The 144,179-nt window shown below is 43.7% G+C and overlaps 1 protein-coding gene across 1 annotated transcript; it reads left to right on the plus strand.

Annotated features, from left to right (window-relative positions):
• The first annotated feature begins 16,612 nt into the window (after positions 1-16,612).
• Positions 16,613-88,585, plus strand: LOC126426533 (uncharacterized). The gene is made up of 10 exons (XM_050088436.1): positions 16,613-16,872; positions 25,177-25,243; positions 25,429-25,617; positions 26,879-27,075; positions 27,808-28,038; positions 45,660-45,826; positions 54,276-54,403; positions 66,047-66,216; positions 73,711-73,919; positions 86,051-88,585. The coding sequence occupies exons 1-10, from the start codon at positions 16,613-16,615 to the stop codon at positions 87,526-87,528; spliced, it is 3,096 nt and encodes a 1,031-aa protein (XP_049944393.1). The 3' UTR covers positions 87,529-88,585.
• Positions 88,586-144,179: the final 55,594 nt, after the last annotated feature.

The following is a 144,179-nucleotide window of genomic DNA, read 5'->3' on the forward strand; positions in this document are numbered from 1 at the left end:
TTCCAACGTGATCAAATTGTAAATTTTCACAATCAACATGTGTGGGCTGACGAGAATCCGCACGCAATTGTGCAATCACGTCATCAACACAGATTTTCTGTGAACGTTTGGGCAGGCATTGTTGGTGATGTCTTGATTGGGCCCCATGTTCTTCCACCTATGCTCAATGAAGCACGTTATCATGATTTCATACGGGATACTCTACCTGTGCTGCTAGAACATGTGCCTTTACAAGTACGACACAACGTGTGGTTCATGCACGATGGAGCTCCTGCACATTTCAGTCGAAGTGCTCGTACGCTTCTCAACAACAGATTCGGTGACCGACGGATTGGTAGAGGCGGACCAATTCCGTGGCCTCCACGCTCTCCTGACCTCAACCCTCTTGACTTTCTTTTATGGGAGCATTTGAAAGCTCTTGTCTACGCAACGCCGGTACCAAATGTAGAGACTCCTCGTGCTCGTATTGTGGACGGCTGTGATACAATACGCCATTCTCCAGGGCTGCATCAGCGCATCAGGGATTCCATGCGACGGAGGGTGGATGCATGTATCCTCGCTAACGGAGGACATTTTGAACATTTCCTGTAACAAAGTTTTTGAAGTCACGCTCGTACGTTCTGTTCCTGTGTGTTTCCATTCCATGATTAATGTGATTTGAAGAGAAGTAATAAAATGAGCTCTAACATGGAAAGTAAGCGTTTCCGGACACATGTCCACATAACATATTTTCTTTCTTTGTGTGTGAGGAATGTTTCCTGAAAGTTTGGCCGTACCTTTTTGTAACACCCTGTATATATATATACATATATATATACATATATATATATATATACATATATATACATATATATACATATATATACATATATATATATATATATATATATATATGATGACTTTTCGCCATCATTAAGGTATATACATTGTTTGTTCTCTATCAAAATCTTTCATTTGCTAACTATGCCAGTAGTTAGTGCCTTCAGTAGTTAGAATCTTTTATTCAGCTTGCAGTATTGGCGCACGCTGTATTGCAGTAGTTTGAGTAACGAAGATTTTTGTGAGTTAAGTGATTCATGAAAAGTATAGGTTACTGTTAGTCAGGGCTATTCTTTTGTAGGGATACAAAAAATGTCGTGTGACGAGTGCCTCCCATCGGGTACACCGCTCGACTGGTGCAAGTCTTTCGATTTGACTGCACTTCGGCGACTTGCGCGTCGATAGGGATGAAATGACGATGATTAGGACAACACAAGACCCAGTCCGTGAGCGGAGAAAATCTCCGACCCAGCTGGGAATCGAGCCTGGGACCTTAGGATTGACAGTCTGTCGCGCTGACCACTCAGCTACTGGGAGCGGACTTTTGTAGAGCTTATTGAAAGTCAGATTGCGTTACGCTTAAAAAAATTGTGTGTCAGTATAGTGTTGATAAGAATAAGTAAAGAGATAAATATCTGAGTACGTTCAGGTTTGCTCAGCTGTTTGAAAATCAAATAACGTAAGAGGTTTATCACCACAGTAATACATAATTTTCTATGGGGATGTTTCACAGCCGTGTGGGATTAGCCGAGCGGTCTAAGGCTGGACTGTATGGCTGGTACCGGCGGAGGTTCGAGTCCTCCCTCGGGCATTGGTGTGTGTGTTTGTCGTTAGGATAATTTAGGTTAAGTAGTGTGTAAGCTTAGGGACTGATGACCTTAGCAGTTAAGTCCCATAAGATTTCACACACATTTGAACATTTGGATGTTTCACAGTCAGTAACAACATGTTTCATAACACTTATCAGAAATTAAAAGCCATAGCTGCAAAAAATTTAATTGTGGCTCCTGTTTTTATCAAAGCCTTGGAGCAACATTTCTGATAAATTAGCGCTTCTGAAACAATCATACGCTACACTTACTCACGTGCGCACAAATCACTACCTGTGAAAGCGGGTAGGTAGCGAGGTCAAGGAGTGTCCTTCCACCTTGTAGTTTCTAATGTGAAACCAGCAAATAGCCACGTCAGATGATCTTTTTAAGTAAGTCCAGGGAGTGTATCAACAACCGAAATTAGCCACGTAGAATTTAAATTACGTTTATTGCGAATGGTAAACAGAATCATAGCATACTTCGACATATCAAGGGTGACTATTCCCTCATGTGTATTAATTAGCAAGTAAAGTTCCAAACTCTGGCATCGCGACACGTCGAGTTTGGAAGCCTGCCAGAACGCACATACCTGGGCGAGAGCGGCTAGGCGGCGCCGCTGCCGCCACTTGGCGTTGTGTGCTGGCCACACCCGACACGGCAGCCTATCAGCGCCCGCTGCTGTGCTATAAGCCTGGAGCTCAGGTGCCCGGACGGGTTCGAGGGTCATTCCCTCACATCCTGATCGAGGACTCACACTGCCTGGGCTACACTCAGGGTGTATTTTCGACGTGGAAGAGCACCAACCGTGCCTGTCGTGTTGTTGCCCGTCAGCACGCTGTCACTGCTACCCACCGTCCGGTCGCCACCGCCGCCGCCGCCTGGTCGCCGTCTCTCGGTGCTAGCTGCTACTGCTGCTGCCGCCGCCGCCGCCGCTGCCGCCGTCTCCCTGTGCTCGCCGCCGCCCAGTGCTCGTCGCCACCCCCCCATTTTAGTTCCTTTTGTACTTCGGCGTCTCCTGTTGCCCTTGGGGACTGCCTGCAATCATGGACACCCCAACTACCACCATCATCTCCCCTTCACCTGCTCCCACCGTAACATCACGGAGTGCTTCCTCTAGGATTAACCTGTCTCATCCACCTCCTCTACTCACAGTCTCCTCCCCATCTATCTCTGCATCACTGCATCCCTACCTGTATGTCACTCCTGCTGCTACCCCTGCTCCTGCACCTGCTCCTGCACCTGCTCCTGCTCCTGCCTCTGCCCTTGCCCCTGCCCCTGCTCCCGCCCCCCTTCCGCTCCTGTCGCCCACCCAGACGACTTTCCCCCTCTCTTCCCTGCAACTACCACTGCTTCCCCGGCCCGAGTCACCACCTGCTACGCCTCAGTCGCCACCACAGTGCCCTACCCTCTCACCTGGTGCTGGCTACTGCCTAACAGGAGGGCCCTGCCTTCCACCACCTCCCCATCCATCCAGTCCCTCATCCCTCCTCCCAGGCAACACCTGCATAAAAATCTTCCGAAAATCCACTGCCCATCCCACCTCCCTCTGACCCCACCATGGATACCACCCCACCTCACTCCTCTCCAGCCCCCTCCCTGTATACTTTCATCCTAGCCAACCCTGATCCGAAATTCCTGGATGCTCGCACCCTCACCCTTGAAATCCAAAATTACATCCCCACTGCACCCATCACCCAACTTATCCCTCCCAGAGACTCTGTTCACATCAAGTCTCCCTCTCCTTCTTTCCATACTGATCTCCTCCGGCGTCTTCCCTGCATCACCTTTGGGCCCCATGCATCCCTCACCTCCTTCCTTACATCCTCCTCTGCTCATCAGCCCCAACCGCCTCATTATCCACCGACCCTCACTGCTGTCATCACAAAACTCAGCGCTGTGGTCATGGAGGCTGAGGTGTTGGCAGAACTGAACGCCCACCCTGCCCTGGAAGTCCGCTTGGCCCGCCATATTTACAACTCCTCCGGCCCTACTTTCATCATGCATATATTTACCGAGTCCACCTCCTCCATCGACCACCTCCTCACGCAGGGAGCCCTGGTCTTCAACCGCTGCCACCCTGTTGACCTGTCCCATTCCCCTCCTCAGTCCTACCGCTGCCAGTTCTGTCTCCTGTACAACGACCATCTCACCCAAAACTGCAAGAACCCACCCACCGGCCCCCATTGTGAAGCCTCCCACTTCCTTAAACAGTGTCCCAACCTCGCCTCTCCCCTTCCTGCAACACCTGAAATGAACCTCACCCCACCTACTCCTCCAAATGCAAAGCCTTCCCACCAACCCTGAACTCACTGTCCCCGTTTGCCCCGTCTACTCAACCATCCACCCTCACAGTTCCCATCCTCCCCCTACAGCAGATGACATCATCCAGCTCCTCACCATTGTCCTGCAGAACATCCATTGCTTCCAGCGCCCCCACACACTCCAGCAGATTTCCCTTGCCGCCTGCTCTTTTTCCACTTAAACACCTATGCCACTTACTCCCACAACCAGGCCCACTTCACCTGCCTTGACACCCTTGTTTAGGCCCCTGTCTCCCCTTCCCGCATCCTTCCCACCTCCAACCTCCTGGCGCATCAGCAGTATCGTCTCAACATTTGCTCCCTCCCTGCAAACAAATACCTCTTCATGCATACACTCTCCTAGCACCAGGTTGACTCCTTCATCCTTAATGAAACCTTTCTCCAACCCCACCCTGCTGTCCGCACCTCCCCCTATTTCCTTCACTGCACTGACAATCCCCTACCCCTAGCCCAAGGCGGGGTCGCTATAGGCCACCTCAAGCATCTCCCTGTCCAGCCACAACCTGTCCTCAATGACCCGTCTGAACTGCTCAGCCTATTTTTTTCCTCCCTCACCATCACCTGTGCCACAATCTATATCTGCCATGCAGCTCCTCTCCCCTTTGACTTCATTTCCCATGTTGACCATTCTTCTCCACCTATGTGATCGCTGCTGACCTCAACATCCACAGCTGTGGCACTGCCACCCTTCGGTGGTGGCATCAGTTCCTTGCCACCCTCCATGGTGACCTTGTTCCTCCCCCACAGTACACCCATCCGGAAAGTAACTCCACCCCCGATGTTGTCCTTGCTTCCCCCAACCTCCTTGGTTGCATCGCCGTTTATGTCCTCGATCCCATTGGTAGTGACCATCTCCCTGTCCTTCTCACCGTCTCCTCTACCCGTCCTGCCCCTGCAGCCACCCACACAGCTGCCCCTTCAAAGCCTGTCCATGACTAGCACCGAGCCAATTGGGATGCCTAACAGGAATCCATTGCCTTACAAATCAAAAGCCACCCCCTCACCTTTCACCAACCGGATGACATCACCCATGCCTCTTCCTTCCTCCAGAAGACCATGACTGATGCTGTGGAGGCTTATGTCCCTTCCAAACTCATCCACTCTCACCGCCCAATGCTTCCTCCACAGGCAGTCCTTCTTCTGCGTGAATCCCACAAGCTCTACCGCTCCTTCCTCTGCACCCGTGACCGGGATACTCTCACCCGCCACCGGCAACTACAGCGACACATCTGGAAACTCCTTACAACAAAAAAACGCCAGGACTGGCGCCAGACATGCACACGCCTCAACTCCACCCTCCCTGTCAACTCCTCCAAGTACTGGTCAGCCTTCCACCGCCTTACTGGTAGTCATCCCATCCTGCATTGCCCCATACTCCATGACGATCGACCCTTTCCTGACAACCTCAGTAAGGCTAACCATTTTGCTTCCCACCTATCCGAGGCCTTCTCCATTCCTGACGGTCCCCATTTTGATTACTCCCTCTTCCCCACCGTCCTGGACCACACGGACACCTCTGTCCCACGGCTCACCCCTAGCTTCCAGTACTTGGATTGGTTACCCCCCTCAGACATCATCACTGCACCATCACCACAATCGTCCTCCACTTCAAACGCAACACCGCCCCCAGTCATGATACCATTATCTACTGCCACCTCAAGGAATCCCCCACATCCTTCCTGTCTGTCCTTGCTACCTACTACAATGTCCTCCCCCCCACTGGATTTTACTCCGACCTGTGGAAGACTTCCCATGTCCTGCTGTTCCGTAAACCTAACAAAGCCCCTCTGATACCTCTTCCTATCGTCCCATCTGCCTCACCTCCATGTTCAGTAGGGTCTTCGAGGCCATCCTCTCTCACCGTATTCACCGCCACCTTAACCAACACCACCTCCTTCCCCTTACCCAATGTGGCTTCCGGCCTTCCTTCTCCGCCGACGACCAGGTCCTTAACCTTACCAATCTTCTTTCCCTCCAAATTAACTCCCGTTGCTCTGCTATCTTTGTTTCCCTTGATCTCCAGAACGCCTATGACCAAGTCTGGCATCCCAGGCTCCTCTTCAAACTCTAGACGTATGCTCTCCCCATCAACTTCATCCATCTCGTTGTTTCCTTCCTCTCCAATCGTCCCTCCTATGTGACTGTCCACAGTTCCAACTCCAGTACTTTCTATCCCTCTGCTGGTGTGCCCCAAGGTTCTGTCCTTTCCCCTCTCTATCTCCTGTACACTGCTGATATGCCCAAACCTTCCCCACCTGTTCATCTTCTCCAGTTTGCTGATGACACCGCCTTCCTAGCCCTTTATACTACCCTTCAATAGTCCCAACATACCCTCCAAACCCACCTTGACTAATTCACCACTTGGTGCAACCAGTGGTTCCTCCGTATCAATCCCTCCATGACCCAGGCGATGATCGTAGGCCGCACCACCTGCTCCTTCCGCCTCCATGATTTCTACCTCACCATTAATGGCTGTCCTATCCACCTCACTCCTACCCTCAAATACCTTGGCCTCACAATCGACTGCCACCTCACCTGGACTCCCCATCTCCTTACCATCTTGTGCATGTCCATTGAGTGTCTTCTCTGTGTTTCAAGCATCGCCGACTGTGTTTTTTAACTTCCTGGTGACTTTTTTAACTGTCCCCTGTGAACGTCTCCATGTCAGTCTAATTTTACCTCCATTTTCTCCATTTACTCTGTTTTATGTTCTCCTTTTTTATCGCCTTATGTATGTAACATTTTCTTCTTATTTTAGTTGTCATGTCGCTCGGCTGAAGAATGGCGGATTGTGCCCCTGACAGCCCTCCCCTGTGCCCGAAACTCAGCCGAGTGCGCAGTACGTAGGAGGGTGGACCAAAGTGCGCGAGAGGCTCGTGTAGCCGACTCGGACAAGTCTGTTACAGTAAACAAATACATTGGTGACTAAGGAAAACTCACTGTACATCGATGCTTTCAGGTCCGTTAAGCATAAACTATCAAATCGATTATGTGACTATTTATAACAGGTCGACCAAACTACCCTCACACCGAGGTGAAATAATGTTGAGGTGGACTGATACAAGAAGGTGAAAATGAGCGCTTATTTTTGTTTTGAAAATGTTGGTTTTAGTCTATACCCACAGTTTGTTTATTTTGCCTCCCAGCCACCAGTTGCGGTACACACTACCATCCTCAGGCCATCCTCTGGCACGCATTCGTGACCCTCACTTCCGAAGTAACTGTGTCAGATTTTTGTATTTGACACGTTACATCTACTTGGGAAGTAAAGGTAACCAGTAGCAAAATAAATAAACTGCTACTGAAGACTAAAACAAAAAAATTTCAGCATTATATTCGTCGTTGTTCGACTGACAGTGTGTGAGGAATATGTATTTTTAAATGTAAATTGAAGTGAGGGGGAAGAAAGGAAGCGGGTGGGAATGGGATACTGATGTCAGCTGCATCGAGGCTTTATGCAGAATCAGCGGCGAGTGGAAAGTGTGTGCCCTGCCGCAGGCCACCTCAGCGCCACTCTGCGACTGCACTAAGTTATCTCCACTGCTTCTACGGAGAAGACAGACAAATACGAGAACCAAGCAACACAATACCGATGAGGAGGCAAAAAACAAATGTAGAATTTGCCCTTCATAATTCTGGACACTTACAAAGCATTAATGTAGTGAAAGGAATGTAGGGCCTACCTCTCCAGACTGGATGTGCTGGGTCAGACTAACTCCTAATAAGTGTGTCACAAGTGCTGATGTCGTGACGTCACAGACGTGTATAGCCGCGTGAGGCGTGCACCGACACGGCAGTTTTATACGGCAGGTGCTTTTTACGTCTGCGTATGCCTGTCAGACGCTGGTTACGCCGTGACGAGTTTTCGGCACTGTGTATGATGGAACTGTTTACCAAACCACAGAAAAACACTCGTAAAAAATACAGAAGGTTAGAAAACTAAAATATATTTAATACAAATGAAGAGAAAGGAGCAGGTAATTCTCGGAAGACGGACATGGATGTTTTGTTCAATAAAAAATGCGACACGCCATTCATGTCTTACATTTTCTGCTGTGTAAGAGGCTGTAGACATCAGAATGTAGGACATTGGCTTTCACCAGACTGACGGTCATTATCTTACCCTTAGGAGACTATAAAGTAATTCGCCAAATTATTTACATCAAAACTTGAGAAAATAGCATTCGAGATAGGTCGTCAAAGTATACGGTGGGGCCGTCACTGACCCCTTGTCTGGTAGCCCAGTGATAATCTGTTGTTTTTGATAACGACGATGGTGATATTTCTTGTGAACTTGAACTTTTTGTTCATATTTAACACGGAAGGAATTTCGAGAACATACGACATAAGAACTTAGTTCCATGCTGTAACGGAGTTTGAGGCCCAGAGCAATTTTCGTGGCACATCATCAATGTTGCATCTCCTTAATTGCTAGCTATGTCATGCTGTCGAGTTACAAACTAATGATCTGAGGATAAATATGGTTATGATGAGACTTGATGATGAATTTAGCCTTCAATATAGCTCGCCAGTTTATATGGTGGGGCAAATAAAAGTGGCCCAGAGGACAGAGTTCCAGGGTACGAAGGAACACAGCAGGGTGAAGGAAATACAGTACTGACCTGTCTGTAGCAGATGTCACGAGTGACCACCGTCCACCTCTTGGCACTTGTGGGTCCTGGTCAGCCAGCTGCTGAATGTGGATCGAAGCTGGACCGCTGGGATTGCTGCAGTCTCATCCCAAATGCTCTGCTGCAGTCCTTGAAGGCTATGAGGGTTGTTGCGACACACCCTAGACATGAGAGCTCCCCACACAAAATGATTGCACAGTGACAGATCATGTGAAATGGCTGGCCAGCTACGGTCGTGACCAGACTGATCTCCGCTAACAACTCCTAGATTTGGCTGGCTGTGTGGGCAGCTGCTACATCCTGTTGAAACTAACTGTAGGTGTTTACCTCCTCCGTTAGTGCTGCCAGAAATGATTTCTAAATGTTGGCAACGTAACGCCCCGAAGTCAGACTCTGATGAAAGCAGATGGGGCCAATAACGTGGTGTGCAGACACTGCACACCAAACCCCAGCGTTGCGATAATGCAGCTGTGTTTTGTGGAAATCATATGGATTCTCCGCTGCACAGAACCAGTGATTCTGTGTGTTGACATAACCACTCAGGTGAAACCAGCCTTCGTCAGACATAAAGAAGCCAATCACAAAACTGGAGGCACTAAGGGAACTCTGCTGGTTTTAATGCGCGAACAACAGACACTCAGTAAGGATGCATGTGCAGGCCCAGCTATATTCGTCAGCATGATCTACGTGTCATTCCAGTTTTTTGCAACAGGCATCGGATTGATTTGATAGGACATTAAAGCATTTTCTGGTGAGCTCCATTCACATTTTCTGGTGTCCGGACATGTTTCGGAATGTTTTTTGACTTGTTCAAAAGGGATACTGTCTGAGGCCATTTTTGGACTGAACGTTGCGTGGCGTTTCTTGCTGGCACTTTGACGCCATTAAACTTCTCGACAAACAAGTAACAACACCATTCCAATGCCTTTTTGTCACGTAACTTTCCACAACGGACACCCGCTCAGAAGTTAAGTCCCATAGTGCTCAGAGCCATTTGACCCATTTTCTATAACTTTTACTAGCCCATAATTTTTGCTTAGCAAGGTTTTCTTTTGAAACATGAAATTATTTTAACTTTGACACTGTTAAAGTTTACGATATTAGCAGCCCGCGTCCGCCTGTGAAACAGAACGTAAAATCTGCTGCTTTGTACTCAGATCTCGAACTGCTGGGAGAAATAATTTTAAATGCACTTTTCACCTGACCGCTTATTGCCGTATGGTTGCCCTTATTATCAGATCTGAATCTGCCGCGGCGGCGGCTCGCTCCGCCGTGTCGCAGCTCTGCACAGCGGACACTACTTAAAAAGCTGAAAGTGTCGCAAATAGATGTGTAAAACACCAGGCAAGCTTTCTAATAGTACCATACGAATTCTCATTAAACAACTACATTTAAAACTCGAATAACAAGTTCACACACCATTCTTTATACTCATCGCCCAAAAGCGTCCTGCTTACAATCTGGACAAATGAAAGCTACCTACGTGTTAAACATAGCGTCACAGATTCCTCCTCTCTATGTGACTCCAAGAAGACGACAACGACAATATTATTCTTACACTACTACTTATAAAATGGCTGATTGTCATGAAATCTTTGAGTTTTTCTTTATTAATTATTTTCGGTGGCGGTTTCAGAACTCGCCGACACAGATATTATTTCACAAATCCACTACATAATCCTTTACAAATACAAAATATATCAGAATTGTCTCTATACTATTATTATTCAGAGCTAACAGACGTAATCAGTGCCTGTATATACATAAATAAAATTGTAATTGCATAGTTATAAAGCATGTTCTACGTGGAAACGTTATAGGGTCTGATGTGAAAGATAACTTTAAAGGTGAGAGTGAATATTATAGGTTTACAGCAGATCACATGTGATGGTTGTGGAGGTAAAACGGAAGTTAGCAGGAGCATCCAGCCTGCTCTGCTGCCGTTCGTACATTATCAGCATTACCTCACCTTCCATGCTGTGTTACAGTGATACAGTTGAAGTGATACACATTATGTCCCACCATGAAGACATGCAAGACCAGATTAATATATCATGCTGTGCGGAAACGTAGGGTTGAGCGAAGCCTGGTGTTTGTTAAGGAGACGCTGAACTGTGGAGAACATAAGAAGCGTTAGCCTGCACTGACCCTGCAACACTGGTATCTACCAGCACGACAATGCGCCTCACTCATAGCTCCAGACGTGCTGAAGTAGCTCAACCAACCTGGTTGTGACATCTGAGCTAATCCAGGTTGCACGTCGGGTTCAGTCGTGGCCGAAAGTAGCCCCTGAGGCCTGTTCACGGCACCCTGATGACAGCAGTATACACCAGACCTGTTCCTACAGAACCAGCTGATTTAACCGTTGCTCAGAACGACACCCATCTACTCAGTTATTGTGTTACACGGATCTCCTCTGCAGGGTGTTCCTCAGCTCACCTGACGCAGACAGGCTGATTTATTGGCGTTTCATGCTGGGACCGAATAATAAGCCAAAATAACCAGTGGTGTTTGGTCGGAAAACACAGAATTTGCTAGATACAACAAGCCTGGTCTGCTGCCTTTTGGACCACTTTACTGGGATGTGTTGTTTCAGCTGGACAGCTTTTACTGACTAACTTCCTGAATCACACAGCTGCTCTAGCGCAGATGTTCCTCATACCCTGTATTACTGGTTAAAGGATCAGTTTTTAAATATCCTTTGTGGCCAACTGTAACTTAAAATAACCCATGTTGTTCTGTGAGGGAACACTAAACTGTGCTGGATTCCTCCAAGCTGTACTCCTGTGCTACTTTTGGGAGTGATCTTTCAACAGGACAAGACATTTATGCAGTTTCACTACTCTCCATTACATACCACAGTCCCCTCGGAAGTAACAAATCAGATACACTCTCAGTCGCATGGCTTGGGGAACTTTAACATGAAACGATCCTCCTGTGTCTGAGGAATTACTGAACTCTGCAGGTGTCCAGAGTGTTGTCCTGCCTCTGCTAGGTGTTCCACAAGAACACCGCCCTTTCTGTCGCTTTCTGCGATAAGTGGCACAAGTTGTTCTGATGTCCATCAGCTCCCCTGGCAGTGACATGCCACCTCACTTTTGAGTATCATGTTTTAGAGGAACCATTAAGCAAACAATCACTGATGATTGATCAATAAATAATACAGCATGGTCAATGGTACTTGGTAACAACCTTAACGAATGTATCTACTGTTTCTTTGCCATATTTAGCGAGTGTGTGTAACTGAATAGATACCATTGTACGCACATTAATCTCTCTTACTTCGTTCTCGAGGTTCCTACTTGAGACGTGCAATAGTTGTCAGTCTAGGGGACTGATGACCTCAGATGTTGTCCAATAGTGCTGAGGGCCACTTGAAGCATTTTTTTGAGAATTTCACGAAAACAACTCCGTGCTTCTGCAAACACTGCGGTTTGAATTCCACAACCACCTCTGTTACTTCTGCGTATGCTCAGTCCTAGCACTCTTTCTGATTTTGCTCCATACCCGCTGTCATGCCGACTTGACCAGGTCTCCAGGTGCTGCAGCAGAAGTCTACATCTACATCTACATCTACATGGATACTCTGCAAATCCCATGTAAGTGCCTGTCAGAGGGTTCATGGAACCACCTTCACAATTCTCTGTTATTTCAATTAAGAATAGCGCGTGGAAAAAACAGCGCTTATATATTTCTGTGCGACCTCTGATTTCCCTTATTTTATTATGGTGATCGTTTCTTCATATGTAGGTCGGCGTACACTCCTGGAACATCCACATTCAGGTTCAGGTTCTTCCTGTCGTTCAAAATCAGCATAACTATACACTGAAACGTCGTGTATTTCGGTATCATCCGCATTAAATTTCTGAATTGTTACGTTATACACTGAAGAACCAAAGAAACTGGTACACAGCCCTAATATCGTGTAGTGTCCCCGTGAGCTCGCAGAAGTGCCGCACAACGACTAATGTCTGAATGAGTTCTGGGGGAACTAACACCATGAATCGTCCAGGGCTGTCCATAAATCCGTAATAGTGCGAGGGGCTGGCGATCTCTTCTGAACAACACGTTGAAAGGCATACCAAATATGCTCAATAATGTTCATGTCTGGGAGTTTGGGGCGAGTGGAAGTGTTTAAACTCAGAAGAGTGTTCCTAGACCCACTCTGTAGCAATTGTGGACGTGTGGGGTGTCGCATTGTCCTGCTGGAATTTCCCAAGTTCGTCAGAATGCACAATGGACATGAGTGGATGCAGGTGACCAAACAGGATGCTTACATACATGTCACCTCTCAGAGTCGTATCTCGACGTATCAGAGGTCCCATATCACTCCAACTGCACATGCCGCACACCATTACAGAGCACCCATCATCTTGAACAGTCCTCTGCTGATATGCAGAGTCCATGGATTCATGAGGTTGTGTCTGTCCATCCACTCGGACCAACTCTTACTTTTCATTTTCTTTGGTTGATAATATTACGTTTATGACACTAGATAAGTCATTAGGAGCGAGTACTGTTAAATCAACGTTGTCTCGAAATCACGGAAGTTTTTAGCAACATACTGGCAGAAACCAGCCACTGTGGGATATTTCACTTTTTTATTCACTTGATAGCTAGTTTCGCACTAGGACCCATTTTCTTCCTTTTACAAGTTGCCACCCGCTCAAGGAAGATGCGTTGCTTATAGCGATTACGAGGCAATAGAGCGACTGCTGTCAGGTACGTAGGTTGTTCTTGAACATTAGCCAGATTATCTGAAAAACAATTTGAATCAGAGGCTCTGTCTTGCAGTTCTGATCGGCGCACACGAGAGGAGTCAGGCATCACATCTGGATAAAGAGGGAGGAAATCCTGGCCACCAAACGGCTTAATGGGAGTAATAGACGGTAAGAGATCGTAGGAAAGGGTGACTCTAACGGAACAGACAACACCAGAAATCCCAACGACTTCCCCACGCCTGTGTGTTTCTGGAAGATGCTAGGACACACACCAGCTATCTCAACTTCCTTTTTCGCACCATCGATCCCACCAGTAGAGCAGGAGTCAGCACTACAGTATATAACAAACAACAGACTCTCTTCAGGGAGCGCTGTGTGAGGAGTAAATGTACCCAACTCCTCTCTGTCCTGTATACGACATCTCTTGTGTTGCACTGCGGACACAGCTAGTCTGCTAACAACAGTTTCACGACCCTGCAACGAAGATAAAACTGAAAAGTCAGGAGCAGGTAGATGCGCTTTCCTCTGTTGCTCCATTGCACCTGGCCAAGGCGTGGCAACAATCTCGTGGGCCGTAGAAACGAGATCAGCTAACGCCAATTTCGACGCTGTTCCAAGGAGGACTTCAACACAGATACCCTCCACTAGCAATTAGATCATAGGTGGCCACTTTAGCTGATGAGAAAGCACATCGCTACTTCCTCATTATATGTTGTATGAATGCAGTTCACACAAAACTGTAGATGGGGAGGAGTGTTGTATTTTACTACTATCTCCACTGAACGGATCCTACTGTAACTCTGTGGAGGGTATTGAGTGGACTAGCGTTCACACAGTATACCCGTCACATCACTCTAAGAGACCAAAGTAAAATCTTGTTAGCTTCTGGCCAAGACGATGTGTTACACAGGAGGCCACGAAAACACCGAAGGATAGCTGTCTAGGTATGCGCGTACTGTGTTGGGGCAGTAAACTGGCGACCCTCCGACCCGGCGCTCGATGCGGAACTACCCCTGGACCACGGCTGCAGAAATATCATAGAAGAATCTATAACTTATGACGTCGTATTTGCAAATCAGAATTCTCTGGTCACTGTGTTGCATTGGAACCGTTCACGATTTCCTGAGAAATTCTTGTCTATAGAATGCGGCAGACGAATGCTTTGGCAACAAATTTCTGTGAACATTATTCGACAGATACTCACTTTGTGCGCATTTGTGTGCGTGTTCTACGTGATGTGTACAGCTGGAGTGCCTGATGTCCCCACGCTGTGGCCGTACACGGAACGCCAACAGAAACCAAAAATGTACAGGAAAAGCCGTGGTACAGTCGGCGCCGTATTTACGAGACATAACGATCAAATCACGGTCCATCTTCCCAGATTTAGGTTTTTTGTGGTTTCGCCAAACCACTGCAGGAAACTGTGCGGCCTTCCCTTAAATACGGGTACTGTCGATTTCTGCCCTCATTCTTCTGTAGTGAGAGGCCATGTCGCTACTCGAATGGTCTCGACGTCAAGAGGAGTTGAAACTTTAAACATTCCTCCTTTTCTTCGAGAACAGAACTCACCGCCTCCTTCGAAAACTTGCATGTTCAGTACGGTTTTGCTGAAAAAGCAACAGACAGTGATCCGTATATCAGTTAAGGCTCGTGCAGAGACTAAATTCACAAAACCCTAGGTTATGTATGAGCATATGCAGACACATGTTGGCTGATGCTAACGAAGATCTCATTTTCGTTAAAATGTATTCGTGTCCAACAACGTTCACCTCTGTCTTAACCGTTAATTTACGTCTGATGTATTCTATAGTAATTCGCTACTCGCTTGTTCTCTGTCAATATCACGAAAATGTAGTTTCAGTGGGTTGGAGCATCGTCTTACGGCGCTAGGCAATCGACAGTAGTCATTCATTTGATGTCCACAGGGGGCGTCATGGAACATACCAGCGACACTCCAGGCTCTGGAGAATGGACAAGTCAATTCCCAGGTTTGAAGTTATGGAGTACAGTAGAAGGATGCAATTCTCATGTTTGATCAGTAAGTAGCTACAGAAGTATTCTTCTGTTGTACACTTTCCTTGTATGGTCTGTATGTGCATCTTTCACGTTAGTGTACAGTCTAGGGTTCTTCTTGTGCATTTTAATAAGTTAGTAAATTGGATAGGATGGTTTCTTAAGGCTGTAGTTACGAGTTTGAAAAGCGGTTGTTTGTCTTATACTATTGCCTGGGTCTTGGAATGGCTAGAGTCAAAGTGTGTCTGTTTGCACATGATTGAGGTGGGATGTTCAACACATTGGAGGGAATGGACAGGATGTCTGAACCCAGCTGCATCTAATGTTTCCATAACCAGTACATCTTCTTGTCAATAAGAGTGGGGTTCACTTGGAACTTCTCCTTCATCGACTATGTTCTGCAACTTATCCACTACCTCAATAAGAACAAATTTGTCATCTTTGCAGCTCTTAACCTTCTGACTACGTGTCTGTGTGAGTGTGTGTATTTACAGGGTGAGGGACTGGCGCCCGTACCAGTGGTATAGACAGAACACTACCGCCTGTTACTGCTCTCACCCAGCGCAATGTATTAATTTTCATCGCTCCAGTAGTCATTACACTATCACGCAATGGGTAAGAAATTTCTTTCTTTGTCGCTGTGTTTTGTTTCTATCGAACTGCAAATGATACAGCGCTCTACTGTCTGCTGTTCTCATCTGAGAGTGTGTACCTGCCTTTAGTTTTTCGAACGAACGTGGAACGCAACATTCACGTTCAGGAGAAAGTGGAACAGGAAGTACGAGCTGGTCGCTCAGGGAAAGAAATGGAAAAAATGAAAACATTAACTCACCAACAAACCCAGGAAAAAATGCCAGTGTTCTACCACCTACTTAATTGACATTAGACTACGTATGTGGCGAGATGGTGCATAAATTCATACGCGTTAGCGTAAATTCGCTTGCATTTCTTCAAGACCAGACCATGATTTCCATATGTCGTCAACCACGTGTCTGCTACCCCTGTACTCGTACATACGTTGTGTATATTCCCGTACAGGGGAGACATGCTGCCGGCGGGGTGGCCGAGCGGTTCTAGGCGCTACAGTCTGAAAACGCGCGACAGCTACGCTCGCAGGTTTGAATCCTGCCTCGGGCATGGATGTGTGTGATGTCCTTAGGTTAGTCAGGTTTAAGTAGCTCTAAGTTCTAAGGGACTGATGACCTCATATGTTAAGTCCCATAGTGCTGAGAGCCATTTTGAACCTAAATGTATGGCCTGACACGCTTTGTCGCTTACATGATGCCACTCTCACCATGAACTTCATGCCCTCCTGCGCGCACCGCCAGCTGCGGCGCCAGCACTGCTGTGGAGGCCGTGGCTGGCTGGCTGGGTGGGGAGCCGGCTGCTGGCTGCGGCCCCGCCTCTGCAGGTCTCCTCTGGAGGCGGGCTGGTGGCTCCCCACCCAGCCAGTGGCCACGTGGGGCCCACGGCGGCAGCTCGCCACAGCACTGCCCGGCCGACACGTGCACCGCTGCCGCTGCCCCGTCTCGCCCCCAGTGCTGGAGACTTCCGAGTAAGCACTGGCTCATCGCACGTTTATGTGCAGTACACTGGTGGGGATTGGTACGCAGTGAGGCAATAAGAACAATTTATTTTCTATTTTCTTTACTTACATATGTACGTTTTATACTCATTGTGTAGAGCAATGTTTTCCCAGACGTTGCTTCATATGAGTCTAAAAAATTCAGCTTGTACAGTATTCTGTCCAGCAAGTGCCTCAACATACGTGTTAGTAGACATACCATCCCTGAATTCTACTTCACTGAACTCGATGTTAATAGGCTCTCCTGGTACAGTGAGAATACATGCATTTATACACTGCTCCTCTTACATTCAGATACCAGCACCTCAGTCTGTCTGTAGCAGTCGCTAAGATGCAGTATAAATCATCCAAATTCCCCACACTTGAAAGTTTTATTTAAATGCGCATATCCCCTGAAGTTGATTCAGTCATAGCTTCCCTGTACATATGCACTGTTGAAACCCTCCTCCCATACATTTTAATGTCGGTTGGTGATTGTAATGCACCACACTCTGTTGTCATCTACTTCTTTGTATACTCCCTCATGCTGCAAAGATAGTCCTGTGATGCCAAAAACACGTCGAAAGTTTTCTATTTCTACAGCCATCCCAGAGTCACTGTCGGGTTCTGGACCTACACTGACGCTTCTAGATAGACTAACAGTCACAGTATATGTGTTGGTGAAAAGCAGTACACTTCTGCTACTTAACTGAGACTTGCCGACTTGAGGAACTTCTGATCTCTGTGTGAAATAGTTGAAAGACTGCAGGTCTGATAAATCTGGAAGATACTCTGTGGCTTGTTGCTGCATTCCAGCTGGAGTTCATTGGCCTGGTGTAAAAATACATACGTATTGCCGAGTATGTTTGGTTTTTCGGCCCATCCCTGCTGACTGCACTTTGTGACGTTCTTTTCACTACTTTATACAGACCTGAAATGGTCTTTATTGGGCGAGAACAGTGTCGGGGAGGGGAATGTAGGGGAATTGGAGAGGGGAGGGAAGGGTGAGTGGATGGGAAGGCGACATACGAGGTGTGGCTAGAAAAAACCGGACTAGTACTGGTGAAACAATAAAACAAATGCAATAAGGCTGAAAGTCGCGTGGCCTGTCACGTGACTCTCGCTCCGCCTACTGCTCGAGTTTCATCTGCCTCCTGCACTCAGTCTGCCCGTGGCGTCTGTTTTAAGTAGTTGACGTTTTGTCTGTGCGTCGGAAAATGTTGAGTGTACAGAAAGAACAGCATGTTAACATCAAATTTTGTTTCAAACTAGGAAAATCTGCAAGTGAAACGTTTGTAATGTTACAACAAGTGTACGGCGATGATTGTTTATCGCGAACACAAGTGTTTGAGTGGTTTAAACAATTTAAAGATGGCCGCGAAGACACCAGTGATGACACTCGCACTGGCAGACCATTGTCAGCAAAAACTGACGCAAACATTGAAAAAATCGGTAAACTTGTTCGACAAGATCGCCGTTTAACAATCAGAGCAGTGTCTGAGTTAACAGGAGTTGACAAGGAAAGTGTTAGGCAGATTCTTCATGAAAGTTTCAACATGAACAAAGTGTGTTCAAAAATGGTTCCAAAGTGTCTCACAATTGAACAGGAGGAACGCCGAAGAATGATTTGTTCTGACGTCCTGGAAAACATTGAAAGTGATCCCACCTTCTTACAAAATGTTATTACTTGCGATGAATCGTGGTTTTTTACTTACGATCCCGAAACTAAACGCCAATCGATGCATTGGAAAACTCCTGGTTCTCCACGACAAAAAAAAGCACGAATGTCAAAATCGAAATTCAAGGCAATGATGATTGTTTTTTTTGACATCAAAGGGATTGTGCACATTGATTGGGTACCAGAGGGACAAACAGTGAATCAGCATTACTACATTAGCGTCCTGGCTACCCTACGTGAGCGAGTACGGAGAAAACGGAACGATTTGTGGAGAAAAAAGTCATGGATCCTTCACCAAGACAATGCCCCAGCTCACAGTGCGTTGTCAGTGAAGACGTTTTTGGCAAAACACAACATTCTCATCTTAGATCATCCACCCTACTCACCTGATTTGCCCCCCTGTGACTTTTTTTCTTTTCCCTAAAGTCAAGTCAGCTTTGAAAGGAACTAGATTTGAGACTGTTGAAGCAGTAAAAGAAAAAGCGACGGAAGTAATGTATGGACTTACCGAAAATGATCTGCAGCATTGCTATGAACAGTGGAAAATTCGTATGGAGCGGTGTAGAGACCGATAAGGAGAGTACATTGAAGGAGATGACATGAAATTGTAAATAATTGTAAATAAATGTTTTTTCCAGCATCAGTCCGGTTTTTTTCTAGCCGCACCTCGTACAGATATGTGTCTGCTGTAATATGACACCGGAAGAAAAGTACTGACGGATCCTGCGGCAGCGATTTCGCTCGCAGTCCACTGTGGTCCTGTGATACAGTGCCTCACTGCAGTCTCTTAACGGATGAACGCAGAAAAGGTTTCTAGATATGGGAGTGGAACGCAAATTTCATAATAGCAGAACCCCTTACTTTGCACTCGACAGCGAGTGTTCATGAGAGACAAAGGTATCGCCAGGAGTGCGACAGAACGTAATCTGACAGGCAGGATGAGCTGATGATGCTGTGCTGTACAGGGATGTCTAAGTGTTGAGTGACTGAAGGAGGGTACAAGATGACTTAAGCAAAATTTCTAGTTAGTAAGATGAAGTATAGTTAGATCTAAATGTAGAAATATTCGAATACAGAATTAGCAGCGCGCTGCTTGACATTCACGTCGATGAAATATCTAGGTGTGACGTTGCAAAGGAATGTGAAATGAAATGAGCATGTAAGGGTGCAGCGGAGAAGGTGAATGCTCGACTTCGAGTAGGAGAATTTTAGGAAAGAACGGTTCATTTGTAGAAGACAGAATATATAACACTAGCACAATCTGTTCTTGAGCACTGTTTGAGTGTTTTCGAACCGCACAAGGTCTTATTAAGGAAAGACGTCGAAGCAATTTAACTGTGCAGCCAGAGTTGTTACCTGCAGGATCGAACAACATGCTAGTGTTATGGAGGTGATTTGTGAACGAAAATAGGAACCCCTGTAGCGAACACGATATTATTTCTAGGAAAATTATAGAGGAAATTTAGAGAACCGACATTAGAAGCTGACTGCAGAACGATTTCACTGGCGTCAACGTCCATTTCGCTTAAGAAGCACTAACAGAGAAATTTCGGTGTCTGTGGAGTCATGGCGAAGAAGTGGGATCTAGAGAAGATAAGATCCAACAAGGAACAAATTACAGAAATGCTGTCACTTGAGTTTCTAAACACATTAAGAGACAAAGAACCACCTGATAATGTCAACGAGTACTGGAATATGCTGAAAGAAGAAATCATTAAAGCAGGACAGCAAAATATAGGATATGTAAAAGGGAAAAGGGAAAAGAAACGATAGGTCACACAAGAAATGATTTCGAATGTGGAGGAGAGAAGAAAATTTAAAAACAAGAACACTGAATATGCAAGAAAGATGTACGGAAGGTTAAATAATGAACTGAAAAGAGAAACAGAGCAGGATAGGAAAAAATGGCTAAGAGGAATGTAATGCAATCGAAGAACTGGACAGGAAGGGAAGATACGACTTACTGTACAACAGAGTAAAGACTATGACATGGGTTTAAAACAGAGCAGGAAGTGCTACTATGGAAATTTTGAGTAAAGACGAAGAGGTAGTGTACAAAGATCGTGACGATGTCCTCCAGCGATGGGAAGAATATCTAAAAGAGCCATATGACACAGATCGCAAACCAGAAACTGTGGAACTTGAATTACTCAACAGTGTAAATGATGACCAGAAAGGAAGGCCCAATCATCATAATGGAAGCAGTAATGTCTGGCATAACTGCAATGAAAAATGGTAAAGCAGTAGGTACAGATACGGAGAGAAATATTAAAATGCTAGAAACAAGATGAAATAAGGAAAATATTGAGTTTATGAATAAAATATGTGACAGTGGTGAATGGCCTGAGGACTTTCTGACAAAACTAATGATTCCATTACCGAAAAAAACAAGGAATCAAGAAATGCAGTGAGCACAGGACAATCAGCCTCATTTCACATGCAGCCAAAATGATGTTAAGAATAGTTAATAAGAGACTTTAAAAATTAATGGAGGAGACTCTTGGCGAGGAGCAGTTTGGCTTTAGACGGAATACGGACACCAGAGATGCAGTGGGGCTCCTACGACTCTTGGGAAAAAGGTTTATTGAAAAAGGAAGAGACCTCCAAATGTGCTTCACCGATCTAGAAAAGGCATTTGACAAAGTGGCTTGGAACAAGCTGGCGACTGTAATGAGAGAAAAGAGAGTGGACTGGAAAACCAGAAGACTCATTATATCTTAACCAAAAAGCCTCACTTAACATGAGAGGAGAAAGTACAAACTGGATCGGACTAGGAAAAGGACTAAGACAACGATGCTGTCTTATCACCCACCGTTTTCAATGTCTACTTGGAAAATATGATTGCCCAATGCACATTAGATGACAAAGGAGTAGAAATTGAAGAAGAGTAGGGTGTTTGAGGTTTGCTGATGACATGGTCCTTCTAGCCACAGGGGAAAAAAATTACAGGATTTAGTGGACACCATTGACGCCATTATGGAATGAATATTAACACAAAGAAAACAAAAGTATTGGCACTAGGAGAAAATAAAGAAATAAAAATTATGGTGAATGGAGAAATATTGGAACAGGTGCTAAATTTTAAGTATCTTGGAAGAAGGATAGACACCGACTGGAAGTGCACTGCAGAAATGAAAACAAGGATAGCAATGGTAAAAGAGGCATTTTATAAGAAAAGGAGAGTTTTCTGCAGCAGTGTGGACAGAGAACTGAGGAAAAGTTAAAATGTTTTATATGGAGTGTTCTTCTGTATGGCCTGAAACATGTGTTTTGAGGAATAAAGACTGAGAAAGGCTGGAGGCTTCTGAGATGTGGACATGGCGGAGTATGGAAAGAATTAGTTGGATGGACAGAGCAATAAATGAAGAGGTATTGAGATGAGTGGGAGAGAAAAGACAGTTGCTAGATGTAATAAAGAGAAGAAAAAGAAATTGGATTGGGCATATATTAATAAAGAATGACGGACTGATAAAAACAGTTGTAGAAGGTTATGTAGAAGGGAAAAGGAAGGAGGAGATTTCAGATACTGGATGACATAATGGACGGTACAACATACAGCAGCCGTAAGAAGGAGGCAATGGATCGCAGAAAATGGAGAGGCAGAGGACCTGCTAATATAGCATACGATTGATGATGATGATGGAGGCATAAAGAGAGTCGCTTTTCCCTCTCTGTATTTACGAGCGTAACAGGGAAGAAAATGACTAGTGATGGTGCAAGGAAACTTCCACCATGCACCATATTACGACTTACGGAGTATGTGTGGAGTTGTAGATGTACATCTGCATCTACACCAGTACTCCGCCTGACACCCGGCGGTGTGTGGCGGAGGGTTCTTCTAGCATCACTAAGTGACAGTCTCTTTAGTGGGCTTGTCGCTTTGTCTAGGTGTTCTGCAAACAAAACAAAGTCTTCCCTGCAAGATTTTCTATTTGATCGTTCCTATTTAAGTTGGCCCTAATTGTAATACCTTGGCATTTAGCTGAAACGGCACCCTTTCGATTTGTGTGACTCATCGAGTAAAAGAAATTTAACGAGTTCCTTCTAGTTCTCCTGTGGATGGCATAACACTTTTCATTATTTAGAATCAAGTGCCACTTTACGCACCGCACCGGTACACTCTCTAAATCATTTTGCTATTGGTTTGATCCTCCGATGACTTTACTAGATGCTAAAAGACAGCATCATCTGCAAACAATGGCTGCTCAGATTGCCTCCTAAATCGTTTTTATAGATTAGGAACAGCACAATGACTACAACACTTCCTTGGGGAAGGGCAGATATCACGTTTGTTTTACTCGACGACTTTCGCGAACTCTCACCAGGCAAACAGGAATACGGCAGTCATCCGGATGAGAGGCGTCACGCCACGCTTCCCGTAGTTTGGCCGTCCTGCGGCAGACTTCCGCTGCGCTCGTCGTCATATTGAGCGCGCGCTCCCTGCGACGCGCACTGCTTCTGTTTGCTCCCCAGTGTCGACAGCGGACAATGCAGCCGGCGGCCGTAATTGCCACAGTGGCAGCTCTGCTTGCAGCAAACGGGACCTCCTCGGTGCTGGATTGCTTATGCTGGCACATGGACAAACGCCCGGCGTTCAGTATCGGTGAATATGTGCTACGTTTGCAGTACTGTCACCGTCCCGGTAAGTGCTCTTTCGTGCTGTACGGATTCATAAGACGTTATGCACAGTCCACTTATCAAACACTCACAGGCGGCTTGGCTTACATACGCTGTTATTAAAAATTATACGTTTTCTGCCTGGCAGTAAAGGACTACGTTTATTATGAGGACGCTCAGCTAGGTATCCACTCTTAAGGAATATGTATAGAAATGACATTGGTGTAACAGGGTGACGAGAACTGAAGGAAAGTGATGGCGTGCAACCGAATGCGAAACAGCCTGTCGTGGAGCTTATCGTAAAACTGGCTGTCCTTTAAGGCGTTGCTGCAGGTAGTGTTATAATATGTTTCATACGCACAGAAAAGACAGACATCTGGAGGTACTATTCATCTGGTGGTTCCAGGTGGTACGAACTGCTATGTCACACACTTTCCAGGAGCGGTAGCTTGTTCTTTAGGAGTATGATTTCTATGCTCAGCCTAGGAATCAAGAAAAAACACCTATTTTGACGAGCTATTGGCCAAAAGCAGTGATCATACAACAGCTGTAGTTCTCTTACGTCTGTTCTCCCACCCTTGTTTGCTGTGGCGTAAATATTCCCTACGGCCCCTGCCAAAATTACACACACGAGAAAGAATCGAAGGACGCAGAGCAATAAATAGCGTTGCAGCCAATTTACCGTCTGGTTAATCAGTCGGCATAACTGTATACGAATGCGAATTGATAATAGATGATCTTGATTGATCTCTCTTGGTAACTCCAATTTCCAGGGTCCCTTTCATGTACGTTTCCTCTTCATATGCCGACTGGCTGCAGTTGAAAACAAATTCCTTGCTCAACGACGGGGTAAATTTACTTATCTCATCTACAAATATTTCGGTCGATCCTGTAGTTTGCTGCGCATCGTCCAGTTGACGTTTTCTTCGAAATTTGATTATCTCACGTCTCACACTTCTGTAGCACTGTTTGACGTCATGCAAGCCTCCACTGCTTCTTTTGAAATCTCTGTAATGTATGTCGAGCATCCTTGAAACGCGCAAGTGAGCCTTGTCCTCCGTTGAATGTCTGTAGTTTTCCTTACACACTAACGGTCCTATTTCTGCAGGCTTGTTCAAAATATGTTCGTAATTGTTCTTTTGCTATGCTGTCTGCGATTTTCCAAGTACGTGATTATGTTTAGCATCCGCTCCTTGGACAACGACTGTCCTTCACTACGTGTGACTGGAAACGGGAGCTGCGGCCCTCTGTGCGACAGCGACGATGAAGTACAGCACACCTGTTTCAGTACAACTTTCCAGTGCCGTGCACGTATCGCCATCACTGCACTCCTCTTGTACATTGTTCGCACGACACCACGCATTCCACTGACTCATGCGCCACTTCTTTCTCACTCAACGAAATTTCTTGAGTTCCTTTCTGATCAAATCTCGACTTTGGCTACTGTTTCTGAAGATATAACGCAATGTTTGCTTTGTTTATCGGCGCCATTGCTCTGCTTTGCATCAACAGCACTAGCACTGTAGCACTGTCGTGAGTTACTCGTCAACTAAGCAGTTCAGCCACGCTCCGTAGCCTCGTGCTGTCGACATCATTTGACAGCTCCAGTCCCGCCCCCTGTTGGCATCATCAGCCAGTGTTGTGTTAGCATCGTGGGCAATATGTGGGCCGCCGAACGCTGTCACATCTGACATGCAAGTGCATGTCCGGCTTGTGTCTTTACCCGTAGCTTACAGCATACACGGAAAATAAAATGGGTTATTCGTAGGAGTTGGCCAGGAAATCCAAATGTTACTTTTACAAACATTTACATTAAAAGAGCTGCAGGATGCCTTACTTCGTCTTTTTCACCTTTGCTTTACCTCGAGCTGAGGCAGCGGGTTTTGTACTTCATAATTCCCTTCGAAGCTATAAGGTGTGTCATCCAGAGCGATGTACGCCCGCAATCTCATTCCTCTACAGTAATTTTTATTTTGTGCTGAGATTTTCTTTTCCGCCAGTGTATCTGTAGCACCTTTGCCCCCGCTCCTCTCTGCTGAAGGAACGATCATCAACTTCCTCACGGAGGTTCAGAAGAGAAAGTGAACGTTATCAGACCCCAGGTAATGCTTTCAGACATACACTTGCTATTTGAACAAGTTAAAATATCACACGATAAAAACTAAAGATACAGAAAAAATGATCTCATACGACGCAGAATCGAAAGACGATTGTTTCATTAGATAAAACCAGCTGTTTTCTGGGGCTTATAGAGTTTCCAGACTTATAGAGATTCCAGGCTGTGGCTGGAGTGTGTTCCCATGGCCGGAGAACGCGAGCGGCCCGCGGCGCGAGTCGTCCAGTGCGGGGGTGGGGGCCGTGGCCCGCTGCGTGGGAGGCCGGCCTGCCTGCAGCCAGACACACAGGTCTGGGAGTACGTGGAGGAGGCGCGCCAGTCGGCCGTAAACACACTTTCGCTTAATCACAATAGGAGTAGTTTCCTTTCGTTACAGAAATTGTCAGGGAAAGTCCCTCAGTCATTGGCAGTAACTGAGGCATTATTCCAGTACTGGAAGCTTCAAGTATCGCTGCACAGTTGACGGGGACAGGCTCTCGCTACAATACATCGCAGGTTACGGAGAGCGCCAAGTGAGTCAGTCGGCCCTCAGACACGACGAGGCGGAGGTCTCCGTGTTGGGTCAGGAGCGTGGACTTCCCTCTGTACGAGTCAATTACGTTTATTGATATCAGGTGTGCATTACTCGAACGTTCGCAGTGGTTATTTACAAGTGGCATACCGCAATGGCATCCCGATTTTTCGGTTAACAGTAGCAGCTGCCCGCAGTCCCATCAGAAGCGACTGTTTGTATGTTTACAGTGTCGGTAGCCACACCGACGGCGAGAGACGTCGTCAGAATTAGCAGTCTCACTGGGCGGGTACGGAACTTTCAGAATGTTTACCGGCGAGGTCAGCTCACCGCCGAGGTAGCCTCAGCTGGACTCCCTTAGCGAAGCGGATCTGACGAGTGAAGCTGCGCGGGCTAACCGTCTGTTCCTTCAGAGAGACATTACGCTTTCTTCTTTCCTTTTGCTTCATTTTGCAGTCTAACTCACTGCGGGTTTTGTCACACATTTGCTCAAAAAGACTTGAGTCCCTCGTGAGGGAATGAGCAGGCAGAATATCTTTTGTGTGTCCAGAGATTCTGCCGTAATCTTTCTGGCAGGCGAGAACTGATCAGCGCTTTTTAGTGCAAAGCCACTCTCTGCCACTCTGTGCCTTCATTGCTGCTTTTTTTGCGGCGAGGAACCGTATGTCAACGGCACTTGCATATCGGTCGACAATTTAAGTTCGGTTATTTCTAAAATGATCTGAACATTTGATGAGTACTTAGCTATTACATTTGTTCTCTCCCTGCTCCGTAAGCGCTGAACGTTCCCACACAAGTACAAAGGGACAGAAGTGCAACTACTGCCTCGGAAGTGTACAGACCAACGAATGGGAGCGCCTCTGCTACTTACCTAACGAGATACCCTGGGTAAACACGGCTACAGCTAAGAGGAAAATACAGCTCAAAGGCGGATCCCAGAGATTAAAGCGAGAGGAGAGTGGTACGCCGATTACATCATTGGGAATTCCAGCTTTTCAGGCTGCAGTTATTTGACTGTGACGCAGTACTTGGCAGGTAGACTGTGATGAGACAGGCTAAGTGTGCGGCGCTCCAGGGGATGAGAGTACAGAATGCCTGGGGTCATCATTCACGGCCCAGCCTGGACTGGAGATCTGAAGTCACCAGGAAAGGCTCCCTCCGGCTGCCGCTCCAGTCTGGAGCGCCCTGCCGCCTGCAGGTCAGCTGTCTCTCGGCCAGCCTGGAGTCTCCTCTCCAGCCCCGCACTGCCAGCTCTGACGCCAACGTGAGACTGTATCTGCTCTGGCGTTCTGCAAAGATCTATGAGCATGGGTCCATATGTCTTATTCCCAATCTCGCCAATCAAACCAGTTAACGATAAGTGTGATTTTGACTTAAATATTACTGTCTGGGCCTAGCCAGGTACATCGCACGTTCCTGTGGTAGCGGTGCTAACTCTGTCAAGCTGGGGCAGAACAGCATAGCTGACATGCGACATTAAATTATTTTGTCGAAAGGATGTCGAAAATATCGCAAGCGAGCTGTCTCAAGGACTCAGAAATGTAACAGCTGCGATCGGTGTAACCAATTACGTATTGTATACCGAGTGGCTCCCCGTGAGATGGGCGAGAATGCAACGTGGCATTCTCCGCTCTGCTCAGGGCCTGGATGCACGGATCGTCCACAGCGATGCTGGAATCAGAACTTCGGCTCATACGGAATGACGGCACACAGTGTTGTACTGTCGGCGCAGCTCTGCCCGCTCCCTCGTCAAGGGGAGCCGCAGCAGTGGCCGCCGTGCTGACAGTCGGCTGACTTGTTGACCTTTTGCTTGTAAAAGTGTGCAGCACACCTCACGCAGTGTCGATTATCGTTGGCTGCAGCTCTCTTAGTGTCTCACTTTCAGTAGCTGCTAGGACTGATGTGCATATGAGTAGCCCCTGGAAGCTCGTGAGTGAGTGCAGACCTCGAGGTGACTGAAGAACGTTTTGCAGTTTGGTCACCGGAGCTCGTAACGTGCGACAGCCTGGAGCAGCCTCCCCCCGCGTGGTCAGCTGCGCAGCGCCTGGCAGACCGCCTCTGGGACTCCGGACTGCCGCCGCCGCTGCCGCCAGCAGGTGGAGCGGAGGAGGGAGGTGGGTGCGCCGGCGCCCTGGCGCAGCTCCGCCCCCTCACGTGGCGCGAATCCTACGAACTCTTCTACGAGTTCAACTGCCGGGTCGCTGACGACTGTATTGACTCCCGCTGTGTACCGAGGTATGTAGACCACTCGACGCCATTACTACTAACCGTACAACTAATTCTTTCCTTAAATTTATTCTCAATGCTGTCACCTACTTTTCCTATTGTGCGATACTACCTGTCAATAAGGGCACATTTGTGAGACCCAAAGAGGAAGCGCGCCAATACCTTGTGCCGCCGCCTCTTCTGTTGACACTTTCCACCGAGCAGTCAATGGAATGTGCGTCGTGGCATACGTCTCTCTCCGCTCGCTGTCTCCGCATATCGCTACAGCAGACAATAAATCATCTGATGATGACAGTCAAAGACTGAAAGCGGTAACTAACAATAAAAGCTTTTCATCGAGACTGCTTGCCTTACTAAAATTGAATTTATATTCCTATTTCCCAACCGTATTATCAAAAATCAATAAAAGTACAGCGTCGTTTGGGATGACAATAGCTGTAGCTCGATATCGTTGTTAGCTGTAAATTAGTTCAAAAGTGAACAATAAACACTGCAAGTGGCTAAATTAATTACTTTTCGAAAGAAGCAATTATAGAGCCAACACCCTGCACCACCAGATTACAGTAATACTCAACAACATTTGCTGTATATACGTAATTAAAATCTCTAACATGGCAGCAGTCAGCAACAGTAAAATTATGGAAGCCATAGGAATCGAACAGCCAACCAGTGGCACGTCAGATGTTTATTCACACTTTTACCTTGCTTCACTGTTCATTGAGCCACGTGGCTATACCTTAGCATTTATATGGGTCATTTTAGTGTTGACTGAGCTTTATGACCTGTTTTCTCTTTTCACATAATAAGTTTACACACGTTACTACTTCTTCCAAGGAAGAAAGGTTTATATCTGTTTAAACCTAGGTAAGGATTCGAATAAACTTGTGAAGTACAACTAGCTGGTGCATGACTCCCATTCTGCCCATACATCATTAACTTATAGTAAGACAGTGACATTCAAGCCAACTTTTGCTTCAAGGATCATGAAATGGCATCACGGTATTACCGCCTCTAGCCTTCGTCAACTCGGCGGGGAAGAGAGTTCCGGAAGTTTCTTCAGATACGCAGCATCTGCCCGAGGCCTCCCACTGACGCGTCAGATCCCGGCTGCCACGTCTCAGCTGCTGTTCCAGACAGTACCGTACAACGTCTGCGGCTCTGAGACCGGGTTGTCAAGTGGTCGCCTCAAGGTGCTGTAGGGCGCCCGAGTGTTCGTGAAACCGGGAGTGTATGCACGCAGCCCTGGGAACACGACTGTGTGTGTCATCTTCTACAATGCAAGAGTCCAGAAAATAGGGCAACACTTCGTCACCGACAATGTTGAAATAAACTTGCTGGTTCAGGTACACATTAACCTTGGTGACTGAATCCAAGTCGCGGCGACAGACACACCCCTATGACACCATGGAACCACCAGTGGCTTGAACTGCATCCTCTATAGGCCGTCGGTCCCATCGCCACCTCCATAATTTCAGAAGAGGCGAAATCGCGCGACTCGCGTGACGCACCTCCACCCAGCGACTGTCCGTCTCTGTGTGGTTTGGCCCACTCAAGACGCGCAGCTGTGTGTGTTTGTGTGAGCGGCGGCCGCTGACTCCAAATGTCGAGTCTGTGCAGCCGCCTTCCGAACGATTGCTGGGCAGCTGGTTCAGATGGAGCTGCTTTGCCAGGCATTGGCAATTTGCGTCTCGTTTGAAACCGATCGCCAGTCACTTGGAGTGACACTCGTCAACAGCCCTGTCGGCTGGGATCTTTTTACGCCACTGCCTCACATCACTACGAGTGGTTCACCATTCGTTGCAGGTACTTGGACAGCCCACATTGATAGACCAACAGATCGTGTAACTTTACTAGTGGTGTGGTCGTGGACATGTCGAAATGCAAAAATTCCTTTCTGCCACTTCTCGACGCAGTTGACCGCCCTGATCCCACGCGAGCGACTGGCACGTGCACACCGCGATTGTCACCTCACCGTCACCGCTGACGTCAACGGTGGAGCGTCACGTGACCGCCTGGTTCCTCCCCTGCAGCACGGTATCCGGCCCTCCAAAGCGACCTCTGTGCTCAATTAAGTGGAGGCATAGCATTTCGTCTGATGAGATTAGTTCATGCTTTCTAGAAGGTCTGCGTTTTGTACACTTTTAGCCAACAGTTAATTCGTCTATGATAAGCATCACATGGGAAATAACATGCTGTTGCTGATGTCCGTGTCTGCTATTTCCAGTTTGGCTGGTATCTCGGTATTGCAGATGACGTGCAGCTACATGAACAACGGCATGTGCTACTATGGTATACATGTCTGTTATAACGTTCTAAGCAAAAATAACACATTCCCAAAAATATGCGTATCCCAATGCGATATTTTACTCTGTACTCTGCATAAGAATAAAGGAAACCCGCTGGTGATAATGAAATATGGCTGAAATACGTATCGGTAAAAAGAGAAGAAACCGTGTTTGTTCAAGGTTGAATCTTTTCAAATTTTTGTTCTTAAATCAAAGACGAGATAAAAAAAACTGAGATTTCATGTAGAGAAATCACCTCAAGATGAATACCTACTCACAACATTCCAGGAAGCTGTATGAAGCGAAGAATCTGAGGATACAAGACGGAGGCCTGGCTGTCGCTCTCGTAGGGCCGGCAAAGACGAGGTCACACTAATTACAAGACGCACAGGAGCGAAGTGGCCGGGGAGACGGTCCAGTATGTGCTACTGCCGGAAAAACCCTCTACCACGCACTTCGCAGCGGTTTGCAGAGTATGGAAGTGGAAGTTTATTTAGATACTACCAAAATGTTATTTTTACAGCCTTATGACTGAATATTTACTTTCGCACAGGAAAAAACATGATATAGGAAAATATATTGTCCCAAATAATATATGATCTCAAGCACATGCACCCTTATTTATTGTGTAATTACTGCTTCCATTCCCTTACAGTTTGCATCCTTCAGCTTTACCTTTAGTTGCCCACATTAAAAATGGTGTTACAAGCAATTTGAGTGAGTGAGGTGCAGGAGTTTGAACTTTCTTCGACGTACTGTTGTTGTTGTTGTGGTCTTCAGTCCTGAGACTGGTTTGATGCAGCTCTCCATGCTACTCTATCCTGTGCAAGCTTTTTCATCTCCCAGTACCTACTGCAACCTACATCCTTCTGAATCTGCTTAGTGTATTCATCTCTTGGTCTCCCTCTACGATTTTTACCCTCCACGCTGCCCTCCAGTACTAAATTGGTGATCCCTTGATGCCTCAGAACATGTCCTACCAACCGATCCCTTCTTCTGGTCAAGTTGTGCCACAAACTTCTCGTCTCCCCAATCCTATTCAATACTTCCTCATTAGTTATGTGATCTACCCATCTAACCTTCAGCATTCTTCTGTAGCACCACATTTCGAAAGCTTCTATTCTCTTCTTGTCCAAACTATTTATCGTCCATGTTTCACTTCCATACATGGCTACACTCCATACGAATACTTTCAGAAATGACTTCCTGACACTTAAATCAATACTGGATGTTAACAAATTTCTCTTCTTCAGAAACACTTTCCTTGCCATTGCCAGCCTACATTTTATATCCTCTCTACTTCGACCATCATCAGTTATTTTGCTCCCCAAATAGCAAAACTCCTTTACTACTTTAAGTGCCTCATTTCCTAATCTAATTCCCTCAGCATCACCCGACTTAATTAGACTACATTCCATTATCCTTGTTTTGCTTTTGTTGATGTTCATCTTATATCCTCCTTTCAAGACACTGTCCATTCCATTCAACTGCTCTTCCAAGTCCTTTGCTGTCTCTGACAGAATTACAATGTCATCGGCGAACCTCAAAGTTTTTATTTCTTCTCCATGAATTTTAATACCTACTCCGAATTTTTCTTTTGTTTCCTTTACTGCTTGCTCAATATACAGATTGAACAACATCGGGGAGAGGCTACAACCCTGTCTTACTCCCTTCCCAACCATTGCTTCCCTTTCATGTCCCTCGACTCTTATAACTGCCATCTGGTTTCTGTACAAATTCTAAATAGCTTTTCGCTCCCTGTATTTTACCCCTGCCACCTTTAGAATTTGAAAGAGAGTATTCCAGTCAACATTGTCAAAAGCCTTCGACGTACATGACTTTATTATTTATTATTTAAACTTTTGCAAATCCCGTAAACGTTAGTAACGTCTTCACACTACGACATTCAGTAAACAGATAACCGAAGATTTCCGCTGCTCGCCTGGCATTGTCCTCGTTATATACCAGAGTAATTTGATGTTATTCTCAGATATGTACATACTACTCACACAGCTGATACTATCAGCTGGTCTAATGACATTTCTCAAAATATTGCAGTGTTCTCTGTAATTATCTCGAGTTGATGGCTCTTGATACTGCTGTATTCCTTGGTAATATTATGCTTTTAATATGTGTTATTCTGACGCATTGTGTTTTACACGCTTGCTGTTTGTCACTTTTAAAAATGGACATCTTTTTCCTGGAATATATGAAACGAACATACGTGAAGTATTACATCTTACATCCAACCTGTGGCCACTGGTAACGTCTTAGGAGTTGACTGATGACTTCGCCGCAGCTGGGTAGGGGCTCATAATGACGGCCGGCACAAGTCTCTCGAGTTCGGCAGACTCGCGCTGTCAGCGCTGTTTCCCCTTCGCTGTGTGACCTCGGTACGGTGGAGGTTCACTGGGCCAGTGGCTGTTTGCACGAAGGAGGCAGTCGAGCGGTCTACCGTCGCGATTCTTTAAAATGAGTGGCAGTGACAGAAGAGAGCGAAGAGGTTTCCCAATTCATATACGTTACAGGTAGTGCATATCTACTGTGAAACGACATTAGATGTACATGTACACGGATGCGCTGCAGATCACACTTAAGTGCCTGGCGGAGGGTTCATCGAATGACCTTCACAACAATTCTCAATTATTCCAATATCGAACAGTGCGAGGAAAAACGAATTCCTATACCTTTCCCTGACAGCTTCCGTTTCCCTTATTTTATTACGACGACCGTTTCTCCCTAAGTATGTATGCGTTAGCAAAATATTTTCGCATTCGAAGGAGAAAGTTGGTGACTGAAATTTCGTGAGATGATTCTGCCGCAATGAAAAACGCTTTTTGATGTCCACCCCAAATTCTGTATTATGTCAGTAACACTGTTTCCCCTATTTCGGGGTAATACAGAACGTGCAGCTCTTCTTTGAACTTTCTCAATGTACTCCGTTAACCCTATCTGGCGAGGATCCCACACTGTGCAGCGGTACTCCAAAAGAGGGCATACAAGCGTAGCGCAGCCAGTCTCTTTAGTAGATCTGTTACATTTTCTAAATATTCTGCTAATGATTCGCAGTCTTTGGGTAGCCTCCCCCTCAATATTACGTGTTCTTCCCAATTTAAGTGGCTCGTAATTATAATTCCTAGGGTTTTAGTTCAATCTGCGGGCTTTAGATTTAGTGACTTATCGTGTAACCGAAGTTTAACAGATACCTTTTAGCACTCACATGGAGGTCTTCATTATCTATGATCAATTGCCACTTTCCAAAATATACAGATATATTTTCTAAATCGTTTTGCATTTTTGGATCTCAGATTGTTACGAAATCATTTATATAGATAAGGAACAGCTGTGGGTTTATAACACTACGTTGGGCAACGCCAGAAATCACTTCTGTTTCACTCGATGACTGTCAGTTATAAGGAACTGTGACCTCTCTGACAGGATATCACGAACCCAGTTAGCTAACTTAGGTGATATTCCATAAGCACCCAATTTCAGTAGAAGCCGCTTGTGTGGTACAGTGTCAAAGGCCTTTTCGAAATGCTTGTCGATAGCACTCAACACTTCGCGCTTCACAAGAATGATGTTTTCTGAATCCGTCTTTGCTGTGTGTCAATAGACCGTTTTCTTCGAGGTAATAAATAGTCCTCACACGCAATATATGTTCCTAAATCCTACTGGATATCGACGTTAATAATATGGACCTGTAATTTATTGGATTACTCCTTCCACCGTTCTTGAATATTGGTGTAACCTGTGCAGCTTTCCAATCTTTTCATACGGATCTTTCGCCCAGCGGACTGTTGTATAAGGTTGTTATGTATGGAGCTGTTGCATCAGCATACTCTGAAGGAAACGTAATTGGTATACAGTACGGACCGGAAGACTTGCTGTTATCAAGTGATTGAAGTTGCCTCACAAATCGGACGATATCTGCCTCTAGGTTACTCATCTGGAGAACTGTTCTTGATTCGGATTCTGGAATATGCAGAAAGAGTTTAAAGATTTGATTGACAGTGAAACAGGATAAAATCACGAATGTCGACAAACGAGATTCCCTGTTTTGTACATCAAAAAGCACTTTGTGCTAAATTTGCAGTCCTTTGGCACATGGCGAAATTGGAAGAAAGCATAGTATAATTGCTGAAGTCACACGCATCTTCCGTTTTCAGCTGCAACGGTTTTCAGTGAAACTAAACGATTCCTATGGAGACTTCATATCGTACTGCAAACTTTGTAGGTTATGTCGAGAGACATACCTGGAGCAAGCGTTTAATTTTTTGACAGAAAAAGGAATGCAGGAACGAAAATTAAAACATGTACAATCTAGAGCAGATTTCACATTTTAACTGGACTTGACTGCACACTGCCCACAGTAATGCACTGCAAGCTAACTTTTTCTTCATGTGATGCATTTAAAAAGAAAATTGCGTTTCTGGAACGGACACATACTGACAAAGACAGTCGAGTTCCCTAAGATCACTGGTGTTAAAGGAAATACGGAGTTTGAAGAATACGTTGTGGTCCAGAAAGAATTACAAGCGTAGCTTTATAAAGTTTTTGAGATTTTGAAAAGTTTGTTTACATTAGCGCTTCATTGCGTATTAAACAGATTACGTAACATCAGTGCTCTTGTGCCAAGTTATGCTCTTCATTTGTGTAAATTTTTCTGTCAAAACATGTCTAGCAAATGTGATGTTTGCTGTAGAAATCTGAAGGCGGGGGTGTAAAGACTGTGTAGGTTATGGTTTATTGGGGCGAATGTAGCGGCGAGGAAACTGGGTAGATAAAGACGCTCCTCCATGGCAACGTATGTTATGTAGAAAGGACAGAAGAGTAACTGAACATGAGGCAAGAATTTGTGCCCTTAAGGCTGAATTAGAAAACGCGGACTTGGAATTATGTAGGCCAAGGGAAGAAACAGGGACGGGGCGCTGGGGAAAGGTAGAAGCAAAAAGGGAAACTGTTGAAAAAACTTCGAAATTCAGTTAGTAAATCAGTTTGCCTTGCTATCAGAAGTAGTGGAGGAAGGGCCTCATCCAGATGTAGTTGAATGTATTTTGAAGCAGAATATTAGCTTCAAGAAAAAAAGACACGTAGGGACCAAATCAGAATAGGAAAAGAAAATTATTGCTTCTAGTTAACAGTCAGGGCCAGGAGCTTCAGGAGGAATTAGGTGCAGCGTACCAGGTCACAAGTTTTTTGAAAACAAATGCTAGGGAGATCAGGTAATTACAGTTGGGGCAGCAGGAAACAGCCTGCGGTATGAATCCAAGGTGTACTATTGCGAGAGACTTGGATGAAATAGGAACGTGAACTGGCCGCACAAATGTGGTGTCTGTGGAGGTCTTTCAGCGCCATGTTCGGTCCTGCGTAAACACTGCTGTAGGGCGTGTTAACACTCTGGCTTGCTATCAGAAGTAGTGGAGGAACGGGAAGTTCCAGATACCGCCAAAACCTCACATACGCGATGTTCCTGTTGACACTACTGGTAGGTGAGGACACACTACGCATGGCCTGCACCTAAATAGGAAGGGGAAAGATAAGTCAGCTTCTCTATTAGCAGGTACTGGGGGAGCCTCAGTCACACGAGGGTGACCCCTGTGGTTAATGGCACCAGGTAGACAGGTTTCTTATGTTAAGGTCAAAGTCCAAACAGATAACACTCAAGAAAAATAGAATAAAAGAAGCTCCATGTACAGTAAATAGGGATGAGCTAAGGGTAGTATCAACTTACCTCATCAGAATATCAGGGGAATAAAAAATAAAGTAGATGATCTGTTAGTATGTGTAGATGACCTCACAACTAACAATGAGATTGATATACTTTGTCTGAACACCATGTAACTGTGGTGATGGATAGTGTCAGTATAAATTAGTATAATTTAGCCTCTTACACTTCCAGATATAGCATGGACAAAGGAGTGGTTGCCGTTTACAAAAACAAGGATATAAATACAAAACTGGAGAAGTAAGCAAATTCTGCATTGATCAGCACTTTGAAGTTTGTGCATATAAACTACAGCTAGATAATGTAGTGTTGATGGTAGCAACAGTGTACAGGTCCCCATTAGGAGATTGGGAGCTACTCATAAAAAAGTTTACGCTGTCAATCAGCCAAAAACAGGAAGTTATTAATCTGTGATGATTTCTATGTAAACTTTCTAACCAGTTCAGATGGGAAAAGTGTAAGTGTTATTAATTACATATAGAATCAGCTATCAGTTTCCCTACACATATAGCTCAAGACAGTAGCGCTTTAATAGATTATGTATTTGTACAGCAAGAGGGTGTAAAACTAACATATGCTCTCCCATTGATAAATGGATTATCAGCCCATGATGTACAATTGATTAAATTAGAAAACACAGCAAGGTGTACAGTTCAGAAACCATGAAATAAAACTGTACGGTTGCTCAACCCAGTGTTTATTGAGCACTTCAGAGAAAACTTAAGAAACGTTAATTGGGGAGATGTATATAATGAGCCAAGTGCACTTGTGCCCGGGCATCGCCCGTGAGCCAATGTCTTGGCCACCCCTTCTCTAAGGATTTCTCCCATTTCTACACTCCTCATTTCTTTCGTGATTCCTACAAACACTAACACATGTACTTGCACTGATAAATAATTAATATACAACCTACTGGTCAATTTTGATTAATGGGATTAGGCCACGTTCCATAGCGTATTTCTGTGCCAAAGACTTCGTCCCCTAAATCTGGAGGCACCACCAGAGACACTACCAGAGGCAATAAGCACTGAGACATCAGTACCTCAACGAAACGTGAAAAGAAACCTGTCCGAGATTTCAATTTTTATGTATTCTAGAGCTTCCAGCAGATAAGGGCAACGCTACAATGCTAATGAAATAACGAACCTACTGCAGTATAACTGGCGTTGTATAACAACCAGGAAGGTACAGGGAGTTCAAAAGCAATACTCCAACAGCAATACTTTGGGAAATGCATCAGCTAGTGAAAGCCTCCTCGATTTCTCCCACAGACTATAAATGTCTTTTTAAATCAGATCTGGTCCCACCAAGATTGTGTGGTGTACCAAAAATTCACAAACCCATCATTCCATTAAGACCAGTTGTTAGCGCTATGGACTGTTCAACAAGCATGGCTGCCAAGCACTGTGCAAGCCTTCTACAGTCCTCTGTAGCAAAAAACGACATATAAACGGTTTAGTTCATTTATGCAAAAAATAGACTCCTTCATGCTGAGCCCATCACATACTAGTCTATTTAAAAGTTCTATCACTGCTTACTAGAAGAAGGGATCGGTTGGCAGGACATATTCTGAGGCATCAAGGGATCACCAGTTTAGTATTGGAGGGGAGCGAGGAGGGTAAAAATCGTAGAGGGAGCACGATGTCACATATAGAAATTACACTCTTAGGCAAAAAAAGGAACTATCTGAAAGGTCCAGAAACTAATAGATGTTCTGTACATGAACAGACAAACAAGAGGATGACTTATTCGAGAGAGAAGCTTCACAGATTAAGCAAGTCAATAATGCGTCCTTATGTAAGCAATGCATCCTGACTTCAACAATTTTTCAGCTTCGCATTGATGGACAGAGTTGTTGGATGTCCACCTGAGGAACATCATGCCATATTTTGTCCAAATGGTGCGTTAGATCCTCAGAATCTCGACCTGGTTGGAGGTCCCTGCCTATTTGCTCCAATTATTCTCAATTGGGAAGAGGTCTGGCAAACTTATTGGCCAAGGTAGGGTTTGGCAAGTGCAAAGACAAATAGTAGAAACTCTCTCTATGTGTGAGTGGGCGTTATCTTGGAAAAAAATTAGCCAATGATGGCTAACCTAGAAGGGCAGCAAAATAGGGTGTAGAACACCATAGGCGAACTGGTGTGCTGTAAGGGTGCCACAGATGACAACCAAAGAGGTCTTGCTGTGAAGACAAATGACACCCCTGAGCGTCAATCCAGGTGGTCAGACCATATAGCGGACGACAATAAGATTGGTATCCTACGACCATCTGGGGCATCTCTAGACTCTACTTCGGCCGTGAATCTCATTGACTGTAACAGTCTTCTATGATGAGCTTCACTTCTAATTGAGCCCCAATGTCCAGCAACGATGTGTCTGGAGATGCCTAGGAGACTGGGGGGTATCAACGTGACTGTCGCCCACCATGTCCCAACAAGCGGGAGTGATGGTCTGGGGTGCCGTTCACTTTCATAGCAGGACCGCTTTAGTAGTCACCCACACAGCAGAGCGATATGTCCACGTCCAGTTTTGTTGCCCGTCATGGGAAGCCATACTGGCCTTACATATCAGCAAGGTAATGCCCGCCCACACTCAGAGCGATAGTTTCTAAATGGTTCAAATGGCTCTGAGCACTATGGGACTCAACTGCTGAGGTCATTAGTCCCCTAGAACTTAGAACTAGTTAAACCTAACTAACCTAAGAACATCACAAACATCCATGCCCGAGGCAGGATTCGAACCTGCGACTGTAGCGGTCTTGCGGTTCCAGACTGCAGCGCCTTTAACCGCACGGCCACTTCGGCCGGCGATAGTTTCTATTGCTCGCCAAACATACCTTGACTAGGAAGGGCGCCAAATCTCTCCCCAACTGACAACGTTTGGGGCATACCGGGCAGGGCACTCGAACCATCTCGGGGTTTTCATGACTTAACCTGCCAGATGGACATGATTTCGAACGATGTCCCTCAGGAGGACATTCAACAGATGTGCCAGTAGATGTGAAGCCGAATAACTGAGGCGGACCAAAGCGTTACTGACTTCGCTCAGTTCGTGGCGCTCTGGAATGAATCATCCAGTTTTCTGAAACTGTATTCATTACAACATTACAGGAAACACACTCAGCACAGTTACAATGGAGTTTTATATGTAAAACTGGAAGGAACAGCTCATCAGCCCAGCAAGAAAAATCACTATCGTTGGTTTTGTTATATTTATGACACTCATACTTCGTTATATTGCCTCATGGACAAAAAGAACACAGAATTTCTAAACTTTCCGAATGATATTAGTTACAATATAAAATCCAGTATAGAAAAAGAGAAAGAAGTTGAAATATTTTAAAATGTAGGGCTACTTAGAAAATCCACAGATGTTAGGCACAGAAGGTTTGCAAAAACCTCATTCACACATGTGGATACATTCACAAAAATTCCAGTCATTGTCCCAAAATGAAAAGAGCAGTAATGAGAACATTGGTGGGCTTGGCTTAAATAATGTGTCGCCAGAGTAGTTGGAGGAACGCTCCGACCATTCAAACACTACATTCAGAAGAAATCATTAATATGAGAAAGAGATAAATAGGGCAATAAGTCCATAAAGGTATGGAGCTTCTCGTGAAGAAGAAACAAAGGTTTACTCCCATTCGTAAAAGCAGTCATGGTTCACATGATCAGAGTACGAGGAATACATAGTATTGATGCAGTGTTTATACCAATTACGAAGGATCGTGAATATTTTGAACACTGTAAAGAATGTACGGCCAGCACTTACCACAGGAGGAATCTATAAATTGTCTTGCACACACAGTCAAGCACACATGTGTATTACAAACAGAAGTACTCATTTCTGGCTTAAGGAACAGAAGAGCAGTTGTCATCTGCGAAACAGCAATAAATCGGCAATACAGAACCAATATTACTGTGCTTGAATTTACAGAGAGAGCATTCAAATTCCAAAGCACGAAAGCCACTTTAACGGAAAGAAGAATGAGAGAAATTAGACTAGTTGCTGGCCTCAGTGCTGAATACAGAAACCAGCGCCAAGTGTTCCCCAGCAGAAGCTCGACAACACACGCACTCGTGACTCTGCGCTCTTAAGCATCCGTCTGATGACATCACAGGCCGACTGTGGCAGGGACCGAACAAACAGTTCAGCTTGTAGAGTTTATAGAAGTTTCAAACTGCTGCCTTTTCAGCCTCTGAAGATGTCTCCAGCATTTGGAGACGAAACGTTAGAGACCTTTCCATTCTTTTTTTTTTTTTTTTTTTTTTTTTGAGTCATCTGTCTTCTCATTCGTTTGATGTGGCCCACTACAAAGTCCTCTCCTATGCCAGCCTCTTCACCTCAGAGCAGTACTTGCGACCTACGTCCTCAATTATTTGCTGGATGTATTCTCCAATTTCGTACCATGGAAGTCATTCCCTGATGTCTTAGCAGATATCCTATCATCGTGTCCCTTCCACATATTCCTTTCCTCTTCCATTCTGCGCAGAACCTCCTCATTCCTTACTATGTAAGTTGACCTAATTTTCAGCATTCGTCTGTAGTACATCATCTCAAATGCTTTGATTCTCTCCTGTTCCAGTTGTCCCACAGTCCATGTTTCACTACCATTCAAGGCTCTGCTCCAAATGTACATTCTCAGACAATTATTCCTCAAATTAAGGCCTATGTTTCATACTAATAGACTTCTCTTAGTCAGGAATGCCTTTTTCGCCGGTGCAAATCTGCTTTCGATATCCTCCTAGCTCCATCTGTCATCGGTTATTTTACTGCCTAGGTAGTAGAATTCCTTAATTTGATATACTTCGTGACAATTAATCCTGATGTTATGTTTATCTCTGTTCTCATTTCTCCTACTTCCAATTCCTTTCGTCTTTCTTCGATTTATTCTCAACCCATATTTTGTACTCATTCGACTGTCCATTCCATTCAGACCATCATGTAATTCTTCTTCACTTTCACTTTCAGAATAGCAATGTCATCAGCGAATCGTATCATTCATACCCTTTCACCTTGAATTTTAATCCCACTCCTGAACCTTTCTTGTATTTCCATCATTGCTTCATCGATGTACATACTGGAAATACGGGCGAGACGCTACATCCCTGCCCACATCCTTTTTAATCCGAGCACTTCATTCTTGGTCATCCACTCTTATTGTTTCCCTCTTGGCTTTTGTACATATTGTGTATTACCTGTCTCTCCCTACAGCTTAACCCCGTTTGTCTCAGAAGTTCTAACACGTTGCGCCATTTTACATTGCTCAACGCCTTTTCCAGGTCGACAAATCCTATAAACGTAACTTTATCGTTCTTCAGTCTTGCTTCTATCAGCGACAGCAACGTCGGAATTGCCTCTCTGTTGCATTTACCTTTCCTAAGGCCAAATTGATAGTCATCTAACTCATCCTCAATTTTCTTTCCCATTCTCCAATATATTATTCTTGTCAGAAATTTGGATGCCTGAGCTGTTAAGCAGACTGTTCGATAATTGTCGCACTTGTCAGCTCTTGCAGTCTTAGGAACTGTGTGGATGATATTTTTCCGAAAGCTAGATGGTATGTCGGCGGACTCATACAGTTTACACACCAACGTGAATAGTCGCTTTGTCGCCAGTTCCCCACAATGATTTTAGACATCCTGATGGAAAGTTACCTATCCCTTCTGCCTTATTTGATCTTGTCCTCCAAAGCTCTTTTAAATTCTGATTCTATTACTGGATCTCCTATCTCTTCTAAATCGACTCTTCTTTCTTCTTCTATCACATCAGGCAAATCTTCTCTCCTAATGGAGGCCTTCAATGTACTCTTTCCATGTATCCACTTCCTCCTCCTTTTTTGACGGTGAAATTCCCACTGCACTCTTCATGTTAGCACCCTTTGCTAACAATTTCACTCAAGGTTGCTTTGACTTTCTTATGCGCTGACTCAGTCCTTCCAACAATCATTTCTTTTTCGATTTCTTCACATTTTTCAGGCAGCCATTTCGTCTTAGCTTTCCTACACATCCTGTCTGTTTCGTCCCTCAGGACTTGCATTTCTGTATTCCTGAATTTCCCTGAACATTTTTGAACTTCCTTCTTTCATCATGGGTAATAAAAGAAATACTTCAGTTATTTTTTTATTTCCCATGGTTTCTTCGCAGTTACTTTCTTTGTACCTATGTTTTCCTTTCCAACTTTTATTATTGTCCTTTTCAGAGATATCCATTTCTCTTCAAGTGGACTGCCTACTGCGATATTCCTTGTTGCTGTATCCATAGCCTTGCAGATCTTCAAGAGTATCTCGTCATTCCTTAGTACTTCTGTAACTGACATATTTGCGTATCGATTCTTTTTGACTTATCTTTTAAACTTCAACGTACTGTTTATCATTACTACACTCCTGGAAATTGAAATAAGAACACCGTGAATTCATTGTCCCAGGAAGGGGAAACTTTATTGACACATTCCTGGGGTCAGATACATCACATGATCACACTGACAGAACCACAGGCACATAGACACAGGCAACAGAGCATGCACAATGTCGGCACTAGTACAGTGTATATCCAACTTTCGCAGCAATGTAGGCTGCTATTCTCCCATGGAGACGATCGTAGAGATGCTGGATGTAGTCCTGTGGAACGGCTTGCCATGCCATTTCCACCTGGCGCCTCAGTTGGACCAGCGTTCGTGCTGGACGTGCAGACCGCGTGAGACGACGCTTCATCCAGTCCCAAACATGCTCAATGGGAGACAGATCCGGAGATCTTGCTGGCTGGGGTAGTTGACTTACACCTTCTAGAGCACGTTGGGTGGCACGGGATACATGCGGACGTGCATTGTCCTGTTGGAACAGCAAGTTCCCTTGCCGGTCTAGGAATGGTAGAACGATGGGTTCGATGACGATTTGGATGTACCATGCACTATTCAGTGTCCCCTCGACGATCACCAGTGGTGTACGGCCAGTGTAGGAGATCGCTCCCCACACCATGATGCCGGGTGTTGGCCCTGTGTGCCTCGGTCGTATGCAGTCCTGATTGTGGCGCTCACCTGCACGGCGCCAAACACGCATACGACCATCATTGGCACCAAGGCAGAAGCGACTCTCATCGCTGAAGACGACACGTCTCCATTCGTCCCTCCATTCACGCTTGTCGTGACACCACTGGAGGCGGGCTGCACGATGTTGGGGCGTGAGCGGAAGACGGCCTAACGGTGTGCGGGACCGTAGCCCAGCTTCATGGAGACGGTTGCGAATGGTCCTCGCCGATACCCCAGGAGCAACAGTGTCCCTAATTTGCTGGGAAGTGGCGGTGCGGTCCCCTACGGCACTGCGTAGGATCCTACGGTCTTGGCGTGCATCCGTGCGTCGCTGCGATCCGGTCCCAGGTCGACGGGCACGTGCACCTTCCGCAGACCACTGCCGACAACATCGATGTACTGTGGAGACCTCACGCGCCACGTGTTGAGCAATTCGGCGGTACGTCCACCCGGCCTCCCGCATGCCCACTATACGCCCTCGCTCAAAGTCCGTCAACTGCACATACGGTTCACGTCCACGCTGTCGTGGCATGCTACCAGTGTTAAAGACTGCGATGGAGCTCCGTATGCCACGGCAAACTGGCTGACACTGACGGCGGCGGTGCACAAATGCTGCGCAGCTAGCGCCATTCGACGGCCAACACCGCGGTTCCTGGTGTGTCCACTGTGCCGTGCGTGTGATCATTGCTTGTACAGCCCTCTCGCAGTGTCCGGAGCAAGTATGGTGGGTCTGACACACCGGTGTCAATGTGCTCTTTTTTCCATTTCCAGGAGTGTACATTGTGATATGAGTCTATATCTGCTCCTGCGTATGCCTTACAATCCACTATATCTTTTCGGAATCTCTGTCGGACCATGATGCAATCTACCTGTAGTTCCCCATATCACCCAGCCTTTTTCAATTATACATCCTCCTCTTGCGATTAAGAGTATTCGCTATTACTATTCGAAATTTATTGCAGGACTGAGTCTTTCTTTTCTCTCATTCCCTACCCCAACCCCATATTCTCCAGTAACCATTTCTTCCACGTTTTCCCTTACAACTGCTTTCCAGTCTCCCATGAGTAATGGAGTTTCATCTCCCTTTACCTCCTGTATTACCCTTTCAATACCTTCATATACTTTTTTCTGTCTCTTCATCTTAAGCTTCCGACGTCGGCATGTAGTATCTGAACTACATGGTGTTGGTTTGCTGTCGATTGTGATAAGCATAACTGTATCACTGAACTGTTCACTGTAACACACTCTCTGCTCTACCTTCCTAAAGAATCCTACTCCCATTGTACTGTTTCCTGCTACTGTTGATATTACCATAATAGCAGTCCAAAATACGACCGTCCCGCCCCGCAGCAGAACCCATGGATAGAGACCTGCACCGGTGCCTGGTCACCTACACAGCCTTGTACGACGAGTCCCAGTCGACGTTCGAAACCTGTGCTCGCCGGTGAATACAATCCCACTCCACTGATCCAGATTCCGTTTCACGTATCCCGTTAGCCAATTTCTTCGCACTCCAAGGTACTAGGTAGTTTTTTATTGTTGTTCGTAGTGGTCGCCTAGTGACCACATTCATCTAGTGGAACTGGCTACTTACTGACTGTGTAGACAAGCCTCCAAGTTGACACCAAACAGAGAGAATACTTTTAAAAATAGAGACTGCTGCAAAGCACAAGTGGAACTGAGCCCACAGAGTCCTACCTCCATGATAGAGAGGCACACAGGCAGTCATATGTGCCCCTGGATAGGACCAAAATTTCCTGCAGCTACTTCCTTAATTACCTTGGTGTCTCCCTCTACCTGTCACTGTCATTTATGCAGCACTGCGCGGACCTGTGAAAGTCGTTTGGTACTATTCTAAATCAACCGCACTACATTCCTGCAAAAAACTGGGGAGCAAATGCAGACAAAAAGACAACGCTGCAATTTGCCTTGGTTATTGAGCTGTTGCATATTTTGCTAAAGCGTTAAGGAGCCATGTTGACTCTTAATGACATTGCTACAACAGCTCCCACTCAGGGGTTGCATGTCCTGTCAAATTTTGTCCCTAGTAATCTCACAATCAAGGATGCGAAGGTACTAATTCCTAAGACAGGGTGCAATAAGTATTGAGTCCAACTGAGTAAGGTAGCGCGGTATGGTCTTTCTTGTCATCCAAATGGCACAAGAGAGACATGGCAACGTCTTGAAAACGTGGTATTATAGTGGAAGTGCTGCTCGTGACTATGGCGCCCAGGAGCAGACGGTGAGCCATGTTGTGGGGGAGCGCCCACTCCATGCCTTTGAAGGCGGTCTGCCGTGCTTGTCCAATCAGAGTTCTGGCTGCATGTTTGTATGTGAATTCTTGTATTTCGTCAGAATTCATCAGTTCGCCAGAATATGTTAGCAGACTCGCATACCAGCCGTAATTTACGCCAGAATTCCTGTCTGACACCTCGATTCGTCTCTAATGTGCTGGCGACCTCTATCAATGGGAAACGTAAAAGCTGGAGAAGGGCAAGTTGAGTTTAGTTTTCACTATTCTATTCTACAAAATACAGTCAAGTTTCAGAGTATCATCTGTCACATAAGCTGACTCCATTTTATTTTGAAAGGTTGAACAACATGGAATGGAGCATGACAACGCTGCAAACGGACGATCTGAGGCATCATATCCTGTCCCAGTCAGCGCATGCTGTTCGACTCGTCACAAGAGCCACGTTCAGCAGGGCGAATTGTGAGTGGTGGCGTCATGTTCAGTTTCAGTGGAGGAATAAACCTGGTGAGTATATTATTTGGAAGTTCGTTATTGTTAAATAAAATGTAATGTGCTCATTTAGGTTTTCTATAAAAACTCTCGTCGAAGTTAATCAACACATGGTGATGGAGTTGCACTACATTTGAAAATTCTATTCTAATTAAAGTGCACAGAAATAAAAACATAAGAACTAAATAATAATCACACTGGAGAAAAGAAACAGTTACCTAATCACAACCGATTGCATCTAACAAGAGAAGATGACCAACCTGGTCTCACATACAAAACGCACACTTGTAAGGTGTGAGCCCCAGCTGTCTATGTCGCGCGGAGATTTGCACCACGATTATGACTGTACGCAGTTAAGACCTTCTGAACACATAGGTTTTCAACGCTCGTGTACCACTTGTTTCTGGCACGCTCCACTGCGTTCGCCCATTGTCCGAGCTCGAACTACTGTACGGTACGGTGAGTAAGAGGTTCGCGTTTATAGTGCCGGTGAACCGACAAGCGACAGTGTGGCACCTCCAGGAGCAGTATACAGCGACGGTCAAATTGCAACGTTTAAACGTTAAAGCTCGCGACAGTTGTGACCGGTAAGCGTCGTTATATGTGGCTATTCGACTAACTCTTACACGAGGCAAAAGAAACTCTATGAGCGTTTCTTTGTGCTACTATTTGTACCTTGCGATTCAGTTGCGGCAGTCATAGAGAAGACCCGTTAAATGGAGAGAAGAATAGTTGATTGACGTTAGACTATTCTGTATGAGAGGATGGTGGTGACAATGATGACGATACCCTTTCACCACGATCATTTTCGTCAAACAACTTCATTGGCACAATGCGACGGAGACGTAAAATGACGAACTGACTGTTTAGGAAGCTTGCTTTGAAGAAGTAATATTGTCAGATTTCACCTTGCCTCTGCCCGTAACAGAGATCTGTGTGTGTGTGTGTGTGTGTGTGTGTGTGTGTGCGTGTGTTTTACAAAAAACTGCTGCAGAATATGTCCTAAAATATTGCTAAACAGTGTTAACCATATATGCGCATGGCATTGAAATACTATCTGCTCATATTGCTTACCCGTTTTTCAAGTTAAATAACATGTGTTCTACTTGAAGAACAAAGTTTCGAAACACATGGGGCAGACGTGACCGGCTCCACGCACGTCTTCCCACACTTGCGACATGAAGCGGGTCTGAGGGCTCTGGACGTCACCCCGCTGCACAGTACTCTGCACTCGTGCATCAGGCAGCTGCAGTGGGGCGCAGCCAGTGGCAGGCAACCTGCACCTACAGAACTTTAAAAACTCTGCATTCAAGACGTCTGAAACGAGTATTATCTTAAGTATTGGCATTTATTTTAAGAGGGGCGGGTGTTTGGTATCTAGGGTTGAGATCTTGCAAGTCTACGTTTTTCTCCTTACAAAAGAAGGTCGAGTTAGTTATGTTTATGTGGAAGGTTAAAAGCAATAAACATGAAGGTTGAGGACAGATTTCATTCGGTGTCACATAAAGAGAGATCATGGTGACACAGGAGTAGAGCACACCGCCTCTAGCCCTGACAAGGGCCTGAGTTGGCCGACAAAGAGAGTCCACGAGTCTCTCCAGTTGTGTCGTGTTCAGCTGACGTCACTCAACAGGTCCTGTAGAGCCGCCAGATCGCAGCGACGTTGAGACCGCCGCTGTCCACACGCTGGTGCCAGACATTTGCTGTGAGGCTGAGACCGGATGGCTTAGCGGACATGTCGGGATGCGGCAGGACGGCTGAGTGTTCGGTCTTCCAGCCAGGAGCGTGTCCACGCGGTCTGTGAACACGGCTGCTGTCTTGGGAGCGTCCCCAGGGTACTCAGCACGAAGGTAGCGCACAGGTCCGGATTAAAAAATCACTATGCGATGTGATGCGATCCAGACTGCTCGCTCACTAAACTTCAGCACAGATCTCTGACACGTGACGTTTTAAGACTCCCGTTCATTGTCGTTGCGATAAAAGTGACAATGCAGGAAGGTACTGTAACTTTTACGAAATTTTTAGACCTTTAATGCCATATGCTACAGAGCGTACGGGGATCCACTACACGATGCCAACCCCAGCAGAACAGACACTAAGAGTCGCAAGAAAAGACAGAGCCCATGTCCTTAGAAATTGTGTAAAGTGCGTTATAAAAAGTAGCGGAATTTGGCACATTGTGTACATTTATTTACTTCTTTATGCGTTTATTCCACCTGATAAAATTAAGGCATTAGTGCACTCTCTTATATATAACCTGTCATCTCAATGAGTCAACATTACGACACGCGAAGTACACTGGCAGCACACGGTAGTGATAACTATACTACTTCTGCTAATAACAACAACAACAATGGAGACACATAAGAACACACGTTTCTCTTGATGGGACATGCACAACTGTTGATACACATCCCAGTGATAAAATCAACTGCTGATGTACAATTTTGCAACTGTAGCAGGTATTATCACTGATGACAGAAATTAATGTATGGGGTTTCACAAATTCCGCATGTTATGCTTTACATCAGAATACACATACTAAAAAAATTGTAGCTCTGCATCTTTAAGTTGACTTAGATGTAAAACAGTGTAACTGTTTCAAACTGTGGATGCATTACTTTTACATGTTCGTTGGCCTTTCTTTTAACAAATTACATAATGATAAAAATATCAAAACTTTACGTATTGCAATTACGTAACATTATTGCTTCAGTACAAACAGTCATGACTGCACACGACGTTTGGCCTTGGAGCGGAGTGGAAGAGAGGGGAGTCCCTTTCTCTCTCCCTCTGTCGCTCTTTGTTTTAACTCGCAATCGTCGGTAGCTATAGAAAACTCTCGCTTCCCCACGGGAGGTATGCTTCCAAAAGGATGGAGGCACAGGAAAGTTCCATGTGACGTAACGTCCTGGTGAGGCTCTTGTTAATACTCGTACTTCTGTATTTATGGGAAGAATTTTCCGATTATCTACGTCTAGAAGTCGAAATCTATCGTTTTGTAAATCCTGTTCGTAGATTGTGTGGCACCCGTAGGGCCAGATATAAGCTCAGATCTCAGTTGAATTGCGATGAAGAGTGGATAGGAGTTTAAGAGAATTGTCTGGAAGAATAAATGCGGAAAGCAGTGGGACACTGAAGTGGAGGGCATTCATGAAATGCCTCTGAATTTCTCTTGGGCTGTAAATGCTATGTTGATGAATATCACACAGGCAGTTCATTTGAACAGGAATGGACATCTATGAAAAGGGCATCACAGAAGTTGGACAAACAAAGATAGATATAAGGAGCTAATGGAAAAGAAACCTTGGGAAACAGAAAAAAACACAGCAATTGATCAGCAAATCATTGGCGAAAGTGTCAACCAAGAATTATTGATATACCATTAGACACAACCACGAAGATAAGAGCAGATACTTGCAGGCCTATCGCACAACTAGCATAACACCCCATGTATGGAATTTGTCGACAGCACTAATATATACAGAGGAATGGAAAAGATAATAGAGAATATGATAGATGACGATCATTTTGACTGTCAGAAGGCTAATAGCATGAGAGGGCGGTACGTCTGATATTGTGACTGATGAGGGAAGCAAAACTTGGAAGATAAAATGGCCACATTCATCGGCCCTATAGACCTAGAAAAAGCATCCGGAAATGTAAACTTCTGCAAGATGTTCGAAATATTGAGAAAAATGGGAGTAAGTTGCAAAGAAATACGGCTGATACGTACAAGAACCGAGAGGAAACAATAAGGTTGCATGACCAAGAACAAAATACTGTCCCATCTTCCTACCAAAGCGTTTGGTATGTTCCATTCTTCACCGATTCTGCTGAGAACCTCATCATTTTTTCTTTTATCAGTCCATCTAATTTTCGACATTCTTCTCTAGCACCACATCTCAAACGCTTCGATTCTCTTTCGTCCCTGTTTTCCCACTGTTCATGTTTCACTTTCATAGAATACTGTGATCAAAACTTAAGGGGTAGATTTTGGGAAAGTCACCCAGAACTGTGGGTCAGGGGAAACTTACTGTACGAGATGGGAGGGGAAGACTAATTGTTGAGGACTGCATCGGACGAGATTTGAAAACCTAAGAGCTTAAGACAAGATGATACACACGACAGAGATTACTGCCAAAACATTGATCACAAGTTATTAAGAGTGAGAAGGTAAGCACATTGTACATAACAGAGGTGGGATGGGGCGCTGAAAAATAGATGGGAATGACAATGAAAGATGCAGGAAACTGAAACGGAGTGAATCAAAGAGTAGTTACAGTGATAAAAAGCTGGATGGCGAGAACCAAGGACACGTTGAAGAGTTCGTTCTCACCTACAGAGTCCTGAGATACTGGTGTCTGGGGGAGGAATCCAGGTGGTGAAAAAGGCGCTGGTGTCACGATTGTCACGTTGTAGACCATGCTCTGCAACACGATATTGTGAGTTACCAGTATATACCCTCAGCCTATGCCCATTCATCCTAAGTGATAATGTGATGGTAGTCATGCCTATGTAGAAGGCTAAACAGTGTTTACGCAGTAGCTGGAATATGACTTGTATCTTTTCGCAGCTGGCTCTCCCTTTGATAGAATATGTTTTGCCAGTTACAAGGCTATTATAGGAGGACACACTCTTGTTAACTCGACATCAATGTTTTAGCAGTAATCTCTGTCTTGTATATTACCCTATCTTCCACCTTTAAGCTCCCTGGATGCGGTCCCCAACATTCCTTCTCATTTTGTACGGTAAGTCTCCTCTTAACCGCGGTTCTGGGTGACTTTCCCAAAATCTACCCCTTTTCCCCCTTTTCCTAGACCTGTCCAGTCCTTTTCCTTAACCCTTCTTCCTTCCGTTTCAACCCTTTTACCTTCAGAAGGAGCCACTGGCTCCGAAAGCTTGCCAGTCACAACAGTTTCTATGTGTGTTCTGCCGCTGCTTCGTGAGTCCATTCTTTTATCTATCCTATTAAATAATTTTATCAATGATTGTTTGATTTCGTTGTTACAAAACTGACAGTTGATGTTAGTTGACTTCGTTTGGTCGTGAACATCCTCTTTGAATGTTCTTCTCTACTCCTTATGTTCTCTTTCATTTTTCCACTATGAGTTACTTTGTCCTTGGTTAAAATGGCTCTGAGCACTATGGGACTCAACTTCTGAGGTCATTAGTCCCCTAAAACTTAGAACTAGTTAAACCTAACTAACCTAAGGACATCAGACACATCCATGACCGAGGCAGGATTCTAACCTGCGACCGTAGCAGTCTCGCGGTTCCAGATGCACCGCCTAGAACCGCACGGCCACTTCAGCTGGCTACTTTGTCCTCAAGGTAGCAGAATTCTTTCAGTTCGTCTTGATCCTCGTCTACAATTCTGACAAGTTGAACACTGATCTGATTTCTGCTAGACATCATTAATTTAATCTTTCTTTGGTTTAGACTTAATTCATAGAGTCTACCCATTAGATTGTTCATTCTACTCAACATCTCCTACTGTTACCTCTGACTTCCATTGAGAACAGCAATGACATCAGCTATTCCTGTCACTGATAACCTTTCAACATGAATTTTAATTCCATTTTTGAACCCCATTTTTAATTCCGGCATTGCTTCTTCGATGTACAGATTGAATCGTAGGGGCGATTAGATGTATGTCTTTTACCTTTCCTAACCTAATCTGTTTGTTATTGGTCTTCCTATTTTATCCTCTAGTTTGATGTGCAAATTGCACGTAACCCTTCTTTCCCTAGAGGTTACACCCATTTTCCTTAGAGTTTCGGAAGTCCTGCAACATTTTAAATTATCGTACGATTTTTATCTAACTACAAATCCTACGGACATGCCTAGATTGTCCTTAAGTCTCGCTTTAATCATCAATCGCCAACTGAGAAGTCCTTCGCTGATGCCTTTATCTTTCCTAAAACCAAATTGATCGTCATCTAGCACTTCCTCAATCTACTTTTTCCTCTTATACACATATTCTTGTCAGCAACTTGAGTGTGAGAGCGCTTTAGGTAATTGTGCGGATGTCCTCGCACTTGTCTGTCCTTGAACATACAGAACTATGTGAATGATATTTTCAAGAGATACTGATTGTTTATCTGGAGAACTAGTTTGAATAATAATTGGGCTTCGAAATTTTCGAAATTCCTAAGAACTCTTCCATATGCCTTCCACATGATTTGATCGCGAGTCTTCCTGTTTGTTTCTGTGGGCTGCAGAGGTAGGCATCTCGACGACCGCTGCTTCCCGTGACGTCTCACGAGGCCACCTGAGGACAGAGCAGCGTCGACCTGACCGCCACAGGCAGAAGCGACTCCCGCCGCTGAACACCACAGAACGCCCTACACTATGCTGCTTGTGGTGTGGTGTCAGTGGTAGCTACAGATCTCAACCCAGGTTACACTGGTCTGTCTGTGATGGCTGGTGAACTTCTCCCAACCCGTGGCTATACATTCTGCAGTCGTTGCCCTACAGCCAGATGCTAGTGTAATGTGTCGGTACGATGCTCTCAAGTCCCTCATGCCGATGACTCGTTTTTTTTTTTTACAAAGTCATTAAGATGCACGTTCTTTGGACTTTCGATTTGCGATGAGTAATTCCAATAGCATTAGGAACAGAACAAACATCGTGTACACACATCATTCTCCATCTGTAGCAGTGTCTTTTTTGTACTGAAAATAGGCTCGCATAAGAACGAAATGCCAAAAATCTGGCACAGGCATAAAAATAATGCAGTATTTTTCTTAAAGACGTTGTGTCTGCCAATAACTGTAACATTATTTGTTTTCACGACTACATTTTCGATCCTATGCCCTTTATACAGGTATACAGCAATAACCGAAAAGTGAAGTGCAAATGGCATGTATAGAACGCCACTATCCTCCCATACATGAGGCAATTATATTACAAAAAATGCTAAAAGCAGCACATCACTTGCACCGGGCCACTGGAGGTGTCAAAATTTACAAATCTTCTGACGTGTGTATATCTCACTGTTGTCTCTGTATGTTGAGTCTCCTAACTCAGAGTGTACATCAACTTTAGATGAGCGTAAGGATCATAGCAATGGCTTAAGGTAAATTTATTGTTACTGATGTTAACTTCACTAACATGAATCTCCTCAAATCACTGTTCATGTTGTTTATACGACATCTGAGGCGGTTGGTGGGGAACATATTCACAAGTAGTTTCTTCTTTGCCCTTAGCAGTGATTGTACATGCCACAGTAAACGTTTTATACCAGAGTATCTTAATATCGTGTTTACATTTGTTAACAAAATTTGGCATTCTGTTTACGATACAAGCATTTGGCGTAAAGAAAAAGATAAGACATTTCTTTATTGTGATAGTGCGTAATAGTACATATGGTATCCATCGTCAAAGGCTTACAGTAGCTTGGCTGCTCATAAAAACATGGCAGTAATAATCATATATATATATATATATATATATATATATATATATATATAATTTCACACGTGTATTCTTTGTACCACATTAACATCACAAAGGTATAAATCGCATTCACAACAACTTTCGTACATGAATTGATCTGGTGGACAAATAAAAAGAAAAAGGAGTACAAAAAAAGAGATAAAAACATGTGATGGGATACATGTCACACATTACAGAACATTATGTGTATCATCATGTAATTGTAAAATGTACTGTTAATATGTAAGGTACTGTACCAGTACAAATGTAGTCATACATTCCCATGCTCCTTAGGAAGTTTAGGCCGAGAATGGCTTTTTCAGCTACACTTGCAAAACAGCTTATTCAATTTTTTACTGAATTATTAAAATATATTACTTATGTTAAAATAAATACATCCTAAATATAAAAACGTTTATGAGTGGACATAATTCTTCCTCATTTCCATACATATCATACAAGTCACGGGAAACATAGTAAAGACTACTCATATTATAAAACCAGCATAGACACGATTCTGTGCAAATCGTTACGTCCTATGCTTGTCAGTATGTCAAAGTCAAATAGCCAAACTATACATTCTCATTTATGTTACTTTCTATTATTAGCACGTAAAACTGACTGGAATTTATCTCGAGGTCTCTTATTTCTTAAATCTGTCTTATTGTTGGGCAAGCCGTGTGGGTGATTTTTGAAATAGTTGTATATTTCCACTTCTTCAGGTATTTTGATACGTCTACCATTAGGCTAATTTTTATTACTGGATCTACGTTAGGTGATGGTACTCCTCTCTCTTTGCTTGATGTGCTCTTTAAATTTGTCGTTGGAATATGAGCTTTGTAACGTCCGGTCAAGGTGTCCGTGCTGTAACTCATACGATTACTGACATTGTATATTGATCTAGTTTCAAAAGGTAAATGCTTCCTGCATACGCTTTGTGGGGGCAGAAAGTGAAAGCTGTGCTTCCTACAGAAGTCTGATGCACTGGCTTGTTCACCAGTCCGGCGTCTCACCTCTTGTGCAGATCTGCAGGCCCAGGCGGCTGTTTTCCGGGAACGCCTCTCCAGCTACTGGCGGGACGTGGGGCAGCTGCTCTCACTCGGTGCGACGCACGCCCCACAGCTGTTGGTTCCCCTCGCATTCGAACGAATGGTAAGTGGAGTTTTTTCCTCCTCTTATAAACTGTATTATACGTACAGAGGGTGAGAAAATGACACACACCACCTGGCCAGTTCTTGGAGAGTGTTTCTCAGTTTACCTGCTTCACACTGTAGCTATCTTTGGCTCTCCAGTTCTAATACTAACCTTCTGGAAGAATTCTGAACCAACCTCTACTTCTGTGAGCCTTTTGGGGCTATGATACAGAGAGGCTAAGTTCGGAATGGTTAGAGATCGAAGAAAATCGTCTGTGTCTTTCTTTTCTCGTATTTGCTAGCTACTTCTTTTACAGATTCAGATAACTTTACATCCAATCCTGCTTTACAAGCTGAAGCATGTTAGCTTCATATGTGGTGGAGAGTGGTCTAGAGTCTCAGTGTGGCATTTCAAGTCTCCATCAGCATCTTCTCTTCCTAAGAATCTCTACTCCATATTGAAGGCCTATAAAATTACTTCTGCTCAACATGGAGGTTCGTCAACTTCAAATCTCCTTATTAACCTGTATACATACCACATAAATCATACATTTCGACACAACTGTTCAACGACTTCCCACCTTAACATTCACGTGACCATTTCCCAGGACTCCATGACCAGACGATAGCGCAGCTGACACTTGTGGCTCGACGCCATTGGCGGCCCCCTGTGCTCACCACTGCCAGCCAGCACTGTCCGTGTGACACGGCAATGCCCCAGCCGCCGCAGCCATAGAGGACGCGCGTCAATAACGAAAACCTGCAGTTGAGGTCCACCAGTTAGCGCGTGTTGCGTCAGCGAGTGACTTTGCTAAAGGCACTGTGCTACTACAGTCACAAGCGGAATATCTGGCGAATGCGTCAAGGCCAATGAAAATCTGTGCCAGGCTAACGTGAAACCGGATGCTGCTTTCTGAGAGCATTCATCTCAGTCGTTAGCCTCTCTGCACGTGTCTCGTGGCCTAACTCGAACCATTATCGAGTCTGAAATCTCTGCCTATGATTTATGAACACTACCACCAGTGATTTTCCACTACCGAGAATAACAGCTATGTGGTCTTAACACATACACTGAACTCGCATTCGGGAGGACGACGGTTCAATCCCGTGTCCGGCCATTCTGATTTAGGGCACGGGCGACTTCCTTCCCCATCCTTCCCTAATCCGATGAGACCGATGACCTCGCTGTCTGGTCTCCTTCCCCAAACAACACAATCTTAACACATAGAATGGCCACTGTGCATTATGACTGTTTGGATTTTGGCAGTAGTATACATGGAAAGCAAAAGGACGCAGTATGATCTGTGTTTTTGTGTAACTTTTTGTGGCGTATGTAGCAACGTGCAAGTCCCTAAAATATCGTGTGAGCCTCATTTTGGATCCTTTGAGAAGAGAATTACGCGATACCTTAGTGAACTGTAAAGGTTCTGAGTACATTAAATCTTTTTCCTATAAATATTACGGATGTTTGCTGGATGGTAATTTCAAAGATTGATAGTTGCAGGTTCCGTATTAAAGAATGGTTTCTGCCTACATCGTATCATGTCCTGTCATTGCATCTTGTTTTCGTTACCATCATCCATGCATTTCACTGTAGCAAAGGCAATTTACCTGATACGTATCCAATATTTTGTAGAGTTACTACCTCATAGCTTGCGAGAACATTTAAAGGACGACTTCTTTATTACATTTGCGGTGCAGCTACGCTTCGTTGATGATACACTGCACCTGCTTAGGAAAAGTGTAATTGCGAAAAGTTATTCAGTGAAACCAATGTTGTACAGATAGATTCGATTTAAGGCCACACTTTGCTTTCTGAATGAAACTTAAGTCTTCCGACAGCTGCAGCAGTCTTGAGGTATTCGTATTCGAGATAATTCTTCTCGTGGTTCTTCACTACAGCCCTGCAGAGTAGTACGGCAGGGCGTGCTGTGGCCCAGGTAGCGACGCAGCTTACGATTTTGACCCTGTGCCCCTGGTAACTGGGCTCTCACATAATACTGTGTACAAATATGTATGTATGTATGGTCAGAATAGTTCAAATGGCTCTGAGCACTATGGGACTTACTAGGTCATCAGTCCCCTAGAACTACTTAAACCTAACTAACCTAAGGACATGACACACATCCATGCCAGAGGCAGGATTCGAACCTGCGACCGTAGCAGTCGCGCGGTTCCAGACTGAAGTGCTTAGAACCGCTCGGCCACACCAGCCGGCATAGATTAGGTCTAGATGGCAGAAAGAGCAGTGCCGCCATGGCAAGGACGACGGATTCAACGTATTGGAAGGTGCCGATTCAAAAGTGTGCAGCACCTTCCAATTCACTGCTCCTGCACAACGAGGGAAATTCTGAATTTTATTTTCCGTTTTCTATACTGCCTATCGACGTACGGGTAAGAGTCGACTGCAGTCACGTGTCACCACTACAGTGATTTTGGGTCGGTCCGTACGCCGGGCCCCTACTGTGTGAACTCGCCCCGTGTCGCTCGCTGGCCTCCCTCGCCCTGTGTTGCTGTGACGCCCACAGCCGGGCTGGCGGAAACTGGAAGCGGCTCAGACCGCAAACGGGATGTTAGCTGCCCGCTGACCGCTAACCGCATGCTGTCACAGCGAGGACGTGACGCACGTCCCACGCACGCACACACACACACACACACACACACACACACACACACACACACACACGTAAACGCGTGCAGTATTCCTGGCGCACATCCGCAAAGCTCTACTTACGCAAATACGAATTGGAGGTGATAAATCGCGATCCCGTCTAGAATCGGTCGGCCATGTGTGTATATATGTAAATTTAAAAAATATTGTATTCGAAAAGGATTTCTTTTTTCTCTGGCTCCTGCCATCAATATAAAACTGATAAAGGAGGTATTTCAATTAAAAAATATGAAAAAGAAGAACAACTGTATTGTGAAAACAACTGAAAGCTTTTTAATTTCCATTTTTTCTCGTATTTGTTATATACATAACAGTTTTGTTATTTCGTAATTGATTCATTACAATATACACATTCTTTTGTGAATAAGGTAATTTTTTAATTTCCAGTGTCTATTAAACAGTAATTAGTAACTCAGACAGAGAGAGAGAGAGAGAGAGAGAGAGAGAGAGAAGTTTCTAGTGTGTACACACTTAGAACAGCAAAAGCAATGGCAGCTCAAAAACAATACACAAACACACACACAAACTCACACACAGACGCACCATAAACATATAAAATACTTTCTTTACACGGATGCATATCGTACATGTTCCACACGAAATATATACTCTGTCTCTCTCTCTCTCTCTCTCTCTCTCTCTCTCTCACACACACACACACACACACACGCACACACACATGGACGCACGCAGTGTGCAATGAAACATTCATAATCTCAAACATGCAGTCAGAACTGTGACGAACAGTTCATCAAACTATTCCACACACACCCAGTCAAGTGGAACACCTTTTTATCTTTTTACTAACAAATAAACCCACCCAGACACATCAGTAAATAGTCTGGGTGCAGCAGATTTCCACACCTATGCCCCCCGATGAACCACTTGTGATCGTGATAGGAAACCCCTGCTTCCAGCTGGAATTGCAGTATATACCTCAGTATATAACCTCGATCGAAAGGTCTCCTGATAAGCATTTGTGGTGCAGCGCCAATGCCCTAGAGGAGGCACCTGTTGAAGTCCCTGAACGTGAAAGTCTTTCAGGCTGTGCAAATCACCGTGTTTGTCATGCAGACTTGTGGGATAGTCCAGCTCTACCTCTACGACATATCCCTCAACAGCATCAGCGGCCACATATTTGATCTCTTTCCTCAGTCTGGTGATTTCCCCTTTGGACATCCATCAGAACCCTCCAAATGGTAGACGTTGTTGCATGGTTTGCCTGTAGAGACCGTTTACATCCAGGTAAAGGATGATACTGAAATCGTCAGACAATCTGTACTCCCCCTCGATCATTTGCAGGTTATTTGCCTTGGCATACCTGCGCACACGTTGGCATGTTCCAGGAAGACAAGCATGTCAACGTTGGTCAAGAATTCGATGCTGGCTTGTGTCTTTCTTAACATGGCATCCCACGAAATCTCATCCCTATGCTACAGAACTTCTCGATGTTGTCGGTCAGATGTACATTGGTGTTCATCATTTTACATGTTCTGATAAATCAGAGATGCCGTCCTGCCATTCATTCACCAAGTGCCTGTTTTTTGCATTCATTATGGAAATGCCTCTTAGTTTACTAGAGAGTCAAGATATTCGTATGGAAAGACCTCTTCTCCATCACAAGCTGAAACTCTACACCATCGAGATAAGTGGCTCCCTTTGCTAAGAATATCTTCAGGACATATTGGTTCAGCAAATTTCTAAAGAGACATGAGCATGAAGCGTTGTGAATCCAGGAAGTGGTGTGATCCTCTGTGAAGCGGCATGTATTTGTCAACGGTGTCAGCAATGACACTGATCTTATCATCCTACTACCCAGACTCGTCAAAGTGCTGAACTAGAAAGTGGGCATCGTGCTCACTGAAATTGTGGAAAAGATGGCTGTGTGCTGTGGCAGTTACATGGGTTGTCGGCTGCACTCTGGTACTTCCCCGTTACGTGGCAACAGTCTCTACAGGGAGCTTCCTCACCTCTGTCCAGTCACAGTCCCCAGGTATAACGATCAGCTACCTGCTTGTACAGCGCATCATTCTCCTTCACGTTGGTCATGAGGACGTTTTCACTATAAATGTTATAAACGTCCCAGACAAGACTTTCAAGCTCAGTGAGCAACCATCTTGCACTATTCCCTTGACATAAGATTTTAATTTTAGAGTTATACGTGCACAGAACTTGATGGGTAGCCATATGTCACAGTCATCATTTTGTGACAGTGATATGGGAGGCAGAGGCACCACGTTCACACTGTACCACAGGAGCTAGGAGGCGCTCTAAATCGACGTAAACGACGAAGGGACAGAAGTGTTGGTGGGAGGCATTCTTAAACTTCTAGAACCGTTTATCCTTGATAATCATTTCCACACATATTGTTTCCTGGCTCTAGCAGTCAATCAGGTCTTTCAAGATACATGCTCTTGGTAAACGAGACATCCACAGCAAAAATGTCTTGCACCTTTTCTGTTTTCATTTCAGAGGAACGTAGGTGGGACATGCATTTGACCCAAACGCTGTGTTGCTTATCGCCTTCAGAGATTAGAAGCACGTCTACACTTTTTGGATGTTTCTCAGCTAATATGGACAAGAAGAAGGGACCACCTAATTTACGCTTGACTTCTTTGTCGATGTGCCACACAGTGTGTTAATGTTTGCCTTCTCCTTATGGCTTTCCAACATATACGAGAAATTAGATCGTCAGTGGATATCTGGTGTTTGTTGTGTATCTGTATGCCCTGCATTTTTAGGGTAATTTCTATCGCTAGCGAGAAGCAACCATGGAAATCAATTTAAATTCCTCTCATCATGATTCTGGGCATTAGGACATGCCTTTTTTAGCAATATGTACTTCTGAAGAGAGATGTAACTGGACCTGACAATAAGTTCATCAAAATCTTATGAACATAAATCAAGGCAGAGCATACAGCTGAGTGTCTTACACGACCCCCTTTCCTGCACCTCAGAAAAGTGACTCAGTATGACCGCTCTGGTATCGACTCACCCCATGGTGTCACGACAGCTCTCCCCCTAACTTGGACAATGCTCTTGCCCTCAACAACACGTCGAACTCCTAATAACTCTGCACACCAGAAGGAGAAAGAGACGAAGTTGATAAGTATCTAAGGAAGGAGAAATAAAAACCCGTATTCGTATAATAATAATAATAATAAATTCTGAGAACTGACACGTAAAACTGTTGTTGTGTTCATTACTGGAATACACTTCCAGCAACTCATCATCAGTGGGCATGTTTGTCATTAAGGGCATATCCAGCATGGGTACTAGAGGAGGTGTATGACGTCGGCAGGGGAATGTGTCTGAAAGAATATGGACAAACCCAAACGAAAACACAGGTGCAAAAGAACTAGTAGCTGGTGGTCGTGTCTAAACACCGATGTTCGCATTGAGAACGTCTACAAACTAGAGCATCCCAAAAATAACAAACAAAAAATTTAATACTGTAGAATAAGCGATATCTGCCTCTGAACAATCGAAGTCGTTCCCCAGAGATTATCATCATCGTCATCATCATTATCAGCTGCTGGGTTCAGATCCCACAGCGAGTAACGCCAGGTCGTACCTAGAAAAGAAGAAGTAGGACCAATAAGAATCACTTACACTACTGGCCATTAAAATTGCTACACCAAGAACAAATGCAGATGATAAACGGGTATTCATTGGACAAATATATTATTCTAGAACTGACATGTGATTACATTTTCACGCAATTTGGGTGCATAGATCCTGAGAAATGAGCACCCAGAACAACCACCTCTGGCCGTAATAACGGCCTTGATACGTTTTCGCATTGAGTCAAACCGAGTTTAGATGGCGTGTGCATGTACAGCTGCCCATGCAGCTTCAACACGATACCACAGTTCATCAAGAGTAGTGACTGGCGTATTGTGACGAGCCAGTTGCTCGGCCACCATTGACCTGACGTTTTCAATTGGTGAGAGATCTGGAGAATGTGCTGGCCAGGGCAGCAGTCGAACATTTCTGTATCCAGAAAGGCCCGTACAGGACCTGCAACATGCGGTCGTGCATTATCCTGCTGAAATGTAGGGTTTCGCAGGGATCGAATGAAGGGTAGAGCTAGGGGTCGTAAGACATCTGCAATGTAACGTCCACTCCTCAAAGTGCCGTCATTGCGAACAAGAGGTGACCGAGACGTGTAACCAATGGCACCCCATACCATCACGCCGGGTGATACGCCAGTATAGCGATGACGAATACACGCTTCCAAAGTGCGTTCACCGCGATGTCGCCAAACACGGATGCGACCATCGTGATGTAAACAGAACATGGATTCATCCGAAAAAATGACGTTTTGCCATTCGTGCACCCAGGTTCGCCGTTGACTACACCATAGCAGGCGCTCCTGTCTGTGATGCAGCGTCAAGGGTAACCGCAGCCACAGTCTCCAAGCTGATAGTCCATACTGCTGCAAGCGTCGTCGAACTGTTCGTGCAGATGATTGTTGTCTTGCAAACGTCCATCTGGACATGGCTGCACGATCCATTACAACCATGCGGATAAGATGCCGGTCATCTCGACTGCTAGTGATACGAGGCCGTTGGGATACAGCACGGCGTTCCGTATTACCTTCCTGAACCCACCGATTCCATATTCTGCTAACAGTCATTGGATCTCGACCAACGCGGGCAGCAATGTTGCGATACGATAAACCGCAATCGCGATAGGCTACAATCGGAACTTTATCAAAGTCGGAAACGTGATGATGCGCGTTTCTCCTCCTTACACGAGGCATCATAACAACGTTTCACCAGGCAACGCCGGTCAACTGCTGTTTGTGTATGAGAAATCGGTTGCAAACTTTCCTCATGTCAGCACGTTGTAGGTGTCGCCACCGACACCAACATTGTGTGAATGCTCTGGAAAGCTAATCATTTGCATATCACAGCATCTTCTTCCTGTCGGTTAAATTTCGCGTCTGTAGCACGTCATCTTCGTGGTGTAGCAATTTTAATGGCCACTAGTGTATAAACAAAAACAGTATAGAAAATATGTGTACTTGCTTTCATCCTCAGCCAAGCTGACCATGATGAATGACATCACACCGTCGTCGGTAAACAGTGACAACAGTGCGGCGTCATCATTGTTGTCCAACGTGCGTGGCCATGACTGCAGTCACCATCGTCGTCACGCATACCGCACGAGCGCTTGACTCCGATATCAGGGCTGGCTGGCAGTCGGAGAGAGAGAACGACTCGGGTCGCCCTCCGCAGGGCTGTTTACAAACCCCTTCAGCCACGCAGCGTGCGCTGATCTGCAATTCAAGTCGCAGTTCATCACGCTTCTTCTCTCCCCACTAACACTACTTACACATAGCGCATTGCGACAGTGCCCACCGTATTGGTACACATTTGAACATGCCTCTCTCAACTTGCTACTACTCTCATTACTTACCATGCGTGGACGCAAGGCAGCACAAACGGATTTATTTCTCGTAAGAAGAAGAACTTCCACATATTAAACTAGTGGGATTGCGCTGTGACAGAAACGCACGAAATGGAATATGCTGGCTGCAAGTAGCTGCTGATCGGCTACGTTTTGAGTGACACATTGCAGAAACTTGGGAAATCATCTCGACAGTTCTCCAAAAAGAGTGTAGATGTCACCTGGTAAATAAACGTAGCTGACAAAAGAACTGTAAAAAATGAGCTCGGGAGTATCTAAACAAGTACAAAAATTTTATTGAGAAAATAATATTTGCCCAGATCTGCAACACAAGTAAATCCGTTTTTCTCTCCACCACCGTACACTTGCCTAAGGTGTCTGACTGACATACAGTTGAACGATTCCAAATTCAGGATGGCAGTGTTCTTGAAAATTTCCCACATTCATACCACCACCTCACGACCTTTGACGTGCATGACCCTCTCTCTGTGATCACAGTTTCGGAGTGATGTCAGCATATCCTCACTGGTCATTCCTGTATCGTGGCGGCTACTGCGATAGTGGAATCGAGTCAATCACGCTACTGTCTTCCAAGACATGTCACACTTCATTGTTCTGAGCAGCTGGGCAGAAGTGACAACTGTGTAGAAACTTGTCGAAACACAGACTGAGTCGATGCGTGTGACAACAGCCGCACCTTTAATCATCTTTAAACATGAAGCGGCCGCACTCGTCGTGGAGGCCTCGCCCGTGAGCAACAATGTTGTACCAGGAGGCGGGCAGCTTGGACCCTGGCAAGCAGGTGTTCAGCGGTATCTACAGGTGTTTCGTACACCTACATCTTGGCATAACCTCAGAGAATGAAGTCGAGGGTTGTAAGATCCAGCGATCGCTATGGCCATCAGAGAGGACCCCCCCTTTCCAGTCCTACAATGAGTGTGAGTATTCTTCAGGTGCTTGCAAACATTAACATCAAAGTGGAATGATGTTGGATAATGCCCTAAAATACCTTGACTGAGAATTTTTGCTGTTGGCCTCCGATATGGGTGGCGTGGGTGTTGTCCTCATTCTAGATCTGCCTGTTTGGCTTTTGAAAACAACATCACGGATGAATGAGGCCTCATCCACAAACAATACACACTGTATGAAGTTGGAAAGTACAGCGCTGTGAACGATACTGGATTGACACAAGCAGACATAGGGCTCAAAATCCGTTTGTCCCAGTGCTTGCACATTTCACCTTTGATTACTCATTGTGCACTGTACACAGCAACACACCTCACCATGAACACGACACAAGCTATCTGATGCAATGGACAGCTGACAGCAGGTTCAGTGGTGTGCTTGCGGCACAGGTTAATGCGACACTGAGATGCTTGAGTGCTACGAGCCTAGTTGTGCACAGTAGGTCCGTTTGGTGGTCAGGTGTCTACACTGTTTATCAGCTGCTACTGTTCGAGTGCACAACGGACACCCGAGACCTTTGCCAGAGTGTGAAGAACTGCAGGCCTCATTGCAATACATGCATTCATTCAGACTGACAGTCGTTGCTTAGAAGAATTGCTATGAGCTACATTGTTGTTAGGTGGTGTATGCTGTGTATGTCCTTAACACAATAAATATGCTCTTTCGAGTATTGGTTCCCTATCTCAATATAATCTATTGTGGAACCACTGTCACCTGTTTCAGTGTGACCCAAAAGGATTGGGGACCCCACGTACAGAGAACAAGAGCAGTTCTGTCCCACTTCCCTCAGACTCTCCCGACGGCACCCATGTCTGTGGTGAGCACTCACCTTCCAGAACAACATACTGGGTGATGCTAGGGTAGATAGAAGAAAGGAAAACGGAATGGGCAAGTGCGAGAGGGACTCACGCACTAAGGGTTCTGTACAAACTCCCCATCCTGGGAATCGAAATTCCCTATGATTTTTGCCTGTTATCGAGACTCTGTAACTTTACTGGCAAGATACTGGCCCCAGGAATACCAAGATCGATTCAGAAATTCTACGTTATTTCCTCAGCCCAGCCCAAACAAACAAGAACAAGCAAGCAGAGGACTTTAGTTGATGTATGTAGGGAGAGAAGATTTAATAACATATTTCCGTTTACGTACTAAATCATGAATACAACATACATTTTATGTTTGGATGCAGTAATGTTCGTATGTTATACTTTCAACAGGTCATGAATACAATGTATGTCCAAATCGAAAACGACATTTTTATGTGATATAATGAAAAGTTAACAAGTTTCATATTTTTTGCTTTACTTGTACCGGAAAACTTAGTTGTTGCCAAATCTCATGATTCCAAGTGAATGGAGAGCACCCTATAGGTTTCGATGAGTGAGTTTTCGATTATCAAAACACGAGACATAAACGGCCGTATCTACTGACGGGAGTAAGCTATAAGCTCACAGTTTTTACGCCGCCAAGGGTCCACATACCTTTGTATGTGACATAATTTGAACATGATACCCAGAACTTATCCAGAGAAAAAGATTCCTAACAGATGGTCAGACGAATAGACAAACTGATAAAAAATAATACGAAAAGTATTTTCTAGAGTTATATAGTTACCAATTTTGGACTTTAATATATTTTCCTTTATTTGCACTGTGAAATCTGGCTTCTTTCAAAATGTCATGATTCTAAATCAACAGGGAGCACCTTATAGATTTCTGTGGGTGATTTTTCAAGTATGAAAATATGTCATTTAAATGGCCAGATCTTTATTGCAGTGACTTAGAACCCTAAAATATGTACAACATCAAAGGAGTATAGACCTTAATATGTGACATAACTGTGAACTTCGTACCCGAAAATGGTCCACAAAAAATGATCTTAACACTCGGACAGTCAATACATTCCTTCAAATCTGCAATATTCGAGACCAGATACAGACGACATCGTGTTAGATGACGAGCAACAAACACAAATTTTCGGCAAAAGCGATCAGCCAGGCAACAGAGAAATGCTACAAAATTTTGAGTGAAACTGACATTTCGTGTGTGCACAATTAACTCAGAGAATGTTTCACATATGGAGCGGCTGATGTCTATCGTTGCGTTTGTAGAAGGTCATAACATGTGTTCAGGTTTCTCAGAGCGTTGGTAACGAGTAGGGTTTTGACGGATTTGTCAACAGTCTGGCAATTCAATTTTCGAAAATCGTTCAAAAGTTTGAATAGAATCTCGTCAGAGTTCCAGCCACGCCATGTGGCTTTACACGTAGGAACTCGACGCTGCTGGCAGCTCCAGAACGTTTCAGTTGGATACATCGTCACGGGAGTATACATTCATACATTCAGACGTCTGTAATGTCAACTACCAAGAAATATCTGCACATCTCTTATCTGATGTCACAGTTTGAGAAATGTATTTATTTAATAAAACCCCACTAGGCATCTGCTGTGCATTAATGTCTTTATGCCTGTACAAAACTGAATGTACTACACTCATGCGCTGACAGTAATTTCAGTGTCATGTAATAGTGCTACATGTAACTGTATACTAAGACAGGCTGCTGCTTGTGGATGTTATGAAAGTAATTTGAACTATTTTCTGTGTGTCTCAGAGTAACCACGCAAGTGATCAGCAACTCCACGGTTGGATTAAGGACATGGAACGTGTGAAAGACATGCTGCGCACGAAATTAACCGGATGGGTACATGACATGCAATTAGCCAACAAACAGCACTACGAGGTGGAAGAAGACAAGGACAGGCCAGGGAACTTGATAATCAGGTATAAACCAGTGTACACTCAAATGTCTGTCGCACTCACTATGGTTTATTGGAATTTATCTCACTTTTATCCATGGAAGTATTCATTAAAGCTATAGAAAACACAGGGATCATTTAATTCAGATTGGAGTAAAGAACTAGCACTAATAGACAGTAGGGCATGGTTACAGAAACTCGTGATTTACAAAGTTTTTTGACTCCGCTTAGCCTTCGATATTTTGATTCGTATTGTGTCTTAAAATGTTCCACGTATTACGTAACAGACCAGCGGAGAAAACTGACACAAAAAACGATATTACTGGAATTACTAGAGAAAGTATTGATGGTTACAGATACTTCCGAAGCTTTCATAATTTGTGGAAACAATGATGTGGAACCTGAAACGAAAAGTGAGCGTGTCCTCGTCTTATTCGGGAAAAAAAAAAAAAAAAAAAAAAACGAAAAAGAAAAAAAAAACACTTCGGGAGAAATTACGGTAATACCGTGTAGTTGCGACTCTAGTCCAGATACTGGCATCCAGTCGGTCAGGAAAAGAGGCCACAAGTCATGTTCATCTCAATAGATGGAGGAAAAATCTAAACAGCGATGAGGGCAGGAAGCGGATGGCCATCGTTCTTATATTTTGTCCTGTGTTTGGTGTGTTTAAATCAGTCCGTAGCATAGAGCGTAAATACTGGAGGTTGCGAGCGGGAGGAAAGCGGAATAGTCTCTCGAGTGTTTGACATATGGGGTCGTGGAATGGAGTAGTGTAGGAGATATGTTGGCACTATGGAGTGTGACCAGGTGGCCTCCTGTGTGGGAATGGGCAAGCTCCCAGCAGGCAGCCCAGGTCTTGTGGCGGTGTTGTTGGACTCTTTCAGGTGGCTTATTGTGGGGTAGCTATGGAGGTGGAAGACGTGGATTAGAATGGACAATTAGACTCAGTCGTGATTGCTATCAATTAGATGAAAGACTTTTGCAGTTATATCTGAAGAGGTCGGTAGGGGAGCTACTTTGGGATGAGTGTGTCTGGGAAATGGACTAGGTCTTCTGAAACGAAGGTGATCAACCGACATCCACAGTTAAGTTCATCATGAGAATTGATGTGGGTAAACAGCTATGGAGAGGCAGTGGTCAGTGTGAGGAACGAAATTACGTGCTATAGGATGATGACAGAGACAGGCAGTAGCACAGATCACGGTCGGGGTGGTAAAATACACACTCAGGATAAAGTATTATGCAGGATGATTGAACATGATTTGCAGCCAACTGGAGCTGTTTTTGAGGAACGGTATTGTTACTCCACAATGTTTATTGTGTGGGTATTTTTGGTTTGCTACTCCAGATCTGTCATCAGAACTGTGAGTGGGTTAGCGGTTCATTGTGTACGGACACAGGCAGGTAGTGTGACGGGATAAAACTATCGATATTGTGTCAGGCAGTGGGAATGAAGGTAACAGTGGTTGGGAAGGTGAACTGAAAATCGGAGATGGGTAGATTTCAAGACAGGGGTGCACTACACAAAGGAAGCAGCTGATCGGATAGCAGAGTACTTGTGGAGTGCACATGGGGGGTTTCAGGGTAGCCAGTAGTTTGAGGTACTCTCATGAACACTCGCCAGTTGGTACACATTTAGGGAAATCAGATAGCTTTCAGAGTAAAGTCAGTTCGACTCTGAAACTTTTATCAGTCAACTGTCGAAGTATTTGTAACGTAGTTCCCAAATTTGCTCTCCTCCATGAACGTTCTCAGCCTCAAATTATTCTTGAATTGAGAGCTGGCTAAGACCCAAAGTAAAAAAAACTCTGAGATATTTAGCGAGTCTTGGAATGTTTATCGGAAAGACATATTCGACGCCGTAGGAGGGGAAGTGTTCATTGCAGTTGACAAAAAATATTCTCTTTACTGAGGTTGTATTTGAGTGCAATAGTGAAGTTACGTGGTCGCACATAACAGGACTAGGTGAAACCATATCAGTTGTTGGATGTTTTTACCACCCACCCGGCTCCGCTGGGACAGATGTGGAGCCATTCAAAGAATCAGCATTGCATAAATAACCAGATCACGCGACACTAGCTGGCGGTGACCTTAACCTACCGAGTATAGACTGGGACGTCTATGGATTCACTGCAGGTCGTGCAGACAGACAGTCTTGTGAAGGACTTTTGAGCACATTTTCCGAAAACTGTGTTGAGCAGCTAGTTCGTCAGCCAGCACAAACAGGCAGGACCTTATCGATGGCGTCAGCATAGAGATGGGGATTAGTCAACATGATGTCATCATAGCGACTACGGTTACGAAAGTCAGTAAATCAGTCAAGAACGCTAGGAGAGTTGATATGCAGTTGTCAGCGTCTCACTTAGACAATAAAATACAATCATTTAATTCCAGAATTATGGCCATGGAGGAATTATGGCTAAAGTTTAAAGAGACTGTAAATCGTGATCGGGAAAAGTATGCGCCTACTAAGTGGATCAAGGGCGGAAAAGACTCATCGTGCTTTAACAACAAAATTCGGAAAATGCTGAGGAACGAAATGCTGTTACATTCTCGGTTCAGAAGAGAACGCGCAAATGAGGACAGCAAGATTTGTAGAGATTCGTGCATCTGTGAAAAGATCTGTGCGCGAAGCATACAACAGCTACCACAGGAGAACCGGAAAAAGTTTTGGTCCTCTGCAAAATCGTTAAGCGGATCTAACGCTTCCATTACAGTCACACGTTGACCAGTCTGCTTTGGCGCTAGAATATTCCAAAAGGAAGGCCGAAGTTAAAAATTCCTCGTTTAAGAAATCGTTCACGCAGGAGAATGGTACAAACGTGCCGTCGTTTGACCATCGCACAGAGTCCCGTATGGAAATCATAGTAATGAGTACCGCTGGCGTAGAGAAACAGCTGAAACAGCTGAAAATAAATAAGTGGCAATGCCTAGGTGGAATGCCAGTTTGGTTTTACAAAGAGTAGTGTACGGCATTGGCCCCTTACTTAGCTTGCATTTACCGCGAATCTTGCGATCAGCGCTAAGAACCAAGCGAATGGAGAAAAGTGCAAGTGACTCCAGTGTATAAGAAAGGTAGAAGAACGGACCCACAAAATTGCAGACCAATATCCCTAACACCTGTTTGCTGCAGAATCCTTGAACATATTCTCAGTTCGAACATAATCAACTTTCTTCAGAGTAAGGAGCTTATATGCACAAACCAACACGGTTTTGGTAAGCATCGCTTCTGTGAAACTCACCTTTTCATTTTCTCGCATGATGCACTGAGAGCTATAGATGAAGGGCAACAGGCAGATTCCATATTTCTAGATTTCTCGAAAGCATTTGACACGGTGTCCCATTGCGGGGTGATAACGGAAGAACGAGCATATGGAATAAGTTGACAGATATGTGTGTGGCTCAAAGATTTCTTAAGTAATAGTATGTTTTCGTCGTCGGCGAGTGTTCATCAGAGACAAGGGTATCATCAGCAGTGCCCATGGAAGGCGTCGAAATTGAGTGACTGCAGGTTGACACAAGATAACGTCGACATAATTTCTAGTTGGTATGATGAATGGCAGGTGGCTCTTGCTGTAGAAGAAAGCGGATAAGTGGCAAAAACGAACCCGTAATATCCGGATACGGCATTCCAAGTATCCTGCTTACCCCAGTCGCTTCGTTTAAATATCTGGGCGTAATGTCGCGAAGCGAGATGAAATGGAATAAACATGTGAGGATTCTGGCAGGGAACGCCAACGGTCGGCTTCGGTTTATTGGGAGAGTTTTGTGAAAGTGTGGTTCGTGTGTGAGGGAGACCCCGTTTAGGATGCCAGAGCGACTTCTTGTTCAGCATTGCTCGAGTGTTTGGGATCTGCACCAGGTCGGATTGAAAGAAGGCATCGAAACAATTCAGGCGGAGCAGTTAGATTTCTTACGCGAGTTTCGATCAGCATGGAAGTGTTATGTATATGCTTCTGGAGCTCAGCAGGGACGAAGACACTCATTTCGAGGAAAACAACTGAGAAAGTGTAGAGAACCGGCACTTGAACCTGGCTGCAGAACGATCCTAATGACGCCAGCACACATTCCTGGTAGGGACCACGAAGACAAGATACGAGGAATTACGGCTGCTAAGGAGGTATATAGACAGGCGTCTGTCCCTCGCTCTGTCAGCGAGCGGAACAGGAAAGGAAACGACTAGTTGTGGAACAGGGTACCCTCCGCCACGCACCGCACGGTGGCTTGCGGATTATGTATGTAGATGTAGATACAAAGGACGATAGTGGAGAGGAATTATTCGTTTCATGTCCGTAAATTTAGTGAAATCATTTTTGTCTTGGTTTCATTTGAAATCGTGAGGTTTTATCTATTCTGTCTCATCTGTTTGGTCTTATGACTGCATGCATGAGGGTTGTGGTGTAATAGGTGGCCCCAGTTGTGTGTAGATAAGGACATTGACAGGAGTTTATGACGGCGGTGACGAAGCTACAGTGGTGGTGGATGTGGTTGGAACTTCCTGCACCGGCAGTGGTGGGGGCGATGGGGCGGGCCGCGGTTTGGGGCTGGCGACGGTGTTGGCGACAGAGCCAGCGACGCTGCTGGAGAGGGAGTCGACGGTGGCGCAGGTGGCGGCGACGGTGGTGGAGCATTTGACGGAGGCAGTGGCGAAGGGGCTGCCAGACTACGGCTCTCTGTGAGTGGTGAAGCAATGAAGACGACGGCGAAGGGTGGGAGATGATCGGCGAAGAACCGCTAACAGAGTCCAGGTGAGAGCTGAGGTGCTGGCGAAGTATAGTGGGGCGTATCAGTAAAACGGAGGATATACTTTGTACTGGAAATTTGGGGAGGACATTTTGAGGTTAACATGAGTAAAGCGAGTCAGAGAATATACTCCAGCCGAGAATGTGCTCAACGTGAGTAAAAAGGTGAGGGATGTTGCTTAAGACAAAGAATGTTCTCCGATGACGAATGAATAAAACTAGAGGAGCTTCTCACAATCGGAAAACATTGAAACGAGCTCTTTGGCATTCTTTGAGCTGAGCAAGTTCTGTTCAGGTTAAGTTTTACATACTTTTTGACAGTAATGGCAGAATTCATGCTGCTTCGAAGGCAATGAAAGATATATGTAGCCCAACAAAATGCTGAACAGAGACACTGTAGAAGTTTATATGGGTTTCACAATAAGAACATTACTTGCCTCCAGAAAATCACCAAAGAAGAGGGGACGACCTTTCAAAAGAAGTTAAAACATTCTTGCTGGTTTTTAGTAGACCTAAGTTTTCAGACTAACGTACGAGAAAGCTTCGGTGTAGACCTACACCAAACGACGGTGTCACTGACACTTCCAGATGTTCACCATGTTGTCTTTTGACAGCATAAGTCTTATAGTTTGGTACGTTATAAATAAGTAGGCGGATCACAAAAATTAATAACTGGTTTCTTACAAACCTAGCGACCTGTTTCTCGTAACGAACAGAGCGCGCGACCGCTTCCGAACTTGATAAGCGAGCAGAACACTGTGCGCCGTATTTAACCAAAATTATCTCGTGTTAGAGAACTCTGACAGAGTTCCGGCTTGGAGTAGATAAAAGTCATGTAATCTTAAGATTTCGTTCGCATAATGTTCGCCTAACTTCTATAACTGAAAAGTTTTCCGCATGTTGTAAATTCGGTAACATCTCAAGAAAATGCATTTTCGTAAGCTGTACGTAATTGTCTTAATAATTTGTTGCCGCACATAAAATAAACAAAATGAAACGTAATGCAACTCTGCCTGAACACACTGGTGTCGTTGTCAAGTAAACAGTGATAACCAAGGACCATACTACAAGGAGTAGAGGGAGTAATGATTGTTCTGCGTTGTATCTGGCAGTATGGAGACTTTCCATCGTTGATGGGCTATAGGGAATGCAGTCGTAGATTAATCAGGAAAAAAATTGTCTCATACCCGATCCTGAGGGCTCCATTCTCATGATAAGATGTACCTGACACAGATGCATCGAATCGATGTATGGAACACTGACCTTAGGACAAAGTTTTACGGCCAACAATTTCTGTATGATAATTTCCACAGCCAAACGAGAGACCCGCGCCAACCACTCACGAAACGAGACCGAGCGAATGCTTCAGAGCCAAGTAAGCAAACATTTGTATGCAATACTGAAGCGTCATTTTGTCAAGTTTTACGTCAGCAGACATGTACTTCTGCACGTGAAGCATACAAGTGTGAGATGGTGGGCTGCGCACTGCCGGATGTAAGCGGAAACATTATAAAAATGCCACAACTGGTAAGGGTATAATGAGTAAAGCAAAACACGTATTGTGAAATAAAAACACATGTTTGGTATTTGGTTCAAATGGTTCAAATGGCTCTGAGCACTATGGGACTCAACATCTTAGGTCATCAGTCCCCTAGAACTTAGAATTACTTAAACCTAACTAACCTATCACACACATCCATGCCCGAGGCAGGATTCGAACCTGCGACCGTAGCAGTCCCACGGTTCCGGACTGCAGCGCCTAGAACCGGACGACCACCGCGGCCGGCTGTTTGGTATTTTCAAAGACGGATTTGAAATAGTTTAAGTCATCGTATAGTGCTGTCCTTAGCCGTTGGATTAGTTGAAGGGGACTGAATAAGTGAACGTGCTTGACGGTGCATTCACGTTTGTCCATTGAACTCATCTTCCTGTAAGAGTTCTGCTTTCAGCTGTTTTACAGTCTTTACGGAAAATTATCGCAGATGTCACATCACCTAATGCAGATAGGAAACTCCCTGGCAGGTCGGATCCCCGACGTTTGCACTCAACACTGCAGAGTGAGGATTCGCCCAGGAAGCAACTCCCGGGGCCTCTGGTGACTGCAGTGCCCATCCTTCCGGGAGCGCTGGTGCCGCCGGCCGTGCGGGGGAGCTTCCGTGACGGCTGGAGGGCAGCGGCTGAGCTACTGGCGGAAGTAAGGCTGTGACGGCGGCTCTCGGTTCCTGCCAGCCCAGCTCGATGTCTATTTTTTTAAGGACGTCATATTCGCCATTGACTATAAAAATTGTTTTACAATTGCAGTTTCGGCGTTTTGTGCCATTTTCAAGTGGTAATGTGGAAGATTTTGCTTCAGCTCATGACAGACATGTGTACATGTCAGCGTCTAAAATCATCTATAACAAATTTGAACAAGTCATTCATATCGTTAACATAAATATCACATGTTCACTCTCTTGCAATGCATACGAAATTCTTCTTTAAAGAAAAAGAGGTATTCTGCGGCAAGCTCTGCTGTTTGATGTGCCTGAAACCACTTAAAACGGTATAGCACCACAGAACGGAGTGGATGACCTGCAAGAAATAGTTATAATCGGTGTCTCACTCAAGTGCTCTGAAATCTAAAGATGAAATCTCGATGCGCTAAAACACAGTACTGATCTGCCAGAAAGTTTCTAATCCACTGCTGAGTGGAAATCCGTTCTGAATACTTGTACGTTCTTGCATAAACTATACATGCTAGGTTTTCAACTTTTAACCTCGCACCTTGTGTGCTACAGGCGGCCGCTGTTGAGTGAACGCCTGCTGCGCTATCAGCCGTGGAGCCTCTCCTTTGACGACGACTTCAGTGCGCTGTGCAAGGAGCGGCAGCCAGAGGCGTCGCAAATGTTCAGCCTCGCTGACGAACTGTACGCCTTCCATCGTGTCTCCTGGTACAATGCAGCTGACTACATCTATTCATTCTACGAAGACGACTTCAAGATTGTAGGTAAGTTTAATACTGGGACCCGGCCACTTCACGGTTATGCGCTGACAACTGTTCAGTTGTTCGAGGAATGAGATTCAAATATCCTTCTGAACATGTAGTTTTAGATCTTGCGTGATTTTGCACGCCACGCATGATCTCTGGTGCTCTTTCCAAAGTCAGTTTTTAGATTCCTCGGCAACTCTCCGTCTGGATCTATGACAACCTAACTACTTCATTTCGATGTATTATTGACTTCTTCATTATGCAGGGACTAAAAAAAGACTACGTACACAAAATTTTGGAGTGTTTAGAGAAGATTAAAAAGAACAAATTTTATGTGACACAAATGTCACAGGTGTGATGTTTTAGAGACGTTACTCAAGTGCCATCTGGCTGCTAATGATTGTGCAACACACTCGAAACAAGTGGTCTGTGTCACAAATAATGTTTGCAGCCTCAGCCTAAGAGGCAACCACCTCACCTGGGGTGTCCGCCAGTGTCTGTACACTGAACAACTCGTCTCCCTCCCGTAGGAGGCCCGTAGCACCTCTAAAACAGGGCCCATCCCACAGCACTTTGAACAACGTCTCTGAACGCCAGTGCAGATAAGACCTTCATACGTGTGCGACACGTGCCTCATATAAAAAAAGTGTTCCTTCTTATCTTCTATAAACACTCTAAAATTCTGCACATGTAGTTTTCTTCAGACCTAGTCTAAGGCTTTTTAAAAATGGCGAATGATCTCTGCAACATAACGGCTACAGACAAGCTAATTTTCTGTCAATACTGTAACTGGTGTAGTGTTCTAGATTTCTCATGTGTGATCCTAGCACGATACTGTTCGTATTTACTAATTTTCTTTGACGAACAATATTTAGATTTGTAACAGAACAGTTAATTGTATGAGATACACTGTTAATATTATCCTTAGAAATGTTACTACTATGAACTGTAGTAGGACTGAGGAAACACTGTATTTTCAGCTATCGCACCTGTTTGTTCGAATCACTATATTCTTTAAATTTATTATTTTACTCTCGTTGCTGGACTTTATCTCTTACTCGATCATCTATCTACCGTTGCACCAGACATGAAACGAGCTGTAATCGTTCATTTCTTTCTTTGTAACTGTCTGATAGCTTCTTGTTCGGTAGGGGGTAACTCCATTTAAATGAGAGGAAGGGGGGACAGTGAGCTTGTGCTCCCTCAGCGGAAAAGTTATTTATGCCTGCCGTTGTCACTCTTGACCGCTTCAGGCAATCGAACTTGCAGGGTTCTAATTGGTAGTAAACCGACTAATTAAAAAACTACGGTGGTCGAAAAGGGTTACAACACATAAAGAAGTAAGTTATCATAAGAATATGCGTATATTAGAACCAGGGACTGTAATACTGCGAAGAACGGTCTTTACAAAATTTCGGCTGCAGTCGATAATTTAGTGCAAACACTCATAAGAATAATAGTGGCACATAAACGGAAATACGCATTGTTAGCAAGTTACTAAACAAGCAGACTCTTACCCCATCTGTTTCTAGACTGAGCTGCACTCTGCAGCAAGTCTGTAAGTATGACTGAAACTGTTATGGACACCGAGAACAAACGTGTGAGATGAAGTTGATGTTTCTATTCCTCGCGAGTTGCGACAAGATATTAAAGAATGAGCAGCGACAAGAGCTTACAGAGTTGTGGACAACTAGCCGTTTGTCTGGAAGCTAACTTTAAGCCCGACATTGAAGATATCTTCAGGGGAAAGTTCTCGTGAAAATCCAGAGAGATCGGAGAGATCGTGGCAGTTCGGGTGAGATAGGGAGGGGGGGAGGGGGGGGGGAGGGAAAGAAGAAACGGGTGCGAATCTCTTCTGAGCACGTGGCGATGTTGGAGATGGCTTGCGACATCCAGCAGGCTGCTACAACGGCCCTGTCTGAAAGAGTTGCCCTCGCCACTATTAAAACCGTGGTGCTTTACTGTCGGTTGTTTTACGCATCACTGACCAGCAGAACTAGATGCTTGCCCACAACAGACCAACGTATCAGGAACTGAGTCCTGATTTGCTGTCACTGCCATTGTGTAAAATCAACTAAATCGCAAATCCAAGGCTACAGATGTCAAAAATACTTCCAGTGTGACGACTATCTGACCCAGTATCGCAGAACCACCTGGCCTATCCCAATTACAAACAAGACCAGTCCAAGTTGCAAATTTTTATTTTTTATTGATTCGATGATTTGTTTCGGACCGAGACCCATTTTCAAATCGCCAAAACATAGTCGAAAATGGCATTTCCGAAGATGTCAATAACGTGCAATGAACAGTTACAGTGCATGCAGATAACTCATCGAATGAACAAACCCTCGGAACGGTTTTTCGTTCACTGATTACCTGAAGTTGCTGACCCAAACTACAGCAGCATACTGGAAGTTCGTAAAACCACCCATGTTAAATATGCCAAATGTACAATCCTTGCACAACTGCATCATCTACACAGCCTCAATTCTAATAAATATAAAGTAAACGCATTATTCACGACACTAAACTTACATTCCGCATCCCAACAACTACATGCATTCCATCCTCACCATCAAAGATATTGAGTTCAGATCCACAGTTTTCTACACCGTCAGTCGAGCTCACCGTCTTCATCACTCACATGTTATCTCAATGCTACAACTATACTTTAATGAAAATTGTTACAGTTTCGTAACACAGTCCCAGTCCCTCTACACTCTACAAAGCACAGATAATTGCTACAACATACAATCAGATGGTATTGCCAATGGGTGCTTGTGAGATATCCTGATACCAGCACCTCATTCTGCAGATCAGAAACCCTGGGATTGGTGATACACATGAACAAAAACACTGCCCCATTTTCCATTAACTGAACAATCTATTGAAAAATGATTCATTCTCCTCTCATCCATAACAACCACACGTTACCAAACAACCTCAACAAGCCAGACTCAGTGCTTCATATCTTAAAGATATACTCACTGTATCTAATGACTGCTCGACAATTCGGTACATACAGTGTCACACAAATACGACCACCATATCTCTTGGGCCCAGTTTAAAATACCTGTCTATAACGTCACAAAACGAATTAAATATAGCATTTACAACACAAGACTATAAAGTCACACATTTTGTGAGTGTGTGGGTTGGTGTTATTCTGTTATTCTGCGCAACAGAGTAACCTGAGATGTACCCTTTATCCCCTGCAAGATGCAATTTCCACCCCCACACTACTACAGAAGTCAGACGGACACTCCTAAAGCTCTAAAGAGAAATGCCTGAAAAACTTTCAGCAATAAATACCTTCTGGAGTCGTCCACTGTAAGGAAATGACACAAAAATTCACAAAATTTCTTACGTAACTAGTGGGGTACTGGAGTAGTGCTAGTTAGTATAAGATAAACATGAAAGCAACGAAAATTATTATTTATTTTGCAAAAATTCTGAGAAATCACAATAGCACTTTTAGTTATGAATTGAACACGTTATTTGTGGGTTCTTTTCAGAATGTGAAGTTACCTCTTAAGGATAGGATTCGCTAATGAAATTTCTATACAAAGTTTAAGATTGTTATTGACTTGGCAGAATGGCTGAGAGCCGCACCTATTCAACTTGAATAATTATCGGTTAGAATGTTGCTAGGTACAGTCGAGGCTGTCACGTGTGATATGCAGTGAAGCGTACTGTTGTGGAGGAAATGTGGGGGTCGCAAGAGCTGTAGCTGTGATGACTGCTGTCTGCGCTGCTCGCTGCCGACAAATAAGATAACTCTCGCTCTATCTGGATTGACCTTCGCCAATCAAACTCTCCCTACACCTTGATGAAGTCAAGGACTCCTATTTGCCCCTAGTCTATTGGCGTGGTACACCGGTCACATAACCAGTCCACCACGATGCCACTCAAAAATTCGCTCGCAGGTGTTTAACTATTACTCAGTCCGTTCACACCACACAATAAGTGTGGTGGCCAACACAGTGAACAATGCTTAATCGCAAGGACTCAATATACAGCCGCACTCCAATTGGCTCTCGACAGAGGTGCTCTCCCAGTGAAGTACTGAGGACAGACTTGTTCCTCGCTCTTTGAGTACATGTACGAGCGCGCACGCTCTCGTTACGTGTTTTCGCTCCAAGAGCGACAACGGAACGGCCCCTCTGCACGCCAGACGTGAAGGGGTATATCTTTCGATTTCTTCCATTACTCCTTCAGCTCAAGGCGTCAGAAATATCGTCTGCCAATCAGCATTGCTCTTCTAAAACGGGAGAATGACGTTTTGTTTAAGGTGACCAATCCGGAAATCTGTAGTATCAGTGTTTGGCGTTTGCTGTCTCCCTGTGAAAATCTCTGAAACTGCGTTCTATGTGTAAAGAATGCATAGGCTAACCGCTCCCACACAATGTAGCGGAATTTGCTTTTAAGCCGAACACGGGGATGTCCTTTCACTCGGGCTAACGCTGTCTGCTCTACAGGCGGTAACTGGCCGATGTAGATAGCTTGGGACCGGCCTCTCTCGAGCTAAAAGCTCCTGTGACCATCGTGTCTGGAATGTATGTGTGTACGCCAGCCTCGAGTATTTCAACCACAGTGCGCACTTGCGATTTATTAGTTATTTGCATATCGTTTACATGAATTCATACAATACTGACTTTATCTTATCGAGTTTGGGCTCGAATGAAGCGTCTTGATGTGCAGAATATGATTGTGAGGGCAGAATATGTAACCAATGAAGGAGACCACGACGTCTTACAATTTCAGGAAATTTTTATGAGAGGCTGCTCATGACTCCATTACTTTCGACCTCCTTAAAAAACTCTTATTTCCTACTAGCTCTAGTGAAGTTGTGTGATATCATACTGTATGCAAGTTTATATCCCACAGCTCACCTATGATTTAAGGGTAGTGTCTTTGTATACTAATCAAAACGTCATGGGACCAAGGTTCAAACCTCGCTACTGCTTAAATTTAGAATAAAAATCATCAGTAATGATGGATGGGCGGATAGAGCTTCAAGGAACTTTCTTCCCCTGCTCCTAAAACCCTGAAGAGTCAGCAGTGCTCAAAGGCATGAGAATGCAGAAGGTAATGGGAACCACTGGTGTCTGTCCACAGGACATGTGGCCTATAATTGAAAAGTGGTATGATGACTGCTCCACTGGCGAAATATTCCGCAATAGTCGCACATTCGGATCTCTGGGAGGAAACTGGCAAGTGCCAGGTGTCCCAATGAATTATGTTTACTGTATAGCTCCTTGTCTGGCACACCATGCTTCTTTTGTTACTGTAAATCTTACTCAACAGCATATCTCCATCTGCCTCGATAACTTCACCTCTTGGTGTAGCCTCTGCTACATCAAAAACACTTTTGTTAAAAACCCAAGGAATTATTACAATAAATACCACCAATCATTTCTCTCTCCCTAACTTCCACCATGGCACACATAAACAGGACTGTGTGGTGGTACTCTGTTCAAAGGTAAGCTGGTTCGAATCCAGGTGATGGAAGAAATTTGCATTGCTGGTATATCCCCAGTAATGGGAGGGGAAATTGAAGCATAAAGTTTCTCATCACCAGACCTCGTGTCAGTGTTCTACATTACATTACCTCTCCTCAGTGTATCATGATACACTGATGCCTGTGACACTGTTGAAGGTGACACATGTGGTGTCGACGATAATCGCCTGCAGCAAATCGTCAATCGACCACCGCAGAGATGCTGTACACCTAAGCAGCATCGCCACCGCCTATGAGAAAGAAGTAGTAAGCCACTCCTCCTGTAGCTTCGAGGCGCCACACACGACAAGTATTTCCAGCTCTGCCAGTGCCTGGTACGAGTTCTGCCAAAGTCCAGCCTGACTTCTGTTCTGTCTACGAGGGTATCAACAGTTCCATGACGACTGCAAAGAAGCGACGAATTTCTGCCTTCAGAGTGCAGCGTCGGCGTAACGTCACTCAGTCAAGCCTAGGCCAAGCATGCACGTACAGAGAGTCGAGGGCCAACAACAGACACATATTTGGCACAGTTGTAGTAAACGTTCAGTGCTCATCATGTGCAGACTTGCACTGTAATGCCGCTCAGTGTTTTCAGCAGCTCCTGTGTAGTTGGACCCCAATTAATACCACACGTGATCACACAGCCACAGCCACGAGGAGCTAAAGATAAGTGTATTGCTTTCCAAACAATAAGGCGTTCTGATCATTGACTGTTTCATCTATCTACTTGTAAATTTATTAAAAGCATGACACAACAACATGTGTGTCAGATGTGGATGTTAAGCTCTTAACGCATCCATTACAGTCACGTACACTCAACAGATAACTCCGAGTCACAGTTCTCTCACAATGCAAGGACAGTGCCCAATTACGTGGAGGAAGATAAGCGCTTGCAGTAAGGCGGTGGACCTGCTGCTCCATTCCTCTCTGCTGACATGGGCAGAGGACTCTCACTTTCTCATATCTTGGAATAACAGCTTACAACAAACAGGAAAGACAGGAAACTCGACAATTTGGGGATTCCATCATTCAGCCATCCTCTGTACTTGGGTAAAACCCACTAAACGAGGCGATGCTGTGGTAAGCTGTTGGCTCCAAACTTGATTTTCGACCATATTTAGTTTCTCTGCGATGTCCCTACACAGCTTAAGGTGAATGACACGACGGTTCCTATGGATGGACGCAGCTGTCCTGCTTTCCCGTTCTTCCCAATTCTGGGTTATGCTCTAATAGCTGTTTCACCAACAGGACGTTAACCCCTGATCTTGTTTCTTCCTTCGTCTTTCCAAAAGCCTTAGTGGCCCCAGTGTTACTTTCGCCAATATGGCTTGGATCTCAGCACTCTCAAAAATTTACCATTCCTTACAGTCTTAGAACACCTTGCACTCTGTATCATATTTGCAGTCTCAGACGCAACCTCTACCAGCTGATTAGATTGCCCTCTCTTCTGAAGTTCATCAGACTTTGTCACAAATTGTAAACGTCCCATAAACTTGGGGAACACAAGCAATTTTTCTCGCCTATCCTCTGGATACCTAGGCTTCTGGTGCGCCTATACCAACATGTCATATCCACCCTCCACTTGCCACCCTTCTGTATCCTATTCGAGCGGAACTTCAGCTGGCTAGTTCCTGTTCCAGAATAGTATGTAGACACTTAGTCCTCCAACCAGCTATAATCCTAGCGTCTACGCCTCTTCAATATGTAGATGATCCTGCTTCCAGCCTCCTGACCACTGTCATCCCTCCCTCACACCTCCCTCTACCCTCATCAACTTGTCAATCATACTTCCCAGCCCACTCCAACACCTTGAATACATACACCCTTTCTGGCCGGCACCTGCATCATACTGTATTACCCTCGTAGTAGTTATTGGGAACTGACTGCCAGTGACTTGCCAGAAGCAAGAGCCTTATCTTCACCATAGCACCATCATCAACTTCAATGTACATGTGTTTATGTAGAAACGCTATGTCTTTTATTTTTTTGAAACCTATCATTTTATTCATTCTCCCATAAAAACTATACTGGCCTAACTTCGATAGGCTGAAGAGCAGCAAAGTGTCCGAAGCTTGCGCACCACACGATAATGTGGTGGGAGTGGAATGAATAACAAAGAAAACGGAGTGTCTACGACAAAGTCGTGCATTCGGCCTTTCACAGAATGTGCCTGTGTATAAGAATCTTTCAGAACTTATTCTTCTTACTGGGTATACATTTGCGCTCAACACGCCAATGAACTATACAGGGTGAGTCACCTAACATTACCGCTGGATATATTTCGTAAACCACATCAAATACTGACGAATCGATTCCACAGACCGAACGGGAGGAGAGGGGCTAGTGTAATTGGTTAATACAAACCATAAAAAAATGCACGGAAGTATGTTTTTTAACACACACCTACGTTTTTTTTAAATGGAACCCCGTTAGTTTTGTTAGCACATCTGAACATATAAACAAATACGTAATCAGTGCCGTTTGTTGCATTGTAAAATGTTAATTACATCCGGAGATATTGTAACCTAAAGTTGACGCTTGAGTACCACTCCTCCGCTGTTCGATCGTGTGTATCGGAGATCACCGAATTACGTAGGGATCCAAAGGGAACGGTGATGGACCTTAGGTACAGAAGAGACTGGAACAGCACATTACGTCCACATGCTAACACCTCTTTATTGGTCTTTTTCACTGACGCACATGTACATTACCATGAGGGGTGAGGTACACGTACACACGTGGTTTCCGTTTTCAATTACGGGGTGGAATAGAGAGTGTCCCGACATGTCAGGCCAGTAGATGTTCAATGTGGTGGCCATCATTTGCTGCACACAATTGCAAACTCTGGCGTAATGAATGTCGTACACGCCGCAGTACATCTGGTGTAATGTCGCCGCAGGCTGCCACAATACGTTGTTTCATATCCTCTGGGGTTGCAAGCGCATCACGGTACACATTCTCCTTTAACGTACCCCACAGAAAGAAGTCCAGAGGTGTAAGATCAGGAGAACGGGCTGGCCAATTTATGCGTCCTCCACGTCCTATGAAACGCCCGTCGAACATCCTGTCAAGGGTCAGCCTAGTGTTAATTGCGGAATGTGCAGGTGCGCCATCATGCTGATACCACATACGTCGACGCGGTTCCAGTGGGACATTTTCGAGCAACGTTGCCAGATCATTCTGTAGAAACGCGATGTATGTTGCAGCTGTTTGGGCCCCTGCAGTGAGGTGAGGACCAATGAGGTGGTCGCCAATGATTCCGCACCATACATTTACAGTCCACGGTCGCTGTCGCTCTACCTGTCTGAGCCAGTGAGGACTGCCCACGGACCAGTAATGCATCTTCCGTAGATTCACTGCCCCGTGGTTTCTGAAACCCTCTTCATCGGTAAACAGGTAGAACTTCAACGCATTCTCTGTTAATGCCCATTGACAGAATTGCACTCGATGAGTAAAGTCATCACCATGTAATTGCTGATGTAGCGACACATGAAACGTGTGAAAGGGGTGACGATGCAGTATGCGCATGACACTACTTTGACTCAGTCCACCGGCTCTCGCAACGTCCCGTGTACTCATGTGTGGGTTCATGGTAACAGCAGCTAACACACCAATTGCACCCGCTTCTCCTGTGACGGGCCTGTTACGGACCCGTTTGCGTGCTACGACCATACCTGTTGCATACACTTGGCGGTAGATGTTTTGCAATGTGCAGCACGTTGGATGCTCTCTGTCCGGGTACCGTTCTGCATACACCCTGCAAGCTTCAGCTGCATTTCGTCAACACTCGCCATAGTTGAGTATCATCTCCGCCTTTTCAGAGTTCGAATACACCATGGTCACAGTTCCTACAACACTACACTATCACAGACGTCTGGTAACACGGTGTACTACTGTTGGTCTGCGTGCTGAGACGAATGCAGAATAACAATAGCAGCAAGCGCTACATGCGGACACTGCGACAGCTAGGCCAAACCACAACAGTGCACTACAGCCACACTCGTAAACACGGTCGTCATCGTAAACATGTCCCTGCAGATGCTGCTCGCCGACCGTGGCCCGTGTTTGTTACAAGACGCAACTGAATGTCGGAGGTTTCAAGCGTCAACTTTAGGTTACAATATCTCCGGATGTAATTAACATTTCACAATGCAACAAACGGCACTGATTACATATTTGTTTATATGTTCAGATGTGCTAACAAAACTAACGTGGCTCCATTTAAAAAAACGTAGGTTTGTGTAAAAAAACATACTTCCGTGCATTTTTGTATGGTTTGTATTAAACAGTTACACTAGCCCCTCTCCTCACGTTCGGTCTGTGGAATCGGTTCGTCAGTATTTGATGTGGTTTACGAAATATATCCAGCGGTAACGTTAGATGACTCACCCTGTATACATTGGATGATGTGTAGCATGTGTATCATTGTCCTTTGATTTGTACTCTGAACAGGAATAGTGCTCGAGGAAAACGACCATCAGCACTTCTCAGAATGCAGTAGGTAAAGCCGTCATCAAGCTGAAGCCTGGTTTGGTCACCACAGTGCTTCGCGAGCCACTGTCCTACTGCAGGTTGTGGTCATTCGCCGTCTTCCTACTTCTGAACTAACTTACCGAGTTAATAATTGTGGGACACAGTTAATTATTGGGTCTCCGAACAATTCTACAGTTCCAACATTTTCGATTTCCATAAATCAATGTCAGAGGTGAAAGAAGAGATAAGTGAGAGAAGGAATCTCGGGAGCAATGCCTGAATCCCAAATCTCTGGAGTTGTAATCCGACATTCATCCACTCAGCAGCTGAGACATATATGTCCCAATTGCATTTATTGCTGCATTGTTATCATTACACAAGGTACGAGTGAGAGGAAGTAATTACATTTTTCTGCGTGTTTTTGAATTTATGCAAACAGAGTATTAACAGCAAATCGTTCATTGTGGTAAAGGTACTTCCAAAATCGTCGGCTACTGTATTTTGTTGTGCCTTTTCTCGACATTCTCGTTCTAACGAAACAAACTGGTGACAAATCTGCTCCATCACTTTTTTTTACGCTGCGTGATGGGGTCACTACACGGAGGAAAGTGAAATATCAGAAAGACGAGAATTCAGCCTCCACCCTATTTCTTTGTACAGCACGCCTATATAGTTATGTCAAAAGAGTATATTCAATGTGGACGTAGTTAGATATAAAAAAAAATACGTTTCCAACGGATCAGCGTGTGGACGATCACACCTTCCTCAGATATCTATGTGTCTCGCTGTCCCCCTTGCTTTATTGCGGATCGTTCTAGTAATTCTGCTTAGAAAGACTTCCTCAACACTTGTGTCAATTTTCCATTAATCTTTCAACGTTGAGCCACATGAGGCTTTATTATTCTTCATATTCAGTTATTTGCGTGGTAAGATCAAAAGTTTGTCATGACAATTTCAATAGGTTGTTGAGGTGGTAATGTTGGGATTTCGTGATAACCATTTTAATGTGGCTTTAAATGCTGCAGAACCAAATAGAATCCGAGAATAAGTTGTTCATTAAGAAACCCACACATCTGAACAACGAAACGAGACTCAAGCTCCTTCCTTCTACAACCACACAAGATCCGTGACTGCCTTGTCATGGAGCTGAGATACTGAAAACTTCTGTTGTACTGAGAAATGGAAGTTCCCATTCATTTACGCTTCAAAAGAATGTGGTCCTAACAGGTATTCTGCTCACACAGTAGCCCACATAATGTGAGGTAGGTTCCTTTCCAACTCTTGGTAATAATGGGTACTTTCCTTAGACAAGAAAACAATTTTTTCCTGAGCAAACAGTGGTATATGGCACATTTATAAGTAACCAACACTCTTGAGCGAGACATGGCAGAAATCGCCACAACAAAGTACGGTAGGTTACAAATCGTTGCTCCACACTACTGTCAGATAATTCAGTAACAAACATGGGCCTAAATCCTTTCGTATTCATATTTTTTCAATATGGTCGTGCATTGTTGAACAAGTTGCTTGAAGTCCAACTGCTCTTTTGCAAATGGTTTTCATTGGAGACTGCTCATCTGATTAAGAGAGGGTGACACACGTTTCCTCTCACCTTTTATTTCTTCCAATATGTGGTCTGTCTCTGAGACAGCCTGAAAATACAGGACATTTATCTCAATCAGGCATGGCTACTTTACGAGGGGGACTGCGGCAAATGGTCTCATCATGCCTTACATAGTTTTTCCTATCTGCGGATGTTCATGAACCCACGAATCCTCCACTAATCTCTCCTTTACAAGATAACTGTTGGTCCATGGATTCGGAACTCAAAGACTGCTGTGCTGAAACAAAAATATAATTCTGATAACATTGTTTTTTTAATATCTTCAGTGCAGGACTATCAATAAAACCTATTTACTTCCTTATTTTTACTATGTCAAGAGCGATACAGGGACTTCTTGGACACCCTGTAGATGAAATAGACGTGAATATTAACAATGATATCTCTGTTTGTTAATACTCTTACTTTGTGTTGACATGCCGCCTTACATAGTTCTGGGTAACTGAACCAGGGTAATGTGGGTAAAGAACGCCCAGGCTCGTCATCCAGAGAAGACTTTGGATTCAGCTGCCTGCAGTGTACGGGCACCACCTACTTGCTGTCGTTTTCTTGCAGACGAGGAGTGGCAGCTGGAGGACAGAAGCCACGATACGCTCTCCGTGGACACTGACTGCGTGCAGCTGTTGGTGAACGCCCTGGACCACCCCACGTGTCCGCTGGAAGACCTGCCACTGGAAGCCGTGAAGCAGCGCGAGCAGTGCCGCGAGCAGCTGTGGGACGACGTGGTGCAGAGGTCGCCCCACCTACCCGTCACCAGCTACCTGGCCTACACGCAGAGGATAAACGTCAACCTCTGTCTGCTGGCCTGGATGGCTGTCAACTCGTACGGCATTTGTCAGGACGTCCCGTTTAGTATGATACAGTCGGTGCACGATGCTCGCTGCTATTTCAATAGTCCTGACGATCAATCATGTCTGCAGTCGAACGCTACAGACGCCATATGCTCTGTTTCCAGAGCTATTCTGTTGCTAAAGTGTAGCGAATATTCCTCCATTAAGACTTCCCATAATTATACGTACACTAGTTTCGGATTTGGAGTATTCCGTAGTACTAACAGGAAGCTCTATCAAAAGCTAACAGAAGAAACACTGAACTACAAAAACAGTTTAAACAATGCCACCTTGAAATACAAGGATTTTAAAATCGACAGCTTGAAGCCTTTAGAAATCTCATTTATACTGGTAAATTTAATTTTCCGTTTTTCGACTGCCGGGGTATACTTGTATCTTCCCCAGTTACGTAATTTGCCTGGAAAGATATTCTTGTCCTTTCAGATCACGTGCATAGTCCAGATCCTGTGTTCTGAGGTCGTGTATCGTATGGCAGGCGTCCCTGACTTACCAACAGCAGTGCTGATAGACAGCGCCCTCACACTTCTCAGCTGTATCTGGCTGAACTCATTCTGCTACCAGATGTATTCTTGTGTTCGCCATCTCAGGCTTCCTGACCAGCTACTACCTGCTGAACTAAGCCAGTTATTCCGTCGTGAGGTGCTGTGTGTGCTTATACCGTGGAGTATAGTATGTGTGGCAGCTGCTGCTTTGGAAAAGACGGGTAAATATTACCTGATCTACAGTCGTATAGTAATCCTTGCAGGGATTTCAGTGTCTGTGGCATTCAACTTGGTTTGTCTCGGACTGCTTGGATACATGTACCTACGTAATCGGTGCTCCATGCGGCAACTCGAAATTGTTGATAACAAGAAATTTGCCTCAAAGAAGGAATGTCTTTTTATGTCAGTTAAGGCCATTATATTAAGTGGAACAGGAATTATTATTAGAATTGGGTTCCACCAGGCTCAGGGAATAGCGCAGTTTGTGTACTATATGCATCTAGTTACGATGCTGCAAGGACCAGTGCTCTTCGTCTGTTTCGTTTGCAATGGAACGACGCTCCCCATACTCAAGAACAGGATACTTCTTTGGTGGGACCCAACCAACATCCCTGCAGGTGTAGAGCTGTGTTCAGCAGCCGAGAGGAATCTGGCCAGGAGAAACAATGAACAGTCTCCCTTTTCAGAATCCTCGCTGTAGCCTCCTTCAGTATTTTTCCCAAATAACTGTCTCCACACCACACTGCATTAAACCCAGCAATAAAAATGGACTCTACCTGGTATGACAATATCAAATTTCATTAAATCTGATATCGTACAGCCAGTACTTCTCTTTCCTAACGTCTCCTTCATTTATAACTGTGTGCTTATTTGTGAGTGGTAGCCCCTGTCTACCTATTCTAATGCATTGAGACTATTTACTAAAATTGTTGGGAAATGCTTCGTGTATACAATAGGCTGCGTTAATCACACGGCCTGTTATATACAAGGTAAACGCAGCACGTTGTCGGAGGAATTCCCGTTCGTCAGTGTCATCTACCGTGGCGATGGTGCATTTCTGGACACATGTTCGTAGGACGTTTTTTCTCCGTTTTCCTTCGAGGATCTGTCTTTGCAGTTTGTCGGTTTTATTAATGTATAATGTATGATATTAGTATATAACATTATGTCTGAAACAAGGAAATTTTCCATATGTGTGTGAAAGATGTACTTTTACATGATTTGTAATTCAAGTACCATGACAAGAGACATTCAGATATTTATAAAATCAAAAGAGAGGGGCCAATGACTGAAGTGGTGTGTGCATGAAAGTGTAAATGGGTTTGTTGAGCTTATTAGTGGTTCGATTACATAGTGACTCAAACAGGTATAGTAATAAAGTAACACATGACTTGTTGTGTGAAATGTGGCTTGAAGTGAACGCAAATTGTCGAATGGCAGAGTTATATGAGATTAGCATTATTGGGTTTGTGAGACAAGATGGTGATTTGTTAAGCTAGAGGTTTGTAAGGGTACTATGGCAGATGTTAAAAGTTAATGTTCCATGTGCCACTCTTGGGCAAGGAAGAACATTACTTAAAGGCGTATTTACAGGAACAGTACTGTGGAAGGATAAACTTGTGCCAGTACTGTGAGTCCTGGAAAACATGTGCCATAGTAGCTTCACTAGAAGCACACAGTACGCAGAAATTGTTGTGATTCGTAATCAATAGACGATCTCCCATTTGTTCAAATAAAACCTGAGTGAGCAAAGTAAAGGAGTGTCTGTGTGAATTTAGTATCCAGCCCAACGGAAAATCCTGTGATAAATAGTACTACGTGGAGTGATTTTCGTGAATTGTGAAAGTACAGCCATCATCGCGCACTTAGCAGGCACCCGCAGAGTTAACCGCGATTTCCGTCTGGACGCAGTGGAACCAGAGGCCGCAGCGCCACGAGGGAGGCAGGTGTCGGGTGCGGCCCGCCTGGCCGCAGGGGGTCGCCGGCAGCTCAACACATTCTGTAAAACCGTTTGACGAAGATTTGCAGGCCGTGCGCCTCGAGTCTGTCAGCGCAGCGCCAAGCCAACCCTGGCCCGCTTTGCGTGACGTCACAAGAGCGCGCCGCGGCCTTCTCTTTAGGTGGTGGTGGCCAGAGCCGACACGGGGCCCACCCACACAAGCGTCCTGCACCACCGGGACACGCGTAAAGTCGGTCCGACACAGTGGTCGCCAGCCGAGCCTCGACCCGCTGGAAAGTATCGAACCTCATCGCTCGAAAGCCGGTAGTTAACGGCCCTCATGCTACCTAATTAACCCTAGGCAAGATCCCGAGTTCCGACCGCAGTACTGGGAACATTCGCAGCCAAGTCCAGGAAATTACTTTCGACTGGCTGTACGAAATACACAGTTCAAACTCAACAGGAAGACGGTCACTCAAAAAACATTACTCCCAGATTTGGATAACAAACTGAGATTATCGCTATCCGATTACCCCAGCCAAGTCAGTCATTTGAGTCGGAGCACCACTGCCACTTAGCTGACATCACCGAGTTTTCCCTGAGCTACAATTCACCGTAAACGCCCACACTAATTACTATGCAACATTCGCAGATAACGGCAGCAAAGTTCTTAAGCGGTAATGGATGAGCGCAAACGAGAAGGCGTTTGGAAACTCGAGAACACTGTGCGTCGCGACACAGAACTCCGCTCCAGAGCGCCCGCGACCCGCCACGTCGGCCACACGGGCGCCGACGGCCAGCTTTCGATTCCCCGAGCTCCGGGCCTCTCCACGAAGTCCTTCTACACGTGGGCCTTTCAGCCAATCAGGAGCAGCAGGGGACTGCAAGCCCCACCACTGGCCACTCCCTGCTGCTGCTTACAGCCGCTGCTGTCACGTTCTGGTCTTCAGAAAGGCGAACCAGCGAGCAGATATGGGTGGTCAGGGAATTACCTGTTACAACCCTTTCACTCGTGGGGTATCAAGCATTAACTTCTGCAACCGATATACTTATTAAGGGTTTTCCTCTGATATATCTGGAGGCAAGCATTCTCGCAGCCGAAACTGCTTGAACTGTTGTTACTTGTACGTAGTTGTTCGACAGCACACATGTTACTCAGACGATGTCCCCTGCAAAGTGCATCATGCGTAACTCGCGCCACTGTCGTCAAATGCAGCATTGTCAGAGCGATTCAGACTTGGGATCGGCAGTCTGCACAACCGCCACACTTTGAGACAGGGACGACCAACTCGCATCTGGCGAGGCTAAAGGCACAGAACTCAACACTGACTGCGACCGTTCTCAAGCAGGGCGTGGGGACTATGGATCGTCCTGTTTCCGATATGCAACAACAGTTTTCAGCGCACCAGACTGAAGTAGAGAACTCTGTCTCCAGCAGATCTCCAGAAACGCAACGCTACGCGAACTAGCCGGAAACCCGGACAAGAAACTCGAAGTAAACAGGCAAAGCTGCCAATTACAAAAAGTTTACACTCATCCAAATACATCTCACGAAGAACAAGGATTACAACTGGTTGGATGCAGATGGAATTAAAGCACATCTAACACAACTTACGGCACTTTAGCAAACCCTACAATAAACTATAAACTAAGAAGGTGGCAAAGAAATCGCCAAATCGTTGTAACCTGCATTAAAACAGTTGCCTGGGTCACCAAGTCGTTCACAAAAAAATCCGAAAAAATTTGCCAACATCCCAACACACCCATCAGATTTCTAAACCCGAGAGAACAGTTTGAGTTACTTACCGATCTGAAGCAACAGTAACACTAATCACGCCGCACGCCAAACACTAAGCAAAAGAGAAACCACACAGACTCACGCTCGCCTTTGTGATAACCAATTTTGACCGTGATACAACAAACGGAAAAACTGAAGGGGACCTAAAGGTACTGGGGAACTAAATCAAAATTCCCCGCTATTCCTTCCAGTCATCTATAGTTACAAAGAACCAACTAACAAGCTACTTGTTCACCATTTCAGAATGCACTGTGTACCTCACAAGGTTGGACTATTTAAACACTACCTCCTCAATAACAGCAACGTCCATATTGCAACACTTTCCAATAATTCACGAAAAGCTGCGATATAAATTGAAATGTGAAGAACGGAGTCGAGCACATCCAATTTTTAATTGCAAAATAGACCCGAAACAGGAAGCACCAAAATGCAGGAGCTGCAACACTGATAACGTTAATAGTGATGAGAGTCGCAAAGAAAGACCAAAACAGCCTATCTTAGCAAACAAAACTGAATACATTAAGCGCATTGATGAAACTATCACGGTCTTCGTCCAAGAATGACACGAAAACAATCATACGGCTTCACTACAGCCCTTCCCAACACGATATTTGAAAGAAGGGAAATAATAACAGCAGTTTCTAAAAAGCTCCTACTACGTTCTTTGGCGAACACGGATCCACGTCTATATCGCCATATTGATAGACAAGGAGGCCTATGCCCAACCTAGCCTGAGACACCAGGAAGCAAGAATTAACCTTCACATTCAAGCCTAAGAAAGATATTGCCACTATCTGCATTGTCAACACACTGGGTTTCTGCTCTAAAAACAAACTCCCTAAAGGCATAATAACAGAAAAAGAAGTTGGTATTATAGTCGCAGCACGTACCCATGAGCAGGTAGAGAAATCAATCTAGATAACTGTATCTGTCACGCAAACCAGACCATAGTAGAAGCTGAGATAGATGCTTCAGAGTGTTTCATATAAAACACCACAAAGATGTATCCTGCCGCGGTACTGCCAACTGATCTCGTTAATTATATACTCTCATTTTGCCCAGCTAAAGGAACAGGAGGCTCAGTACTAGATCTGTGATATTTGCTGAAAAATTGAACAAGAAAGATATTAAACTTGTTGTAGCCATTTTGAATCACGCAAGACTCAGAAATGACTCGCCGCCTTTTATCAATCACTATGGCACTTGTATCTTACAACATATACTACGTACAGCATAGCTACCCAGATTCTGAAGCTACACTGAATTTGGCGACTGCATAGCTAACGAATACCTCACATTTATTATGCTGTGAACCACAAAAACTAGGAAAAACGATCATAAACTTACGAAATCGGATAGTCGAAAAATTCAGATTGATACGTTTTAACACAAAACCTAACGAATCAACTATTCAAACCAGTCCTTATAGCATATTGTAATCATGAAATACAAGTGGAAGCAATACAACATGCTATACCTAAAACTACCCTAAGAAGAAAATAACATAATAAAGAGAAAGTCTCCTGACGTACATAAGAAACAAAATTAAACAGTTGGGAAATTCTATAGACCATACAGCACTAACCAAATGGATACGCTACGATTGGCTTGAACGTTTTCAATGACCTAATAAGAAGAGAAACCCACCAAATGATGCGCGAGGTAATCACAAGAATTAGGTCCCACAATAGCAGTAGTTTTTGGAAAAAATTTCCAACAGGTCATAGCACACCATTTGCGAACAGCCATCCTTAATAGCAGATGAGAATGTCATTCATTACTGACGACCTCAAAAAAGTTCCTCAAAGTGCTAGGAAAACATTCACGGTCATCCACGGTATCCAGAATTCGATGAAACCGACGAAGAAATAATACTCGAAAATCCGAATGCAACCGCTTAGCATCCACTACTTTATAAGATTGACGAATATGAAATGGAAAGAAAGCAGCTCAGAGACTGGAGGCACTGGAAGATAACAAAATAAATCACTCCTTTCACAAGACACCTGCCTCAAACACATCAGACTTTTCTTCATCGCGGCCATTAAACTGAAAGTAGTCTCTCTAAAATAGAAGCAAGCTAAAATCGAGATGATTTCCCAACCCGAAAGATCAAAAAACAACACCGAATCATAGGTTACCGTGCTCTCAGTGACAGGGAAAGCTTTCGAGACAGACTAAAATCATTCAAGGAATAGAGCAACATAATGGCACAAGAACAAGCCGGGTTCAGCGGCAACCACAGCACAGGTGACCCGGTCCCAGGACTGAGCAGCAGAGCGACGCAGGCTGAAGGCAACACGGCAGGCGCGACGCCAGCACGCTTTCTCGTGGACGGCGAACGCGCCTTCCATTGGTTGTGGCATGCTGGGCTGCTCTTTGAAACGTTACTTTTGAACTTCGCATGCCAAAGTGTGCAGCTTACTAAAAACGTTGCTGGAAACAGGTAAGTACAAGCGCTGCTTGGTGATCACCATTCGACAAATATTATGCCAGCCGCAGAGACGCCACGTAGGACAGTCACGTCTCTACTGCTACACACCAACAACACGGCTGACATCGCTAAAGGTCGAGGATCGAAAGAAGAGGCCTGTACACACATGACACTGTCACAGCCCGACATGCGGCGTAATTAACGAGCAGGTCAGTCCCGTCAGAAACAAGCAGGAATCATCGCTAAGCAAGTCGAGTAGATTAAAATACAGTGGATCCACAAAATCTATTCTTCAGCACCAACCTGTGATCTTCAACTATCCCTACTTTAAATAAATATGTATTCCTCACGTTGAAACGTCCCCTTAGAAAAATTATACAAGACTGTGCTTAAACTGACACACAATATTTTTAGCGCAACGCAATCTGACTTTCAAAAATCCCTACAAAAGAATGGCCCTGACTAACATTAACCTACACCTTTCACAAATTACTTACCTCACAAAAATCTTCGTTACTCGAGCTACTGCAATACAGCGAGCGCCACTACTGCCAGCTAAATAAAAGATTCAAACTATGGAAGGCACTAACTACTGATAGGCATATTTAGCAAATGAAAGATTTTAATAGAGGACAAACAATGTATTTACCTTAATAGTCATAACATATATAGCAGTTCATGACATCCAGTCTTACAAATTTCAAAACTCCGCCATCTCTCTCCCCACATCCACCACTGCTGGCGGCTCACCTCCAACTGCGCAACGCTACGCGCTGTTCACAGCCAGCTGTCGCTGCCCAACACTACAATGGCAGACAACAATGCAAACTAGCCACAGACTGCACACAGCACAGCCAGTGATTTTCATACAGAGCGCTACGTAACGTTGCCAATAAGAAAACATAAACAGCCTACTTACATAGCCCCCATGCTCCCCACAAAAAATTTTACAAATTGTTTTGGGCAGTGGCCAATAATGATTTGATAAAATTTTTCATAATTACAATAACAAAGATATCAAATCCACACACTTATTGATACAATGTTGGTCAAAAGCTAAAATTTTCTCACAGTCCATAAAGCCAGTCCTGATCATTCATCACAGTAAAATTGCAGTGTTTTTCTCAGTCTGAGCAGTAAGAGAAAATGCACACGGAAGTAGTGGATTTCCATGCAGTCTTGAAGAAGTAGTGTTGTCCTTCCAACGGAAAGACAGTGCTGACTCTTGACATGCAGACAGGTAATGGGCCACAACAGAGCAAACCCACCGCAGAGTCAGTCGAAGTTTTGAAGAATATTGGGAGGTAGGTCATCACAGAGTAGACCCACTGTAGTCCTGATAGAGATTACGGTATTGGTGGGCCACCAGAGGTCCAGACCCACTGCAGTCCTTGTAGAAATAATGGTATTGATGGATCATCAAAGGTGCAGACCCACTGTAGTCCTTGTAGAGACGGCCAGCAGAAATCTGTTGCGACTGTGCAGGTGCACAATCACCATCGAAGAGTCTTGCGGAGAATATAGCAAGTCCATAAACCACCACATGTGCACTCACAAAAAATTAGTTTGAAATGTCCTTAGAACCAGCAATGCTGTTATCCAGTCTCTTGCTGAATTATTAACACACGTGCAAACACTATCAGTCCCTACTTCTCACATATTGGCCATATACTATGACCAACAGAAATGTGTGCAGTGAAATGTAACTTACAAGTTACTTAATGTGATGAACTGATGTCAATTACAATTTTATAACATAAGAATACAATAACAAAGGTGCAAATTACATCATTAAAGAACATAACAATACACATAACATTTGTGGTAATGTAGGCTTTACAAAAGAATAGAAATAACACATACATCAGTGTTACAGGAATTATGACATGAGTACATACATAAAAGATCAGAATAACTTTCGAAACATGAACTTCACACTTGAGCATTGAAACAGAACAGAATTAATAATGTCTAAACATCTCTACAAAGTAAATAACATATTATTAGAAAAATTGTACAACATAACTCTTATTAGCTAAACACATAAAGACAGGAAAAACATAAATTCATATAGCATAATAACACAAAGGTACAGGACAGGGTTTGTTTTCAGTGTAACATTTGGTACTGCAGTATTTTTCAAACAAATCTTTTTTTTTCTTGGAGATGTCCCTTTGTTCATCATTATTCCCAAAAAGTCCTATCTATACCTGCTTTCTGTACTTTTTTCTTATAACTTCTCAATGCATTTCTTCCAATTCATCGCAACTCATTCTCTTATATAGTCTACCCCCTCTTAAGCTAACTTAAATCTACTGAGCTCAGATGCTAAATTGAGGGACGAGGCAATGCAGCAGCACAAAACAATTAACACAAACAGCAATGACAAAAAATGCAGATTTGCAAAGGAAGCAGCATTATAGAAGTTAGCAAAGCAATTGCAATAATACAACTAATATAAGGCAATGTGCAGCAAACAAGAAAAATAAATCTGGCTTAGCAGAGTAATACAAATTAAAATTCAGTAGCACTATGCCTGGCAAACAGCAGCAGCAAATGCAATAACTTATATCTTAACATGACAAAGCTCAAGCAGAAAAAATATTACATTAAAAATGGCCATGTTTAATACCTATGTCACATCTTAACACTAGAGTGATGTGATGCATCACGAGAACTTACACTAGCAGATAAGTTACCAAATCGTAAAAAAATTATTTATGCAATTCCTGTGAAGGGAAATGTCTATTTATGTGCCCTCGTTTTCTTGGAAGTAGATCATAAATTTCTTATTGACTGGATCTGTAGGCATAAAATAACTATATTAGTACATCTATTAAATTTTATTTTAACCAATACTGCAGTGCAGCTAGAAACTAGATATTAATCAAAATGAGTAAATAAATACATAAAGCAAGCCATATGGCATTTCTCTCAACTAGCAAGACAATAGCCATGAAATGTTTCTCATCATTTCATTAGGCATTTTAGTAAATATCATAAATTAAGAGCTCCACAGTATAATCATATGTTTTCAAGTATTTGCGATGCTTTCTACAAAGCAAAAGCGAGGATAATGGCCTCTTTTTTTTTCACCTAATGGCTTCCTTTTGTCAGACGACTATCTCTCAGCTGGGCGTCCAAAATACATTATGTCAAGGTCACTTACCTTTCTTACTGAAATATTTACAACAGCAGTTTCTGCTACAGTGACAGTCTCATTAAAAATATTTTCACAGGTTGATAATTTGCGTTACAAATGTGTAGAAAATAAAATCCTATAAATATAACAGTGTACACAAAATTTTCGACAGCATTGTAATACATTCACGCATGTACACACATTTCATAATTCTTAAAGTACGATTCTTGGTTTCCAACATCCTTTTGCACAAATCAGGACCCCTAACTACTACTCATTATTCCTTACCTTATTATACATGTACATATTCGTCAACACTTCTTCAATATTTCATCATAAGAAATACGTAGCATAATCAAATTCCTCTTATACGGTAGCATCATCTTATTGATCATAAACATACCTCAACAGCATAATACACATCGTCGTCGTAATAATATCATAACATCTCAGTCAATTCTCAAAATCGTCATAGCTTCCTCCAATAACTTCAAAACCTAAAAAAAATTCTCTGCTCATTTCTATAGTGTCATCTACCTCAAACGTACTTTAAAAATCATGATCCCATACGAAATACATAATTCAAAGCTCTCATAGTATCACAATGGTTCCAAAAAAATATGAACATTTCACAAAGTACAGACAAAATACAATTTCATGAGTGTAAAGTTACCCAACTGTGTAATTACGTAAACGTCTGTCACCGATGTAGTAAAATAAATGTTTGTCTCTCCCAGTTAAATGATCAGATAGCTGTGTAATTCTGTGTTAGAGAAATATGGTACCGATGTGTAAAGTTGTATAAGCAAATACCATATTACCTAGGGCTCCTTGTGCTTGCCAAACACATGGTACACAAAGTAAGCGTGTACCCCCCTGAGGATTAATGTAATTGTACCCTCAGGTGTTACATATTACGGCAATGGAATGAAATGTATCACGGAAAACCTCTGTACATTGTACTTCAAATATCTTTAAAAATAAATGATTTAAGTACAAAATTAATCACTCAAATACGTGTCCTGTAGCGCTAAATGAGCGTCTTGCTGTAAGATAATCTCTGTGGAAGTGTCGTAGTTATTGTCCTCCGAAAGCTAAGTTCTGCAGAAGCCAATATACTTACCTCATGATAAACAAAAGTGAAATGCTTGGCGTATAGATATCTTAGTTATTACGCTTATTACCGTGATGAAGAAGGTACTGTGCTGTAACGTATTGTTGTGCTATGGAAAAGGCAGTCTCATTGTAGCTATACCACATAAGTTACTACTAAAACATGTTTTACTTTCCAGAATAATACAGAAAAACTGTGCAGATATAAAACAGAAACACTGCAAAAGAAACATTGTAAATTGTCACTCATTAGTAGCGTCGTGATAAAATCGTGTAGCTGTCACATAAACTAACCACTGTCTCATCTGGTATCTCACAGAAAGTACTTCAAATAAAGAATGTATTTTCAAGTAAACGAAAATGTTGCATTAAAATCTCATTAGCAGTACTGGTAATTGTTCTAAGTATGTAAGCCTTATAGCCGTTACGTAATTGTGCAACTAACAAGCAACAATGTAGACGCACAATAACACTGTGTCGTCTGTTCACAATAACAATGCATTCGTAATTTCGGTTTAAATAAGTTCTCTTGGTTCTTGAATGGATATTTAACTTCAAACATTGTTGGATATTAACAGATTCTAAGTCTGACACAGCATACTAGTAATGTAAAGTGAAAAGTTATATGGCAAAGACAAAGTTAAAAAGCAGATTATCTTTCAATAAACGGTTTTTCATGTGAAATGTGGTGTAAACCTTTACTCTTCCTAGTACACAGAGTTTCAACTTCAACGCAATTATCATGTGGTATACGTCGGATTCTGTAAGGTCCATTGTAAACTAGAAATAATTTGTGACTCAAGTGTTTCTTCTTATGTGACAATGAATGAGCCTTAATGAGAACATTCTGACCAATATATAATTTCTTTGCATTTGCTTTACCGTGTAGTTTTCTCCTTTTGTTTGCTGCAGATTTTATATTTTTAAGAGCCAAATCAATTATGTCTTTGTGTCGAAGTTTACGTGTATTCACGAAAGGTACAAGCTCTCTGATTCTGTTCGGTGGTTCTTCATTCTTCAGTACAAGAATAGGTGGTAAATCAGTGGAGACATGAGGCATTTCATTCAGCACGTTTTGAAATAAGTGTAAATATCTGTCCCAATGCTGATGCTTTCTGTGACAATAAAGTCTGCAAAGCTTATTGATTTCTTTCATAATCCATTCAGACGGGTTACAATGTGGTGAGTACAATGAAATAAAAACAGGTTTGATTTTATGATTCCAAAGCATGCGTGACCAAACAGCAGATCCGAATTGCGGTCCATTATCTGAAATGACTTTACTATCGTGTCCAACTTCACGTAAAAATTTTTTAACAAAGGCGTTGGATACAGACCGTCCAGTGGCTTTACGTAACGGAGTGAAAGAAACAAATTTTGAAGTAAGTTCAACAGCGACTAGAACGTACGAAAATCCATTAGATGTTCTGACAAGCGGTCCCAAGAGATTAACAGCAGCAAATTCTTTTAATTTAGAAAGAATGATAGGAAACAATGGAGCACGATGGGAGATAGTAGATGGTTTCGCCTTTTGACAAAGTTTACAAATAGACAAGACTCTTCGAATTCGCTTTTCCATATTGTTAAAATAACAAGTCGTCCGAAGAATATGATAACATTTTCGTGGGCCAAAATGTGCATAGCTGAAATGAATGTACCACATGAGCTTATTAACAAAATCGTCAGGAATGCAAAGAAATAATATGTCCCAGAAACCTCACCTTTGACCTACCGAATTCAGACTTTTCCAAGTTAACTGTAATTCCAGATTCTGCAAAAATACGTAGCAAACTGTTGAGGATGCGATTATGTTGTTCCCATGAAGCTTCTGCTATTAGAATATCGGCCACATATAAGGTGATGTGACGTTTTAAGAACTCAGGTAATATGGAATTTAGCCTGTGAATGAATGCTGCCGAAGAAATGTTCAAACCAAAAGGAAGGTGATGTGCCGTTTTAAGAACTCAGGTAGTATGGAATTTAGCCTGCGAATGAATGCTGCCGAAGAAATGTTCAAACCAAAAGGAAGTTTCCGAAACTGATAACAAACGCCGAAACAAAGGAAACCTGTGTATTTTCTACATTCTGGATGAAGTTCGATCTGATAAAAGCTGGATCTGAGATGAATGGAAGACAACACTTTTCCACCATTAAAATTTTGAAAAAGTTCTTACAACGTTTGCGGCCTGTCTGTTTCAGGAATAATGATAGTATTGATTTGTCTCGAATCTAAGACAAGCCTGATCGATCCATTTTTCTTCTCAACAACATGTAATGGGTTATTGTATGAGCTTACTGCAGGCTCAATAATGCCCTCGTCAAGCATAGATTGTATTTCTGTTCTAACACGATCCCTATAATGTGCTGGAATTACGTATGGTCTAACACAAAATTTAGTATGCTCACGAACACGAAATTGGTATTTAAATCCCTTGATTGTTCCTGTTTTGTGAGTAAAACCTGTGGAATGTGCTTGTAAAATCTCAAAAAGGTCCTGCCTATCAGTGTCATTACAATTCTCAATTGTTTGAATTTTATTCTGAATTAACTCATTAGTTTCAAATATGCCGTCGATATCATCCCTGTCAGTACTTGCAGAGTGATTATTAGTGTCCAGTTCCGTAGAAAATTCCGAACTGTTGTCTAACAGAAGGTAAAGCCGATTAATTTCCTCGTCATGGTTTGCGTGCCAATCTTCAAATTTCAAAGCTATTGACTCACCTTCTTTCACTAAAATTATTTCAGCATCGTGAAAGTTTAAAATTGCTTTGTATTCATTCAAAAAGTCTACTCCCAATATAATTTCCGTCGACAATAATGGAACAATAAGAAAGTTCATAGAGATGCTGTGGCTTTGACAAAACAATTCTCAGATGGTTTGTTGGCGTACATCTACACTTTTTCCAAAGATTGCACCCTGTAATTTAATCTTACGTAACGGAAGTGTGGGGCAATCGTTCGATTTGTTGCGTCTGCTAAAGGCTGTTTCACTAATTACTAAAATGGGACTGCCAGAGTCAAGTACTGCCGTAAATTTTATGTCATTTACTGTAATGTGAATCACAAGATATGCAATGTTGTTATGTTTTACGTCGTGTTCCTGGAGTAAGATGTCCCTAATGTCTTCCCTTTTTACGTAATTACTAGCTACGGCAGCTGCGTCGTCAGTTTGTGTACGTTTTGTGGCTGCCAGCGGTGTGAGTCATTGCCTATTGTCTCTTTGTTGGCGCGCGTCGTTATTGGGATTTGGAGACCTAACTTCTACAAATTCACCTTGTCGAGAGGGCCCTGCTCTGTTTGAAGCTCAGCCCGCATCTCGTGGTCGTGCGGTAGCGTTCTCGCTTCCCACGCCCGGGTTCCCGGGTTCGATTCCCGGCGGGGTCAGGGATTTTCTCTGCCTCGTGATGGCTGGGTGTTGTGTGCTGTCCTTAGGTTAGTTAGGTTTAAGTAGTTCCAAGTTCTAGGGGACTGATGACCATAGCTGTTAAGTCCCATAGTGCTCAGAGCCATTTGAACCATTTTTTTTTTGTTTGAAGCTCGCCAGTTCTGATGGAATTCAGGTCTGTCGTTTTGTCGGTAGTTTACATAGTTTCTTGTTTGTCGGTCATGTGGTGGAGAATTTCTCCCGGAATCGTAACTGCGTGGTGGACCGTTGCGTCTGAAGTTATTCTGTCTCCCTTGATAATAATTATTTTGGTTCCCATATTGTCTGATTCTATGGTTGTCTCTATCGCATTCATTACTATGGAAAAGCGATCTTTCTCTGTAACTATTATTCTGCCGATGGTTGTCATACGGATGGTGTCTGTTTTGGTCACAATTTGTGTTGTGAGAATAGCCTTGTTGTGTCCAGTTAGTATTTCTTTCATCACGGAATTGCGACAGATGTGAGCTGTAATTGTTGTGTTGCTGTTTTCGCGTTCCGCGATTGTCAGTGTCAATTTCTAATTCTTGTAAGAGTCCCTGAAAAGCTTCAATGTCGTCTTTGCAACGTCCTGCCAAAATAATATGTCGTTCAGGTAATTTGATTAAGCAAATGCGGATGAGTTCTGAGGGGCTGTATGGGTTTGACAGGTACTGATTCTTGTGCAACATGTCTTGAAAATATTTCACAAGACTGGAGAGTTCAGATTGTTCGAAATGTTTCATCATTATGATGCTATGTTTTACTCGCTCTTGTGTAGCTTGAGACCAATATGCTGAGAGGAAGGCATGATAAAATTCTCCTTCACTGTGACAATCGTGAATGACCGATCGCATTCTTACAGCTGGTTCATTCTCTAAGTAGCCACACATTAATTCTAATCTGTGCTGCAATGACCAGTTGGGAGGAAAACAATGAGAGAATTGATGAAGCCATGCTCGTGGATGAATGTCGTTGCCAGAATTCTTAAATGTTTTGAATTTACGTGTAGTAATGAACAGCTTATAGTGAAAATCATCGTGTCGGCGAGTCGCACATCGCTCATTGTTACTTCGTTTCGGCGGTTCCATCTCAAAATTCAATGCGCCTTGCCAATTTCTTTCATAATTTCCGAAGTGTCCTGTGTTATTATTTTGTGGTTGTTCCGTATTTCCATGTCCCTCTTCCCGTACTGGAGCGCGAGTGTCCTCTGAAATATGTAATTCTTGTATTACTTGTGCCAACTGATCTTGTACTTCCCGGATTTCTCTTTCGTACTCTGTATGGATTTGATTTTTATTTTGTTTGAATTTTCTAATTTGTTCATACTCTTCTGTGTCCGTGAAGGCTACCAGTCTTGTGTCATTCAGATCATCATCTACTTTTGTAGATAAGTTAGTGAACTGATCTGAAAGTTCGGCTACTTTATCCGATAGTGAAATTATTTCCTCTGTGTGTTTTTCTGAACCAATTTTCTGAGTGTCCATTTGTGTTGAAATCGTATCTATTGTGTACTTTAAGTTTTCCTGAGTTTTTGCAAGTTGCGTAACCGAATCGGTAGTGCACTAGTACTGTACTAGTGTTAAGGATGCGTATTACACTGGCACAAGGACGATAAAGACACCCCATTTAATGATACATTAACAGAAAAAAATGAATAAATTCTAGTGTCCGATTTCACCCTCGGCTTTGACTGCAGAGCGAGGACTAAGATACACAGAATTTATTTTCTGTTGTCGACACACATTGCCACCGCGGACATGTGATCTCGCGGTGGCGTAGGTTTCTCCATAAAACGTCCTATAAATTTTGAATGCCGCCATATCATTAGCACAGATAGAGTCCCTTCGTAGGTGCTGTGTATTTGGGACAGGCGTTTTGTAGACACCTTACCAATTTGCATTTGATACCTGAAATACATTGTTCTCACAGCTTTGATCAGCAAAATAAGTGGGCATCACGTCACAGCATCGTCACGTCAGCGTGTATTCACACTGTCTGTCACGTCATGTAACATCAAGTTGCTTAGTCTGTGTCAGAGTATAGTATTGCAAATGAGGAAGTAAGGTGATTAATGGGTAAAGCAAATCTCATAACTTGTGTTCTTGATTAGTTTTGTTTGTTGAAGTGCTGAGACGTGAAACAATATTTCAAAACATCGATATTTCTGTGCAATGGAAAAAAGGGCGTCTGTTCTGTTATTGTCAAACCTAAATAATTTTTCGCTTCCAGATATCTCACATTCTTGTGTTAGAACATCCAGCCAGCGGAAATAACACCAAACATTTTCAATTTGCCACGAAAACAAAGTACAATAATACTAGAAACAATAAGAAGATACAGAAGCACAATATCCACTACTATAACACGAAAGGCAAAATAGGTTAACTTACGATGATAGCAGACGATGATACTGTCGGCACTTCCTTCCCGGGAAACCTTGGGCTGCCGTGACGTGACGTGACGGTCTGTTGAAGACTTGTCCGAATGCCGCCATTTCATATGCATTGTGGAATGTTTTGATTTGACATTACGGGACACGTAGGACAGGCGAACTGGTCTTAAAAAAGAGTCATCTCGAGATCATATGACAATTTCAGCTCAATGTTGACAGCATGCGCGGCATGCAATGCTCGCTCCAGAGATTTTTCTACTCTATGGCTTTGACCGACGTCATATCTGAGTCACAGACGCTACTTAGAGGCGACATCTGAAGGCAATAAGGTTTATTCCTAAATCAAAGGCTGTATAACAGAAAAGAAAGATTATACACATACATACAATAATATTCCATTACAGCTCACGCGAATAATTAAATAGCCACAAATTATATCGCAAAGAAATTGATGTAACAAAAAAAAGTAACAACATGAAAAACAAATTCATGCATCAAATACATTATTGTCACAGTTTACCAAAGAAATTGAAAGAGTCATAGAAAGCCTTTAAAGTCCACTACAATATCACTCGTAGTAAACTCGTAATCTACATCGACATCTACATGGATACTTTGCAAATCACACTTACGTGCTTGGCAAAGTAACCTTCACAATAATCCTCTATTATTCCAATCTCTAACAGCGCGCTGGAAAAACCTGTATCTCTCCGAGCGAGCCCTGATCTCCTTATTTTATCATGATGATCGTTTCTGTCCGTGGAGGTCGGCGTCAGCAATATGCTTTCACATTCGGAGGAGATAGTTCGTGATCGAAATTTCGTGATAAAGTTCTGCCGCAACGAAACACATCTTTGTTTTAATGATGTCCGCCCCAAATCCCGTATTACGTCAGTGACACTGTCTACCCTATTTCTCAATAATACTAAATATGCTACTCTTCTTTAAACATTCTCGATGTAGCCCGTTAATTCTACTTGGTAGGGATCTAACACCGCACAGCAGCGCTCCATATGCGGACAGACAAGCGTAGTCTAGGCAGTCTCTCTAGTAGATCTGTTACATCTTCAGCCAATAAAACGCAATCTTCGGTTCGACTTCCTCACAACATTTCCTATGTGTTATTGCCAATTAATTTTGTTCATAATTGTGATTCCTAGGTGTTTAGCTGAATTTCTGGCCTTTGGATTTGACTGATTTATCGTCTAACGAAAGTTTAACCGATTCTGTGTACCACTCATGTGGATGACCTCACAACTTTTCATTATTTGGATTGCTGTTTGTGAAATGATGATTGTTGATTCCAGGCAAAAATTAAACACTATGGTACAGTAATTAAACCGGATGCACTATGCAGATGTAAAGCCTAACACCAAGTACAAGAGGTGAACAAGAAGAACTGGAAAAGTAGAAAAACTTCAGGGCCACAAGAGAACAAAACTAATAGCTTGACGACGAGGGGAAACGAGGAGCTGTAGAGAAACGTAGGACCAATTGCAGACGCAATAAGAAAGAGGAGATGAAAGTTTTACGGTCGTATTCACAGAATGAATGACAACAGGCTAGCAGAGAAAATTGAAAAACACCACGAGAGGGCTGGAACAGACAAGAAAGGATCTGAGAAAACTAAACGCCACGGAAGACACCAGATAGGACAGGGAAAACTTCAGTCTAAGCCATCTACAGGTGACCAAATTCAGTAATAAAAAAAATAGGAAACTTAAGTAGGTCGTAAGCAGGGAATAAAGAGAAACCAACATAGAATTCCTAAAAGAAGCGCTATAGTGGTAAGGAAAATTCATGATAAAGGGACAAATGTTGGAACTGGGCACTAGAACTCAGCTATATATTTCAATTCTAGATAGCGAGTCCAAGTTCCTTTATTTTCAGCTCTTCTACAGTAGGTGAGTGCAGTTCTTTGTTACAAGATTTCTCTTGTTGACATTACATTCTGTACTACTTCGACGAATAAGAAATTCTGGATTCGACAACTAAACTTGACCTAGATAACTCATGTACAGAGGCAAGAACAAAAAAAATCCTTAAAAGTAATAACAATACACATTGAATGAAATGGCAGGAAAATAACGAAACATGGAATGGAGAACTATAATTGACCTATGTAGGCCCAGCTGTCCTCTTAGGTTCCTTCTTAACCTGACCCTCACAAATCGGGTCGTTTGTGGAAAAGTAGATCAAAATATTCGTGAGTATCAAGATTATAAATAAAACTGCTAATTGTTCCATTCGCAGCAGTTTAACCTGCTCTCTCAGATTACTGCACGACCTCCACTTCGAAAATCAGGTCTTACTGGGAAAGAAGTAGTCAAATATTTTACGATAACCAAGATTACAAATACGATTGCTGCTTGATTCACTAGCAGCAGTTTAAGCTGTGCCCTTAGATTGCTCCCTAACCACACGCACGGAAGTGGCGACATATCTACAATAGACAGCACTGTTCACGTCAGGCACAAGGACAACCACAGATAACATTTAATGACAGGAGACTTTCATCTTTCTCATCGCTGGTCAAAGCTGACGACTGCAATAGGACACTAGAACTGAGTCAAAGTAGTTCTTAATGCACGAAAATACTCTGTAGGCCGGTGGAAAACCTTGTAAAAATAAATTATGTTCTAGATAGGTCCATGGAGGACGCGTGTTTCAAGAAACCACGGCGAGGTACTACCTTTGCCGAGCATGATCCAAACGAGCGAATGAAGAAAGAATTTGGCGTGGCAGCTTTGTAGGAGCATTTATAATTTGCAGACGCCCGATCTTCCTGTAATTAAAAGAGACGTAAAATTAATGTTCCTCCTACACAGACTGCCTTAGACAGATTCGTATGAATAATCAGTTCGACTGCTTTGTTATAACCACCCATAGTGTTTTTGTTTATGCGTTATCACAACTACAGTTGTTGAAGCAGTACTGTAGTACGCTCCATTTGAACCTTTGAGGTTAATTTCTTTGACAAATTAATGTGCATGACGTGCAGTTACCCCTCTAGCCAGCTAGTTATGGAAAGTGGTCATTGGAGTTTTATTTTTATTTTTTTTTTTTTGCCACACTTCCTTTATTTCTTCTTCACTCTTTCTGTATAGATGTGATTGGCTGAAAGTAATTATCTAGGGAGTTAAAGCATGGGGCTGCTGAATTAGCAAATCTTTGACGTACAAGAGTAAAGTTGGCAGTGGCTTGTTTGAGTTTCACCTGTTTCTGGAGGACGAGGCAGGAAACAGTCAATGAGCGGCGTATTCCTCGTTTCGTTTGAATAGGCGGTCGTTGGGGTAGCTTTCCGCCATGTTTAGCACTCTGCAGCGGAGTGACCTAGGGTGAGGATGGGTCCCAGAAGCAGTGGCAGAAATGGTGAGATAACCTGGTTGGAATGACTTAAATTGTGTTAGATGTTATGTGGACTGTTGCCTTTCAAGTACAACTTGGATAGCTTACATCGAGAGCTTCGACAGCTGTAATTATTTCGCGATACTGAATTAGCTGCGGTCGCGAGGTCTCACTTATAACATACGGCATTTGTCTTCAGTGTAGGATTGTAACTGTCCCCTCCCAGGGGACACCGCCTTATAGTGGGCACCTTCAGTGCCGGGCGGGAGGGTTTGCGTGCTTCGCTGAAGTCGAGAGCTGTGCCGGGGGTAGCATAGCTACCGGCAGGGTCACCCAAGCCGGATTGGTCTCGACAGAGGAGCCAGACAAAGTGTGCCCCACAACATAGGACAGGGAGGGCTCTAGAGGCGTAGTTAAGTCAGCTTCCCTAAACCTCATACAAATCCTAGTACTCCAGGTTGGGGTTGGGCATGGGGCTAATAACCCCACACTGTAAAAAAAAGATTATTACAGAAATTCAACAGAAGCCTCGGAAACTGGATGCAAAGCATGTATCATGACCCTGGCGAAGGAAACAGATAAAGGATCTGACAGTAGCATCGCGGAATCTGAGGACAATGCTTCAGCCTGGAGAAATGAAAGAAACAGCCAATGAAATTTTAAAATTCAAATATGATATCGTAGAGCTACAGGAAATAAGATGGCAAGGGAATGGGCCGACAGATAAACCTGACTACTCATTGGTATATAGTGGACCAGAAGAAAGAACAGGCCATCCTGGAACAGGGTTTATAATAACTAGGGAAGCTAGGAAAAGTCTTCTGGAATTTGAACCCGTAAATGAAAGGATGCGCAGACTCAGTCTAAGAGGGAAGTTTAGGAGTATACCAATAGTTAATGCACATGCACCGACAGAGGAAAAAGAGGATATAATTAAAGAACAGTTCTACAAAGAATTAGAATAGGTATGCTGCGCAGTACCTAAATGTGACCTGTTGCTAGTAATAGGAGATTTCAGTGCAAAAATAGGAATGAACACCCATATGGAGTTTCTGGAAAATACTCACTACTTGAAGAAAACAATGAGAATGGAGACTTACTATCCCAATTCTCAGCAAGGACTAATAATTAAAAGTACCTGCTTTCCACACAAAAAGAGCCATCCGAGTACTTGGAAGTCTGCAGCCAATGGAGCAGTTAATCAGACTGACCATATTTTAGTGAATGCACGCCACTCTGACTCAGTTACGGATGTACAGAGCTGCAGAGGACCACACTGTGATTCAGACCACTTTGTGATAAATCAGTCTTGAGACAGAAACTGTCACTAACAAGTGGCAACAGAATAGGAAAGATGATGAAATGGAATACAGACAAACCTAATATCCCTGATGAAGTAAAAAAAATACCAAGTAACACTAAGCAAAAAAGTTGAGCAATGAAGAGACAGCAGTAGGAGTAGACAAAAGGTGGAACAGGATTGAAAAAGCCATTAAGTATGCTGCAGAGGAAATAACAGGCATAAGAAGGAATAGAAGAACCCAGGAATGGTTTGATGAAGACTGCAGGTCAGCAATAGAGGAAAAGAACAGGGCAAGAACAAAAGTGCTACACAGAGAAACCAGAAGAGAAGGAAGAGAGAGTGGAATAACAAGAAATTTCAAGAACTAGAAGAATTAAAGGAACAGAGTGAAATAAGAAAGTTCTATCATGCTACAGGCAAAATGAAGAACAGATTCCAACCAAAAACAATGGCCCGCTCCAGTGAAGATGGGAAAATAATAAGGGAGGAAGAACAGATAGTTGGAAGATGGGCAGAGTATTTCAAAGGTACACCAAGCACCAGCCTAGAAGATGAAGAGACAGCCACACAGGAGGAAAGAGTGGAGCTGGAAGTAAATGAAACCAAAGAGGCAAGAAAGTCAACACTATAAGAGCTCTCCTAGGCTGTGCACAGCTCAAAAGTCTTCCCTGGAGAAGACAGCGTAATTGCTGAATTAATAAAAACTGGTGGTGAGGCTGTAATAAAGGAGCTGCACACATTAATATCAGATATATGGGAAACAGAAACTATGCCAGGTATTTGGAAAATTGGAATAATAATCCCCATTTATAAGAAAGGGGATAGAACAGCATGTGAAAACTATTGGGATATAACACTCCTAAGCACAGTGTATAAGAACTTCACAAGTATATTAAACGAAAGGATACAGAAGTGTGCAGAAGGCATACTAGGGGAATATCTGTATGGCTTTAGACCGGACAGTGGAACAAGTGATCAACTATTTGTGATAAGACAAATGATGGAAAAGCCCTATGAATATGATATAGATCAGCATATCCTATTCATCGACTTCAAACAATCCTTTGATAGCACAAATCGGCAAGAACTATACAGAGTACTGAAAGAAGTTGGTATATGTGCTAAACTAATAAGACTAATCGGAATGACAATGAACAAGTGAACAAGGGATCAAATATTTGTGATAAGACAAATAATGGAAAAGTTCTATGAATATGATATAGATCAGCATACCCCATTCATCGACTTCAAACAAACCTTTGATAGCACAAATCGGCAAGAACTATACAGAGTACTGAAAGAAGTTGGTATATGTGCTAAACTAATAAGACTAATCGGAATGACAATGACAGAGACAAGAGCAAAAGTAAAGGTCCTTAGCAGGACAAATGAAAGCTTTGACTTTAATAAAGGTGTGAACAAGGTGATAGTCTCTCCACCGTCCTATTCAATATAGCCCTGCATGGTGTAGTAAATAAAATCAACAAAAGAGCACCATATTTATGAAAACTAGCCAGATATGTGCATGTGCTGATGACATTGCTATAGTAGGAAGAATTACCAGTACACTCCCAGAAATATATCGGGCAATGGAAACAGACGCCTTAAAAATTGGCCTCATAGCAAATGAAAACAAAACAAAATATATGGTAATGTCACAATCTGAGGACAGAAAAACCCCTAAAAACCTAAAAATCAATGGGAGATGCTTCACAGGTGTGTCCTCTTTTAACTACTTGGGAGCCCTAATAACAAATGATTACAGTATTGGAAAGGCTATAAGGGAAAGAATACAAGCAAGAAACAGAGCTTACTTTGCAAATATGCAACTTTTCAAAAATAGCCTTGTTACAAGAAAAACAAAAATGATAATATATCATTCCATAGTCCATCCACTTACCACACATGGGTCAGAGATACGGACGTTGACAGAACACAATAAAAAGGCACTAAGAACCATTGAGCGGAAAATACTACGCAAAATCTATGGACCAATAAGGGAGGAAGAAAGCTGGAGAATACGCTACAATGCCGAATTACAAGAGTTAATACAAGGCAGGGACATAGTAAAATTCGTGAAATCACAGCGAATACGATGGCTAGTACACTTGGAGGGAATGGCAGAGGATAGAATTCCAAAGAAAATGATGAAGGGTGTGATCTGTTCAGCTAGGCTAAAAGGGAGACCTAGAAAAACATGGATCGACGAGGCAATAATGGATATCACCAGCATGGGAGTCGGGGGTGGAAAAGAGCAGCAAATAACTGAGAAGTGTGGAGGAAGATTGTTGAAGAAACCAAGGTTCAGCAAGGGCTGTAGCGCTACTGAAGAGAGAGATAGGACTTAACTTTGAAACGTCCCCTTAGAACAATTGTACATGAAACGTCCCCTTAGAACAAATTATACACGACTGTGCCTAAACTGACACACAATAATTTTTAGCGCAACGCAATCTGACTATCAAAGATCCCTGCAAAAGAATGGCCCTGAGTAACATTAAACTATACCTTTCAGAAATCACTTACCTCACAAAAATCTTCGTTACTGGAACTACTGCAATACAGCGAGCGCCACTACTGCCAGCTAAATAAAAGATTCAAACTACTGAAGGCACTAACTACTGATAGTCTTAGCAAATGAAAGATTCTAATAGAGAACAAACAATGTATTTACCTCAATATTCATAAGATATACAGCAGTTCATGACATTTTTCAAAACTCCGCCATCTCTCTCCCCACATCCACCACTGCTGGCGGCTCACCTCCAACTGCGCAACGCTACGCGCTGTTCACATCCAGCTGCCGCTGCCAAACACTACAATGGCAGACAACAATGCAAACTAGCACACAGACTGCACACAGCACAGCCAGTGATTATCATACAGAGCGCTACGTGGCGTTACCAATATAAAAACCTAAACAGCCTACTTACAACTTTTGGTATTTCAGTGTGCTTGATGGCATTTTCACTGTTCTGCTAAATTACGTATTTTCGTGTGTCGTTGGGTTACTGGTGGAGCCATGTGCTTTGCGCCAAATTATTTTAGGGGACGGGGTCTCACTCAGTGCTAAGGGACATGTCTTCTGATTATTAACATCGTAATCCTCAGGTAAAATTTTGCATCAAAATATAATAAAATTGTGTGTGCCTTTGAGATGTGTCATAAGAAAATTGTGTCAAGTGTGTTGTTGCATGCGGTATTTTACAGAAGAGCTAATATGATGTTAAGTGATCATTACCTTCTGAATGATGCAGAAAAGCAACTTTGGTTGTGAAGGTAATGTTGAAATTTGCGAAAGGTAGGGCAGACTTTATTGTAACTCACACAGCCACTGCGACTCTTGTTGCACAGCCTGTCCCACGTCATCATTAGGCAGCAAAGCCTTAGCATTTGCATGCAGAGTGTGTAGTGTAGAGTTGTAAATGTGCTCAGGAGTTTGGCTCCTATACATCACTAATTAAGCTCACTCTTTCGGTACTAATAGTGTGGCAACCATTTTACTAACGTAGACCAATGTATTGTTGATGACATATTTTATGGTGTCATTATCAGTCTTTGTTTATTATGATTGCTATTCAATTTGATTTGTGAATATCCTTTTTAATATCTTGCTTACCGAACGTGATATTCGAATGATCATCTGACATTGAACTTTGATATAATAAAAACCTAATTTTGTTACTGAGCTGGATCACGTGTCGATTAGATAACATTTCCGTATGCGCCACCTTAAAATTATTCTGAAATTTGGTAAAAGGATAGAAAGAGGTAACAGTTTTTGGACATTAATTTTGCATAGTATTTGAGACATTGAGTAAAGCATATCATGGACGAATCATATGTGAACCTCCCTCTGTATCGGCTGTAGTGGAGCTTGGTGGTAGGCTAGCGTTATACGTTGTGTTGGAACAATCTGAGCACTGAAAGTGACGGTAACAAATCGGATAAAATACTCAAATCGGGCCTAAATAACTTGTAGAATAATGCCTAATGTCAGACCACGTGATTCCGTAGTAACATGTGTGAGCAAATAAGATAGGAGGAAGTTAAGGGTAGGTTATACCTGGCGAACGCTGCTCTGGGATGTTTCTAGAACTGTTGGGACTTATTAGAGCAGGCAGATCTTATTCTCTTTCACTATGCATAATGTGCATTTATTAACTTCTTGGCAGTTTAAAACTGTGTGCCGGACTGAGACTCGAACTCGGGACATTTGCCTTTCGCGGGCAAGTGCTCTACCGTCTGAGCTACCCAAGCAGGAAGTTTCATATTAGTGCACACTCCGCTGCGGAGTGAAAATCTCAATTTGGAAACATCCCTCAGACTGTGGCTAAGCCATGTCTCCGCTATATCCTTTCTTTCAGGAGTGCTATTTCTGCTAAGTTCGCAGGAGAGCTTCTATGAACTTGGAAGGTAGGAGACGGATACCGGCGGAAGTAAAGGAGGGGGCGTGAGTTGTGCTTGGGTTGCTCAGATTGTAGAGCACTTGTCCATCAAAGGCAAAGGTACCGAGTTCGAGTCTCGGTCCGGCACATAGTTTTAATCTGCCAAGAAGTTTCATATCAGTGCACACTCCGCTGCAGAGTGAAAATCTCATTCTGTGCATTTAGTAATTTGTAGGAGAAATTTTTCCCTTTGCTAAGCAACACCTATGAATTAGTACATGGTATTGTTTCAACTACTGACGGCCTTGGGAGAGCCAGTCCTGACAAAACTCTACCATCTGGTGAGCAAGATGTACGAGACAGGCGAAATACCCTCAGACTTCAAGAAGAATATAATAATTCCAATCCCAAAGAAAGCAGGTGTTGACAGATGTGGAAATTACCGAACTATCAGTTCAATAAGTCACAGCTGCAAAATACTAACACGAATTATTTACAGACGAATGGAAAAACTGGTAGAAGCCGACCTTGGGGAAGATCAGTTTGGATTCCGTAGAAATGTTGGAACACGAGAGGCAATACTGACCTTACGACTTATCTTAGAAGAAAGATTAAGGAAAGGCAAATCTACGTTTCTAGCATTTGTAGTCTTAGTGAAAGCTTTTGACAATGTTGACTGGAATAATCTGTTTCAAATTCTAAAGGGGGCAGAGGTAAAATACAGGGAGCGAAAGGCTATTTACAATTTGTACAGAAACCAGATGGCAGTTATAAGAGTCGAGGGGCATGAAAGGGAAGCTGTGGTGGGGAAGGGTGTGAGACAGGGTTGTAGCCTCTCCCCAATGTTATTCAATCTGTATATTGAGCAAGCAGTAAAGGAAACAAAAGAAAAATTTGGATTAGGTATTAAAATCCAGGGAGAAGAAATAAAAACTTTGAGGTTCGCCGATGTCTTTGTAATTCTGTCAGAGACAGCAAAGGACTTGGAAGAGCAGTTGAACGGAATGGACAGTGTCTTGAAAGGAGGGTATAAGATGAACATCAACAAAAGCAAAACAAGGATAATGGAATGTAGTCGAATTAAGTCGGGTGATGCTGAGGGAATTAGATTAGGAAATGAGACACTTAAAGTAGTAAAGGTGTTTTGCTATCAGGGGAGCAAAATAACAGATGATGGTCGAAGTAGAGAGGGTATAAAATGTAGACTGGCAATGGCAAGGAAAGCGTTTCTGAAGAAGAGAAATTTGTTAACATCAAGTACAGATTTAAGTGTCGGGAAGTCGTTTCTGAAAGCATTTGTATGAAGTGTAACCATGTATGGAAGTGAAAGATGGACAATAAATAGTTTGGACAAGAAGAGAATAGAAGCTTTTGGAATGTGGTGCTACAGAAGAATGTTGAAGATTAGGTGGGTAGATCACGTAATTAATGATGAGGTATTGAATAGGACTGGGGAGAAGAGAAATATGTGGCACAACTTGACCAGAAGAAGGGATCGGTTGGTAGGACATGTCCTGAGGCATCAAGGGATCACAAATTTATCATTGGAGGGCAGCGTGGAGGGTAAAAATCGTAGAGGGAGACCAAGAGATGAATACACTAGGCAGATTCAGAAGGATGTAGGTTGCAGTAGGTACTGGGAGATGAAGGAGCTTGCACAGGATAGATTAGCATGGAGAACTGCATCAAACCAGTCTCAGGACTGAAGACCACAACAACAACAACAACATTGTTCCTTATGCTCATGTTGCAATAGTACAAATTGTGTATCCTGTGAAATGTTGTGCCATTGCATGTGTAAGTAAGCTGTTTAGGTTTTTATGTTGATAACGTCATGTAGCACTCTGTATGAAAATCACTGACTGTGCTGTGTGCAGTCTGTGGCTGGTTTGCATTGTTGGAATATTTGCTATTGTAGCGTTGGGCAGTTGAATGTGAACAGAGCGTAGCGTTGCACAGTTGGAGGTGAGCCGCCAGCAGTGGTGGATGTGGGGAGAGAGATGGCGGAGTTTTGAGAGCGGATGTTCTGGACGTGTGTCCATCAGAAAAAGGAAATTTGTAAGACTGGATACCATGAATATACAGGGTGAGTCACCTAACATTACCGCTGGATATATTTCGTAAACGACATCAAATACTGACGAATCGATTCCACAGACCGAACGTGAGGAGAGGGGCTAGTGTAATTGGTTAATACAAACCATAATAAATGGACGGAAGTATGTTTTTTAACACAAACCTACGTTTTTTAAATGGAACCCCGTTAGTTTTGTTAGCACATCTGAACATATAAACAAATACGTAATCAGTGCCGTTTGTTGCATTGTAAAATGTTAATTACATCCGGAGATATTGTAACCTAAAGTTGACGCTTGAGTACCACTCCTCCGCTGTTCGATCGTGTGTATCGGAGAGCACCGAATTACGTAGGGATCCTAAGGGAACGGTGATGGACCTTAGGTACAGAAGAGTCTGGAACAGCACATTACGTCCACATGCTAACAGATTTTTATTGGTCTTTTTCACTGACGCACATGTACATTACCATGAGGGGTGGGGTACACGTTAGACGGGCGTTTCATAGGACGTGGAGGACGTATAAATTGGCCAGCCCGTTCTCCTGATCTTACACCTCTGGACTTCTTTCTGTGGGGTACGTTAAAGGAGAATGTCTACCGTGATGTGCCTACAACCCCAGAGGATATGAAACAACGTATTGTGGCAGCCTGCGGCGACATTACACCACATGTACTGCGGCGTCTACGACATTCATTACGCCAGAGATTGTAATTGTGTGCAGCAAATGATGGCCGCCACATTGAACATCTATTGGCCTGACATTTCGGGACACACTCTATTCCACTCCGTAATTGAAAACGGAAACCACGTGTGTACGTGTACCTCACCCCTCATGGTAATGTACATGTGCGTCAGTGAAAAAGACCAATAAAAAGGTGTTAGCATGTGGACGTAATGCACTGTTCCAGTCTCTTCTGTACCTAAGGTCCATCACAGTTCCCTTTGGGTCCCTATGTAATTCGGTGTTCTCCGATACACACGATCGAACAGCGGAGGAGTGGTACTCAAGCGTCAACTTTAGGTTACAATATCTCCGGATGTAATTAACATTTTACAATGCAACAAACGGCACTGATTACGTATTTGTTTATATGTTCCGATGTGCTAACAAAACTAACGGGGTTCCATTTAAAAAAACAGCCGCAATGAACGACAAAATTTTAGTAATAGCAACAAATGTAATCGAGGACAACGGTACCGTGGTCGTAGCAGCGGCGGCAATAGGCCGAACCATCAAGGATGGCAATTCCACAATCGAAATCAGCAGCCACGAGAAAACGGAAATCACGTACAATTTAACGGACAGAGGATGGAGGACCACCGTCAAAGAAATAACGGAGAGTAAATGCAAATTATAGAGGCGTGGCAGGAGGAGGGTAAGCTGGGAGGTGATGACCCAGTAGAAGCGATCTACTGCATGTATATAGAACAAGAGGACGTCAGAGAAAGTTTCTTAGAGCAAAGTATTGTTGTTCCTGGTATTAAGTGCCCCATTATCTCTATTAAAGCGTGTAACATTGTAATTCCATGTCTGCTTGACTCAGGCAGCCAAACACCAGTCATAAGAGAAGACATTTTTGAGAACTGCCGCAGGGTTTGAGATTGGTCCATAGAAGTGCAGTAAGGATAGAAATTGGCCTATTTTGCTTTTGCAACAAACGAGGATTCATAAGGCTATACCAAATAAAAGCTTAGAGGCGATGTGCCAAACAGAACTTGAATTCCGTTGCCAGTCTCATGTATTTTTCTGTGTTTATAATTCTGAAATTACTTACAGTGGGAGCTGTGCTAGGGGTAGATTTTCTGTATAAATACTATGCTGTATTGGACTCTCCTAACTCGTGTACGAGAATGATCAAAGACGGAAAGGAAGTGTAACTGCAGTTCGAGGAAGAAGTGAATGTAAGTCGATTAGCCAACCCCTTAGTATGCTTATGGAGGAAGATGACGATGACGTAAGTTGCTGGTGTAGGTTAGGCAAGGTAGAGGAAGACCGTCACAGGGTACAGAGTGTAGACGAAGTCATAGAGGAGAAGACAGAGCACATAATGGATTCAGAGCATAAGGAGGAATTGCGCCAGGTACTCGTCAAGAGAAAGGGAGCATTTTCGGAGGTGCCAGGTCCGATCAAGAACTTGCAATACAGATTTAAGGTCATGCCATATCAGACATTTTCGGCGCATACTTACCCGATACCTGTTGCATATAAAGACAGTCAGGAAAGAATTAGGAAAAATTACAGATTTAGGGATTGTTGGATCTGTGGTCAGCTCGTATAACAGCTCGATACGTACTGTGGGAAAAAAGGGACTCAATAAGACTCGTACTAGACTCCCGCAAAATTAATGAAATCATAGAACCAGAGACGGAGAGGCCAGAGACACTAGAAGAGATCCTGCAGAGATTCCATGGCGTTAAAGTCCTCACACCCATCGATTTAAAATGCAGTTACTGACAAATAGAGCTTGCAGAGTCATGTAGGAAGTACACAGCCTTCCTATGCTTCGGAAGATGCTACCAGTAACAAAGATTACCTTTCGGGTTAAATGTATCAACTGCAGCGTTTATTCGAGCCGTAGATGCAGTGCTACCCGAAGGGTTACGCAGTAGAATTACCTGCTATATCGATGACGTGCTGGTAGCAGAACAATCGTAAAGCGAACGCAACAAGGGGGTTTATGGCTTATTAGAAACCTTTGAGTAGAGGAATGTGAGTGTGAACATGTGAAAGTCCGAGTTTGGTAAGAAACAGCTGCATTTCCTAGGACACCTAATTTCGGCGGAAGGAATACTTCAGGATCAGGAGAAGTTGAGAGCCATTCGTGAGTTTCCCGTACTTCACACTAAGAGAGGGTTCAGATCGTTCTTAGGATTTGTAATTCTTTCCAAAAGTTTCATTTGTCTGAAACTGCCACACTGCGGTTATATCAACTAACGGGGAAAGGAACCCAGTGGGAACGGGGTGAAAGTGAACAGCAGGAATCTGATGCACTAAAAGGAGCCCTATTATGCGCATTGTTGCTTGGACATCCGCATATGAATAAGGAATTCTGCATGTCCTGCTCTCCGATTGCAATCGGGGTAGCGTTATTCCAGGGAAAGGAGGAAAACGTTAGGATATTCCACAAGCCGATAGCATTTGCGAGCCGCGTACTGAACAAAGCTGAGCGTAATTATACGGTAACAGAGATCGAAGCGCTCGCGGTAGTGTGGGGTTTTCAAAAATTCTGCTACTATCTTCTCAGATGTACCACTAAAGTTTACAGTGGCAATAGCGCACTGCAGTTCTTGCTCACAGCCAGGCTTACCCATAGACGTTTTATGAGGTGGGTGCTCTACCTTCAAGAGTTTACATTCAGTATCACGAACATCCCAGGGAACCAAAACATAATAGCTGAAGCATTATCCTGCAGTCCTGTGGGATTGGTCCGTGGGAGTGAAGTCGAAATCGAAGAGAACAGGTATGACATAATGTGTCTCAGGAATGTGCCCTTCGGTAATTATGTTAGGACAAGACTCACCAACATCAGTAGAGAGCAATAAAAGGATGAGAATTCCAAAATAATAAGGGAAAGACTCCACAATATAGACGAGGTACAGTTGAGAAAGTATTACGTCATGAAAAATGAGGTGCTGTTCTATACACAACACGAGCACAATGACCGTTAGCTCTCGTCCATCCGTGACGAAGTGGTGAATAAACTTGTGTGGTACACAGACCTATCTTATGGTCACCTATGGGCAAGGAAATGCTGTATGAAGCTGAAAGAGATGACGTACTTCATCAGCACGGATCGGAGAGTGTGCAGAGTTCTGGGCCCCTGTAGGATTTGTCAGCGTGCGAAACACGCTACAACAAGTACTCTAGAGCCTGTGTTTCAGATAGTGCCCAAAAGGCTAAAAGAAATCGGGGCCACGGATATCTTAGGTCCATTGCCAAAATCTGTGAACGGATATAGGTGTGTGACCGTGGCCACTGAGTTGGTTTCATAGTACGTTACCTTCACGCCCTTGAAGAGAGCCTCAGGCAAGTCTGTTGCGCCGACTTTTCTTCGGCACTTTATACGAGATGTTGGAAGAGTCGAAAAGATTATCTCAGATAACGGTCCTCAATATCGTTCGAAAGAGTGGGCAACCTCTCTAAAGGGGAGGAGGATTGAGCCAGTTTTTGTCTCACTCTGGCATCCACACTCAAGTCCGGCAGAGAGAGTCATTAACGAACTGGTAAAATTCTGCCACGTATATTGTCACAGCCAACACCGTAAATGGAACCTGTATCTTAAGTGACTTTCAGCAAATTATGAACGATATGCCCCATGGCACTAAAGGCTTCAGCCCTACAGTCGTGCTGAAGAACCGTTCCCCGATGAATAGAATAACTGAATTGATTTTCCGACGACTAAGAGAGCAAGGATTGGGGAAGTAATCAAGCTAGCAATAGACAGGATAAAAAGGGAGGCGTTACGTAGGCAGCGCAACCAAAAAGGTCAGATTCGTAATTTGCATCTGAAAGCGGGTGATAAAGTCCTTATCAAAGCCCACTGACTATACAAAGGTAGCAGATATGTATGAAAGAAATTTTACATTTATTAAGGACAGTACAGGGTCAAACGCATCGATCATCCGAACGACCTGGTCCCCCAAGTCAAAACGAGTTCACCACGTGTTGGGGAAGGAGTAAACGGTTATAGCAGAAGCTAAGAGATAGGGTCAATTTATGGCTTCGTGCCCACATTGTATGAAGTTTATTAACGATGGCACATGGCCTAAGTAATGTAAGTTAACTGTACACATGGTGTCGCCGCGCGGCCGACGTACAGCGCCTGGTAAACAACAGCCAACTCGTCATTCGACGGTGACCACCAATCACAGCACATGACACAGGATCCAACAGATAACAGAGGTTACGTTCTCCCTCCACCACAGTGACCTATTAAAATAAAGTTCCCTCTCGTTCTTCCTTAAGCGACCAATGAAACGAAATATCTTTTAAAATGATGACGTAATGGCATGCGCAGTGAACAGTAACAACAAACTATAATTTACACTGCATAGCTACTAGAACGCACCAGTAGACCCAGAAGAAGGCCGCTGCAACCGTGGCCGAAACTTTGGTTTTTCTCCAACAGCAGAATTTTATACAGTATGACGCGCGATACCATACCCAGAGAACTCTTATGTCGACTGACTATGGCCGTGGAAGCCTGCGCAATTACACTTCTGGTGTTACTATTATGAAGAAGAATACAAGCTGGACTGCGAGGGTTTAGCATCCACATGCAGTAACGAGTGTGAAAACGCAGAGTATAAAAAGTTGTAATGTAAATTGTGAAGGTGTGTGTAAGTAGAACATCGTGTACAGGCAGGGCTGTGACCAGCCATGTTCCACCACAGGCAACACGTGAGTGTGCGTTACATCATGTTTCCAGTTCGTCACTGGAAGAAGCCGATGAAAGCCTAGGTGAGCCGTTGAATAGAAGCGAGATCGTGGCTATGGGAAAGAAGCCGAAAGCTAGACAGATAGATTTTAGTGTATAGGTTACCCCTGACCAACTCCGCAATCTGTTGAGCTTTCGGCACGAAAACGAAACAGTAGCGGATCGAGAAAACATTTTGTATTCCGAGATATACGCTTAAAACACATGTGGTTGGCAATTACACTGAGTTATATGCATGCACAATAAATTGCAATGAAACCACAGTCGATTTTGCTTATCGATCCATTATGTCCGAATACAGAACTGAAGCCGTTGGGTAACTACAGTATGCTTCAGTGACATCGAAAAAGTTCAAAGGACAGGTCGTTTTGTATCATCGCGAAATAGGGGGCATAGTGCCACAGACATCATATCTGAACTGGAGTGGCAATCATTAAAACAAAGACATTTTTCGATGCGACGGGATCTTCTCATGCCCGCAGCTCGTGGTCGTGCGGTAGCGTTCTCGCTTCCCGCGCCCGGGTTCCCGGGTTCCCGGGTTCGATTCCCGGCGGGGTCAGGGATTTTCTCTGCCTCGTGATGACTGGGTGTTGTGTGATGTCCTTAGGTTAGTTAGATTTAAGTAATTCTAAGTGCTAGGGGACTGATGACCATAGATGTTAAGTCCCATAGTGCTCAGAGCCATTTTTTTTATCTTCTCATGAAATTTCAGTTATCCGTTTTCTCCTCCGATATGTAAAAACATTCCGATGGCACACATCCTCATAGGGAGAAATGATCATCACAATAAAATAACAGAAATCAGGGCTCGCAAGGAAAAATTTAAGTGCTCGTTTTTCCCGCGCGCCGTTCCAGAGTGGAACAGTAGACAGACAGCTTGAAAGTGGTTCCTTGAAACCTCTGCCAGGCACTTTATTGTGGACAGCAGAGTAATCACGCAGATGTAGATCCTCGTGACTGCTGTAGGAAAGACAGGCTGACGGTCGAAAAATCTCGAATTTGTCTTCATTATGAAATTCGAATGTATATACATTGAAGAATTATTCCCCACAATATTATGCTAGAACTCTGAAAAGGAACGATTCTGTGAGCGTGTGAATCCGAGTGTGCACTGCACGCCTCGGCGTTTGAGAACCGCTTTCCACAAGTCGTTATCGATGCCTTCACCCCCATTTTTACCGATTTGAGTAAACCTGATTTGCCGGAGCGTTCTTTGGACGGTTTTATTCAAAATGTGAACGAACGTTTTAATAGTTGCATTCCGAGATATGCTCCAGAAATAACATCCAGGCGAAGCGAAATTGTCAACTTTGCTTCAAACCACCACCATCAGTACCTGAATTTTGACAGCTGTCATCCCTTTCAGACCAAAAAAATCCCTCCCATGTAGGCTGGCTACCCGAGGATGGCATGTGGGTAGAGAGATGAAAACTGTCTGGTGGAGTGTGCAGGGACTAAACTTCTAACAGGTGCAGCATCAGGAGACTGTGGACCAGGGAGGTGGGAAAAAAAGGAATAAAAAAGGAGAAGAGCAGAAAAAAACGGGCAGATGCGTTGGGAGAGGGCTGCAAATAAACTGGGTGGGAGACAAAAATGGGGAGGAGATGAGAGGACAGAGGAAACTGGTGGAGGATGTGGAAACAATATGTTACCAAAGGTTGAGGCCAGGATGATTACAGGACTGTAGAATGTGTTGTAAAAATAACTCCCATCTGTGCAGCTCAGGAAAGCTGGTAGTGGAGGGAAAAATCCAGATGGCTCAGGTAGTGAAGCAGCCACTGAAATCAAGTGTGTTACGTTCAGCTGCATGTTGTGCCACAGGATGGTCTACTTGGCCTCTGTTTGACAGTGGCCATTCATCCTGAAGGACAGCTGGTTGGTAGTAATACAAATATAAAAAGCTGTGCAGTGATTGCAGCAGAGTTGGTAAATGACATGGATGTTTTCACAGGCGACCCAGCCCCTGATGGGGTAGGATAAACCTGTGACAAGTCTGGAATAGGAAGTGCTGGTGGGGGATTGGGCAAGTTTAGCACCTAGTAACTTCACAGGGATGTGACCTCTTGTGGCAAGGGCCTGGCATTTGGAGTGGCACAGGGATGGGCTGGGATTTTGAGGTTGGGTGGGCGACAGAACACGTTTTAGGAGGAGTGGGAAGTATTGCATGTAGGATATCCCTCATTTCTGGACACAGAAGGATATGGTTCAGTTGTTCCAGTTCAGGATGGTACTGGATGACAAAGGGGACACTCCTTTGTGGCTGGTTTTTGGGGAGTGTTGGGAGGATTGGGGTTATGAGGAGAAATCACATGCATGAGAGATCTGTTTGTGGACTATGTCTGGAGATAGCGCCTGCCTGTGAAGGCCTTAACGAGCATCCGCATACTGAGCAAGGGAGGTTTTGTCACTGCAGATATGCTATTCTCAGGTAGCCAGGCTATATGTGAGGGGTTCTTTGGTGTGAAAGGGATGACAGCCGTCAAAATGCAGGTACTGTTGTTAGTTGCTGGGTTTATTGTGGCCAGAGGTACAGATGGAGCATCATAGAAGGAGAGGTCACCATCTTGGAAGTTGGCACACTGGGTTGAGGAAGACCACATGAAGTGGTTGTGAGAGAAGGTGTTGAGGTTGTGAAGGAACGAAGATGGGGTGTCTTGGTACTAAATCATGAAGATATCATCAATGAACCAGAATGAGACTAGAGGTTCAGTGTTTTGAGAAGCTAGGAAGATCTCCTCTAGATGCCCCATAAAAAGGTGGGCATAGGAGCGTGCCACGCAGATGCCCATAGCTGTACTGCTGATTTGTTCGTGTACCTCCCCTTCAAATGGGAAGTAATTGTGTTTTAGGATATAGTTAGTAAGGTGTGTGAGGAATGAGGTAGGGGGCTTGGGAAATATAGCATTCAATAGTGGTAAGACCATGGGTATGAGGGATGTTGGTTGATAGGGAGGTGGCATCAACAGTGATGAGTAGGTATTCAGGAGGTAAAGAGGTGGGGATAGAGGAGACTCAGGGAAGGAAGTGGTCTTGACTTGTGAGGCTACATTACGGGCAATTGGTGGGAGATGTTGATGAATGAGTGCCAAATAATGCAATGTCAGAGCTGTCACTGGAAGGCACATTGAATCGGCAGGAGTCTCAACAATCTGAAACCCCATTGTAACTGAGGGGATGAATCCATAAATAGTATGAATCAGACTGTTGTTGAGATAAGAGTTCATTACAATGTTACACTTGATAAGGATTGTACTGATGGGAAATATGTCCACAGCCTGATCTGACTTGTAAAATTTACTACGTTCCTTCTTCAAACGTGCCCTTTCGTGAAACCCAGTAGGCGCCCTATTGAACCTTTCTGGTTAAAGTCAATCGTTGCATTTACAGTCCTTATTTCAGATTTAAGTGTATTGATGTCTGCACATAGCTAAATACCTTTTCCAGACTGTTTTAAGACTTCATTTAAATCGTCGATATCGTATGCACCTGGTTCTATTTACACGATATCTTTTTCACAATTAATATCCAGGTGCAGTTTGTTGTTATTCTCGGCGATATTTGGGATGCTGTTGTACCTCCAGTCCATTCAGTGCAATACTACACTCACCAATACTCAAATCAATTGGTGGGAAGCAATTTGCACGCAATACAGATGATCGTTCTTTTAACATCAAAGTTTACGACATTGCATCTAAAGTTTAACTGATGAAGGAATGGTTAAAGCTCCTCCTTATATAGTCTCCTTCTCCTTCTTTGTAAACGTCAAAAGAAACATGATACATAGTTGTACACAGTGCTGTGTATTAATGTCCTGATAGCGCCGGAAATTGTAGGACACACGTCTTCTGTGAGTGACGTGTCGTGGTAACTCTCCTGGCAGTTACTGCCGATGCAATATACCTTCCAGTGACAGCTCAGGTATTGGATTATTTGACGCTGTGTATTGTGCACCAGGTTAAACACCTTGTGGACTTTCGTGGTGAGGAAATCATTGTACGATTACATCCAACGCAAGATGGGCATACAGCATAAAACCAGTGGTCGCAATCTACAGAATGTCACTACGTTACCAAACTGCTAAGTGATAACACGTGCGAACCATGAGTTTCTTAAGTCAGTTGGCTTGAAACCTCGCAATGACGCCCTCACTCAATATAATCAATCCAGCAGAGAATGATGAGAGACTTATACCTCAAGAATACTTCTCGCATAAACCTTACACTTCAATCACATTTAATAAGAATGACGTTCCTGTTCCAGGTGATACTCTATGAACTCAGTGGGTCTGAGATCGACTGTACACGCAGTGTCGGCATAGCATCAACTCTGGATCACGTGCAGATTTGAATAGTTTAGAAACTGCGGGATGATTCATAGATGATAAATAGGACAGAGCAGTTGCAGAGTATAAGCGATTTGCTGCATGCATACCTCTAAAAATGCTTATGGGGTACTTTGGGGACATGAGGCATATTATTATGAACGCTAAACAGGAACTCATTGTGGTGCGAAGTGCGACAGCTAATAAATTATACATTCAAGGAGCTCAAGAGGAGAAAATGATCACAATCAGAAAGATAATATGGAAAATGGCTCACATCAGTGTATCAGACGAGGAACATTTGAGGCTTTTAAAAGTCCTGAATTCTGGTACATTTCTGTCACTGACATTCCGCTCATGGAAATTTTTCGAGTACCCAGTGTTACCGACTGCGAGCAGTAAAACAAGGGCCATTAAAACCGGTGGGGTCAGGGATTTTCTCTGCCTCGTGATGACTGGGTGTTGTGTGCTGTCCTTAGGTTAGTTAGGTTTAAGTACTTCTAAGTTCTAGGGGACTGATGACGATAGATGTTAAGTCCCATAGTGCTCAGAGCCATTTGAACCATTTTAAAACCTCTTCGCAGCTAGAGACAACTCAATACATCATACTTGCGTTTCAGATTGATAGACGAGGGAATATAGCAAATGATTCCACCGTGTCCGACAAATGCAAGTTAACTAATGCCAAAGTCTACCTGAATTAATATTTCTACCCATATGACATATATGCAAGGTTTCTCGCTTCTTACTATAAAAGTGCCGAAGGAGAAGGAGGAGGTTGACTACTCAGCCCATGGAAGTTCAAAGAGCTATCACGGATCATCGTAATAGACTGCTCGAAACAGAACAAAATAATGAAGTCTGGACTGATAGACATGCGAAATGAATTTGAATCTTTGACAAATTCCACAGAACACACTGCCGTGTATGCTCTAGTTCTACATGACCGTGTGATCTACTACTGCCCACTCGCCAGTGCTGTGAAACAAGCTGCGCAAATGAACAGGTGCTGCACCATACCTAGAGCATTTTACAGTGACCTCTCAAGGTGTGAACATCATTGCGGATGCTCAGGGTGTGTATGATGGTGGGCGTAGACAGTTAATATTTAAATATGTTGCGCTTTTAGCATACACAGAAGATGCAGGAATAATAAACACATTCTCAGTAAACATTGCATCACTTAGGTCTGTCAAGTGTGTGAAGTGTGCTAAGACACGGAAGAGTGCAAAGTGGTTAACACATTTCTACCATAGAATTGACTGGGATGATCATGGAATACCCTGTAAAGAAATGGTGACATCGCTTAAATTATTCGACCACACGGATACCATCATATACGTGATGGGGAAGGAGAAGGGCTCATGGATGCATCGAATCTTTAAGTTTGCTGCTACTCAAGACCTTGAATTCTACGGGTGTCCTTCTCTCCATCGACTCAAGAAGAAGAACAAGAAGATGTGTGGAAATATTGTTGATGTGGCTATTTATGAAAATGTAAAATTACTTCCAAGTTGGATTACAAATAAATGATTTTTTACCTCACAACCTCTGTGTTCTTGTTTTCAACCCTGTTCCCACTTTCACAGTGTACATTTTTAACCACATGCTATGTCTGTGGTTTCCTTCAAGCACAGAAGATATAATTTTAGAAATGTGATGGTACGCATTTCTCGTCCTTGCAGGAGCCATCACAACATTTCACGAAGCAACGCCAGTCAACTGCTGTTTGTGTATGACAAATCGGTTGGAAACTTTCCTCATGTCAGCACGTTGTAGGTGTCGCCACCGGCGCCAACCTTGTGTGAATGCTCTGAAAGCTAATCATTTGCTTATCACAGGTCAGCACGTTGTAGGTGTCGCCACCGGCGCCAACCTTGTGTGAATGCTCTGAAAGCTAATCATTTGCTTATCACAGCATCTTCTCCCTGTCGGTTAAATTTCGTGTCTGTAGCACGTCGTCTTCGTGGTGTAGCAATTTTAATGGCCAATAGTGTAATAAAAATGAATTTGTCACCCCTGAAATCGTCACCCAAGATACCCCGGTTTGCGGGTTCCCGGGTTCGATTCCCGGCGGGGTCAGTGATTTTCTCTGCCTCGTGATGGCTGGGTGTTGTGTGCTGTCCTTAGGTTAGTTAGGTTTAAGTAGTTCTAAGTTCTAGGGGACTTATGACCACAGCAGTTGAGTCCCATAGTGCTCAGAGCCATTTGAACCATTTTTTACCCCGGTTTGCCCCCTCCCCCTCCCGTTCCGCCTTAGATCCGGGACCAGCTTATGAGGAGCACCTTGTCAATTACATGTCATCATTTTTCATTCTCTATGCGCAGTTGTTTTGCTAGCTGGACTGCTGTCAGCACTTTGAAGCTCACGAGTGATTCCTTTCACTGATTTCATGCGATTTTCTACAACCCCCTCCACAGTACTCGACAGTCCCCGTCCGTCACTACATGTGGTTTACTCGGTCACGCTCCTTACACCAAGCGAGGCATTGTTTGGCATTTACCGGCTTATGAGTAGCCGCTCGATCATGAAATCCAAGTTTTCTCACCTGCCCCCTGACTGTCATAGTACCTGTAGTTTGTAATTCCTGTGTGATGGTCTGGATAGATGTCTGCCTATTACACATTATGACCCCCTTCAACTGTCAGCGGTCTCTGTCAATCAACAGACGAGGTCGGCCTGTACGCTTTTGTGCTGTACGTGCCCTCTTCACTATCACATCGGAAACAGTGGATCTAGGCTTGTTTAGGAGTGTGAAAATCTCACGTACAGACATATGACACAAGTGGCACCCAATCACCTGTCACGTTTGAAGCCCGTGAGTTCCACGGAGCGCCCCATTCTGCTCTCTCACGATGTCCAATGACTACTGAGGTCGCTGATATGGAGTACCTGGCAGTAGGTGGCACCACAATCCACCTAAAAGGAAAAACGTCTGTTTTTGGGGGTATCCGGATACTTTTGATCACATAGTGTATACTCTATATTATATTATACCTAAATTCAATTTAGATAGTGTACAACCGATTGCAGTGTTTCCAGTTATACCTATCTTATTATTTCAATAGAGTACGAACACTGTTCATAAAATACGATGCTTACGAGAATTACTCAGTAGGTAATGTTATAAAATGTCCCTTGCTACTAATATTTATTAGTAGGTCCAGGTATCTACGCAGTGATGTTTGATGGAGTTTTCTTTTCTTTTTTTTCCAACTTTCGGAAAGCGTTTTCGGCAGCATAAAGAGAGTGACGACATTCACTAAAGGACATGTGACGCTAACACGCCAGGTTCCTTGCATTATATTTGTTCCATGCCGGCTTAATCATATTTGGGTTTCACTGAACTTTGTTCCTGTAAGCATTATACGCAGTGCTGTTTTTCTGGGGAACGCTGGGAGATGCGTACCCCTAAACATTTTCGTCGACAACGTAATTCTTTTACGATGTTGAGAACTTGGAAGAGTGCCAAAAATTTATTTCACGGACGTTAATTTTTTATTTCTTTTTGTCGTGTTGGCAATTGCAATACGAACGATACCAGTGCAATTTTTGGTGGGAAAATCGATGTCATTGACTATTTCAAGCATTTCGAAGCTGCGGCAACCATTTTCGACAACTGAATCGCTGGCAGCCAGTTGGACAAGCACGTAGTGCCTTCGTCCGTTAATAGTGGGCGATGGTAGTGCTAAACGGATATGCGTACGCTCAGATCGCATGCTTCACTTGAGGTGATGTAAACTGAAGTGTTCGATACAACTTGATCTTGAATGTTTCTCGGCATCGCCTGCTTCATTTGAGCTGTAAAGTCAACTTCAGAGTCCGATACCAATTTTTGTTTTCGTAGTTCGACATGTTGATAACGTCATGGCTAAAAGCTGACGGTGGTATCCCATGCTTCAGTTATAACTATTTTTCGCTGCATTATATCCCATGTCGGAGTACCCTCAAACTTTTATTTTTTTTAAAAAAAGCACTTATTATATGTAATTCGAAATTAGTGTCGAACAGAGTTGCAATCTAGGGCATAGGTTCATCAGGCTACTAAAAATAAACTGACGGAAAAAAACTGCAACACCAAAAAATATTTAATGTAGAGTAATGAAATTTCGCGAATACACTTGTCTAGTAATATGTGTAAGTGATTAAGATTGCGAGACCACACGTTGATGTAAGTGCGAGATAATTGCAGCCACACATTAACAAATACCTTCTCAGAAATGATCACGAAACATAAGACGTCTACCATTCATTATATTACGACAAGAGACTACGTAACTGATAGAAACCCGCGTTATATTTGTGACCTGAAACTTGTAACAGAGGAACACGAATTTTTCATTAAAATGCCGTTGAAGTTGCATCTAATGTTACTCCGTGAAGAGGGGGCTGTGACTGTTTGTGTGGTGGGGAGTGGGGGTTTGGGGTGGGGGATGCGCAAAATTCCCATCTTGAGAGACACACACACACGTCCGTGCGCGCACATGAGAGCGTGTAGGTGTGCGCATGCGCGAGTTTGCGCGCTCAAATACACTGTCAAAAATGAACTCATGAAACTTTTACGCAACCTGCTAACAAATAACTTACATTATTGCACATAGTGCCAAGACTGACTAAACGCATTCTGGAGAAAACGCCTCACGGAACGATAGCACCAGCTGAGTGGTACTAAACGAACAAGGCAGTCATTGCCATCAACAGCATGTTTGTAAGTTTTGAAAAAAAAAATGGTTCAAATGGCTCTGAGCACTATGGGACTTAACTTCTGAGGTCATCAGTCGCCTAGAACTAATTAAACCTAACTAACCTAAGGACACCACACACATCCATGCCCGAGGCAGGATTCGAACCTGCGACCGCAGTGGTCGCTCGGCTTCAGACCGTAGCGCCTAGAACCGCACGGCCACTCCGGCCAGCTGTAAGTTTTGAACATTAACTCGACAGGCAGTAGATCACGAACGTAAAACTGACCAGTAACTTACTACGGAGCAGCGACGCTAAAGAAGACACACGCAGCCAGTATTTTACTGTTCCAGGCCACTGACAACCAAAAGAAACACAATTTCAGTTATCGTAGCGATTTTGCTTATGAGTGATCACGAAGGAAATGACTGTCCCAGAAGCTGCAGAACACGAGAAACTGCGTGCAGTTAGACCACGTATGTTTTTCATACATGTTGACATGTCTAATAAAGACGCAAAAACCTTAACATCCTAGAAGAACACCAACATCACACATTTTCGCAACTACCTATGAGCACAATCGCTATTGATTACGCGTCAGCCACATCTTGCGCTACAAAAGTTGAGTATCTCTTACCTTTTCGCCGAGAGAATTTTCTGCTGGACGCTGGAAACATAAAATAAAAGCTTATGTTACAGAACTCTGTTATAGAATTCTGCAAGCTTCGAATTCGCGTCGTATGTAACTCTCGAGGGCAGCGCAACAAGACAAGTGTCGCAAACCGACAGCTGCTCGTATAAATACGCCATTCAGAGAGCAATTATTCGTAGCGGGAAAACGCTCAGAGAGTAAATAATACGTGGCGGGAAAAACAATCTCGCAGCGAATATGACTGAAAGATGCGCATCAGTCGTACAGAATTTTGACATGAGCTAAAAATAAAATGTATTAACTGAAGTAATGTATAGTTTTGTAAATAGCACCGCCGATTGCACTAGCCCTCTGTCAACCTGTATGTTTACAGAAATAATCCTCCAAATTTTTCCAGCCATTGATATGACGCAATTTATACACACCAAAAAAACTTTTGCATCACCTCGGTTCCGAGAGTTCCGGAACCTGTACAGAAAACTGGAATAGAGGTCAACATAAACACCATTTCCGCCCTTTTTATTGCTCATGAAAACCACACATTGCATGTTGTACCACCATACAGCGAAATGTTCAGAACTGGTGGTAATGATTGCTGTGCACACCGGTACCCAGTAGCACGTACTCTTGCATTGATGCATGCCTGTATTCGTTGTGGCAAACTATCCACATGTTCATCAAGCCACTGCCGGTCCAGACTGTCCCACTCCTCAACGGTGATTCGGCGTAGATCTCTCAGAGTGGATCACGTCGTCCACAGACAGCCCTTTTCAATGTACCCCAGGCATGTTCGATAGAGTTCATATGTGGAGAACATGCTGGCCACTCTAGCCAAATGATGTAGTTATCCTGAAGGGAGTTATTCACAAGATGTGAACGACGGGGGCGCGAATTGTCGCCTCGCCAATATGCTGCCGATATGGTTCCACTATCGGTCGGAGGATGGCATTCACGTATCGTACAGCCGTTACGGCGCCTTCCGTGACCACCAATGGCGTACGTCGGCCCCATACAATGCCACCCCAAAACAGCAGGGAACCTCCACCTTGCTGCACTCGCTGAACAGTGTGTCTAATTCGTTCAGCCTGATCGGGTTGCCTCCAAACACGTCTCCGACAGTTGTGCGGTTGATGGCATATGCGACACTCATCAGTGCAGAGAACGTGATACCAAACCTGAGCGGTCCATTCGGCATGTTGTTGGGCCCATCCCTACCGCACTGCACGGTGTCGTGGTTGCAAAGATGGATCTCGCCATGGACATCGCGAGTGAAGTTGCGCATCATGCAGCCTATTGCTTACAGTTTGAGTGGTAACACGACGTCCTGTGGCTGCAGGAAAAGCATTGTTCAACATGGTGGCGTTGCTGTCAGGGTTCCTCCGAGCCATAATCCGTAGGTAGCGGTCACCCACTGCAGTAGCAGCCCTTGGGCGGCCTGAGCGAGGCATGACATCGACAGTTCCTGTCTCTCTGTATCTCCTCCATGTCCGAACACATTGCTTTGGTTCATTCCGAGACGCCTGGACACTTCCCTTGTTGGGAGCGCTTCCTGGCACAAAGTAACAATGCGGACGCGATCAAACCGCGGTATTGACCGTCTAGGCATGGTTGAACTACAGACAACAGGAGCCGTGTACCTCCTTCTTGATGGAATGTCTGGAACTGATCGGCTGTCGGCCCCCCGACGTCTAATAGGCATGGTTGTTTACACCTTTGGGCGGGTTTAGTCAAAAGGACTGTGTCTGTGATACAATATCCACAGTCAACGTCTATCTTCAGGAGTTCTGGGGATCGGGGCATGAGTTAGCAAAAACACAAATTTTGCATGAAGAGGTTTGACTTATCGTGAGCACTTCGTTCCGGCAGTTTTGAGGAAAATTAACTAATAACAATCATCACAGCACAGCATAAAATTCGTTCTAAGACATATAAGTTGACATAGGTAATTATCCTGCCACCTTATACCACTAACAGATTAATATACTGACCCTGTGAAGATATAGGACACAGGCCAGGTGAAAGAAGAGTAAATAACTTAAATTTGAATACCATCATAGTTGATATATTACGGTTTCCAACCGGAGACATTCCAAAGCATGTTAAACCGATTTATTTTTCATAATGCGGGGCCACAGTCATAATATATTTCATTAAAGTCAGTACCGCCATTAGACTGTCGTATATTGGCAAAATGGTATACTCGGTGATGAAACAAAGCAGTAGGCTTTACCAGAAATATCGACCCTTAGACAATGTGTCTAATAGTGTATTTTAAATACGAGAGTATGCCATCTTAGGCACTGTATAACACTTAAAACACTTGATAATGGCACTTTGAAGCCGAAACTTATCTTGTAAGTGTAACAGGTTTAACAGATTTCAGCTCTTGTTTTTTTACAAGCAATGACGACTATGTCGTTTGGCACATGGCGCACAGTACGACCTGAATGCGAAATGAATCACCTATCAGCAGCTGGAATTTGAGCGAACGTTACCACTTCATTACAAAGGAGACGAGAAGTCAAGGAAATGTGGGAGCAATAAACTATTATTAAGAATGCGAACTGCACTATCACAAAGGCGATAAATCACCCCGACCTTAGTTAACGACACTTGAAGGGACCATACCGTGGTTCAGGTCGAAAAAAGTCGATTTTCGGTTTTCATCATATTTCGATGGATTTAGGTTTCATTTAAAAAAATCTGAAAAGGATTGTGCTGAAAAAAATTTTTTTCGAGCATTTTCCTACCACGTGTGTTCATGTGCCACGCCCACTTTTCTGTCACCCACTGTTCTGCATATATTTTAGATCTTTATATCCCCTACATTGCACGTTAGGGTTTTTTTTTTACTTCCGAGTGTGTTGGCCATCCTTGGAATGCAACAATCGGTGTTCTTTTGTTTCCGCTGTTTGTAAACAACACATTTTCAAAAACGCGGTTAGTTTTGTTCAAGTGTGATTGCGAGTAGTTGTTATAGGAAACTTGCAGATATACTATGGGCAGGCAATTAGGAGAAATAAAGAAAATCTGTAGGCAATGAAGAGAGATGTTTGGGCCACATTCTTCCGTAAGTCCTCTACTGATGATAGGCCATGTCGTGGATTGTGTCCATCAGGAGAAAATTCGTGGTGCAAATACAATAGGGCTCAGGCAACTGGAGAATCTTATTCTCACCAGCATTCTCTTCCTGCTGCTGTTATTACAGCAATTAAACCTATTTTCAGAGACTTGGCTCATCCTGACCTTCTAACGAAATGTCTGCAGGGGCAGACACAGTACCCAAATGAATGTTTCAACAGCATAACTTGGAACCACCTTCCTAAAAATGTATTTGTAGGCAAGCATACAATTAAACTAGGAGTTCATGATGCTGTTATTACATTCATTTGTGGTAATATTGGAAAGTGTTGATTACTGAAAAAGCTGGCAATTAATGCTGGTGAAAATATGATCACTGGGCTGAACCCTGAGATAAAATGAGGTTACCCGATGCAGACAGGTCTGCATCTAATATGGCCAAGAAAGTTAGACAGACATCCAGCAAGGTGAAAAAGAAGCTGGAAGACCTGCTAGAGGCCAAAGAAGGGCCATCATATGCAGCAGGACAGTTTTAATTAACTGTAAATAACAAATTTCAAAAGTTTTTTCTTTAAAATCAATTTCCCACGAACTAAAATTTTCAGTACATTTGCCCTTTATATCTGAAACTGTCATAGATAAATGAATGAAATTTTCAGAAACTCTGCATAACATAAAAAGCCACCTCTGGTACTACATTCATTAATATTTGCCCATTAGAAAGTTAACAAAAAAATATTTTCTGCTGAAAAAACTTAATATTTTTTGTTAATAAATTTAAAAAGTATATCTTGAAGACTATAAAATGGATACAGTAGATTTTAGTGCAATTGACTCTATTAGCATCATGTAACATAGAGTAAAAATATTAACGTCTTGCATCAAATAATTTATTTCAGAAATGGGTCAAATACTTGCCTAAATTAACATGGGTTAGATAGGCAGGGTGTGGTCCCCTTCACAAGACCGCTACGGTCGCAGGTTCGAATCCTGCCTCGGGCATGGATGTTTGTGATGTCCTTAGGTTAGTTAGGTTTAGCTAGTTCTAAGTTCTAGGGGACTAATGACCTCAGCAGTTGAGTCCCATAGTGCTCAGAGCCATTTGAACCATTTGTGGTCCCCTTGAACAGAAAAACAATTTCGAAAGGCATTTCGTTCCAGGAACTAGACAGCTATGATTGAAATGGCAAATAAACGTTCTGTCGAAAATAGAGGATAAATTCTCGCTTCCGTTTCCAACTGTCGGCTTCCACCAATGACGTCATACCTAAGTCAAGGTCACTACTTACAGCTCCCCATCGCACACCCGTCATATTTAGTGGTAAGATGACCCAGAGGATAGGATAGCCCGTCAAAAACTGAACACAGACCAAGCATGAAAACAGGAAGACGCTGTACTGGACTGTGAAAAAAAAAAAACCAAAATAGAAAGAGTGAACGGTTGAAGAACAAGAAGTGCAATATAGGGCAGCCTGAAACATTGACGGCGCCGTGCGAAGTCATCATGGTGTATGACTGTACGGTGCGAAAACTGGCAGTTGAACCTGAATAACGAAAAGTGTGACGTCATCCACGTGAGTGCTAAAGGAAAACCGTTAAACTTCGGTTACACGATAGATCAGTCAAATCCAAGGGCCGTAAATTCAACAAAATACCTAAGAATTACAATTACAAACAACTTAAATTGGAAGGAATACGTACAAAATGTTGTGGAGAAGGCTAACCAAAGACTGCGTTTTATTGGCAGGACACGAAATGTAACAGGTCTACTAAAGAGACTGCCTACACTACGCTTGTCCGCCGTCTTTTAGAATAGTGTTGCCGGTGTGGGATCCTTACCAGAGAGAATTGACGGAGTACAGGTAAGTCCTAAAAGAACTAGGGACTCACGCCTCCTGAAAATGACGTAATAAAGGAGCGTGGAGTCAATAATTAGAGCGACACCAACTTGAAAATTCTAAAAGAGTGCATAGCAGGAGTGTGCAATGGTTTGTTGTACGATACCAGTCTCTGGACTGTAGACCACAACAACATCTGTTTTGGTGTTGCTTTCGGTACTACTGTTGTTGGTGTAGCTGTATACTGTCCATTCTTTGAGTATTGCTATGTATGGTATCACTTGATTTGTTGATTCCACGTTCTATTATTTTTCATGATTTTTATTGGCTGTCAATTATTTCGTCAAGGGTTTAACTTTTTTTGTATCGCTTGCTATGCTCTTGGAAGCACGAAAAACATTACTAGCTTTGGAGTCGACAACTACACTTAACCTAGCGTATATCAGACAATAAATAAGTAAATAATCCTAGAAGAAACAACAAACACTTTTGAAAAACCACGAAAAATAACGAACCGAGGGATGGAGAACTAGAATTGACCTATGTAACTGTCGTCTTTGGTTGCTGCCACACCTCACCCTCGGCAATCGTGGCACATTCGGAAAAAGACGGCCAAATATTTGTGATAAGCAAGATTATAGATGCAACTGAGGATCGCCTCACACGCAGCAGTTTCAGCTACACTCTTTAAGTTCCTGTCTAACGCCGTCTTCGCAAATCATGCCGTATTAGGAAAAAATAGCCATATATGTTTACGAGAATACGATTATAAATACGATTGCTACTTGATTTGACACGCAGCAACTTAAGCTGTGCACTTAGGTTCTTGACTAACCACAACCTGGTAAATCGAGGTATGTTTATAATAAACAGCGTAGTTTACGTCAGACACTAAGACAACCACAGATAAAATTTAATAACAAGCCACTTGAACATCGTAAACTCATGGCGTCCTTCACTCGGGATGTCATTGGTCAAAGCTGACAGGTAGAAACGGACACTAGATTTGTTTCAACATAGAATTTAATGCCCGGAATTCATTTAAAATAAGTTAGGAAGTGTTTAAAATACGTTACTTCTTACGATATTGCCATGGAAAATGTGTGTTTCACGGCAGCACGGTGATGTACTGAACACGTCACGTTGTATATGCGAGCGAATACAGCAAGCACTTCGGATGGGCATCTTATGTAGCACCATGTACAATGTGTAGTAATTCCGAGCTTACTCTAATTACAAGATTTATGAAGTCAACGGTTCTCCAACACAATCTGCTTTAGACGAACCGTAATAAACAGTCTGGCCCCCTGTTTTGCAAAACTAAATTACCTCGAATATAACTGCTGTGTCGAAGATAGTATTCACTCAACATAGGTGATGTGAGAATTAATGTTATGCGTTCGCAGAATGGTGCAGCGATTTCAACGATTTAACGCCTGTGCTTTGCCTGCCAAGGATTGGCGGAAAACAGATGCTGGTTCAAGACTTACCAGAGACGGCTATTGGCGTTGCCCGTGCCGCCACAGCATTTCACGGTTTTTTAAGGTTTTGCTGAACGCGGACAGAACCATTCGTGATGCTCGCCATTCGACTCGTCTCAGACTGTTGCTGAGACACGATACGGGACGTCGAAGAGGCTCCTGTATTGTTGAAAACAGCGTCACGTCGCGATTGCTGTTGTTTCCTCTAAGAGGGTATGAGGACAATTATCGCCATATAATTACAGGAGGCGTATATGGGCTGTGGTGTCCGGGGCAATTTCGCCGAAAACAACGCCCGCACAGCCTTACTTCCTGCCACGTCTAACACTTTCCGAACATCACAGAGGCTCTCCTGCGAAACATGCAAGACCGGGAGTCCTGAAAGAAAGGATATTGCGGAGACACGGCATAGCTCCAGGCTGAAGCCAAGCAACGCCTCCGCAAGTTTCTTTCTTCCAGGAGCGCCGGTCTTGCACGTCTCGCAGGAGAGCCTCTGTGAAGTTTGGAAGGCAGGAGCCGAGGTACTGGCGGAAGTACGGCTGTGAGGGCGGGGCGCGAGTCCTACTTGGGTAGCTCAGCTGGTAGACCACTCGCCCGAAAATGGCAAAGGTGCCGAGTTCGATTCTCGGCCTGGCACACAGTTTTAACCTGCCAGGAATTTCACATCAACGCTCGCTCTGCTCAGAGTGAAAATTTCATTCTGGTAAGTAGTTTATTAATTCTTTTTTATTTTACACGTCTAGTTCATTAGCACCAAATTTACAAGCAAATGTCCGTGGTCATGGAACGAGACAGTACATGAAATTAACACCAGAAACGTTGACAACGGATAACCTCTACACGATGATGAGCAAAAACTAGCGTAATCAACAATATAACACACGAATTTTCTTTCTTTTATCCGGGAACTCGCTGACACACTAGAAGGAGTGAGCTATTTTCTTCGCGGCAGCTTACTGAAAATGGATGCACCGGAGTACAACATGCCTTTCTGCACAGTAGTAAAGGAGTTGCGGGCAAAGTGCAGACTGGATTCCTGCCTGGTATTAACCGAGCGGACAGCTGCTGCTTCTCGGGGGAAGGCTCATGTTGTTAACAGCGAACGGAACTGAAGGAAATGCCTGTTGAGAGGCCAGTGTCAGAATCCCAGGGGTCGAGAAGAGGTTCGCGATCGTGTACCACGTTTTGCTCGAACTGCCCATTTCTGAGCCAAAAATACGCTTTGAGAACGGGTGGAGTTACCCCAGAGAAAGTAATAACATATGGCATAAATGAATGAAAATAAACAAAGTAGACTAATTTCCACGTTCGACTACCACTTACTGCAGATACTGTACTAATAGTAAATAAAGCAACATCACCCTTTTGAAGACGGGCTTTCCATGACAACGTATCTCTTAGGAATTTGGAGTGTTCAGATTCCCTAATCATTTGCCCATTCTGTGTAAATCAGAACGACAGTTTTGATTAAACTGAGTGATAGAAACTGTAAAACTTAATGTAATTCAGCATAAATTTTATTTCTACAAGTCTTGAACTGCAGCATTTGATACTTTGCTTATGTTGCACTCAACAAACTTCTCTATGAAGTTAGTGTCATCAGTAAACAGAAATATCTCATAATCACCTGTCATATATAAACATATATCATTCACATATATAAGAAACAGGAACGGTACCAGCACCGACCTCTCAGCCCCTCCCCCCCCCCCCCTCCACCCCTGCCTTACATAACCGTCTCCCAGTCAGAGTCCGTGTTATGCCCGTTCTTATTACTGTGGACACATCATCTTTCGCTGTATGTTCTTAAGATATGAGTGAACCAGTTCGGTTTTATTCATATTATTTCATAACGGCCCAACTTCTGTAATAACATTTTGTCACCGTCCGCCCCCGGTAACTGAGTGGTCAGCGCGACGAAAGGTCATACCTAACGGCCTGGGTTCGGTTCCCGGCTAGGTCGGAGATTTCCTCCGCTCAGGGACTGGGTGTTGTCTTGCCGTTGTCATCGTCATTTCATCCCCATCGACACGCATGTCGCCGGAGTGGCGTCCACTGGGAAGACTTGCACCAGGCGAACGGTCTACCCGACGGGAGGCTCTAGCCACATTTTTTTTCCATTTTGTGACCAACGCAATCAAACACCTTATTTAAATCAAAAAACATCCCCGGTGTTCGCCTATTTTTGTTTAGTGCTTCGAATGAGTCACAGAGAAAAAAGGATACAGCATTTTCAGTTGTTAAAGCACATGAAGCTGATGGCTTGGCAGCAAATTTTGTGAACTAAAATGATCTATTAAGCTTATATGTACAGTCTTTTCGATAACTTCAGCATAAATCGATGGCATAGAAAAGGTCTAAAATTGTCGACGTTACCCCTTTCTCCTTTTTTATAAAGTGGTCTCACTTCTGTGTACTTAAATCGTTCAGGAAACCGACCATTTTTAAAGGAAAAATTACTAGTATAACATACGCATCACAGTGCTTTAGTATTCCGCTACGTACCACGTCGTATCTACGACAGCCCTTAGTCTGTAGCGATCTGATTATTCAGTCAGTCCCCCCTCTGTCAGTATAACTGAAGCGTGTTTCAGAAAGCAGTCTCGAAAAGCCGTCTTCTGTGAGAGTTATGTGATTCCCCCTACAAACTAAATTTTTCTTTAATTCACCTTCTATATTGCTCAAATGGTTTTAATTTTGTGCAGAGAATTAGGTATTGTATTTGCATATCACGCTTTTTGCCTCCCTAATAACACTTTAAAGCAGTTTACAGTTCTGTCTGTAATGGGCTACTGCAACTCGATTGTGGCTGTTTCTAACATTATAAATTCCCACTAGTCAGCCACCTAGATTGCCTGTTAGTGCTAGCATCCTGTTTTCAGTGTTCTAATGGAAAGCGACTTCCAGACAGCATGAGAAATGCATTAAGGAAAGCGTTACATTTGTCAGTCACCTATTTTACCAGCAGTATAAACGTCCTGCCACTCTTGTGTTTTAATGAGGTTCGAAAAAACGTCTGTTGGCGCTGGATTAACTTCTCTAAATAGTTTGCGATTATATTTAACATTAGTGAACGCACAGATTCTTTTACCATTAACATTTGTGTGTCATGTTTTGAAGGCAATTCACCCTTTCACAAACAGAATGCCTCTCTAGCAATGAAGAATGAACCAGAATGTTGTCCTTGGTTGTGCTACCGTTCCCCTGCACTCTTGTCGCAAAGAATATAATCTGCATTAGATGATGTGAATTTCGGATATCTTTCAGCATTCTTTTTGTTGCACAGTCACTTGTAAAATTAATATTAAAGTCACCACGTAAACTAAAAGGTGTACAACTTTTGTTTCCGCCGTCTTTTTCCACAACATTTGAGGCTTTCATCAAACAAATTGGTCACGCATGTATCATTCAAAGTATTTTGCATCGCTGGCCACTACTTTCTCCCATCTTTCGGGCAGTGAACGAATCCCACGTAGAAAAAATTGTTCATCTTTTGAAGCGATCCACGAACCGATCCAATTTGTGGCCTCTTTATGAGACCGAAAGTGTTTTGTCAGCCAGGCCGTGCGCCATTGATCTAAACAGGCGATAGTCAGGGGGAGCAATGTCTGGAGGATACGGCGGCTGGGGCAGGACTTCCCATTTTAACGTTTCCAAGTACGTTCTGACTTCTTTTGCAACGTGGGGTCGAGCGTTGTCGTGCTGCAAAATCACCTTATCGTGCCTCTCGCTGTATTGTGGCCGTGTGTCTTTTAATGCTCTGCTCAAACACATTGATTGCGTCCGATATCGAGCGCCTGTCATTGTCTCACTTGGTTTTAAAACCTCACAGTACACGACGCCGAGCTGGTGCCACCAGATGCAGGGCATGATCTTGGAGCCGTGAATATTCGGTTTGGCCGTCGACGTGGAAGCGTGGCCGGGATATCCCCGTGATTGTTTGCGTTTAGGGTTAACGTAATGAACTCATTTTTCGTCCCCGGTCACAATGCGATGCAGAAATCCCTTCCGTTTTTGCCTCTCAAGCAATTGTTCACCAACACACAAACGCCTTTCAACGTCTCTCGGTTTCAGCTCATACGGGACTCAAGTTCCTTCTTTCTGAATCGTGCCCATAACCACGAGACATCTGAAATGGCTTGCTGTGTCACTCCCACTAATCGTGCCAGTTCTTCTTCAGTTTGATGCGAGTCTTCACTCAGCAACCCCTCCAATTCTGCATCTTCGAAACACATTCTCTCTTCCACCACTATGCCAGTCTACGACGTTACAATCGCCGTTCTTGAGGCGTTGAAACCACTCGCGGCCCGTTCTTTCACTAACAGCGTCCTTACCGTACCTACTTGAGACCATTCGATGAGACTCAGCCGCTGTTTCCTTCATATTGAAACAAAAGAGTAACACCTCCCGCAAATGACGAGAACTAGGCTCGTAAACTGACATTTTCAATCAAGAACAACTTTATGATGCAGACACAAATCGACTAATATTGACCGAGTTCCAAGCTAACTGCCTGACGTCTGCGATCTGTATCTTCCGACCGTTACTTACCGTTGTAGCCACCTATCGGCAAACGGCGGAAGCTAGGTTGTACACCTCGTACGTTAACTGAACGAGCTACTACAGCTCAACCAGTGGAGTTGTACATCCAACGACAATAATGTGTAATTCTCCCTTACGCCCTTTCTTGAAACACAATGTTCTTATTATTTATATTCTCCACAACGTGTTTCGGGGAACGGTTCTTATTTTCAGTTGCTTTTTCTCTGTGGTACGCCAGTGATTCGTGATGTTTCGCATGTGTGAAGTGCTCCATTGTTCTGTTGTCTTTACTGTGACGTATAAAAAAAGTGCAATTTTTAATTGGTCTTTATATTCAGATCGATCATTAATTAAAAATTTCATGCGCTTTTATGCATTACAGTAAAGACAACAAATTACTTAGCACATCACACATGTAAATCATCACAAATAAATGGCATAGCGCACAGAAAACACACTTTAAAATGGGACTGATTTCCCGAAACTCAAACCGCAAAAAATTAGTAAAATGAAAATCCGCAGGCTTTCGCCAACCATTTATAATGCATCAAGTCAAATTTTACAGGTATCTAGGGCATGGGAATTCGAAGCGTTCTCTACATTTTAAATTTCTGCTCGGCCGATTTACAGTTGCTGGCATTATTAGACACACACGCACGATCATTTGGCAGATGTTAAAAGAGGAATACGTGAAACAACTCACCACAGAAGAATGGAAGAATATTAGCGACCAACATGAGAAGACAGCAAACTTCCCTCACTGCACGGGATCCATAGACGGACAACACGTCACAATCGTTAAGCCGCGCAGATCAGGCAGCGGTTATTACAATTGCAAGAAGTACTTTTCTGTTGTACTGACGGCCATAGCAGACAGCAATTATTGTTTCAGATTCATAAACGCTGGGTCATTTGGTCATCAAGGACACTCTAACATATTCAAAGCTACTGCATTAGCTAAAAAATTTAGAATCAAACTTTGACTTTGCCAGCTGCTTCACCACTTCTCAGTCATCGTTGTGGCCGAAAATACGTCACGTGTTTGTAGCTGATGAGGTTTTCGCGGTGAGTAACAACTTAATGAGACCGTATCCCACAAAATACCTGACTGATAAACAAAAAGTCTTCAGTTAGAGGATGTCACGATGACGTCGCTATGTAGGACGTGCATTTGGCACTTTAGTTAATAAATGGAGAATTTTTCGTCGTCCAACCGCAGTTAATGTGAATGTGGCAGATACTGTCATTCAAGCATGTTGCGCACTTCACAAACATGATGGCTACAGTTTCGGTGACACACTGACGTGCAGTATGGAAAGTATTCCTGCACATGAGACAAAAGGGAATAATAATGGGAAAAGTATCAGAGATCGTTTTGCTGATTACTTCTGTATCATGGCTTCGATCTGTACCGCTGCAAGATCGTTGCGGTAACATCCTCGAACAAAGACGTAGTTTTATTAGTGTAGCAATTCACTTGTTGGCATTTTATTCATGAATCTGTACACTGTTTATAGATACTAAAAAAACATTTTACTGTTAGTACTCGCCAAGACCTGATTTCTGCTTGTCACCTAGACCATCCCCCTTTCTGCCAAAACGGCTGCAGTAACTGCTCGCCACGACTCTCTCTTGTTTTCTTTGTTTTTATACTCTTCGTCCCGTGTGTCGCCCAGACACGATGATGGTGTTTGGTTTGGGTGGCGCTCAACTGCACGGCCATCAGCGCCCGTACACATTCCCAATCTGTACACAGTCCAGTCTATCCACTTTCACGAATGATGATGGAATGATGAGGAGAACACAAACACCCAGTCCCCGGGCAGAGAAAATCACCAACCCGGCCTGGAATCGAACCCGGGGGCCCGCGATCCAGAGGTAGCAACGTTAGCTACTAGACCACGAGCTGCGGACGTCGTACAGGCGGTGTCGTAGGGTTTCCTACCGTGGGGTTTCCTAGGAGCAGTTTCGCACTAAACCTGTCAGAGGCCCGGGCCGGCAAAACAAATTGAGGCTCCCCTTGCTTTCCCCTCCCACACTCCTCGCCGCACATGAGTTCTCCGAGAGTTTCAAACGCAAACGGAAGGAAGTCCCACATTGCTTATCATCTTCATTTTGTGTCGTGATAATTTACAACGTATAACGTTATTTTACGTAACACTGAAAGTGACTGCTCTCGTAATCTCGTTGCTATTACTTAATAGCTATGTTGCCCCTCATATGACAGAATTCATTACATGATTTCTGGTGTTCGAATCTATCATTTATGTTTCGCAACTAAGTCGGCATAGAGCGAGCGGGGCGTATAAAAATGAATCCCTATTTCCCAAACCAAGAGGAAGGTCACTGTCTACATAAAACCTCGTTCAGTGCATGGTGGAGGGTACTTTACTTACGGATTTCAACAAAAACCACAGTGTTGCTCCGATCTTGATGAAATTTTGTACATTTGATCTTCAAAACAAGGGGAACCGCACCGTCTACGTGAAATTTCATACGGTGTATGGTGGATGGAGAGTACCTTACAACATAATTACACACCGTTTGACTGATCAGCTTGGGAGTTGGCTCATGTGAGTATGTTTTCGTGGGGAAGGCATTTATAAAAGCCAACGTATGCTGGATGGCGGAGGGTTGGCCTACCTTTAAATAAATTCAACATCGTTTCGTCAGTCAGCATGAAAGTTGGCAGATATACGTACATTTTCATAGACAGGGAAAGAGGAGATGGCATGACAGGCGGAGGAGGAGATATACAGAGTGAGGAGAACGTGATGGGGGCGGGGAGGGGGGAGGAGGTGCATCCAGAGAAGTGAGAGAAGCAGATTAAAAGAGAGAGGGAGCAGCAGGTAAACAGAGAAAGGGGGAAGGTGGTGAATGACTAATGGAACACTGTAATAAATACATAAATTAGGGGTGTTATTGTGAATTCGATGTGCTATTAGAAAAAGCGGAAGAGGAGGTGGACAGAGACGGGAAGATGGATGGAAAAGGAGAGGAGGATGGAGAGGAGGAGGATGTGTTGTGAGAGAGGGGGCAGATGGAGGAGATGGAAAGGGAGACGGATGGGCGGAAGGAAGAGGTGGATAGAGAGACGAGGCAGGACTAAGTGGACAAGAGAGATGAGGGAAGAGGGGATGAACTGACATAAAACTGGGATGAATAAATATCTGGGCAACGCCGAGTTTCTGTTAGTAATTAGATAAAGATTTATGTGACAATGGGCGTGTTCATCTGAAAGAAATTACAGAATATTTTCCTATGGTTCGATGAGGCGTTTAAAGTCTCGATAACTAGAGTGTTGTTCTTGATGTCTACATATGATAAAATTCGTTGCTTAATACAGATGACTCCACCAAAGTTCATCTAGTTGGAATTTCATCTTTATAAAATGAACTACATAATAATCAGCTGAAAAATGCTCCTGTTGGAGCACAATAAAGGCAAATATGTTCGTGTTTAAAAGACTCTGACAGAAAAGTGGGCAACCAGCTGCTTGAGTCCTCTTTCCGCGCCGGTCGGGGTGGTCAAGCGGTTAAAGGCGCTACAGTTCTAAGTAGTCTGTTTAGATTTTTATGTTGGTAACGCCACGTGGCGCTCTGTATGAAAATCACTGGCTGTGCTGTGTGCAGTCTGCGGCTAGTTTGCATTGTTGTCTGCCATTGTAGTGTTAGGCAGCGGGGAACAGCGCGTAGCGTTGCACAGTTGGAGGTGAGCCGCCAGCAGTGGTGGATGTGGGGAGAGAGATGGCGGAAGTTTTGAAATTGAACTGCTATATATATTATGATTATTAAGGTAAATACAGTGTTTGTTCTCTATTAAAATCTTTCATTTGCTAACTATCCCTATCAGTAGTTAGTGCCTTCAGTAGTTTGAATCTTCTATTTAGCTGGCAGTAGTGGCGCTCGCTGTATTGCAGTCTTCATATGTTTTCATAATGTCTTTTAATCTTTTGTCAAGATCTATGTACCT

Source organism: Schistocerca serialis, chromosome 11, assembly GCF_023864345.2.
Source record: "Schistocerca serialis cubense isolate TAMUIC-IGC-003099 chromosome 11, iqSchSeri2.2, whole genome shotgun sequence".
Lineage (NCBI taxonomy): Eukaryota > Metazoa > Arthropoda > Insecta > Orthoptera > Acrididae > Schistocerca > Schistocerca serialis.

Excerpts from the sequence above, each read along its gene's own strand:
- LOC126426533 (XM_050088436.1), top strand. The coding sequence starts at position 16,613 with ATGAACTTCATGCCCTCCTGCGCGCACCGCCAGCTGCGGCGCCAGCAC. Across the intron at positions 25,244-25,428 it reads TCATCAACTTCCTCACGGAG|AGTTTCCAGACTTATAGAGA; the intron begins GTTCAGAAGAGA and ends TGGGGCTTATAG. Across the intron at positions 45,827-54,275 it reads TCAGTGGAGGAATAAACCTG|ATCTGCAGGCCCAGGCGGCT; the intron begins GTGAGTATATTA and ends CCTCTTGTGCAG.